The sequence below is a fragment of the Cibotium barometz genome, chromosome 39, assembly GCF_041138505.1.
Source record: "Cibotium barometz isolate CiBa-2024 chromosome 39, ASM4113850v1, whole genome shotgun sequence".
Taxonomy (NCBI): Eukaryota; Viridiplantae; Streptophyta; class Polypodiopsida; order Cyatheales; family Cibotiaceae; genus Cibotium; species Cibotium barometz.
Window position 1 is genome coordinate 33,720,535 of NC_141084.1, and position 144,179 is coordinate 33,864,713.

Below are 144,179 nucleotides of genomic sequence, written 5' to 3' on the forward strand. Positions count from 1 at the left end.
TACTTTAGCTTGCACTTTTGGTTTTTTGTGTTGTATATGAGAACCATGTCGTCCCGACTTCCATATCCTTGTCCTTGGGTTTTTCATGAAACCATTCCTTGCACATCAGCTTTTTGACTATCATTCCGTAGATGACACGTAGTCTGGCTTCATCTAAGCATTCAAGTTCAAACAATTGATCGGTCAGAACATTTCTTGTCAACTTTTCCTTGACAGTAATCCTTAGTCTTGGTACTAAGAATTCCATGGGCATGACAGTGTTTGTTCCATATGTCAAGTTGAAAGGTATCGTGTGGTGGATGGCTATCTTGTAGGCCATTCGGTCATCAAATGAGGCTTCCATGTCTTGGTCAGGATAGCACAGATAATCTTATTGGTGCTTTCTACCTAACAATTTTCTTGGGAGTAGTAGGGTGAGGATTTGCAATGCACAACCATGAATTCGCTCCATAGAAACTTGATTACATCATTGATGAAGTAAGTTCCTCAGTCGCTTTACTAGTTCGAGTAGACACTCGAATCTAGTGATTATATTTTCTTAAAGGAATTTGGTTGTTGCCCTTGCATAAACCTTTTTGGTTGCATGGGCCTCGACCCATTTAGTATAGTAGTTTGTGGTAGCGATGATAAACAGTGTTTGATTTCCTTGAGCTTTAGCTAGACTAATCGGTCTGATAAAGTCAACGCCCCACTTCTCAAATGGTTGAAGAGACATTATAGGGTACAAGAGCATTTTGCATGGTTGTGAACCTAGCAAATCTAACTAATGATGAAATTGATTAGCTTACGTGGAAGTTATTTACAGGGTAGGACAGACCCAAGCTACTGGAGTCTCGAGCAAGGCTACACGAACAGATAAGAAAAACCGGGCCCAAATCCTTTGAATAAGCAGGGGCATGATTTGCTTGCTAGCGTGGTCACACGTGCTCGCAGCTAATAGAGAAACGAAACTGAAAAATGTAGTTGCGCTTGGATGGAAGCTAGCCAGTGAGTTGTGATTAAGACTAAATTGGTGATTAAGGATTGAGCAACGTCTAATTAAATAGTAACTTAAAGATAAACATTTGCTAAAACGCTATAGCATGTAGTAAGTGACCACCTTCCATTATTATTATTATCCCCCGTCTAAATTTATCCAGATTCCATGGTATGCATAAGTTACAATGTATTTGTACCACCTATTTTGATATTATTGAAATTAGTAATCTAAGGGTATTTTTTATACTTAGCCCTTCTACTGAAAATTTTTTTAAAAAAAACTTACCCTTCTATCCTAAAAGTCGTATTCCTTTTACAAGGTAAATATTCAAGAGCCCTTATGTGAAGGGTAAATATTCAAGAGCCCTTATGTGAAGGGTAAAATAGATTGAGAAGGCCTCAAAGGATTCAAATTTGACGCCGCCTGATGCCAAGCCTAAAAGACTTGCGCTTGGTTGAGGAGTAACACTTTCTTTTGGAAGCTCCGACTCCTTCTCATCACCTAAAACAAACTCCCAATATTCTTTTCCCATGAGGAAGTTTCTCATCATGCACTTCCATGCTTGGAAGTTGTCCTTGTCCCCAATGAGAAAGCTTCTCACTCACAATCTGGGATAGACTGCCATACATGATTATCTATAGCAATTTACCAAACAGGGCTTGTAAAAACTTTTGCACTTACAACAAACTCCACAGATGTGTCCCACATCATGAGCACCAAGCCGTGTACATCAAGGCATCAATGGAGGACATCTTGGAGGAGAAACCAAGATACATGGAAATTCTCAAAACAATGTGAGGTATGTCAAAGGCTAGGTCAATTGCAGTAGATAGAATGCCTCACAATTCGATTTTGCCACTTGAACCATTCATGAAGTTGGGATTGGATTTCATTACCAAAGTGCTCCACGTAGCTTAGTGGACATGAAATTGCTATATATCTTGGTTACACAACGGACCACTACACTAAGTGAGTAGAGGAAAAGGCCCTCAAGGATAACTCAGCCAATTCAATGGGAAAATTTTTGTATGAGAACATCATGACACAGTTGAATACCAAGGCGAACATTTTTTGAATGATATAATGGAAGAGCTGACAATCAAGCATCTGGTAATTTACAAGAAGTCCACATTATACTATCCACAGTGCAATGGTCAAGCAATCAAAAGTTCTCTTGAAGAAGATTATCAGTGAGAACATGATTGATTGGGAAAAAAATTTACTCATCATTATAGGCTTTCACAATAGTTTGTAAGGTCAACATAGGTTGGCACCTATGGAAAGGCTGAGCCGCCCGGATCCAATCACTACAACACTGGATGGAGCGATTGATTAGTTTGGAGAGGGAGAGATAAAAGAGTCAGATCCCCTCCTAACCCCTCTGCTATGGACTCAGAACTTCATAACACACAAACCCAAGAAGACCAAGCCTTCCAAAACAATGGGCGCAACAGCACCTCAACGCAAGAGGCCGGCCGACCTCAGCAGGTCACCGATGGACCCAACGTGCCTACCCGATGCGTGAGTGAGTTCCTAAGGTGCCTACCATGGGTCCGTGCTTTGCCTCTCCTTGCACCTCCTCCCCATATAGAGGCAAACTATTCGGGGCGGGCTAGCATACCCTCAAGGCACCATGTCCCTTCGGATAGAAATCCCACCTCACAGTAGAGGTGGGATCTAAAAGAAAAGCAATTTTAATGTTGCAACAGACAATGGAGAAGCTGCAAAAAAAAACAATAAACAAAACAAAACAAAAAAAACAATAAACAAAAAAAGAGAAGCAGACCACCTCCACAAGGAGAATGAGCTAGAGGCAACGCTCTACGAGCTTAAAAAACATAAACAACGAGCTCCACCAAAAGCTAAAGGAAGCTGAAATGTAGATGGCACTATATGCAAACAAAGCCATAAAAATTAATCATCGTCTAGCAAAAATGATCAAAAATGTGCAACAAGCCACTTAGGGAGATAGAAGGGAATTGTTCTCACCACCAAGGGCTAACTATGTATCCAAGAGGTAGAGGATGAAGATGAAGAGATAGATGTGGTGCAGCTTGCCATGAAGATGATGTAAGTGTGGGAGCACGGAAACACCAAGACACAACGGGCATGTAAGGAGGAGAACATATCGATAATTAAATATTTCATGGTTCTACCTCCTCCCACATGTAAGCCATTGCTAATGCCACCACCACATGAATTGCGTTATTTCACAAATTTGGTCGCATCACCAAACAACACCACAAGCCTGTTAGTAGGACTTTCTTCATGGTGGTGTCCGTTGCAAAATGTCCTCTAGCAGCACCGAAGTGGTCTTGTTCCAGTATTGAGACGTATTCATGTTCTTAGGGGCATTGTGTCATAATCCCATCTTGGCCTAGTTTGTGTAACTGTCCAGCTATTAACTAATAAGGGCCTTCCTTCTTTACAAGATATCTAGCACAATTTCTCTTGTCAATTATTCCTAAGATAGACCATTCGCCAAATAATGAACAATCTCCTTTTTCCATTCACAATCAAGTTATATTTGAAATAATGGAGCATCAAGTATATCATCATCAATCCCCACTAGGGGTTCTCTATTTGGCATGTACATATTGAAAGCCTTTCTGCATAGTGACTATGAAGTCAAACTCCATTAAATCCAACTCGTAATCCTTTCCATAGCACAAGGCTTGCTTACGAGATAAAGAAGGGCCTATTACTGGTAACTATAAAGAAAATAAACTTGGTTGCCAAAAGGTAATGGTAGTACTTTTAACGACATAAACCATCGCAAGGCCTTCCCTCTTCGTGGTTGTATACATCATTCAATGGCTAGTGAAGCTAAGCAAAAAATCTATGTTATGTTCACCAGGTTGGCCTAGCACACAATCAACTACAAATGCCAAAGCACCGATGTGCACATGGAACATATTATCCCAGTTGGGAGCTCTAAGGATGGGTGCACTTGCCCCAAGGCTTTTTAAGCATGTCTACACTCTTATGTCCGCTCAAAGAAAATGAGTAAATGATATAGGGGTCTCACAATGTCAGACACCAACACCACCATCCAAGATTACGTAGATCGTTATTCTCTTCTTGCCTCCATTAAGGCAAATAGAACTCGTCCTTCATCCCTATAGACATGAAAACATTGTGGTGCGACAACGGAGTGAGGTGTATGAGAATCTAAAGGATCCAAACAATGGGATAAAAAATTATCAAACACTCAACACAACAACATCAATGAAGACCTCAAGGAATCTCCAAAGATGATGTGCATATCAATCTATCAAAGGTTCACAATCAATGACAAAGATAGAATACCCTTATATCTTATTGTTTCTGTATAACCTTTTGAGAAATGGGGCATCAACTTTGTAGGATCAATTAGTCCAACTGTACGCAATATGCAAACTAGATATATCATGGTGCAATGGACTAATATGCCAAATGGGTTGAGGCCCATGCTACAAGAAAGGTTAATACAAGATCTACTGCTAAATTGATGTACGAGAATGTTATCACATGGTTCAAATGTCCACTTGACCAATAAGTGACAAAGGCACGCGCATATCATCAAAAAGAAGTTCATGACGACACAACAATTCCTCACCATATTATCCACAAGCCAATGTGCAAGCCAAGAGCACCAACAAGATTATATGTGCTATTCTAACCAAAATTGTTGAAGCTAGACAAGCTGTAATGCAATGACTAGGAATACAAGTTGTCAATGGATTTATGGGCTTACAAGACTTCATAAAAGTGTGTAGCGCAATCAAGAAAAGGCTAATGAGAAATGTTCGAACCGATGTCTTTTTGAGCTAGAAAAGCTAGAAGGCGTCTGCCTTTGTGTCGTCTATGGTGTGATTGTTGAGAAACTATGGCGCAAGCAATGGTTTGACGAAAAGGTCAAAGACAAGGACACATGGATCTTGTATACAATATCAAGAATCAAAATCATAAGCTTAAGTACAGAGGTCTAGGCCCCTTTACAGTTACACAAACTACCCCCCAAGGCGCCTTGCACTCGATGGTGTTGAGACGGAGACATATTTCAATGGTATCAAGCTACATCGCTAGATGGATCCTTAATGGAAACCGTTACAGAGAATGCCCTAAAGGCCATCCACCACAAGAGAGAGGAGATAAATATAGAAGCTGAAATGAAACGAGAAGCTCAACAAGAGGCAAAAGAAAAGTAGAGGAAGCTTTGAACCTAGCACGTCTCTATGAATATGGCCCAAGTGGACAACTTGGAAGAAGGAGAATGGGAGGATAAGCCTTGACATGAACACTAAGACAAGATATAAACATAATCTTGCTCTAGTTAATATTGGAACGTCTCATGAAACCTGGTGTTCTTTAGGCCACCCTAAACTAACACCAAACAAAGGTACACATCTCAACTGTAGAGTCAAGCATGTCCTCAGGCTGATATTTCACATTGGGAATACCCTTTCGAAGAAAAGTTGTGTTGAAACATGCACCAAACACATCCCTAGAAGAATGGAGCCAAATGGACCATGTACATGTGAAACGGACCAAATCACTTAGCTTGTGAATGAAGCTTCTCTAGCACTTAGTTTTGTGTTAAACCACTTGTTTTGATGAAACCACTAGGTGGTATTGAGTTGTGTGGAATCTATAAAAGGACACTTGACTATGAAGTAATCAATCAACTATTTTGCCCAATATTGTTGTCTCTCGTGTGTACACACCCTTTCTACTATTTTTTACTCATCATGTGTTTCAACCTTGGAGCCACCATAGCCAACTTGCACATGCTATCCAATATTTCAACATGGCATCAGAACGTTATCATCATACTAGAATTTTTTTGTGTGGCTATCTCATTTCTCATATATTTTTAATTGTTTTACTATCTTCAAAAAGCTACCAGCCTGACCTTGCCTTGGTGGAGGATTCAATGCTCCCAAGTAGTTCAACCATTGCCCACCAAACTTTGTGAGCATCTTCCTTAGCTCTGGACACCCCAGCTTCTTGGCACATTAATTGAGCTGATTCGACTGTATACGTTGTGCCATTATCATTTCCCCCAAAACGAGTCCGTTTTGTCGTGGTCGTACAATGCTCCCAAGTGGTTCAACCATTGCCCACCAAACTTTGTGAGCATCTTCCTTAACTCTAAGCGGCCCAGCTTGGCACATTAATTAGGCCGATTTGGCTGTATACCCTACGCCATTATCATTTCTCCCAAAACAAATCGGTTATGTGCTTGTGCGTGGTCATACAACTTGTGTCACCCCTACAGTCCTACATTTTCTAATTCCTCTTAGCTGTGGGTGCGCCCATATGTATCCTTGCTTGCCCTAAGAGGGCTTGGCCAACAGTCATCTCAACAAGGAAAACGAAGCTCTTCATCAGAGCTGTGTCTTCTCACAACCATAACCACAAGCTTCTTTAATACTAATTAGTGATTAATAATCACTAATACTACCTTCTTTTTGCCTAATCAAGTATTCTCTCTAAGTCTTATCACTTGTTTTATCTCAATGTTGCTCTTAGCCTCTCTTACAAGGCTCAACAAATTTCTTGAAATCAAATCCAAGCCTTTCACAAGCTTCTAATTCAGATCTCTCACACTAAGAGCTTCAATCTTCAAGGTGACTCAAGTTTGAGTCAAACCCTCTTCAATACTTGCTCCCAAGTGTGTTGTTCAACTCTTTCAACCTTAATGGCCTCACATAATACTACCTTCTACTTCAAGGGGCACAACTTCTACACTTGACAAACTTGCATCAAGCTCATTCTTATGAAGAAAGGCCTATGAAGCATCACAAGTGAAAAGGAGAAGAAGCCATGGGACCAAGCTACTATTCGGACATGGGAGACTAAAGATGACAAAGCAAGAGCCATCATAACTCTTGAATTGGATGACACGCACATTCACCATGTGGATCATCGAGGCTTCACAAGATCAATTGGATACCCTATTTGGGGTTCAATCCAAGAGCTCTAAGTTTGGTTTGCTCATATGGCCTCACATGATACTACCTTCTACTTCAAGGAGCACTTCTTCTAAACTTGACAAACTTGCATCAAGCTCATTCTTATGAAGAAAGGCCTATGAAGCATCACAAGTGAAAAGGAGAAGAAGCCAAGGGACCAAGCTACTATTCGGACATGGGAGACCAAAGATGACAAAACAAGAGCCATCATAACTCTTGAATTGGATACGCACATTCACCATGTGGATCCTCGAGGCTTCATGGGATCAATTGGATACCCTATTTGGGGTTCAATCCAAGAGCTCTTAGTTTAGTTTGCTCTTGAGTTTTTTAAACTTGATATGAAGTCTATAACTTCTAGTGCATCTCATCTTAACTATATGCAAAGTCTTATGACCCAACTTGCAAGCATCTCACCAAAGGTGGATGAAGACATTGCCTTTGCGGTGTTACTCAAGTCATTGCCTCCCGATTTCGAAAACATTGTGACTACTTTCACCAACATTCCCATCACAAAGCTTATTAATATTGAAGCTTCTCCTTTGGAAAAAGTGAGGAAGCTGAAGGTCAAAGCAAAAGAGGACACCTTGTCCAACACTTCACCAAATGAAGTGGCTCTCTACATATCAAACGCATGCTACAAGGAAAAGGCTAAGTACAACTTTTCGATCATTTGTGATTGACTTGTCACAAACCTGGACACGTTGAGAAAGACTTTCTTTCAAAAGAAGGCTCAAAAGACCTACATTATGCATGAAGAATATGGGATCATGAAGAAGAGCATGAAGAAGCAAAGGAGAAGAATAAGGGACACTATGAAACCCTCACAATGCAAAGTGACCATCTCTTCTAGATCTTGTCTTGGGCCCCGGTCCCAAACTCTTAATGCCCAACTTTACATAAGTCTTGTAAATCTTTGTAAATCAACCATTAAGCCTCTAGCCAACTACTCCTAACTAGCCTCAAGCTGAAATCGTCATCCTCAATTTGTATGATCATAGTAAGCAATCATAGTAAGAAGAAAATCATCTAGCATGGATGTTAGGTAAGCATAAGTTGTGGTGAGTCATCAAAGGCCATCAATATTGTAATGATTATGTGTTTGAAGGGGAGTGTTGAAATATGCACCGAACACATCCCTAGAAGAACGGGACCAAATGGACCATGTACATGTGAAAGGGACCAAACCACTTAGCTTGTGGATGAACCTTACCACTTGTTTTGATAAAACCACTAGGTGGTGTTGAGTTGTATAGAATCTATAAAAGGGCACTTACCTATGAAGTAATCAATCAACTATTTTGCCCAATAATGTTGTCTCTCTTGTGTGTACACGACCCTTCTACTATTTTTTACTCATCATGTGTTTCAACCTTGAATTAGTCTTCTTTGAGCCACCAGAGCCAACTTGCACATGCTATTCAATATTTCTACAAGTAGTATGCAAGAACAAGTCCTAGAAAGAGGACGGATAAGACATAACAGTCGTCACATTGACTAGGACTCTAGAACCACCACTCTTCAACTTGCCTCTAGGCAATTGAGTGTCCTCATGCCTACGGAACCCAAGTCCTTGAACCCTCAAGGCACAACATAATTGCTTCAACCCTGAAATCGCAGAACTCTTGCTTCATTTCAGGAACAAAATGCAGACCCAAATGTGAATACAACACTTATCAACTCTCTCATATTTTCCCAACAGTATGACACATGCATCTATGCTAGGGGTGATGCATGTGACAGAGTGAAGGGATCACGATCAAGTGTTGCTTAGGGTCTTTATAAGTAGACTACGCGGTTTGATTAAGATATTGGTGTGGATCATTGGACTCATATTACATCTTTGCTAGCAAAGAGTGTCCACCAAAAGAGACCTCGTTGTGTCCACAAGGAGGCACAAGTCTCAAGAAAGGAAAGGAAACATCTATTGATATTCATGAATAGGAATGCCCGTTGAGTAGCCATAAGGAGGAGCATATTCCCTCCACATCCACCTTGACGACGAAGACACACCAAGCAAGTTACCCAAGCCCAAGCAATCCAATGAAGAGCTGCTTCAAAGATGCTCCTTGTCATCACTCTTAATTGAACCACAACTTCACCCTAAGGCCCTTGGCATGCCTCATCAACCCTTGCCTAATCTTGCCAAACTTTCAAGCCTTGTTTCATAAGCAAGGAGGAGGTACAAAACCTCGAGGGGAGTGCCGTGATACATTCATTTTGTCCCTAATTCCCCTCGAAAACAAGTACAAAATCCTTGAGGGGAAAGCCATAAATACATCATGTCCCTAATTCCCCAAGGAAAGGAATAAGGAAGAAAGCAACACATTGAAGAAGATAAGAATATTGGAAAGTATGAGGAAAGCACCTAAAAGAAAAGCAATTAAGAAGTCCACAGGTCGCAAAGAGAGTTAAAGAAAGCAGACTCGAGCTAAGGTAAACACTGAAGAAAGCAGCACATCGAAGAAAGAAAAAGAGTTGCAGCCATGAGACGGAGAAAATGTCGAGAACCACATGAGTACACACACCGGGCACCCCATCAGCCTGCACTACCCTTACATCACACGTGCAATTTTCAATACAGGCCAAGCACTTCACATCTTGCCATGCATAGGCACTCAATTACACATCACAAAAATCTGGGATGAAATCTGTGTACCACAACTCTAAAAAAATTCCTATGGCACATAGGAACGTATGTCTGCCCAGGTCATACAAGGCCCACATGTCCGTAGATGTGTGAAGCCAACCTTAAGTCAGTTTGGCATACCATGTTCATATATGCATTTAGAGGCAATTAAAGTCTTCAAGGAGACACTTAACAAATCAAAATTCTCATTTGATTTACAGAACTAATACTTCATGCCAACTTCCAATGCACATCAATTCATCAAGACTTCCAACCATAGATACAATAACCTCAGACAACTCCTCTTTAGAACTGTATCAAGTGTGAGCCTTTGAAGGTAGTCTCCAACAACACACAATGTGGATTGAAGACCTGAATCGACGTGAATGACCTCTTGTCATGGGCACCCCTGTTTTAGACTTGTTTTACTTTTTCCCCTTGGTGATAGGTTTTGCTTTCTTGGTCACAGACTTCGTACTTTTCGTATCAGGAGCATCCTGCTGTCATATTGAGCTGTTGAGAAGAAAGAGAAGATTGGATGGACGATCAAAAACCAAGTGCCTTTATGTAGCTTACCTTTCGTTTTGATGGCACCATAGCTGGGCTGGTTTTTGATTCTGCATTAGAATTTGGCTTGAAAAATGAATCCAACCTGGAAAAAAATACCAGTAAGCCTCTTTTTTCAGGAGGTATTGAGATATGAACTCATGACCAGTTGGTTAGGATAAGCCATGATGTAACCACTCCAGCCGACACGCACGCACACAAATCTCACACGTGCATGCACATGCACACACCCACACATGTGCACACACACGAAGGTCACATAGGGCTATACCAAAAATTCTTTAGCAACCAAGACAAATCAAACTTGTATACAATTCAGCAAAAAGAATGTGAGACTTGCCTTCCTTGCGAAGACTTGGTTTTTGCAGCTTTGATCTTCTCAATGGCCTGCAGTTTAACCAAGCACACAACACCACCCATCTTAACATGCTTTTGCAATTATTATGAGGAAGTGCTAATCCATATGCTGCAGATTATACCTTCATTATTCTGTCGTTATTGAACCCATTTTCCTCCACTAAAAACTTCCTTAATCCCTGTTTTTCAACATGTAGAAACATTCATGAGTGGGTGCATGCGTTCACAGTGCATGTGCCTGTGCGTGCACGCGTGGGCAGACGGGCGAGCGAGCGAGAGAGAGGGGGGGAGGGGGGGGAGAGACAAAATGAAAGAAAGATATATTAAGCGTCTACTAAAGACCCAATGGGCCTGTGAGACCAAAGTGATACAATAATGTCCATGGCATATCTCATCATGAAAAAGAAATTAAAATAGAAACAAAACATAGCTATCTCACGGGGGTGGTACAAAACTGCCCATGGAATACCAAGAACATGGAACATGAGGAGCATCAGCCCCCAATAGATGGTATACCACTGTCCAAAATATCAAGCATGGGTGGGGCTAATGAGTATGGTCGAGAGGTCTCCCTCAACTACGTCACGTGGAAAGGTACCTCAATGGCAATGGAGCATCTCCTGGATCTGGAGCTAATGAGGGGACTGTGGCCAACGTCTGAGGGGGCAACGGCAGGGGCGGAAGGGCCTGCTGGATCGGGCACGCTGGAATGTGGAGGCCCCGTCCAAGGTAACTCCTCTCAAGCGAGGTGGTTCCGGAGCAACCCGAGGTGGGTCCACAAGATCCATTGTATGGGTGTCCTCCACCTCCTCAGCCTCAAAGAAACTAGTGATCATTGGTTGGTGAGGGAGGGGTCAAGGTGGCTGGGGCCGAAGGTTTGTTGCGGATCATACGGGAGAACATCATGACCTAGGGCCTCTCAACTCGCTGCCAATCCTCATCGGATAAAACTGGCCCCCTGAAGGCTACTCCATACATCAAGCCTAGAGTGACGAGGGTGTCAAAAAGCCAACACTTCGTCTTGGGCTCTTGGAAATGTGCCTGGAAGCACCACCACTCAAGTAAGCTCAAGGTTGCATATCCCCGTGTCACTCTAGCATGTGTTGCAGGAAGCATGGTGGAGTATGGGCCACTGAAAGTGACACCAAGGTAGACATAGAATCAGACAATCTCCACAGGATCTCCTCTAAATGTGAAGCTCAATCTGGATGTGAAGGGGCGGAAAGTATTGAAGACCATTATCTTGGTTTTACCAAGGTGAACAGAGAGGTCCCGTTGAGTGCAGAGGTCTTGTAAGGCATCCAATTGTCTATGAAGCCCCTCAGCTGAATCTGGGAGGAGGATGTCATCTACATAAAGTAGTAGGGAGATCAATATGCTTGCCAGTGTGGGACCAGCCCGCCTAATCCATCAATGAAGCCCAAGATCTCATCAATGTAGAGCCCAAAAAGAGTGGGTGATAGAGGGCAGCCCTGTTTCATCCCAATAGTGCTGGAAATCTCCTACAATGTACCTCTTGGGGCTCTCATTCATCCGGTGACGGACTCATAGAGGGCAATGATGCTCCAAACCACGTCAAATGGGACTCCTATCTCCTAATGACAGTGTAAGGAGGCCAGCTCAGGGTACAATATCAAAAGCTTTGCGGAAATCCACAAAGCAGCAGTAAATCCTCTGATGCCGTGCTCTACCCTCAATGATGGCACGAAGGGTGAAGATGTAGTCAAGGGTAGAGTAGCTCCTCTAAAAGCCTACTTGTCTTCAGGCTCTGTAAAACCGGTCTATGGACACATAAAGCGGTAATTCATTCACAAATAACCTGGACTTACTCAGACACACAATTACAGAATCCTCGCTCCCTCGCTCAACAACACATTGGCCCCGAAGTCCGGCGCCCCTTGCGGTATTTCTTTATTGTTAAAAGGTTGGAAATTACAAAGCACAAGTGCAACAAAGCACTCTACTTACATCAGCTGAATTTTACAAATTTTAGAAGAAATTTGCCAGCATAACTACACTAAAACTGTTCCATAACATCTCAGAATGAATCCCAACTGACAGGCTCACTTCCATAGGCATCAAGCTACCCAATAGAGTCCAAAACATCACAATTCAGCTTGCTGTAATTTTCTGCACAGACCTGTTTTCAGCTCTGTTTTCAACCCAAAATAACCCTTGTATTGTCCTGGAGGACTTTAGCAAAGTCCTACTGCATTTTGGCATCAACCGGGCAACATAACAGCCCAAAAACAGCACCTAAACAGTGCTGAAACAGCATTGTTTTAAAGAGGTTATTACCCTCTTCTGTCCCTGCTTTGGTGTAGGAACCAACTACACCTGTTCCTGGTCAAGGAGGCAACTAGCCTTTGCATTTAAGCATGAAATTCACACAATTGTACCTGATTTTATCTGATGAGAGCATTTCCATAGTCTGCAAGAGAGAGAAAGAGAGAGAGAGGCTGTGGGGAGCAAGCTCAACCCTCAATTCCTGAGTTGTAGGGCAAGGGAATGCACCACGAATGCTGGTTTTCGTGCAACAAAACCACACGATGGCTGCAAATGAGCCTCCTCTTCCCAAATTCCCACGCTTCTCTCTTCTCTATGAGGAAAATGCACCAAAATTTGACACTTGGCACATTTTTAAGCCTTTTCCACATGCAATCTTCCAGGCTAAAAATCTCCTGACTGGTTCACATTCTCACAACAGTCCTTTGTCAGCTTTTGGTCCCCTTGACATTCCGCACAAACTGACGCGAACACTTTTCAATTCCGACACTGCCAAAAATAGCAGTTCCCTAGATTTTAGGGATGATGTCATCTGCATTCCTTCTGGTCTCCTGACCATCTTTGACCACTATGGTCACTTCAGAATTTGCTTAGAATTCAAGATACATTCACATTTCGGTGGCGGCCACTTACTAGTGTAAACTGGCCTATACCCTCATTCAGTGGCCATGTCCTAGACACTGTCCTTCATCTTTCAGTGCCCATGTCCTGGACACTGTCATTCATCTTTCAGTGCCCATGTCCTGGACACTGTCATTCATCTTTCAGTGCAGGTCTCAGGCTTAGCCAACCATTGGTCCAAAGTCCCACTGGCTGACCCATTTTGACATTGCAATGGCCCAAGCCCTTCCAAGAGATACCGGGGGAAAGCAACAGCAACCAAAGAGAAAGAAAAGAAAAATATATACTTATAAAGAAATGTAAATAAGGAAAACAACTGCAAAAAGTTTCACCTCCTGGTGACATACCCCCCTCTTGAAAGAAGCAAGCGACCTCGATTGCAAGTCCACATGCAAACGGATGACACAGGACGATCACAAGATTCCCCAGGTGATTAGTGTCATCGCATGTATCTCCTGCCAACGGATGACACGGGGCGATGATAGGAATTCCCCACTACCATTTGTGCCATCGCAGGTTCAAGCCTTTCAAATACATGTTTCCGGATGCAACACAAGGCGATAGCATATATGTTGTACTATTAGTGTCACAACATGTAAATCATTCATTTGAAGCGTAACAGATACAACTTCAAAGCACTGAAAGTTCATTCATTGATTAAGTCATTGACAACAAATGTCAAAACTGTACATTGCCAAACATATAATACAAATGTACAGGTCATTTAGAATTCAGCTTCAAAAAGCATATTAAACCATTGTAGGTTCTAACAGGAAGGCTTCCTTGTAAAGTTGCATCAACTGAGGTGAATCAGCCAGTTCAACCTCATCCATCCATTTAGCATCCATTGGTGAATAATTTCTGAATTTCACCAAGTACCTTCTTGCAACTTGTCCTTTCAGTTTTCTGTCTTTATGGACCAGAATCTGCTCAGGAACCAGAATTTCATCCAATTCCTCCACTTCAGGCTGTTCCTCTGGCACTATATCTTCTGGCACGTTGCCAATAAAAGGCCTCAAAAGGCTCACATGAAATGCATTATGTATCTTCCAGGTTTCTGGCAATTTCAGCCTGTATGCTACATCACTTATCTTCTCTGAGACTTGGAAAGGACCATAATATCGCATACTCAGCTTAGGAAACAGACGTTCCTTGCCCTTTCTTTTTCTCAGTCGTGCCTTGTTGGAATTAGGGTTGCAGGAATGCACACACAACTTCAAGAAGATGAGGAAGCTTGAGCACAACACAGTAGTGTATTATGAGTGCCAAAAATGAAAGATAACAAGCCCTAGAAGAAAATGGGCGTATATACAATGCACGGGGGAAAAAACCTCCTAGTGAGGGAAAAAGTGCCCGGCGGTCCTAAGTGTGTTCACACACATCACTACTATAATATGGTAACAAATCCCCCCTGGAGTGATGCGGTGAACAAGAGCTAGCACTCATGTATAGGGAAGTGTCTAGCTATGTGGACGAATCCACAAAAGGGAGTAAGCCCAAAGCTTTGCGAAAAGCTTCGAACTTCTCACGAGGCAGAGCCTTTGTGAAAAGGTCTGCAAGGTTATCCTGTGTTGGCACATAAGCCAAACTGATCTCTCCTGCAGAGAGTCTCTCCCTGACATAATGGTAGTGCACCTCAATGTGCTTCGTACGAGCATGGAACACTGGGTTCCGCGCAACTGCCAATGCGCTCTGACTGTCAGTGAAGATGGTGGTGGCAGATGGCTGCCCAACACCCAAATCAGCCATAAGGCGTCTGAGCCACACACACTCAACCGTAGCTGTGAAAGCTGCCCTGTACTCAGCTTCACAACTAGAAGTGGCCACAGTAGGCTGCTTCTTGCTCAACCATGATATGCATGAGCTTCCAAGCATGAAGCAAAAACCACTCGTGGACACGCGTGTGTCATAACAACCAGCCCAGTCAGAATCTGAAAATGCAAATGCCCCAAATCTGACATCTCAAAAGAGGCATTCAAATCAGCCTTAAAATCAGCAATATGACTCTCATTTGGTCCTGTGAGCAGCATGTCATCGACATAGAGAGCAATGATTAGATGTACACCATCCACACGTTTAATATACAAAGTGCTTTCTGTTGGACTATTCTGAAACCCATGTGCAGTCAAATATGCATGTATTTTTCATACCAAGCTCGTGGAGCTTGCTTTAAACCATATAAAGCCTTTTTTAACCTGCACACTTTGTTTTCCTGCCCTCTTTGAACAAAACCACGAGGCTGCGATACATACACCTCCTCATGCAAATCTCCATTTAAGAACGCAGTCTTTATGTCCAGCTGATGTACATTCCAACCATTATGAGCTGCTAATGCACAGATGCTACGAACAGTGGTCATACGACATGTGGGAGCAAAAGTCTCATCAAAATCAATGCCCTTCTCTTGAGCATAACCTTTTGCAACAAGCCTAGCCTTATGGCGATCCACTGTGCCATCAGGCTTACGCTTCAATTTGTATACCCACTTAGTGCCAATGGCCTTCTTGCCAGGGGGCAAGTCACATAAAGACCATGTACCATTCTTCATAATAGCATCGTATTCTGCTTGCATAGCAGCCATCCAATTTTCTGAACTTTGTGCCTCATCAAATGAAACAGGCTCACTTTCATCGCACATACTAGAAACAGCCAATGCATAACAATCTGACGCATAAGAGGCACCATGAGAGCCAGAACGAGTGCGACTAGACAAAGGGGCATCCAACTTGCTGTCACGCAAAGTCTGCACCAGCCATCTAGGCATATTCCTAGAGCCCTCAATCTCTTGTCTCTCATCCTCAAGTGCATCATGCACATCTGCATCAGATATAGGCTGATCTGTGCCATCATTTAAAACCTGCATAGGCTGAAAAACTGCCTCATGAGGTATTGCACTTGACTGTGCACCACTGAAAAGAGGCAACAATGTATCATAGACATCACGTGAGCTGATATCTGTCTCCTTAGTACATGAAACCAAGGGCTGAACTGCATCTTCCACAAATACAACATCACGGCTAACCAAAATGCGCTTTGTCTGTGGATGATACAAACGATAGCCTTTGCTCTCAGCACTATATCCAACAAAAATACATTTGACAGCTTTGTCATCCAATTTTCTGCGATGTTGCACAGGCACTAATGCATATGCCAGGCAACCAAAAACACGTAAATGGCCAACAGATGGCTTGCGGCTATGCCAAGCCTCATATGGAGTGACAACCTGTAATGCTTTGGTGGGACACCTGTTTAGTACATAAGTGGCACACATGACAGCCTCAAGCCAAAAACCATGTGGTAGACTTTGACTCTTAACCATACATCTTGCCATTTCCATGAGAGACCTGTTTTTTCTCTCAGCCACACCATTTTGCTGTGGTGTATACGGCACTGTACATTGGTGTTTTATCCCACGCTCAGCCATAAATGCATTAAATTCTGAAGACATATACTCCCCCCCTCGATCTGAACGGAGGGTGCCCATCTTACTTTCTGACACATTTTCAGCCATAACCAAAAACTGTTTGAAGCACAAAAACACTTCGGACTTTGCCTTCAAAGGATATACCCATGCATGCCTGGTAAAATCATCAATGAAAGTCACGAAGTAAAGGTAGTTTCCAAATGATGGAGTTTGCATGGGACCACAAACATCACTGTGAACAAGCTGCAATCTGCGTTCAGCTCTCACTGATCCATCTTTGGGAAAGGAAGCACGCTGCATTTTACCCAATATGCAGCCCTCACAAACATGCTTGACAGGTGCCTCAAGCTTAGGCAAAGAAGACACCATTTCAGATTTCTGCAGGCGCAGCAAACTTGCAAAATTCAGATGACCAAAACGTGCATGCCACAGTTTTGCATTTGAAATAGCCTGCGTATCCATAATAGCACATGCTGAATCCTCTACACATTTGCCATCCATATTGAGCTTATACAGCCCTCGACATAGTGAACCAGATGCTACAATGATGTCACCACAAGAGAGATCATGAACAGTACATCTGTCATCCACAAATTTTACAACCAAACCTGTTTTGGCAAATGCGGAGACTGACAGCAGATTCTTTTTGATCCCTGGCACATACAATGCATCAAAAAGTGTAAAGGTGTTGCAATTTGCAACATTCAGCACAATCTGTCCAACTCCTTTAACGGGATAAGAGGAGTTATTGGCACAAGTGACAGTATTCCCTGTGGGAGCAGACTCAAGGAAAGTGAATAAACTGCGCTGCGAGGTGATATGCTTAGTGGCACCACTGTCAAAGTACCATACATCTGAATCTACTGCAGACATACATGTGTCATGCAAAGATGGGTCATAACTGCACTGCGCATTGAATGCCCATTCTGTATCTTGAACAACATTAGCAGATTCATTGTTAGAAGGAGAGGCATCTGCAACAACAGCCATACCAGCCTCTTTCTTCTTAGCCTCTTTCGCAGCCAGCTTAGGACACGCTTTGATGACATGATCATTTCCCTTACAGTACTTGCAAAATGTCTTCTGTTTGTCACCCTTCTTCTCATCTTTGTCTTCCTTCTTTGGTTGCGCAGCATTTGCAGATTTCTGCTTACTAGAAGAAAAGCCAGCTTTACCTTTCCCGCTTCTCTGACTAGCAACGAAAGCTTGATCTGCGACACGCATAATATTCCTGTTTTGCCTTGACTGGTCTTCTTGCAGCAAAACAGAAACTAACTCCTCAAATGATAAGGCATTGGGATTGCCTTTCATCATCAAGCGAAGAGTGGAAGCAAAACCCTGATAAGAATCTGGTAGACCATTCAAAACAGTCTGCACAAGTGAACTGTCTGACAGGATTTCATCTGCAGAAATGAGCTGCTCTTTGAAATCCTTGATCTTTGTCAAAAAGCTATCCATAGAATCACCTTCGTTCATATGCTCACTCTCCAACTGTTTTCGGAGGTAAGCAACACGAGCCTCATTTCTTGCCTGATACAATGTGGCAAGTACATCCCAAGCATCCTTAGAAGTCCTGCAGGAGCGAATATGTGGGATAATGGTACGTTTGACAGACAGCGCAATCAAGGCATGAGCCTGCGCATCTCTACCATCCCAACGAATCTGCTCTGCTGAAAGTGGTGGTTCTCGAACAGCTGCTACAGCACTTGTGCCTGCACCATCATCAACAGTACCTGTTTCTGATGTGTTTGCAACATTCCCAGCCACAATAGGACGTGCATCAATACCCTGCACAATGTTCCATAACCCCTTTGCTACCAATACATGTCGCATCATATATGCCCACAATGGATAGTTGGTGCCATCCAACTTATCCTCAGCAGCCAACATGCGGAATACATCATTGTTGTCAGCCATGGCCAATGACTGTACTACTAGATGTAAATGTTGTCTGTAAGAGGTAAACCTGTATAAAATCGACCTGTGCTATGTAGCACAGCCCAAAACAGACGAATGGGCACCTGTCCTGCAGATTTTAATCTTGACAGAAAATCTGCACAGTAGGACGATTTTGCCTGCGCAGTACTTGGAATGCAAAAACGGAGGGCGAAATGACTTCAGATCAAAATTCTGAAACGAACAAGCCCTACGGGCTTTCCCACGGCATATACTAACCTGCAGACGCTCGTGAAACCTCGTCGCAATCGGAGGAGATGAAGCGGCAGGTGCCGGTGATGCTGCCCGGGAGGAGGAAGCCTGCTCTGATACCAATTGTTGGAATTAGGGTTGCAGGAATGCACACACAACTTCAAGAAGATGAGGAAGCTTGAGCACAACACAGTAGTGTATTATGAGTGCCAAAAATGAAAGATAACAAGCCCTAGAAGATAATGGGCGTATATACAATGCACGGGGGAAAAAACCTCCTAGTGAGGGAAAAAGTGCCCCGGCGGTCCTAAGTGTGTTCACACACATCACTACTATAATATGGTAACATGCCTTTTCAAAGCGCAATAAGACCCAGTCATTCTCTTTAAACAAGAGTTCTCGACGATGCATGTCAGTAGCTCTTTTCTGCTTAGCTTGTGACTTTTCCAAGGCATATTTGACCTTCTTATACGCTTCTTGCCATCCCTCAATATACCGATCTGCTTCAAATATCTTATCCTTTGTCTGCAGAATGGGAGGTACTTTCTTGCCACCTTCAACAATTTCAAAAGGTGCCTTACCAGTAGAGGAATGCACTGTATTGTTGTAAGCATACTCTACTAATGGCAAATAATGCTCCCAAGTTGCCTTATGTTCTGACACATAACATTTCAGCAGATCCAAGACAGTAGAGTTAGCCTCTTCAGACTGCCCATCAGTTTGAGGATGAAAAGAAGATGAGAATTTCAAGGTCGTGCCCATATTCTCAAACAATGCTTTCCAAAACAAGCTAGTCATCCTTGGGTCTCTATCACTGACTATAGACTGTGGCATACCATGGTACTTAAAGATATTCTGCATGAAAATCTTGACCATGTGCTCGGGTTTTATCTTCTTTCTAACAGGAATGAAGTGTGCCTGCTTACTGAATCTACATATTATAGTCCAGATTCCATCATTCCCTGTCGTTGTCCTTGGAAGATCAAAAATGAAGTCCATGGCAATACTTTCCCATGGTCTCTCTGGAATAGGCAGTGGTTGCAATAACCCAGGTGCCTTCTGTCTATCAAACTTGACCTTCTGGCATACTAGGCAAGATCTAACATAAGCATCAAGATCACGTCTCAAAGCTGGCCAATAAAAGAAAGTCTCAACCGCTTTCACTGTAGCATCAATGCCTCGATGTCCAGCATACGGTGGAGCATGACTTTCTAGCATTACTTTCGGCCTTAACTGCTTAGTCACACATAGCTTTCCATGCATCATGAGAAAGCCGTCATTCAGAACATAGTGATCATGATGTTGATTATTCATTAGCTGTTCATAGATTCTGGAAAAATCTTCATCACTGGCATACTGTTCTTTCATATCATCCAATTCCTGGTGATAAGAAATAGAAACAGCTGACACTTGTGGTTTGCGAGACAATGCATCTGCAACCACATTCTTCTTGCCTTCCACATGCACTATCTGAAAATGGAACATTGACAGAAAATTTGCCCAGCGCATGTGTTTCTCTGACAACTTTGCCTGTGTGAGAAAGTATCTGAGCGTCTGATGATCCGTTTGCACAACAAAATCAGCACCAAGCAAATAGTGTTTCCAACTGGTAAGTGCATGGATCACAGCTAACAGCTCTTTCTCATAAATCTGATAGTTCTTCTCAGTGTCAGAGAGTATTCTACTCTCATATGCCACGACTCGGCCATTCTGCATCAAGACAGCACCAATGCTGTTCCCACATGCATCACACTGCACAACAAATGATTTAGACAAATCTGGCAATGTCAACACAAGATCTGTAGTCATTTTCTGTTTCAGGCATCTAAATGCTGATTTCTCTTTATCTGTCCATTGCCATTTAATGGCCTTCTTTTCAAGCGCATGTAACGGTGAAGCAATCTCTGCAAAATGCCTTACAAATCTGCGGTAGTAAGAGCATAGGCCAAGAAAACTGCGAACATCATGCACAGTTTGTAAATCTGGCCATGAAACGATTGCTTCAATCTTAGCAGGATCCATTGTGACACCATCCTTTGATACAATGTGCCGGATTTCTTTCAGAAAGAATTCACTCTTCTTGCCATTAATGAGCAATCTGTTGTGTTTCAGCTCATTAAAGACTGCTGTCAGATGGTCTCTGTGCTCCTCTTCACTCTTTGAATAGACTATAATGTCATCAAAGAATGTGCTCACAAAGTTTCTATAAGGGCGGAAAATTCTATCCATCATTCTGTTAAATGTGGCAGGAGCATTTGTCAATCCAAAAGGCATGACTAAGAACTCATAGAGACCAAATGTAGTGCGAAATGCAGTTTTGTGCACATCCTCGGGTCTGATTCTAATCTGATGATACCCACTCTTCAAATCTATCCTGCTAAACATTTTTGCTCCTTGCAAACGGTCAAGAATATCATCTATGCGCGGAATCGGAAATCTATTCTTGATCGTGTTCTTGTTCAAGGCTCTGTAGTCAATACACATTCGCCATGAACCGTCTTTCTTTTGTACTAGTAACACAGGTGAACAAAACGGGGAGCTACTGGGCTGAATTAGTCCCTTCTCTAACAGCTCATTAACCTGTGTCATAATCTCTTTCTGCTGGGCTGCACTAACCCTGTATGGTGGCCTATTGGGCAGACTAGACCCTGGAATAAGATCTATGGCATGATCCTCTGGCCTCTCAGGAGGTAACTCTCTTGGTAAAGACTCTGAAAAACAATCTTTGAACATATCCAAGAAAGCTTTTCTACCTTCGTCTAGTGTAGACAAATCAGTTTCAACTTCATTCATCTGCTTTGCAAAAACCAAGTACGCAGAAAGATGATTTTTCATTACTGAAGTTATAGCAGAAGCAGAAATAACTGGGACAGACTCTCCTTTCAGCTTCACATCCAAAACATGAGTCTTGTCCCTATGTACAATTGTGATTTTCCTATTGAAAGCATCCAACACTGCATGTTTCCTATGACACCATGGAATTCCCAACAAGACATCACATCCTTCCAAGGGCATGATAAGAAACTCCTCTGTGTCCACATAACTCTGAATATGCATGCGAAGTTTGCCAAGTATGGGAGTGACAGGAACTGAATGCCCAGGACATGCCAAATCAGCCTGTCCAACTGGTCCCATCTCTTCAGCACGAATTCCCAACTTGGCTGCCAATGCCAGTGAAATAAAGTTGGCTCGAGCACCAGGGTCAAAGAAAATCAGCACTGTAGCATCTCTGATTTTACCCCATGCTCTGCACAATTCTGTAGCATTATGACATGGCTGGTCACCAACCATGTCAGGTACCAATCCTGCACTCGGCATTGTCTTCTTCTTGGGTAGCCCTTCTTTATCCTCGGCATCTTTTGCTGACTGTTGTGGACATTTTGCAGCCATATGCCCTTTTTGTTCACAGATGAAACATTTCCCAGCTTGCATCAATGCCTTTCTCTCTTCAAATGACTTGCCATATAGTGGCCTCTTCTGTCCTTTGCCTTGACCAACACTTTTCTGAGGTTGTGATTGCCAAGTCTTCTTCTCAAATGGCTTCTTTCTATAGAATGGTCTAGGTGGGAAATCCCTCTCCATAAGTGGTTCCTGTTTGCCCTGAGGTTCCTTATTCACTGTGCTCTTAAAGCCACGTGAACCTCCCTGTAACAATGCATTAGCCATATTTGCATTCTCAATGAGCTGAGTCATATTAGAAACATTGGTCTTAATGCAATAATCCCTGATTTCTTTGGGCAAACCACAGCAATACTTTTCTATTTGCTCTGACAATGGCACTGTCCTGTAAGAAGTTACTGGCAAGAGTGCATCCCAAAACTTCTTATTATACTCTTCCAAATTTACACAGTTGGCTGCATCAAGTTTGTGCCATGCTGTCATAACATCCACTTCAAAAGTATTTGTAAGCCAGGCAAAAGAGAACTGCTGCTTAAACTGAACCCATGTAGCAGGTGCTTGTCCTTGCATCAACAGTGAGGTCCACCACTGTAATGCATTACCTTTCAAGAAAGTAGCAGCCTTCCGCACCTTAGAAGACTCTGTAAAGTTACCCCCAGTGTATGCTGCATCAAACTGCTGAATAAAAGTCAGCGCTTTCAATTTGTCTTGCATCCCACTGAAAGTCTCAAACTTTACTGCTTGACCTCCTTCTTTGTAATCCTTTTGCACCTTTTCTGCATCAGTCCTTACTGCTCTTTGTCCACTAGGTTGAGAAAATTCAGCCACACTGACAGGTGCTGCAGGCCCCAAAACTGGACTAAAATAAGTTTGAAATCCGGGCTGCACACCTATATTGGCATAAAGAGGGTTCACAGGTTCCATAGGCATCATTCCTGGTGACCCTCTTGACATCATTCCTGGCAAAACTGTGGGCGGTCTAGCCATGGCCTGGAAAACAGATCCACCACCAAAATAGCCAGGCTGGGAAGCAAGGAATGGAGGAATGGTCGGCATGACCCTTTGCACATTACTTTCCTGACCATTAAATGCATGTACCTGTGCCTGTGTAACATGCTGCACTGGATCAGCTGCCACTGCTGGTGTCTGCTCTACATGCTGTGGCATCCTTAGCATTTGTTCCTGTGCCCTCTCAACTGCATGCTGAGATGATTCAGCCTGGGAATCCCCTGTCCTTGACTGCAAATACCTCTTCATCCTGGGATTCTTCACCAACTGTTCAAAGGTACCAACCATGCTCAGGAGCTGCGCATGAAATAAATCCTCTTGTTCCTGTTCTTCCTCTAACAAGACTGGCTGTACTACTGGCTCCATCCGAGCAGAGGCTGACACCTGGGCACCTGTCACCTCTATATGCTGTCTGCGAGTAGAAGAGGAACTCTCTTCGGCGGCAGGGAGCTTGCCTTTTCCTTTGTCTGTCATACTGTCAACTGAAAGTTTCAGGGAACCTGTATCCAAAGAAAGAGACCGTACTCTTTCTCACCTGTAATCAGCTGTACCTCACTATGTGTGTCTCCTGTTCACCCAATCCAATCCGTGTCCGGGCTCTTGCAGAAAAGAGGACCCTATCCCGGCAATGGAACCATAAAACCGGTCTATGGACACATAAAGCGGTAATTCATTCACAAATAACCTGGACTTACTCAGACACACAATTACAGAATCCTCGCTCCCTCGCTCAACAACACATTGGCCCCGAAGTCCGGCGCCCCTTGCGGTATTTCTTTATTGTTAAAAGGTTGGAAATTACAAAGCACAAGTGCAACAAAGCACTCTACTTACATCAGCTGAATTTTACAAATTTTAGAAGAAATTTGTCAGCATAACTACACTAAAACTGTTCCATAACATCTCAGAATGAATCCCAACTGACAGGCTCACTTCCATAGGCATCAAGCTACCCAATAGAGTCCAAAACATCACAATTCAGCTTGCTGTAATTTTCTGCACAGACCTGTTTTCAGCTCTGTTTTCAACCCAAAATAACCCTTGTATTGTCCTGGAGGACTTTAGCAAAGTCCTACTGCATTTTGGCATCAACCGGGCAACATAACAGCCCAAAAACAGCACCTAAACAGTGCTGAAACAGCATTGTTTTAAAGAGGTTATTACCCTCTTCTGTCCCTGCTTTGGTGTAGGAACCAACTACACCTGTTCCTGGTCAAGGAGGCAACTAGCCTTTGCATTTAAGCATGAAATTCACACAATTGTACCTGATTTTATCTGATGAGAGCATTTCCATAGTCTGCAAGAGAGAGAAAGAGAGAGAGAGGCTGTGGGGAGCAAGCTCAACCCTCAATTCCTGAGTTGTAGGGCAAGGGAAGGCACCACGAATGCTGGTTTTCGTGCAACAAAACCACACGATGGCTGCAAATGAGCCTCCTCTTCCCAAATTCCCACGCTTCTCTCTTCTCTATGAGGAAAATGCACCAAAATTTGAGCCTCCTCTTCCCAAATTCCCACGCTTCTCTATGAGGAAAATGCACCAAAATTTGACACTTGGCACATTTTTAAGCCTTTTCCACATGCAATCTTCCAGGCTAAAAATCTCCTGACTGGTTCACATTCTCACAACAGTCCTTTGTCAGCTTTTGGTCCCCTTGACATTCCGCACAAACTGACGCGAACACTTTTCAATTCCGACACTGCCAAAAATAGCAGTTCCCTAGATTTTAGGGATGATGTCATCTGCATTCCTTCTGGTCTCCTGACCATCTTTGACCACTATGGTCACTTCAGAATTTGCTTAGAATTCAAGATACATTCACATTTCGGTGGCGGCCACTTACTAGTGTAAACTGGCCTATACCCTCATTCAGTGGCCATGTCCTAGACACTGTCCTTCATCTTTCAGTGCCCATGTCCTGGACACTGTCATTCATCTTTCAGTGCCCATGTCCTGGACACTGTCATTCATCTTTCAGTGCAGGTCTCAGGCTTAGCCAACCATTGGTCCAAAGTCCCACTGGCTGACCCATTCTGACATTGCAATGGCCCAAGCCCTTCCAAGAGATACCAGGGGAAAGCAACAGCAACCAAAGAGAAAGAAAAGAAAAATATATACTTATAAAGAAATGTAAATAAGGAAAACAACTGCAAAAAGTTTCACCACCTGGTGACACTCTGCATCCCTATCTCTCTGCAAATGAACTGAGCTCCACCTCTAGCACCGATCCATAGAGTTTGGCCAATGTGTTGCCAATCATGATCATCCTATAATTATTAGGATCAAGTGGATGTCTGGCTTTGAGGATGGGGGTGATGGTGTTAGTGGACCGAGAGGGTGGAAATCCTTCACAAAGGGCTCTATTGGGGCTCTGTTGACCATGTAGGCTAGTAGGGGCGCCAAGGTATCATCGGCATGTGAGATGTACTTGGCAATGAGTCCCCGGTGATCTTGGGCTCGCCCATTATGTAGTCTACGAATGGCCTTGAGGACTATGCCTTGTGTGAAGAAGGTGGAGGTGGTGGGGTACGGATCTCGTGGTGGGGGTAGAGGTGCCCGATGGGGGATATGATAAGAGGGAGTGAGCATAGAAAAGCCATGTGTCCGGGAATGTGATAGGTGTGGGGGGGCGATGTTCTCCGAGTTTCCTCCGGGCCTCTTTTTAGTTCGGCCCTAAGAAAAGTCGGTATAACTCATCCTCTTTCCGAGCGTAGAACTCCCGTTTCTTGTGTTGGGTGTGTTGTTGAGAAATCCGTTGCGCTTGGCGCAATTGCCCAATCCGTACCTCATGCTCAAGACAGGAGCGTGTGGCTCGACATTCGTCGTCATACCAACAGTTCTGGGGCATGGAACCACAAGGTGGCTCGACACCGCATGCAGATGAAAGAAGTGGTGGCAGATGTGTGGAGTATGGTGGTGAGTTGTGATGTGAGGGTGCGCAGGGGGACAATAGGTTCCACATCCTCAAGTTGGCGGTATATGTGGTTGGAGTAAACAAGGTCAAGCTCGCGATCAAAATGGACCTGGGTGTAATGTGAGATGGGGGGTGAGGGACAAGTGGTGTGCAAGTAAGAGTGAAAGAGAGGTGGGCATGGTCAGCTTCGAAGGGGAGTGGCAGGAAGAAGAAGTCAAGACAAGGTGTGCCAAAGCCGGAGATCCCATAAGGTATTCCACGGTGCTAGTACTTCCTGAGTGAGGGAAGGAGGTGAGGGTGTCAGAGGAGGACCATCGAAACATCCTGTTATAGATAAAAGACCATGTGCAACTCCCAACTCTAAGAAATATCTCCCATACCCCGTGACCTCCTCACGGACCTATGATGATCTCTGCAGCTCTGTATCAATGATGTCCAGCTCCTTAGTTTGATATGGTCATCTAGATCAAGTAGTGGGGCTTGCTAACTCCCCATCGTAGCCTTGAAGTCCCTAAGCAAGGCTTCCCCCAACTGTAAGAACTCCAAAATATCCCCATATAATGGTAAGTACGGTGACTGGCCATCCTGTGCCGCGTAAGGGGAGTGGCGCGGTGCAAAATAACACACAGCAATGTGGATGACTCTATCAACGCTAAGCTGTAGCCGCACCCAAAGATATTGTGCATGGATCTAAGAAGGACAGCTACCCCTCCCGAGCCACGTGCTCGTAATGTGCGGGTCTCGCTTCGGAAAGTTGACTCCCATTCATACCTGGCTATGTATGGTAAGCCCTCTGATGAGTCTTTGTATCCCTGCCTATGAGAATCTCACTCAAACCTCCTCGATTCGACCGCCAGTTCCATACTCCTAACCCCAGGTGTTTGGTCTCATAGACCCCGCGTCCCTATTTGGGACGGCGCTCAGTGATAATGACCCTACCATCTCTGCAGATAACCCACTTGCCCGCTCTACGGGCCTCATGAATTGTCACCACCATTGCCTCATGCCGGTGTCCCACCTGTGTTGGGGTGAGATCATCTCCCATGTACACCTGTGTGCCCTTGAGGGCAGCCCGTCTATCTAAGAAAGCCTGCCTGTTGGTGGCATCAAGGAAGCTAATGATGAGGGGCCGCTCTCCTGTTATATCCTTGCCTGCCCTCCATGTATCTGCAAAGGAGGGGGCAATCCCGTTCACTCCTATCATCTGGCAAGGAGTCATGGCATCCGCCTTGGGAGAAGCCCCCATCTGTAGCCCCTGCACTTGCACATGGAGGGCCCTATCCTTCCTGCGTTTCTCCTCCTTGAGAGTCTCATGTATAATGCTCTGTGGGGGTTTGTGCTTCTTCACCACCTCCACCCAATCTTTCTTGGTGGTATGCAGTTCTTCCCGCAACTTATCACTCGCAGCCTTCAGTTGCTCCAAGTCCGTCCTTAGACCCTCCTGAATAATCAGTAGTTCCCCTTCCTCCATTGTATGGTCCTTGACCATAGCCTTTAGGGCTTCCATTTCTGCCCGGAGTTCCCCTATCACGGAGGCAACCTCTGGCATTTCCTGTTGTTGCATCTGGGTCTCTTCAAATCTCCTCCTCCTGGTGGTTCACCTTTCTTGACAATTCTTAAATCTTGTTATTCTTGCCCTGTATCTCCTTGCAGAGGCCTTCCAACTGTTTTTCATGTTGGTTCAGGACCCTGTCCAGCACCTTTTTCTGTTTGCCCAAAGCCTTCTTGGTGGTGTCCTCCACTGTCTTGATGTATGCCTCCAGCTCCAGTAAAATCATCCTGGCTATTTCCCCCTAGTTGCTGCCTTGGGGGCCTGAGCAAGGGTGGGTGGGATAAGGGAGGCAGAGGGCACGCACGCAGCATGGACAGCAAAGACCAGCGCAGCTGGGGACGCGCGGCAACGCAGAGGGCAGAGGGCAGGGCATAACGCGGGGGGGGAGGGGGGGCTGTGCGAGCAGGGCAGGGTAGGCGCGGCACAAGCAGGGCACCAGTGCGCGGTGCGCGAGAGAGGGTAGGGCAGGGCTAGGGGCGGGGGCTCATGCCATGAGGGGAGGAGAGAGAGAGAGAGAGAGAAAGAAAGAAAGAAAGATTTTATTAACGTCTTCCAAAAGACCGAACTCGGCCTATGAGACAAATCGGAGTACCTGTATGAGGTATCCTCTGTCATCCCAACAAAATGAAAAAGTACTGAACAAAAAAAAAGCTGAATCTGGGTGTGCAGGGGATGGAGCGCTACTACTAGGAGGGGAGGAGAGAGAGAGGGGGGTGCTAGCCAAAAGAAGGCATAGCATATAGTGAACCTGTGCCACGAAATGTAAACAAAAGATTATCAGCAAGTCCAACCTCCTCGTCAGGGGGAGCCCATCTCAACTCTGATTGATTCTCTTCTGTAATAACTAGTGGTTCTTTGAAGAGTTGTCGAGCTTCTTGGAAGGGCCAAGAATCTGGAGGCTGATACCTGACCAGATCAAAACAAAGGTTATAAGGGGAGACAGGTAAGACAGATATCAATTGAAGAAAAACAACTATTTAGCTGTACAAACAGATCTCACTACAGAGAGGACAGCTTGTGTACCTATCTTTGTTTAAGTTCTCAAGTACTGACTCTAAACTACCATGCTGGCGAACCAGCTTCAAAGCTGTCTGTGCACCAATCCCTGTGAAGCGTCACAAATGCCAGCATAATCTGTTTAGAGGTCATTCTATCATGTTTAACATAAAACCATAGGTGCTCATGATGTGTTTGTATAGATGTACACACATGCCTTGAAATTGTTTCAAAATGTGATTAAATCAAGTCCGCGAAACATCAAGGAGGCTCTCGATAAGAATTACAACTGTTACTCATAATTGAACCTTTATAGTGCTAGGTAGGGCTGACCAAACCATATATCCCCACACTTCACTTCCGAGTAACTACTACTACCCCCCCATGGAGTTCATCAGCATTGGAATGGAAGAATGACGATCGATTTATTGTACCCCAAACTGCGACCTTACTTTGAAGAACAGTTGCAAACAAAGTGAAGAGCTAAATTAATGACCCATTCAACCTTAACCTGCATCAATGTAACATGCAACTAGCTTGATCATGTAACGCAAAGCAAGACCTTCTTTATACCTTTATGAAGTGAGCATGAAGCAATCTTTATACACACAAGATAGAGCTAGAGAGAAAGGAAGAAAGAAAGAAAGTTATATTAACGTCTACAGAAGACCCCAAGGGCCTATGAGACCAAAAGTAATACAATGGTACCAGCCATGGAAAACTGAAAGAAAAAGTAAAATGAAAACATCTAACAGTACATGTGAGATATGCTGTGATTAGCTGATGATGATACCCGCCTCGGCCAGAACCGATCTGATGGTGGAGTGAATGTCAGGCCTCTATGATGGGAGCATGTCATGTCGGCGGAGAACCTCACGAAGCTGTCTCTGTGTGGGTAGGAGGGACCTGATGCTCTGGGTCGGGGACATCTAGCTCGCAGAATGGATTGCAGCTCATTGAAGGGGCCCCCCCTGCAAGCAAGAGTATTTGCTTATATTACTTTGGAGAACTGTTAACAATGCATAGAACTTACTGAGGCTTAACTAACGGAGACTGCCGAACACAAGGACATTGTAGACCAAACGTCTGCTCAACTATCAAGCGGCAGGAAGGCAACTTTGAAGCCACTTCGGATAGCCTTATGCACACCCTGATCTGCTGAAGGAGATGCACTACTGAAGGCTAACTGCTGAAGCAAACTTCGGGGCTGCCTTGGGACTCAAGCACTAGGTGCTTGGCTGTGAATTATGCTTGCAAAGACCAAAGTCTTCAAGCACACATATCTGCACTGGGTTCTCCAAGAGAATGCTGATTTATGAGATAGATTTATGCAATGGAATGAAGGCCTGCTTTTATATGGGTTCAGGCTGCTGGTCGGTGGAGACAACAGGCTGTCGGGTTGTTTTCAAAAGCTCACGACCTGTTATTTCCACCATTAAATGCTGCGCTTTAGTCTTTTGTGAGGTTCTGGCTGCTGTAAAATCTACTGATGCTGGCCGACTGTTGTCCCCAACTGGCCGACAGGTTTCCTAGCCCCATACAGGCTGCCGACTGGTACCTATGGCTCTCCCATGGGCACGCCAATGGCCTAAAAAATAAGCCCATGCCCTGTGGGTTGGCCAATAGGCTGCTGGCCCAAGTACCAATATAGCTACATGCTCTATATATGCATCTAAAAGACTGACTTTTGCCACGCCTAACCTCAGATGATGTAAATGCTTGTTCTCCAAGTGGGTTAAGGGACTGACCCTGACATCTAAGGCTGGGAGACTGAACTATGTAGCTCGTGCGCCTGACATCTCCCTAACTCGGGATCACAATGGGGCCACAGCATACGACAATTAATCCTAAAAAGGTACTAAACATCTGTATATAAGTATAGCATTGTTGATGGCCCAGTGTGTCACATTGCACCTCAATGCATGGTGCATGTGACATTCCCTCCTCCTTAGCTTGGTGGTAGTTGCATGGCCTCCAAGTAGTCCACCAATAACTGGGGATACTCCTGGAAGAAAGCCTCGTCCAGCCAAATGGTTTCATGAGTGCCTTGGTCCTTGAACTTTGTATAGAACTCTCTAATTCTGCAACCGGAACCATGCTTCCACTTATGGAGGAGAACCTGCTCAGGCTCGATGACTTATGATTCGTCGACCACTTCAGGCTGCTGCTCATTTGGAACCTCTTGTAAAGATGGTCCATTAAACCATGAGAGGTGGAAGACATCATGCATTCTGGGACATCGCTGAGTTGACAAAGTGCCAAACAATGAAAGAAAGCTGAAGTTCACAAACACAAGATGCACAGGAACTTAAGGAAGATCGTATTCACCAAAAGGTGGTTACAAAGTTGGAGTAGGCAACACAAGGCACACCGTAGGTGCAGCCAAGATCCCAGACTATGCAGAAAATGAGATAATACAACTGACGGCAAAGTCCATCCTTATATAGCACCTAAAGAGCCTAGTCGGCCAGCATAAAACAAGCCGACTAGAGCATAATGTGGAAGAAGAGCCTGAGGAGAGACTAGAAGTTGGAACAAATGAGAATGACCGAGATTGGATTCCTCCTGAAAACTCGTGATCTTGTAAAGACCACCCTCTTGAATGCCCCGAGCGATAATCCTGTGAGAATCTCTATGAATGATCTTCAAAACCTGATCATTGAAGCATAAGCCATAGCCCTTTTGGGCTATCTTAGAAATAGAAAGTAAGTTTTTGGATAACTTTGGAACATAAAGGACATTCTCCACGTAATGGGGCCTCCCTGAGGGAATAACTAGAGGAATATTACCCATAATCGGTGTATCGACAGTTGATTGTTAGCAAGTCGGACCTGCATAGAGACAGAGTGAGAGTCCTCCAAGATATCCTTGTTGTGAGTAATGTGGGAAGTAGCCCCGGAATCCACAATCCAATCCTCAAGAGAGGTAGTAGTACACGCCTAAGTGGATGTGGTGCACTCTTCGACTAGAACGAAAGCCACATCTTTGTCTTTAGGTTTGGATTCTTTGTCGTCGGAGTCCTTCTATTTTGACTTTTTCTCCTCATCTCTCTTCTTCTTGAAGCAATCAAGCCGAAGATGACCAACCTTGCCACAGTAGTGGCATTTCCTCTTCGTAGATTTGCCCTTATCTTTTCCTTTATCTTTATCCTTGGAGCTTGAAGTAGACTCCTCCTTGGATTTGCCGTTGTGGGTATTACCTCCTTTGGGTTGCACTTGGCTTCCCTTTTGCTGAAAAAGCTAACTCAATAGGAGAAGCATCAGAGATATTCATGAGATCTAACCTATCCTGAAGCATGCCAATCACCGCATCCACTAGGGGAAGAACATGGCAAAAGGATTGATAAGATGGTGGAGGTTTGCCCAGTAACTCAATGAAAAAGTCTATCATCGGGAATTTGGACACCCAAGGTGGCTTGTTGTTGACGGATCTTCTTGAGTTCTTGCACTTTGGCCATGACATCATCCGTCTCGGTAATCTTCAGCTCATTGAGTTGGACTTTTAAATGACGCTTGCGGCTGTAAGTGTTCCTCTAAAAATGGGCTGCAAGTGCATCCCATAATTCCTTAGAGGTTTGGGCATATCGAAAAATTCCAAGACATATGGCTTGTTCAAGTTGTAGGAGATGATTGTGCGTGCCCGAAGATCCATGCTGGTCTAGGAATTCACAGTCTGTGGTGAGTTAGTTGCAAGGTCAGGCTTTGGAGGAGAAGCGTCAACGAACCGCCAAAGATCAAGACCCACTAGAAGGTTAAAGATGGCATCCTTCCACTGGGGATAATTGGAGCCATTAAATTTGGAGTCTTTCTCCAACTGGGGAATAGTAAAAGTGTTTGAAGCTATCCTCTGTGTGAAAATTCCTCTAAAGCATAAGAAAATGCAGCCTGCAGATCTAAGAAGGCAAGAAAGAGAGAGAGGGTTCAGGAGGGAAAGGGTGGGAAAAAGAAAGTGGAAGAGGCTCTCCAAAAGAAAACGCAGCAAACTGTAGGCTGTCCATGCAGAAAACGCAGCAATCTGCATAAAACACAACTCTCTAGAGAAAAAAACAGCCTGTAAAATGAGTCCAAAACCCACCTCCTCTGAGAAGTAAAAAGCATAGGTGCTGTCCAGCAAATCCTCAATCCTGAACCCGCTCTGATACCATGACAAAGTGCCAAATAGTGAAAGAAAACTGAAGTTCACAAATTCACGATGTGCAGGAACTAAAGGAAGATCGTATTCACCAAAAGGTGGTTACAAAGCTGAAGTAGGCAATACAAGGCACACCGTAGGTGCAGCCAAGATCCCAGACTATGCGGAAATTGAGATAATACAACTGAGGGCACAGTCCATCCTTATATAGCACCTAAAGAGCCCAGTCGGCCAGCATAAAACAGGCCGACGGGAGCATAATGTGGAACATGCCAAAAAAGATGCCAAGTCATGGGCATCATGAAGAAGTGCCTATCTTTTTCTCTTTGAGTATGCATAGCATGTTCTTGTAAAACAACCAACCATCTTGGATGGAGTAATGACCCGGTTCTAAACTGAGGGCCAGACTGTGTGGAGTCCCGAACTCGACCGAATCCGCATATTGTGCTTTCATGCTATCCAAATCTTTTCCCTAGATTTCTAGCACACTTGACTCATGTAAAGTCTGAATGGTTGACTTACAACTAAGCATGTCAGCAACATGGTTATTCTTGCCCGAGATGTATTCGATCATACCTCCAATTGTTAGAGATCTGACTCCACATGGCTTGCATGTCACTCCATTGGACACTAGGCATGGTTTGCAACCATGCCTAGTGCCTGATGATCAATCTTTACTATGAATTCTCTCTCGTAAAGGAAAAGTTTCCAATGCTTAAGAGCGATGATCACCCCTAACAGCTCTTTGCCATCATACACCGAATAATTCTTTTCGGCATCATTCAACTTGCGGCTGTAGTAAGCCATTGGTCTGTCGTCTTGCTGTAAAACAGCACCGATAGCAAGGTTGCTAGCGTCACTGATAACCTCAAAAGGATCATCCAATGATGCCAACTTAAGGAGTGGTGCTTCTAAGGCCACTTTCTCTAATGCATGAAAGGCCTCAAGTGCTTTGCTCGTAACGGACACTTTTTGACAACGCATCTTCACGCCCTTGAGCAAATCAATAAGAGGTGTAGTAAGCTCAAAAAATTTGTCCATGTGGGTACGGTAGGCCTGACAAAGCCCCACAAATGATCTGATTTTCTTGGCAGTCTTAGGAACATCCCAATCCAATATAGCTTGTACCTTGTCGGGGTCCAAACGAATATTGGACTCGTTGATAACATATCCCAATTAATGAACCTCTAAGAGGCCACATGTGCTCTTCTTTTCGGTAATGTAGAGCTTATTGTCCCGCAAAAGTTGCAAGACCACCTCCTACTCGTGCCGCTCTGTTGTGGCAAAAAATTGAGTATTTCATCCAAGAAGATGAATACACACTTCCCAATTAGCTCAATAAATACCCAAGACATCATTTTATTGAACGTTGTTGGTGCATTGGTGAGGCCAAACAGCATGACCACAAACTCGTAGTAGCCATGCTCGGTCTGAAAAGCCGTTTTTTGAATGTCAGTTGTAAAAATGCAAACTTGGTGATAGCCACAATTGAATGTACCATTAAGACGCTCCATGATGTACTCGATGCGGAGCATTCGAACCTTACTCTTGATTGTGAGTTTGTTGAGTGCCTTGTAATACACACATAAACGTGCAATCTTATCTTTCTTTTGCCCGAATAAGATGGGTGCAACGAATGGCAAGGAGGATGGGCGGATGAATCCAGCCCTGTGTAACTGAGATAACTATTGTTCCAGTTTTCCCTCCAATGCTTTACAAAGGCAATAGGGGAACTTACTGGGAGGCTCTGTCGTAGGGACCAACTCAATGCGATGATCCTCGGGGCGAGAGGGAGGGAGCTATGGTGGAAGATTGTCCCTCAACATGATGTCTTTGAACTTTGGAAGAAGATCAGCCAACTTCTTTTCTAAGGGGGTTGTTGGTTGAACAGTAGATTGTTGGGCATGGACATAAATCAATGCACACTCAGCTCCTTTTTTGAGAGCTCTTTGGGCCTGTATATGCGAAATGAGAGGGATTCCTTCGATGCTCCTATCCTCGTGGATTATGACGGGCTCAGGTAAATGTTAGAAGTCATCTCCTGTCTAGATTTATACACCAGGGCCTTTGTTGTGGGTGTGCCCGCCCTTATCAGGTGTTTTATCATTTTTCCTCACTCTCCGTATTTTTTCCCATTTTTCTGTGGCTTGGGAGGTAGCCCTGTAGTGGCAGGTGGACACTGAGCCTGGCCGACTGCATCTGTGTGATAGCCGACTGCACCTCATGAGTCGTGGGACTCTCCAATTGCTGGCCGACTTATCTTGATGCTGGCCGACTGTGTTTTATCCAGTCGTGAGGTTCCTGTGTCCAGTCGGCTGCCCTACAGCAGGCCGACTGGTGATGTGGGGGCATATATATAGGCCCCCAGCCCCATACCACTATTTGTATCATATTTCGAGATCTTCTTGTGTATATCAGAGCAGAGTTACACGCCTACATCTCTCTCTATCTTGTGCTGTTTTTCTGCCTGCGTTTTTGCTCTTGTGTTCCCAGATCTGGTCATCATCTCCGCTGCGTATTCTGACATGGTATCAGAGCCTAGGTTCTAGATAGGTCTTGGGATTTGTGTGAGCAAGAGGGGGACTGTTTTGTGGCTAATTGGTGGACTGTTTTGGGTTGATCGGGAAGAGAAGGTGCAAGAGGAAGGCGGGCTGATTTGCTGGACAGCCACTTGCAGGTTTGAGTTCTTCTTTGTTCCCAACCACCCACCCTTTTCAGAGTACATCCCCGCTATGGCAGATCTGTTTGAGATGGCCGAGAGACATGTGAAGATCCCGACACTCCCCACGTTCCCGGTGGACCGTCAGTTGGACGAGAGCAACTACGGCATATGGAAGGTGATGATGGAATCTGTTTCTGGAGTCCTACAACCTCGCCGATTTCGTCATCGTTGGTGTTCCACGGCCGGAAGTAGAGGAAGGGAGTTACCGTCAACCCGAAAGGACTGGGAGGCCCAGACACAGATGTGGGATCGTGTCAACGCCAGGGTCCGTTCGTTTATTTTCCTCAACTGCACACCACAGGTAATCAATCATGTAAAGCACATGACGCTGGCCAGAGGTATATGGCAGCATTTGGCCTCACTTTACAACAGGGTATCGCCCATGAAGAGGATTTCCTTGGAAGTACAGATGCGGGTTATGAGCCCTGCAAAGTCATCGACGATGCGGGAGCATATTAACAAGCTGCAGGCTCTTCAGCAGGAAGTTCTTCAGGCTAGGAAGGAGATATCGTCAGAGGACATGGCCATCACGTTACTGTCACACTTGCCCTCTTCGTACTCAGCATTTTACTCGTCGTTGATTACCAGTGGCACGCTTAGCACCATCACGTGGGAGGAGCTTGTGCCCATGGTCCTGGACCAGGAGGAACGATTCCCGAACCCTCCTCAGGGTGGAGGTTCGGAGGCCTTTACTGGCCAACGATCGAAAGGCCGTAACTTGGGCAAAGGGAAGGCTTCATCGGAGAAGTCTTCTGAGAAGAAGTCCGACGCTGACCGCGAGAAACTGAAGGCAGAGAGGACCTGTAATGATTGTGGCGAGAGAGGCCACTATTGGAGGCAGTGTCCCAAGCGGAAGACCGAGAAGGGTGAAGACTCCTCAGCAGCAATCATGAAGACTCCGGCTTTTGTGCACCTGGAGGTGATGGACACCGATGCTTCATTTTCTTCAGGCAGGGAGGAGATTGGAGGACTCTCCGCAGCGGATACTCGGGAGTGGATTCTCGATAGTGGTGCTTCCAGGCACATGACTCCTTCCCGTTCCGGTTTACAGGATCTCTACAGGTGTTCTGGTCATATTCTTACTAGTGATACGTCCACTATCCCAGTTCACACTGAGGGCAGGATGGAGATAGTTCCCAATGGCAGAGGGGGGAAGCATTCCTCCCAGGTGTTGTATGTTCCGGCACTTGGTTTTCATCTGTTGTCAGTGCATCAGGTTTGCAAGACTGGCGTACGGGTGGAGTTTGATGAGCATTTTGTTGCTCTCCGGGACAAAGCAACAGGCCAAGTAGTTTGGGAAGGCGGAGTGGAGAATGGAGTTTACAGGCTTTCAGCACTCTCTCTCCAGCATCTCTATATACAGTTCCTGGACAGACACCTTTTCCTGACCCGCCAGCACCATGCCCACAGACATGTACTTTCTTTACCGCAGAGATGGTAAGGAAGGCCATTGATAGGATGAAGACTGGGAGAGCATATGATCATGATGGATTGGCCGCTGAGCACTTTATTCATGTGAGAGACATGCTGGCAGAGCTTCTAGCAGTGATGTTCAATCGTGCTATGTGCGAAGGCTTACCCGAAACTTGGAGTAGGTCCACCATCGTGCCTATCTTCAAGTCAGGGGACCCTATGGAGCCAGGGAATTATCGCACTATTATGATTGGTCACACACTAGCACGATTGTATGCATCCATTCTTGAGCAACAATTGAGTAGATGGGCAGAGAGAGAGGGCATTCGAGCAGAGGGACAGGCAGGGTTCAGGAGAGGTTTCTCTACTCTTGACCACATATTGACTCTGCGGGCCATTATTGAGGAGGGCAGGTCGCATGGGCGACAGATTTATTGTAGCTTTGTGGACTTCCGCAAAGCATTTGATACAGTGCCCAGAGCCAGATTGATGAGGCGATTACAGGAGATGGGGGTACCCACAGAGCTCATATGGGGGATTATGGCTTTATATAGATCAGTTGCAGGACAGGTACGCACCCCAGAGGGGGTCTCTACTTTGGTTCACTCCACTATAGGAGTGAAGCAAGGTTGCCTGTTATCTCCTTCATTGTTTGGTATGTATGTGGATGAGGCTTCTGACTACATTGAGAGATTGGGGGACAGAGGAGCCCAGCTAGCAGGTACATGGATCCCACTATTGTTATATGCTGATGATATTGTGTTGATCTCTGACTCCCCTGAGGGTATGCAGCGTCATCTGGATGCTTTACATGAGTTTGCACATGATAGTGGATTGTCTGTCAACCTTGGCAAAACCAAGGTTATGGTGTTTAACACCACGCCACAGTGGGTTAGGCGATCAGCTCCCACATTTACATATGGGCAGGAGATTGTGGAGTATACAGATGCATATACATATCTTGGGGTAGTATTCAGTGGGCCAGTGTTTTCGATGAGGAGAGCAGCAGAGACTAGATTGACTAGAGCACATGCAGCCCTGGGTGGTTTGGAGAGGATGTGTTCGCAGGTTCAGTTTCAGGAACCTCGAACGAAACTTTGGCTTTTTGACACTCTAGTGACATCAGCTATGCTTTATGGAGTGCAGATATGGGCCATCACAGCGCAGGCGGGTGGAGAGGTATGGAGAGGCCTTTGGTATCTATGATTGCTAGGATTATTAGAGCCAAGGCCGTGGTACCTCATGAGATTATTCGAGCAGAGCTGGCGGCTGCCCCTCTGGTGATTGAGGCTCTTACGAGATCAGTCTCCTACATACATGGCTTGTGGGATCTCCCCCGAGACAGATATGCACGCCTCGCCCTGGAGTCCTCCCGACAGTTAGCTTTACAGGGAGACACGGCTTGTTGGTATGGACAGATGACATCTTGGTTCCAGGCACATGGTTTTAGCATGGACAGATTGCCTCCCTTCCAATATTCTCTGGAGGCACCCTCTCTCACTCTCACACGGACAGAGATTACCAGACTCATCCGTCAGGATTTAGTTCAACTGGACATTAGGAGGACATGGATACAGCCGACTGAGGAGCTGGGCACGAAGATGGCTTTCTACAGAGAGCATTTTCTTCAGCTCACAGCAGATGGTTTTGTGATCAGACCCAGTTACATGGATGTACACTTGTCTCATGCAGTACGATGTGCTATTGGTCAGATTCGCACATCCTCACACCAGCTTGAGATTGAGATTGGCCGATATAGAGGTATACCAGCTGAGGCCAGGATATGCCGAGTATGCCATGGGGAGCCAGAGACAGAGCTGCATTATATATGCCATTGTACTGCATACTATGAGATACGTGGTCGTTTCCACTGTTTATTCAGAGAGGGTTTTGGACCACTTTCCAAAGTCATGGGGTACCAGGACCAGAGGTGTTTGGGATTGTTCTTGCTTGAGCTGCGGAGACATAGAGATAGCCTGCTTAGGCGCACAGAGAGCCAGACTCAGAGGCACATTACAGACTTCTTTAGTCCAGCCATCACTGCGCCAGATGGACCACAGCAGCAGCAACAGCAGCAGCAACAGCAGGACATGGATACCGCCCACACCAGAGGTACACTGATTGATCGTGCAATTGAGCTTGGGTGGTCCAGACGCCCACGACTACGCAGGAGGGCATCCCAGCATAGACGGAGGTTGCAGCGGCGGATTCGGATTATTCTTGCGAGGCATGCGAGACACCCAGTCAGGGTGCTGACCACAGAGGATATTGAGGAGATCCGCCAGTGTCCGATGCGGCACATATTATGAGATGGAGGCACCTCCATAGTGTACCCCTCCGTCCCACATGATATTGTATCCCCTCACTATATTCCACTCACCTCCATAGCATACCCCCCCCTCACTATATTCACACCCTATAAGGGTTTCTGTTTACCTTCCATTTCCAGTTTCATTTTCTAGGTGCCAGTAGTATCATCTTTATTTTTCATTTTCTGGGTTTTTTTATCCAGACATTGTATCAGATCCACCATGATGTAACTTTTGGTCTCATAGGTCATTATGGCCTTTTGAAGACGTTAATATAACATTTCATTTCATTTCTCCCCGGTCCTCAAGTTTGTGATGAGTGGCAGTCTGGTAATGGCCACTTAAGTGTGGATACGCTGCAGGTGCGGGCTTTCCGAGACCAGGTGGTGGATAGCTTGCCAGTAGATGGCAGCAGTTGGCAGGAACTTTCCAGTACTGATGTTGGTAGTTCTTGTGTTCGTGAGTCAGAGGAAGCTGAACACGTCACTTATGCTTTGATGTCTTGTAGTGTTCGGGACATAGAACTTCCAGATGTTGAGGATGTTCTTTCCACGGGGACCTTTCGGAAAGCTAGGCAGGTGGCAGGTGCTTACTTGCAGAAGGAGGTGGTTTCTCCAAGCTTTGTGGTTCCGGATTCAGAGGGAGTGGTTGACAGGTTTCATCAGGTTTCCAGGACTTGTTTGTGCACCGTAACAGGTGTTGATCCTTGTGTGATGTCTCTGTGACTCAAAAGCTGTATGGTTCATTGATCTGGTTGATGGACACCAGATTGGACGGGAGCTTCCTAATGAGGCGGTTGAGCTCATGGTTGCGGATGACTCTTTGGGAGACAGGATTGCGTTTCCTGTTGATTCTGCAGCGTGCGAAGGATCATGGACTCTTGTACACAGGAGGGGGGTTGTTGGATGGAGTCCGACTCCACGGTTGGAGTGACTCGGTTTGAGGAGGAGATCCAGACACGCGGGGATCTACTTATGGCCCAGGAGCAGTTTTACGGAGCAGCAGGAGGTTGCATAGCAGGCTTGGGCTTCCACTGGAGGAACCCATGGTCATCCAGAGGCACTTTGTTCGTCAACAGATCGTTGCTGATGACATCTTGCTAGAGTTCTGTTCGACGGAGGACAATACGGTGGACCTCTTCACGAAGTCACTCTCTCAGGATTTGCTCAGGCGGCACCCCAGCTCCCAGTGGTTGGTTTCACAGCCAGGAGCTGAGGGGGGGTGTTAGAAGTCATCTCTTGTCTAGATTTATACACCAGGGCCTTTGTTGTGGGTGTGCCCGCCCTTATCAGGTGTTTTATCATTTTTCCTCACTCCCCGTATTTTTTCCCATTTTTCTGTGGCTTGGGCGGCAGCCCTGTAGTGGCAGGTGGACACTGAGCCTGGCCGACTGCATCTGTGTGATAGCCGACTGCACCTCATGAGTCGTGGGACTCTCCAGCTGCTGGCCGACTTATCTTGATGCTGGCCGACTGTGTTTTATCCAGTCGTGAGGTTCCTGTGTCCAGTCGGCTGCCCTACAGCAGCAGGCCGACTGCTGATGTGGGGGCATATATATAGGCCCCCAGCCCCATACCACTATTTGTATCATATTTCGGGATCTTCTTGTGTATATCAGAGCAGAGTTACACGCCCCACATCTCTCTCTCTCTTGTGCTGTTTTTCTGCATGCGTTTTTGCTCGTGTTCCCAGATCTGGTCATCATCTCCGCTGCGTATTCTGACAATAAACTGTCAACAATTGTGAAGGTGTCCTGCTGCCAATCAAGAATGGGCACATGCTCTCATAACCATTGGATTCCATGTCACACCCCAGAAGTAGTGAGACTCTGAAATCTTGCTTGAACATGGCCTTTTGAAAATTGAACTCAAACTGTTGAGCTTTATGAGTGATATGCGTGCGGAGACCAGGTGTAAACCCGTCCACAACTAAATTATGAGACTAATGTGCAACTCATTGTCTTAGCCAACTACGGAGAGATGGCATCTTTCGAGCTGCCCATGTCAAATAGGACAATAAATTGTTGTCCCTTGGTTGTGCCATAAGCACGAATGAGATCTTTTTGTCTGCCCTTCAGTATCACCCTCCTGCTTATCATCAAATACCGCTAGGGGTACTAGATTCAAAGAGGATAACAGCTATATGGCATTCATGTTTGAAGATGGAGAGGAGGATGTAGCGTGAACGGTGGCTATGGTAGAGAAGGATGCTTTGGATACTTTATAAGCATGTAACTTAGTGCAATCCCTCTTATCATGGCCTACTTGATGACAAAAAAAACAACGATTCTCTGTTTGGTACCACTTTTGCTCCTCTAACTCAAGATAACCTCCAATAATTCCCTCCTTGACCTTCTCCTCAGGCATCTTTTTAGGCTTAGCCTCTCTGGTTTTCTTGGTGCCTGAGGTGCTTTGAGACTTATTGTCCTCTTGGGATTTGGGACTGGTCTCAACCTTCTTCTCACAGACGTCTTTTTAGGCTTAGCCTCTATGGTTTTCTAGGTGCCTAAGATGCTCTAAGACTTATAGTCTTTACTTTTTGAAGTACCCTTACCCGACAGGGATGAAGACTGTTGCTACTGCTGGGTTTGGGACTGGTCTAGACCTGTTTAGGCTTACCTCCGTTCAACGTCATCTCTTGATTCTATGCCAAATTCAAAGCCCAGTCATAGGACTGAGGCTTGAAATTACGAACAAGAAACCGGATGTTTGTATCTAACCCCTTGAGAAATTGTTTCAACTTCTCATCTTCCGCCTTCCCCAACTGTTGTGCCATGGTGATGACTTATTGGAATGGAATAAGTCAACACGGGCGACCCATTCTGGGAGAGCTTGTAAAACTCATCCTCCAAATTGGTCATGTACTAGGATGGAAGGAATCTTGCTTTGAGGTTCGACACAAAAGTCTCCCATACATAATGGGTCGCGCATGTGGCTAGGTCTGTGTGCAAACCTAACGAATGTTGCCCCCAAGTAACGTCTTCTCCCGTGAGGTATGGAGCCGCTAGATGGACTTTATCTTGTGGATCTGAAACTTTAGCTAAAGATATACAACAAATGGATGAATAAAATGTGTAACTACAAAATGATCGCACTCACCATCATACTTAATGAAGGTCAGTTGAGGTCATATGACGGTGGTTGATGCAGCATATGAGGTGCTAGGACCAGGTGCCGTTTTGGAAAGTGTCGCCATAAGACTAGCCTGAAAGGTTGCTAGCATCTGTTGATGCTAGAGTTGCATGGCTTCCGGATCTAGGTTACAATTGTATTCTGCAGCCGCGCGTTCTGCCTGGTGTCAGTCTTCAACCTCCCTGCATTTGGTTTCCTCTATCTGTCACACCTCATCAAGTTCCTATCTTCTTTGTTGCTCCATGAGAAGAAGCATATGCTGAGAACTTTGGGGACTATGCTCCATAATTTGCTCTTTAGGTGGCTCTTTAGGCTGTTCTTCTTTTTTTCTCTATTGCTTCTTGTAGTTGCTTCTTTGGGGACTATGCTCCATAATTTTTCTCTTTAGGTGGCTCTTTAGGCTGTTCTTTTTTTTTTCTCTATTGCTCTTTAGGCTGTTCTTCTTTTTTTCTCTATTGCTTCTTGTAGTTGTAGCCTGAGCAACCTGTTTTGTTCCTCTTCTCTGTCTAATCATTTCATTAAGCATCAACAGGTGTTCCATAATCAAGCTTAGGATTGGATCACAACAAAAGGATTCTGTGCGTCAATACATAGATTATGATGAGACCTTCGCACCCACGTCTTGTATGATTACGATCAGGTGTATTATTGCATTAGCAACACATCATGGTTGGAATGTAGAGTAATTGGATATCAAGACTGCCTTCTTAAATGGTGACTTGCATGAGGAGATTTATGTATCTCAACCTCATGGTTTTGTTGAGAAGGGACAAGAATTTAAAGTATGCAAGTTAAGAAAAGCTTTATATGGCCTTAAGCAAGCTCCTAGAGCATGGTATGAGAAGATAATCGCATACCTGGTTGCAAATGGTTTTAGCAACAATCCAACTGAGAATACCCTCTATGTAAAGAGGAGTAAAGATTGGTTTTTGGCCATCGTTTTACACATTGATGACATGCTCTTCACAAGCCCTAATTAGAAAAAGATTTAAGCCTTCAAGACTAAATTACATGTGTCATTTGAGACAACTAGTTACATTATTATTTGGGCATACAGTTTATGCAGCATGATAATGGTTTTGTGATGTTGCAATCAAAATACATATAAAGATTGCTTACACGGTTTGGTCTTGAAGATTGTAAGCATGTTGCTACGCCAATAGAGACAAATGCTAGGCTTAGTCTCCAGGATGAAGGTGAACCATTTGATGCATTACTTTACCAGCACATTGTTGGGTGCCTCATCTATCTATGTAATACGAGGCCAAAAGTAGGTTTATGCACATTCCCCAAAGTAAGCATTAGCAAGCTGCCAAGCGAGTACTCAAATACTTACAGGGCACTCAGTCCCTTGGCTTATTCTATGCTAGGAGGAGTGATGTTCAATTGCATGCTTTCAGTGATTTCGATTGGGCTGAATATTATGACACGCAAGTGTCCACTAGTGGCTTTTGCTTTCACCTTGGTGATTCATGAATATCATGGCTCAACAAAAAGCAACCGACAATGGCCACTTTGAGCTATGAAGCTAAGTACAGGTCAGCTTTTACAGCAACACTGCAGAGTGTGTATGGCTTAGACACCTTTTGGCAAATCTTGGTGTTAGACAGTAATCTCCCACCTCCATCTTCACTGACAGCCAGAGTGCATTAGTAGTTTTGCAAGGAACCCAACATTTCATGCTCGCACAAAGCACATTGAGGTATTATGATAGGGAGAGGCTCATTGCAAGAGAGATTAACTTGGCTTATGTCTCTACACACGACAATGTGGCAGATATGTTCACGAAGGCTCTCTCACGAGAGAAGTTCAAAGCTATTCGCAAAGCTTTAGGCTTATTGCCATTTGGTGATTGATAAGCCACATGATCCCTATACATATTCACATCATCACTACAGTGGAGATTTGTAGCATTTTTATGGTAGTGATGTGTGGACGTAGGCTAATAATGGGCCAAGACACTTTTTCATTATTAGTCTATGTCCACACATCACTAACATATAGGAGATCAATGTAGGTAATACAGAGAATCGAGATAGATGCAGCAAGCAAGGAGAGAGAGATGGAAGCACAACACTCAAAGTAGATTGATGAGAATGAGTGAAGTACAAGTGTAGTGACATGTTACGGTCACTTACACACTCATAAGAGTGCGTACATACACTCAGGGAAAAAAACGTCCTACAGAGGGGGCCAAGCCACTTTTCCCCTCTTTAGGAAGCTTTTTCCCCCGAGTGTGTGCAAGTGTGTAAGTGACCTTATCACGTTACTACACTTGTACTTCACTCATTCTCATCAATCTACTTTGAGTTGTGTGCTTCCATCTCTCTCTCCTTGCTTGTTGCATCTATGTGTGTATTGCTAAATTGGTCCCCACTCCAACAAGGTTGTTGGCAAACATAGAGAAATAGACACAGTGGTGCAATACCTATGCTCACAGATAGTGTTGTGCTTCCATCTACTTCTCCTTGCTTGTTGCATCTATGTGTGTGTTGCTACATTGGTCTCGACTCCAACAAGGTTGTTGGCAGACATGCAGACATAAACACAGTGGTGCAGTACCTATGCTCACAGGTAGTTAGTGTGTTATTGTCATTGCAAAAAATCCAACTTTTCCTGCACAAACAAAGCACGTAGAAGCACTGTGTGAGAGAGAGACTTTAGGCAAGTGACACGCTCTTCCTTGACACAAGTTTAAAGCTTTTCGTTATAGGGAGATTGTGACACATGCTGTTGGAAATGTGTATTAGCTCTTAGGTAACAAATTTAGTGACATTCTCCTAGCAAAAGATGTCCCTTAGGGACTATACTTGCAGTTTTTTATCATGGCCATTGGATCAGCTACCACATGTCATCGCGTGATTTAATCTTGGGCTAGTTAGGATAAGCCCTTACTTTTGATCTAACTAGGTTGCTTCTTTCAATGGAACATATCGTTGTGTTATGTTCCTCCTACTCGTGTGCTTATCTACCTTCTATATTTGCATATGTTCCTCATGCAAGTCATTCCATGCCAACAGTACCATCCAACGAAACCTCTCAGCCTAGTTTTGTCTACTCAACAAATTATGAGCCATAACATAGCTGGCCTCCTAAGAAGCATCCACATCCTTGTGGATATAATCCGTGAAATTCTTCTTTATCTCAACCACCAATTCCTAAGTACAATTCTATCCTATTCAATCCTTCCACTTAATCAAATACTCTGTAAATATGTAGTTAACAATCAAGAATTCTTTTGGGAACACATGAAACGAAAGATGCATCTACTCTAGTCAACTCATTTAGAGTTACTACATTGTTTCCCTCATGTAAACACTCTTTTAGTCTACTCACATGAAGAACAGGACCGAGTTTAATTATTTCTTGGAGTTTCAATTCATATGCCATCGGTCCTATATGGTGAAGAAGAAGAAATGGTCCACAATCACGAGAGGCTAACTTCACATATCATATCATCTATTGCTCAAAGTTTTTGAATCTTTAAGCACTTGCAAGTATACCCTTTCACCCACATTAAATATCCAAGGGGGTCTATCTACATTAGTATAATGACATGCACAATCATGTGCATTCTGTATGCTTTCCTTAGCATGCTTTAACATTTCCTATTGTTCTTGTAGTAAAATGGACCATATTATGTAGATGATTGCTTAGTTGAATTATACGAGAGCTCGACCAAAGAAACTTAACTCTCCCACTCATGCGGTTTCTTTGAAACATATGTACAAAGCATATCTTCCATCACCTCATTAACATGTTCCAGTTATCCATCAGTGGATAATCATGTGAGCTCATATTAAGGGTAGTTTCACAAACTGCTCGCCACAAGTTAGAGACAAACTTAGAATCCCCATCCCTAGCAATGTTTTAATGCAACCCACAGAATCTATAATGTTTCGGAAGTTGTATCATTTCGTTATTTCAAAAGGTTCGTTTCATCTCTTCTAAATGAGCCAGAAACTTATCGAAGTGACACTTGTTATATAAACATACAAGTCTATAACATACTTTATGAGAACCGAAACCCCAAAATTTCACATTGATTAAAGGATTCGCGAGGAAGCATGATGGAGGAGGAGATTGGGATTTGCAATTGGTGGTCAAATTTTGAAAAGACATAAGAAATTGGACACCTAGTGGGGAAATTGCAAACCATGATGGAGGAGGAGATTGGGATTTGCAATTGGTGGTCAAATTTTGAAAAGACATAAGAAATTGGACACCTAGTGGAGAAATTGCCAAAAAAAAAACAACAATTGAGTGTTCAACGAGAGAGAGAGAGAGAGAGAGAGAGAGAGAGAGAGAGAGAGACAAATGAAATGAAATGAAATGTTATATTAACGTCTTCAAAAGGCCAAAGTGACCTATGAGACCAAAGTTACAACCATGTGACATCTGATACACTGTCTGGAAAAGAAGAGAGATAGCCCCACAATACATCAGTAGGAGGGAAGCTAATGCTACTAGTCAAAATGGGGTACATGAGTACATGGATACCTAAATACGTGAATATGGGGGAGTACAAAAGTGACAATGAGTACAACACTATATGGCTGGAGTCGTAATCATCCTAGGAGCTCTAGCATGGGTCTCTGCCGGATGGCCTGGATATCTACCATAGTGAGATGCCTGGTCGGACGAGCCCCATGCCTCGCAATGATGCTCTGAATCCTCCGGTGTAGGCACCATCTTCGATGTGAGGATCCGCGAACCCTCGGGCGTCTAGATTTGCCCAACTCGATAGCTCTCTCAACTAGAGTCCCACGGGGTGCCCACTGCTGGGCTGTTGGCTGTGTCCCCTCCCGGGTAGTCCCTCTAAAGAAGTCAGTAATCTGTCTCTGTGTGGACTCCTTGCCAGTCGGACGTCTGCTCCTGATAATGGACTCTCTGAGCCTGCGGATCTCCAGGAGATAAAAACCCAAGCATCGCTGATCACAATAGTCCATGACTCTAGCTAGTGGTCCAAATCCCTCTCTGAAAAGGCAATGGTAGCGCCCTCGAATCTCATAATATGCTGTGCAGCGACAGATGTAGTGCTCCTCCGTCTCTGGCTCTACCCAACAAATCTGACAAATCCTGTCCCCTGGAGGTATGCCTCTAAATCTGCCTGTCTCTATCTCTAACTGATGTGAAGAGGTGCGGATCTACCCAATGGCGCACCTCAATCCATGAGACAAATGGGTATCCATGTAGCTCGGTCTAAGTATAAAGCCATCCTCAGTGGTGCGGAGAAGATGGTCTCTATAGAAAGCCATCTTCATCCCCAACTCTTGTGAGGGCTCTATAGAAAGCCATCTTCATCCCCAACTCTAGCCATGTGCACCTAGTGTCCAACTGAATGAGGTCCTGTCTGATGACTCTACTAATCTCAGAATGTGTCAAGGTGAGAGAGAAGATAATGTTAATGCCTTGGAGGCCTGAGCAAGGGTGGGTGGGATAGGGGAGGCGGAGGGAGCCAGGTGCACGCAACGCACGGGTGCGAAAAGGGCATGACATGTGGCGGCAGGTGCGCACAAGCAACAGCGGCAATGGGTAGGGCAGAACAAGGCGCAACGAGAGAGAGGCAGAGAGAAATAAAACACGACTCAATAAGAAAGTGGCTAAATGATTCAAATGCTTTTTTAATTATCATTGAGAAGAGTGCCTTTAAATAGGCTCCTTATATCCTCCTAAAAAAGCTTAACATTTGTGAAGAGTGCCTTTAAATAGGCTATATATATGCTGCTATTAAAGCTTAACATTTGTGATTAGGTGAGTGATAAGGTGTGAGTGGGTGGCTCCATGATTCTCTCCACCTTTTCCCCTAAATCAGATCTTTGATTCTCTCGCAGAGGTAGATGCCCCTTTGACTTTTGCCTTGTGATTACTTTCTTGATTTTATCCGCTCTTTTAAAAGAGTGTGCACATGCCTTTATGCTTTTGTACTTGGGATAAGGCACGTTCTCCAACAATGCGCAATGGAGTGACCAGCAGCACCATTGGAGCTAGAACTTCCAACAATATGGTAGCATGATTATCTCCCACGCAAGGCCAACCCAGTGGCTAATACACCTGGCAGAAAACGGACCGTCTCCCTCATCCAAACCACACGCATAGAACTCCCTCGTCCAGGACTAGACGAGATGAAGCACCATAATGCGAATTCCAAGGAATTTGGTACTACACAATGGGAAATTGGACACCACAAGACCGTTGTTCCACTTCTTGATACGTGATAGTTGGCTTTTTTACAAAATTTGGCTATATGTCTTGAAGAAGTTTCGAGCAGCTCTTCTCCTAGATGCCATGTTTCATGCTATCGCATACATATCACATCTAGACTCTTAATAGCGATCGCCTTTCAAGATTGACACTTCAGTCTTCTAGATACTTGCATACAAGGGATAGAGTAGCTCTTGGTACCCGTGTGTAACTACGGAACTTACAGACAAGGATTATACTTTCATTAACGGAATTCAGCACCTTCAATCTTGACGATGAATAGCACAATATGAAGAATAGAGTGTAGAGAGAGAGAGAGAGGAAGAGAATACATAGTGTTGGGCCCCAAATACACTCTGAAGGGCCCCCATCACAAATGGTGTATTTGCTTTATTGTTGAATGTGTAGGGGACTGACTATTTGGCTATAAACAGGTAGATGACGGCTTGGAGACCTTCCTATTGCATTTTTGGAAACGCTGCTATCAAGATCTCTACCTTGCATTTAGCTATGCACAAGCTTCACCAACTTGTAGAAATGTTAGATGAATGTCCCAAGGGCTAGAGCAACCTATATGTAGGGGAGAATTGGGCTAAATATGCTGGCCGACTTGCGCATAAAGGCTCACGACTTGTAAATAGGCCATGTTTTCACACATGCGAGCACCCAAGGCTGGGCAACCCCTATAGGTACTATTCACACGTGTGGGCATGGCAAAAGGACTATCCATAGCCCATGGCCCTCAACACGCCATCTTTCCCCTTCCACATGTTGCTAGTTGCCATCTGATGGGTTCACTGGATCCTTGGTAGACTCGTCTCTGGACAAGAACTCACAAGGGATCAAGTAACCACCATAGGCCTTGCATATGTACTATACATATATGTCCACGTGGCTTCCACGTGTAGGATGCACGTTACATCCCCTTCTGCATAACTTAACGGAAGTTGCATAGCCTCCAAATAGTCCGTCAATAAAGAAACCCTTGTCAAGCTATTCCGCTTCATGCGTCCCTCGGTTTTGAAACTTCATAAGAAATTGACGCTCTCGATGGTCGGAACCATGCTTGAAATGGTGCAAAATGATATGTTCTAGAACCATTACTTCGGCTTCGTCGATGATGTCAAGTTTTGGTTCATCTTGGACACATGAGCGAAGAGGTCCAGCATAGTGTCTCAACCAACTGGCATATGCATAGTCCAATTGGAAGGTAACTCCAACTTCGTGGACACCTCATTGATCTTCTTGATGATGGGAAAAGGTCCAAAGCTCCAAAATGATAACTTTGGGCATGGCTCGCTTACCTGTTTCAACCTGTGCTTTATAATCTTGAGATATACCCATTCCCCTTCCGAAAATTTTGCATCCCATATATCCTTGTTGGCTTAGCGAGTATAGGTCTCTTGCGTTTTAGCTAGCTTGTCCTTCACAGACTCTAAGATCTCCTGATAAGACTCCATCACTCGGTTTGCTTCGGGCATTGAAGAGCTGTCTTGGTCAATAATGGCTGGAACGGTCTTCCAAAAGTTGCTTCCTATGGAGTCGCATACCTATTTGATCATGGACGTAGCACTTCAGCACATCAAATGCCAATTGATTGTAGATCTCTGTCTGGCCGTCCGTGTGTGGGTGGAATGTAGTGGAAAAATTCAGCTTAGTCCCAAAATTGTCAAACAATGCCCTCCGAAAATGACTTGTGTGAACTTGGCATCCGGTCTGATCCTATGGTCTTAGGTATGCCATCAATTGGGTACCAATGTTTGATAAAAAAGCCTAGCAACATCCTTAGAAGTTATGGTAGTCCTGTAGGAAATCAACATAACAAATTTGCTAAACCAATCAACTATCATAAGACATTTCTTGTTAAGCTTACCTTGACGAGGAGTAAATTTTTCACGAAATTCATAGATATGTCCTCAAGAAGTTTGTCAAGAATCGGCAATGGTTGTAACAACCTTGCTTTCTTTCCATTACACGCTTTTACCTCTCGACAAATTGGACAATGTGCACATACTTGAACACGCCCCACCTCATCCTAGGCCAATAAAAGTGCCGCTCTAGCTTCTCCAACGGAGTTCATGCTCCTATGACCACTGGTGATAGCGTCATGGATGACTTGCAATCTCTCACTCCTCCTCCAATCTTCTGCACCTAGATCCGACCCGAGTGTGGGGCACAATAAATCACAGCACGCCATACCAAAGCGTAGAAGAGCCAACACTTGGTAGTGGGATCAAGAAAGTGAGCCTGAAGGCACTCTCCAAGCAAGCCTGAAAGCACTCTCTCCAAGCGAGCCTCCAAGCGAACTAAGGCTACATATCCTCTCACCAAGCGGGCTCGTATGGTGAAAATGTTGGGTTTTATGCTGTGTATGCACCCAGAGGAGTGCTAGTGATCATCAGTAGGTTACTGGGGCACTTTTTACTTCAGTTAGTGGAGGTTTTTTCCCCCAGTTTAGTTCAGTTTCACTTATATGCAGTTTATAAGTGTTTTGGTCCACCCAGCACATTTATGGCCGGACATGTGAACACTTATCCTTTAGGGTCACTATCATGTGGCTATTGTACTTGATGCTTCAATCCATTGAAGCATATTGGAAGTCGTGTACTCCTCTCTCTGGTTTTCCACGCTTGCTTGAACCTGTGTAAACCCTAACCCTAACCATCATTGTCTTCAATTGGTATCAGAGCCATTGAAGCTTTGCCTTTGCCCATTGCTGTACACTGCCAAGCCTTTGCTGCATCTGCCCGTACAGCATACGTACATTCAGTCTGCGTTGCCTGCATCGCCTTCAGTAGCCGTACAGCCCGTACAGTCAAGCGCAGCCACCTACATCACCTGTGCGCCGTCAGGTAACCTCTGCGCCTGCTGCCCTTTAACTGGTCGCCTTCAGTCGGGTACTGCAAGTCGTCGCCTACAACTACTGTAGAGCGCCGCCTTCAGCCCGTGTACCTGTGCGCCACCTGCAAGACGCCGCCTGCAGCCCCAGTCAGCGCTATTCAGCGTACGTGTACCAGCCACCGTAAGCGCCGACTGTTACCTGCCTGCGCCAAACTGTACAAGACAACGCCGACTGTCACCTGCGCAGCCATACGCCTTCAGCGCCGACTGTACCTGCACAGCTCTGGTCGACTTTGTCAGCACGGTACTGTGGTCGCCCTGCCCCGTACAGTCCTCTGTACACATCTGCTCACAGTATTCCGTACCTGACCAGTACCTGTCAATACTCGACTGTTTCTGTACCCGTATTGTACCAACCTGCAGAGTACCTATTTTCAGTGTTCAGTACAAGTACATCCGCCGTACTTCAACTGTACTTGCAGTCTGCTCCGTACAGTAAACTGTACCTGCACAGTATAACAGTCAAGTCATCCACACTGTGGTAAGCATTACAAATTTTGAATATTGGGCATTTTTATTTTCCCTGTGAAAATATACAGGCACAACAGGCAGATTTTCTAGCAAGAAAATATACAGATTTTTTGCACAGTTTGGGTGCAGCAAATTTGGGCATTTTTGGGGCATTTTGGCATTGTGTACGCCATTTGCTGCTCTACTCAGTCATTGGTGCATTGAGCTGCACATTCAGAGGATTGAGAGTGCAGGCAGATTTGGGTGAACTGTATTCAGTGGAGTACAGTTGTTATCAAGGTTTTTGCTATTGGGTTTTTTGGTAAACAGGTACAACATTGGGCGTAAAGCATAATGGCAAATCAACAGCAAAGTGATGTATTCACATATTTGTCTAAGGAAGACAAATTGGATGGCACGAACTACTCCTTGTGGAGTTTTATGCTGAAAAATGTGCTTGTGGCACAAGGTCTTTGGGATTTTGTTAGTGGTGATGAACCACGTCCAGGTCCATTGGCTCCAGAGACTCCTCCCCAAGGGGGTGCTCGTGGACGAGGACAACAGGTACAGGCTCCAGGACAGCCATTGCCTGTTCAGAGAACAAATGCTCAAAAGACATGGGATGCCAGGGATGCACAAGCTTTGTCACTCATTGCATTGTCAGTTCAGAGGTCCATTATACCTCATATTCGTTCAGCTGGCTCTTCACAGAATGCATGGGTGACTTTGGAGCAGATGTATGCTGCTCGTAATGAGGCTAGGATCTCATTTTTGAAAAGAGAGCTTGAAAATCAGAAAATGAATGAAGGAGATGACATGTCTAGCCACTTAAACAAGCTGCAGGATTTGAGAGAGCAACTCATCAATGTGGATGAGATTATTCCTGAGACACAGCTTGTGTCCACCATCTTGCACTCTTTGCCAAGATCTTACTTGGCTTTCCATACCTCTTTGAACCTCAGCATGAGGAATGCTGTTGAACCCCTCAAGTATCAGGAACTTGTTGCTCTCTTACTACAAGAGGAGCAAATGAGGAAGAATATGAATATGAACACAAATGCTGAACAAGCATTTACTACAGGTCAAAAGGGGAAAGGAAAAACTCAGCCAAAGAGTGCAAACCAAAATTCAGGTGATGGTGGTTCTTCACAGGATACCAAGAAAGGTGATGGAAAGCCCAAGAAGAAGGGCAAATGTCATTACTGTAAGAAGCCAGGTCACTACATCACGGAATGTAGGAAGAGGATTGCCAAAGAGAAGGCAAAGGAAGCTGGGATGTCAGTTAATGATACTTCTAAAGCTCCTCCAGAGACTGCTTCTTTTGTTGAGGACAGGGATTACTGTTTTTATACATGCAGCTATGATGCCTCTTGGTCTTCACAGGCACTCAGTTTGACAGAGCATGCATGTACTTGGTATTTTGATAGTGGTGCCTCAAAGCATATCACATCTCGCAGGGATTTGTTTAGTCATGTTGGACCTGCCCCTGTTGGCAAAACTGTTCAGTGTGCCAACAATGCTTCATATCCAGTTTGTGGCATTGGGGAGATTAAGCTTACAGCCATTGATGGCTCCATTCTCCGCCTTACAGATGCCTTATATGTACCAGGAATAAAGAAGAATTTGTTGTCCATTTCTTCTTTAGCACATTGTGGAATGCAGGTCTACTTTGATGATGATAAATGCATGGTCAGAGACAAAGCAAATGCCTTGACCTTGATGCTTACTGGTACATTATGTCATGGACTTTATGAGTTGGATGCATTTCAGCCAGTGGATCAGTTTGCTTATCATGCATTCACTCTTACTCCAGCTATGGTTGATGCGGAGTTATGGCATGCTCGCATGGGGCATGTAAATTTTGGTAGTCTTATGCTTATGCAGCGACATAATATGTTTACAGATCTACCTCTCATGGAGAAGCCTCCAGATCACATTTGTGAAGGATGTATTTTGGGAAAAATGCACAGGTTTTCCTTCCCACGTGATCAGGCTCTAAGAGCAACTGCAAAGTTGCAACTTATACACAATGATCTTTGTGGTCCCATGCAGACGAAGTCATTAGGTGGTTGCTTTTATTTTGCAACATTTATTGATGACTTCTCTCGTATATGCTGGGTGTATCCTTTGACACAGAAATCACAGGTATATGATGCATTTTTGGCCTTTGTAGCACTTGCTGAGACAGAGTCAGAATGCAAGGTGAAGACTCTCCGTTCTGACCGAGGGGGGGAATATATGTCACATGTGCTGAATTCCTTTCTTGGGAGTAGAGGTATAAAACATCAGTATACTACTCATTACACTCCACAGCAGAATGGGGTTGCAGAAAGGAAAAATCGGTCACTCATGGAGATGGCCAGATGTATGCTAAAGGCAAAAAGACTACCACATATCTTTTGGGTGGAAGCAGTAATGTGTGCTTGTCATATTTTGAATCGATGTCCCACAAAGGCATTGGTTTCTATTACTCCTTTTGAGGCTTGGCATGGCCGCAAGCCTTCTGTATCGCAATTTCGTATCTTTGGGTGTCTTGCATATGCACACATACCCAAAGAGTTGAGGAGGAAGCTTGATGATAAAGCCACAAAATGCATTTTTGTTGGGTATAGCCGTGAGAGCAAGGGCTACAGGTTATATGACCCACTATCCAAGAAGATATTCATCAGTCGGGATGTGATTTTTGATGAAAAATCAGAAATATCCATGGCTGGTTATGAGGCAAATCAGGCTGAAAATGATGTGTTTGAAGGTCTACTACCCATGGACTTTCATTCCACAGTTGGTGATCCAACTCATGAGGGTACTGGACAGCCAGCAAATGATGTAGGTGGTGCAGAAATTCAGCAGCCAAATGAGCCAGAAGCTGAACCAAATATGGGACAGCAAGCACCACAGGTCAGACATATACCTAGATGGTATTTGAGGACATTACAGGACAGCCATTTAGAGGGTCCTCTTGCTGGTCGTACTCGTAGGGAGACAAGGACCAATGAGCATGCACACATCATGGATTTGAATCTGGTTATGGCAGCCAGTTTACAGGATGATGATGAGCCTGATTCATTTGTGGATGCACGAGATAATGTGCATTGGAACAAAGCCATGCAGGATGAGATTGATTCTATTAAAAAGAATCAAACATGGGATTTGGTTGATCTGCCCAAAGGCAAGAAAGCCATTGGTACTAAATGGGTCTATAAGTTGAAAAGACATGCAGATGGATCCATTGAAAGGTACAAAGCCCGTCTAGTTGCAAAGGGCTATGCACAGAAGAAGGGCATTGATTATGAGGAGACATTTGCTCCTACATCCCGTATGTCGACACTTAGGTGTGTCATTGCATTGGCTGCACATCGTGGTTGGGTTGTTCACCAGTTGGACATAAAGACTGCATTCCTACATGGGGACCTCGAGGAGGAAGTTTATGTATTTCAGCCCATGGGATTTGCAGAACATGGTCATGAGGGGAAAGTATGCAGGCTGAAAAAGGCCTTGTATGGTTTAAAACAAGCTCCACGAGCTTGGTATGCAAAAATAGATGCTTTTCTACTCACTCAGGGATTTGTGAACAGTCCATCACAGGCCACTTTGTATGTGAAGAAAGAAGAGACAGATCTGCTGGTCATTAGTCTTTATGTGGATGATCTCTTGCTCATGGGATCAAATGATGACAAAATTGCAACTTTTAAGGAGATACTGCAACAGACATTTGACATGTCTGACTTGGGCCTTGTACATTACTATTTGGGCATACAGTTTGCGCAGGATAACAGAGGCATTGGGTTGTTGCAATCACGTTATGTTGCTAAACTTCTGGAGAAGTTTAAATTTCAGGATTGCAAGCCTATTAGTACTCCTATGGAGCCTGGGATGAAACTGTCACTACAAGATGACAGTGTTTCCTTTGATGCCACTACATATGCTCAGGCTGTTGGGTGCCTCATTTACTTGTGTAATACAAGGCCAGATATTCAGTATGCAGTCTCTCAGTTGAGCAGATTCATGCACAGCCCACGGTTGTCACATTGGCAAGCTGTGAAGCGTGTATTCCGTTATTTGCAGGGTACCTCGTCTCTTGGGTTGCTTTATCCTGAGGGGGTGACATGCAGTTACACGCTTACAGTGATTCAGATTGGGCTGGTGATTTTGATACCAGACATTCCACCAGTGGAAATTGTTTCTTCCTTGGCACTTCATGCATTTCTTGGCTAAGCAAGAAACAGACCACAGTGGCCACTTCGTCTTGTGAGGCAGAGTACAGAGCAACCTACACCACTACTGTTGAGTGTGTTTGGCTGCGTCGTCTTATGACTGATATGGATATTTCAGTGGAGGAGCCTACACCTATCTATACTGATAGTCAGAGTGCCATTGCTGTGGCCAGGAATCCTGTGTTTCATGCTCGCACGAAACACATTGAGATTCACTATCATTTTGTTCGAGAGACTCCAGGCAGGAGATATCACTCTGATCTACTGTCCTACAGATCAGAATGTGGCAGACATCTTCACCAAGGCATTACCACGTCCCAAATTTGAAGCATTCCGCAATGCTTTGAATTTGTTTCCTTTTGGTGGATGATGTACAGTGATCACATATCACTCCAGGGGGGTTTGTTGGGTTTTATGCTGTGTATGCACCCAGAGGAGTGCTAGTGATCATCAGTAGGTTACTGGGGCACTTTTTACTTCAGTTAGTGGAGGTTTTTTCCCCCAGTTTAGTTCAGTTTCACTTATATGCAGTTTATAAGTGTTTTGGTCCACCCGGCACATTTATGGCCGGACATGTGAACACTTATCCTTTAGGGTCACTATCATGTGGCTATTGTACTTGATTTTTCAATCCATTGAAGCATATTGGAAGTCGTGTACTCCTCTCTCTGGTCTTCCACGCTTGCTTGAACCTGTGTAAACCCTAATCCTAACCATCATTGTCTTCAGAAAATTGGCTTGTGAAAGTGATCCCAAGGTACACATGATCCAACAAACGCAACCTTGAAAATTGGCTTGTGAAAGTGATCCCAAGGTACACATGATCCGACAAACGCAACCTTGAAAATTGGCTTGTGAAAGTGATCCCAAGGTACACATGATCCAACAAACACAACCTTGAAAATTGGCTTGTGAAAGTGATCCCAAGGTACACATGATCTAACAAGCACAACCTCATCACTACTGAGCTCCGACTTGATATGAGATATTGAAGAGCATGATGTTGGTTTTACCAAGATTTTCCATGAGAGCTCTCTCGTCATAAAAGGCCTGTAAAGCATCCACACAGAGAGAGAGAGAGAGAGAGAAAGAAAGAAAGAAAGAAAGAAAGAAAGAAAGAAAGAAAGATATATTAACGTCTACGAGAGGCCAAAGTCGGCCTATGAGACAAAAAATAATACAACTATGTTCTTCCGGTCATCGGAAGAAAAGAAAGAAAAGAAAAAGTGTGCATGTGTTTGGATACAACTGTGAATCATCATGGATCGGTGGAGCCCATATACAAACAATATAAGGGGGGGGTGGGGATGTGGATGGAGTGCTAAGGCAAGATGCATCTCTATATATGCTGAAGGGGTAGTACAAGCATGCTATGCAGATCTATGTCTAACTCCATCCAGTGCCATAAGAGGGATATAAGATATCTATGAGACCAAAACTAAGAGTATATCTGAAGTTGGTGTCTCATCAAAGAGAACAACTAAATGAGACTAAAAAGTACAATAAACTGATTGTCCTACAGTTATAAGAACAGAACTCTAAGACTCCGAGATGATACTGAGTAGAAAATACTGGAAAATACTGAAAAATGTATATCAGGTAGATCCATGTATGCTGATCAATTGAAGTGTTGCCCTCTCCTTAGATCAAGTATCTCCGCCATGGGGCTGTCTAGAATGGAGAGGTCGTAGAAGCGAGGTAGGCGCCTCCGATGCCGAGCAATAATGGCTCTGATGAAGAGAGAGAAAGAAAGCTATATTAAACCTCTCCTAAAGACCCAATGGGTCTATGAGACAAAGTGATAAAATGCTATTCATGATATGTCTCATCATGGAAAAGATAAACAAAACAAGTACAAATAACATAGCTCTCTCAAAGTAGAGGTTGATACAATGATCATCATGGGGAAGTACATGGGGTATAAGCACTAGTACAAGAGTCTCATCATGGAGTACATGAGAATATGAAGCATGCGGGGCACATCATGCTCCAGTAGAGGGTACAACTCTCTCAAGTATGTTGAGCACATAATACTAAGCATGGCCGAGGCCCCCTTCTGTCACAGTATGTGGGAAGGTGGTGTGATGGCAACTAAGCATGTCCTAGACCTGGAGCTGATGGGAGGATCGTGGTTGGTGTCCCACGCCGGGTACATCGAAGCGCGCAAGCACGTTCCAAAGTGACTCCTTGGGGACGGGGTGGAGCTCTCCCTAGTAGTGGCCCATGTAGAACATCGGCCATGGGGCAATCAAAGGCAACTGCCAAGATGCCGCCTAGGTCCACCGAGTCAGATGGCTGAGCATAATCCATGTCCCAAGTAAATGGGCGAGACAAAACAGTCCCATAAGTCCAGATATCATAATCCATGTCCCAAGTAAATGGGCGAGACAAAATAAGTCTCCTGCCAACAAGACATCGGTCCACATGACCCTTGGCATAGACATAAGTCCCGTCATGTCCACTTTACCACTTGCACTCCGTGTTGGTACTCTGACCACACACCTTGGATGAGAGGTGGGCTCAAGTAACAAGATAAAACAATCACTCGCAAGCATAGATAACCCCATAAGCTTTTCTGCTACACATAGTTTATAGGCATTTCGGCCACGAATAGTTTGTAGGCATTTCGGCCACCAACTCACACTACCCTCTCAAGTGCCCATGTTCCCTTCCATCTGCTCTCTATTGTTCCACCCACACATGGTAGAAACAATCTTCAAGAGAGCACGTAGGACAAGAGAACACTACACAGGGTATGTTGTGCTTGTCACTACCCTTTGAAGTGCCCATGTTCCCTTCCATCTGCTCTCTATTGTTCCACCCTCACATGGTAGAAACAATCTTCAAGAGAGCACGTAAGACAAGAGAACACTACACAGGGTATGTTGTGCTTGTCACTACCCTTTGAAGTGCCCATGTTCCCTTCCATCTACTCTCTATTGTTCCACCCTCACATGGTAGAAACAATCTTCAAGAGAGCACATAGGACAAGAGAACACTACACAGGGTATGTGAATCATGAGTTTCATAAGTCCAATGCATCCCAAAGAAAGGGAGCCAAAAAAAATAATCCATCCCAGTAAAAGGAAGCCATTAACATAATCCATAAACCTGAGGATGGATCCAAGTCCCTAGAAAAGAACTCCACGAATCCATAGACCTGTATACCATAATCCTTGTATACCATAACTCTTACCACATACTCCGTGCTATCCACACACCTTGGAGTAGAGGTGGACTTTATCCATAAAAGCATCATATCCATGAGATATCCAAAGATTTCTTCTCTATAAACTCGGACAGATTCGTCCATAGAAATTGCTTGTGAAGCCCAATATCTATATAAATCTCGTCCAAGAAAGAAATCTCCATCGATATAATCCATCCCAATGAAAAGAATTCATCCCATTAAAGGGAGCCATAAACAATGTTTCCCTGAAACCATCTCAAGGCAAACAACAACACCTTTCTCCTTGCATAGCTATACAAGGGTTAGTAAACATCAAAAACACTTCATAGTAAATAGCCAAAGCACCAACTTTGCAAAATCAAAGTATACTTAGCTTTTCTTTGCCAGGTTAGTCATGAAGCCAAAAGAAATATCTCGTCACCATATCCTTAAGATATCCTGAGATATATCTCCATATAGCTTGCCTGTAAGCTTGATAATATAATCCACAATATCCATATGGAAAGAGTGCTAAACGTGTGCACATAAAGCCAACTTCACACTTCCACGATAAAATTCTGTGAATTCATAAATCCTTAGATCAACAAGCTGTCTATTGCTCATGCTCTTGCTTCATAAGCTATGAAGCAGCTGGCCATGCTTAACAGCAATGATGGTAAGTGTGGTCCCCACTTGAGATCTTTTCTCTTCCTTATTGATAGAAGGAAGCCTCCGCTTCCAAGAAAGCCTATGCTCTGATACCAATGAAACTCGCGGCGGTGAGTGCCCGGGGAACTAGGGCCTTTGACACACTTGTTGATACCATCAATGCATATTAAAACATTTAAACATGAGGCCACAGCCTTAACACATATCCATCATCACTTTGCATAAAACATAAAGCTGGACACAACATCCACAAATGCTGAAAATGGAGCTTGCACGTGTGACACCGCATAGAGGCCGGAATGGGCTGTAGAAATGCCGAGCCAACAATATAATCCATATACCTCTGTGTGGGTACTGATTCTTCCCCAAAAACCACGAGTCTTCATGCAATAGAAAGGGTACAGTAAGTACAACTCTCCATTCAGCCGGTACAGTAGATACAGTGGCTGATACAGCGGGTACGATGGCTGGTACAATAGGTACAGCAAGTACAAATGCTGGTACAGTAAGTATAGTGGCTTCAATATTTCTTCGCAATGGAAGCCTCCAAAACAGTCCCCAACAGCCGGTATTCTTCATGGGCAGCCTTCAAGTGAGAGAGAAAGAGAGTAGCCATCATTAGGGCAGCCTGTAACGGTGGTAGAGGCTAGTGTGCAACAAGAGAGCCTCTATTAATGAAGAGAGAGGGCTCCAATTTATAGATTTGGGCCTCCCATGAGCTAAAATGGCAAGAGAAGGCTACGATGACAAGTGGAGAGCCACACAATAGCTGGAGTGATAAGTGTGAGGCCACTTGTCTCACTTTGATCCACTTTCTGACAAGTGTGAGGCCACTTGTCTCACTTTGATCCACTTTCTTGCCACATGTCCCAATCTAAGAGATGGGTCCTTCCATAATCTTTACCTCTAAAAATATCCCAACTGGTAGACATTCTGTCATAGGCACTTTGCCAACTCTTGGTATCTGCTCAATTCCAGATGTAATGACGCGAACAGAATTTCCATCGTAGTCGGGCCAAAAATAGCGACTCTCCTAAATTTTAGGAGTGTGGTCCTTTGTATTCTAGGATAATCCCCCATTCCCAAAGCTTGTACTTTCCAAATATTTTAACATCCTGGAGTCCACCAGACCCCTTTCAGACTGGGAAATGTCCAGGCTGGTGACATCGCAGCAGTAAATCTTCTTATTGGACACGTTTCCATCCTCAATGATGGCTCTGAGTGTGAAGATGTGATCCAATAGCATGCCTATCCCTAGGCCCTCCATCCTTGAGTCTTCGCTAAGGAACTCAGTTGCATCTCCACAAGGGACCCATAGAGCTTAGCCAATGTGTGGGCAATCATGATGGTGCAGTAGTTATTGGGTTCCAAGGGGTCTTGTCAAAATCCTCCAGAGAACTAGAACTGTGACATGCGGAAGGATTTCCTGGAGCATGATGGATTCACTCATACAAGAGTTGGTGACTCTAATGAGTGATTCGAGTTGGTGACCCTGTAAATGTCCACGGGCATCAGGGACGCCTAGACACCCCGTGGACGCATGTGTGCACACCTGTTTGGGAAAGGCGGTGATTTTATGTGTCTTGCAAGTGGTAAGTGTGCACACTCAACCTTATTTAATTATGATTTCCTTTGTCTACTAAAATCTATGGTTGCAACTTGCAGGTTCATACTCATTAAAGTTTGGGCAAACAAACTTATAAATTATAAGAGAGTTCACATCGGGTTGGACTTTATTAATGAACCGGGACCAATTATGAGTGTTGGGCACCCGGGCACTAGACCAAAAGCCCACAAGTTGCTAAAAGTGGTTGAGGAGGTATTTTTATGGCACACAAGTTGCTTTTTTGGGAGGAGGTGTGCTGAGCAAGTCAACTGTCAAGGGCAGCCAAAAGGAGCTGGTAGAGTTTTGAAGCTGGCCGACTGCTCCTATTGATGCCAAAGGCTGACCGACTACATACGCATGTACTGTATGGCTGGTCGATTAGTTGAGCATGTGTTGTGTGGCTGGTTGACTGCATAAACAAGTGCTGCAGAGCTGGTTGATAGGGAAATCTCTCTTTTCTTGTGCTGGCCGAGCTGTATACAAGCCTTCAATGCTCATCAACAGCTACTCTTGCTTCTCTATAGACTGGTTGTGTTGATTTACAATATAACTCTTCAAGATAACAAGGTTTCCTTGGATTGGAATTGATAGAGCATGTGCCGGGCTTCAACCCTACTCACTGGTTGCAAAATGATTTGGCCAGAGTGTTGTTCTCCACGCTTCAACGAAGATGGCAACGCGATGAAGAGGTTCTTCTTCAACTTGATGCTCAAGAGAGGCTCATGCTTCTTTTATACTTGGAGAAGCCTTGCTTTTTGCCAAAAAGTGATCTTTTGCTTTGCTTTTGCTTTTTTATTAAATATTATTAATAATAGCCAAAGTTCTTGATTTGTGCTTTTACAACTTCAGGGCCTTGCTTTTTGGCCATGGAGCTGCTTTTTGAGAAAGCAGCCTAGCTAGGAGGACCAAATAGTTACAGTTCCACTGGAAGGCAGTTGGTTATTGTTTTGGCCCTGGTTGGTGACCGAGGGTCGGCTTTCTTTGAAGAGCACTTGGTGACTACTTTGGCCTTGGTTGGTGACCAAGGGTTGGCTTTCTTTGAAGAGCAGTTGATGACTGCTTTGGCCCTGGTTGGTGACCGAGGGTTGGCTTTCTTTGAAGAGCAGTTAGTGACTGCTTTGGCCCTGGTTGGTGACCGGGGGTTGGCTTTCTTTGAAGAACAGTTGGTTGACTGGTTTGGCCCTAGCTGGTGACCGAGGGTTTGTGTAACTATTTGGTCCTCCATGCTCTTTTCAAATAATAGAATTCATGCTCGGACACATGGACAGGATGATGGACACATGGAAACAGGGTTCCTAAAGTTGGAATTGGAAAAAGCACTCGTCTAGGTCAAAAAGCAAGAAAAAGCAAAAGTCAAACTTTGTTGACCAAAAAACTGAGGGCATCATTGGAAAGAGCTCGTCGAACTGAGTCCACTTTTTCAAAAAGCACCTCTAGGGCCAAAAAGCAAGGCCCTGAAGTTAAAATCAAGAACTTTAATTATTATTAAAACAAAAGCAAAAGCCAAGTGATAAAAACAAAAGCAAAGCATGGTAAAAGCAGGCATCTCCTCAAGTATTTAAAGAACCAAGCACCCTCTTGGTGGATCATAGGAAAATACTTGGAAGCTCATAGAAGAAGAACATGGAAGAACTCCCTTGGGAAAAGCAAGAGCCTTATCTTCTACCTCCCCTCTACCAGCAGTCCCCTTTGCAGCACCAACCACCGCTGCTCCACCCCTTGTGAAGAAGCGCCGCCGCCCAAAGCCGCCTGCCGCCAGCATCGCCACCACCCAAAGCCGCCTCCGCCACCTACCGCCGCCCAGAGCCACCTCCGTCGGTGTCGCCACCGCCCCAAAACCAGTTTTCGCACCTGCCGCCGGCATCTCCGCCGCTCAAAAGCCTGGGTTTTTACCTCCTGTTTGCTGGATTTTGGTTGCCTGTTTACTCCTCCACCACCAACTATTGGTTGTTGTTTGACACTTCCATCAGCACCTCCTTTCAGCCGCCTTCTTTGGGGGAGGGGTTGCTTCCATTTGAAGAACCGCCACCTCCTCCTTTATTAGTGAAAAGATTGGATTGAGAAGAAAGAGCTTTTTGTGGATAGTTGGGAACATCAGTTGGATTCATTGGATTTTGGTACTAGCCCGGTGTAAGCCTCTTGTGGGTCATCCTCGTGGTGAGCTATCTTGTGCCTCGACATCGACCTCAGCCCGATCTCTACATCGACACTTTGTTTGATATTGTTGGTCCTGGCTTGGAAAAGCCCGTGGATTGTTCCTGAAATAAATTTCTAGAGAGGGGGTGGGGCATGTTCCCCGCTCAGTGTGGTGTACCGTGTAAATTCCCTATTCCCATCTTTCTCTCCCCCTTCTCTCTCTCTATCTTTATCTCTCGTACACGTGGTTGCATCTGTCACTGCACGCTCCGTTGGGCTTACAGTTTGCTTTCTTTATTGAGCAATTGGTAACTGCTTTGCTCTGGTTGGTGACCAAGAGCTTGTATTACTTTCTTTTTCACAAATTTGGATAAATCGGGTGCTAGCAAAGGAGTGGAACTCCCGGGCACCCACATCTTGTACAAGAGGATACTCTACTGGTAATAAAGATACCGAAGGGGGGGGGGGGCGGGCTGACCCAACTTCAGCCCCTGGTGCTGTGTCATGTGCAAGATTATCGTATGTGGTTCCAAGATGTATATGTTTATGATGCTTGTGTGACAGATGTATTGATTCATGCTCATGTTGTGCTGGTTGTTGAATGTATGCTGTGATTTGGGGCCACTGGTTTTCTGTATTCACGTGCCCGCGTGTAACAGGCCTCCCGCCTTCAAGTTGGGGTGATGGTGTTGGTCATCCATGTGAGTGGGAAACCCTCACATAAAGCACGGTTGAACATGTGAACCAAGAGCTGGGCCGATGCATCTGCGGCATGAGAGATGTGTTCTGCTAGAAGCCCTTCCTGACCCCGGGATCGACCATTTCTAAGTCGCTCGATGGCTTTGAGCACCATTGCCTTCATGAAGAAAGTGGATGTGGTGGGGCAAGAATCATGCGGATGGGGTCAGGGTAGCTGGTTGGGGACGGCGTAGAGTGAGTGGGTGTGAAGGTGTCAAGAGCAGTAATGGGTGTGGGGTCCCAGGCAAGGGAGTATCTTCCTCCAAGCCTCCTTGCATTCCTTGCCAAAAAACATGAGACTCCTCGATTCGGATGTAGTGGGCAAGCTTCTTCTGAGGGTCTATGAGACCAGAATGATGTGTACATAGTGTTCATGAAATCTCATCATGGATGAAATAAGAAAAAGCAACAGTAAAACTGAAAGCTAAGATCTCAGACTCTCACATGATACAAGATGAAAAATCTAGATCCTACTATGCCAACTTCCAAGCATAGGGTACAATAAGTGATGGGATATGGGAGAGCTGAATAAAAACAGTCAATCAACCCTGTACGCCAGGCAAGGGCCCATCCAAGATGTCCATCATGGGTGATACAAGAAGGCTAGAGATGTCGATAGTCTGCTGTGAGGATGAGGCTGCTTGATGGCAGGCCAGGATCTCCTGAATCCGGGCCGATGAGCTGGGGGTGGTCAGGGTCCGATGGGATGAGGGCGTCTAGCTCTCTTGAGTGTGCGTGCCCGATCTGATGTGACTCCCATGGGCCTGCTGCAAGGGGGGGGGGAGAGAGAGATTTTATTGACGTATACTAAAGACCCAAAGGCTCTATGAGATTAAAAGTGTTCCATATGTAAACTGATCATAAACATAAACATGGAAACATAAAAAAAGGCCCACGTACTACGTGGGCCCTATGAATACAAAGAGTGAGAGGCCAGTGAAACCAATGGGGTTCAACATGTGTCATCCTCCTCAATGGCCTCATAAAGGGAGGTAATGCCCACTGCCCAGAGAGGTGCCGCTCTGCAGCGCTGGAGTATATCTCACATCTGGAGCTATCGAGATGATGGATGGGATCTCGAGGGACAGCAAGGGCGTCTGGATCTCTGAAGGGACAGCCCACAAGCCCTCATGACTCCACATGTATGAGGAGCCAACAGGTCTCAATGATGAGCTCTAAAGGGACAGCCCATAATCCCTCGTGACTCCACGTGTATGAGGAGCCAACGAATCCCAATGATGAGCTCTGGTGTCTCATCCAGGGTCTCTCAACCCCCTCTGATGTCGTGTGGGCTGAGTATGTCACAGTGGACTGGGGGGTTCTAAAGAAGTCTGACGAATGTTTGTGTGGTGTCCCACCTCTTGGCTTGCTGCCACTATTGTCCATCTTTGTGATGACTTAGCTCTATAAGAACAATCCCAGACATCTCTGATCTCTGCAATGCATAATTTGTGAATCCTTCCCTGAAGACATAATGGAAGCATCATCGTATCTCATAGTAAACTGGGTAAGCCTGTAGAGAGATAGAGAGAGAGATTCCAAAAACACAATTTTTCTAATAAATTTTAAGCCATAAACCCCTAAGACCTACCTTTTGCAAAGGGAGGCCAAAAAGCATTTAAGGAAACTTACCCTTAATCGTATCACAATAATCACACCCACAAAGTATGCAGAGGTCAATAAATTGATCCATTGTAAGCTCTAGATCTTGTAACACCTGTAAATCACAAAACCCCACAAGCAATTACAAACCTTATTGCCACAGTCAAAGTAATTGTGCTTAAAAGCCGCCAATGTAACCTGTTACCTTTGAGACATCAAACTCAACAACAGGCAGCTTGCGTGATGTGGGCTCCATCAAATGCCTAAGAAACTTAGGTGCTCCAAAAGTAAGGGAATCCATGTCTTCCGAAGCAACTGCATACACCTAAAGCCCATACAAAGACATGAACCCCATATTATCACAAATTATAAGACCATACACCTAACGACCATACAAAGCCACGAACCCCATATTATCACAAATTATAAGACTTTGTGAGTTCTAGGAAAAAAGCGTTTGCACACACATACACATGTTGTTCCTCTTTAAATTACACTTTCACCAGCCCAAAGAAAGGGCCAAAAAAGGGTTCTTCCTCGGCATAAAGAATAGCCAGACTTTTCCAACAAGCAATCATACACAACAAGAGTCCAGACCTTTCCAGACTTGCATAATGCTGCACATTCAGCCTCTGCTTCCCCAGGCGCCTGAAAATTTCACCCAAAAAAATACCTTCAAAAAATGTCTAAATAAGAAGCATCTTAAACTTGCAAAAGCCTTCATCAATATTTAGACACAAGCTTTGTTTTTATTTTAATTTTTTTATGGGGTGGGGGGGAGGGGCCTGAATTGTGGCAGTAACCAATTTCGACACACGAGCTTGAGATTTAATGGAAAGTAAGAACCAGCTAGCTGTACTCTTAAAGAGAAACATTAGTTGAACTAAAACATGCTAATATTAAGTAAAACCAATCAGGTTCTTGAAATTGTAAGATGAAACCCCCCAACCCCCCCCCCCCCCGCCCCACCCCCCCAAAAAAAAAAAAGATACCTATACAAAGACATATGGGTGGCAAAAGGATCCAAGGCTATGCTTGCATACTTTGTGAAATTGGCTGCCTCAACCGCTTGTCATTGGTGCACAAAGCCTGTTGTTTCAGCGACCAATAAAGGCGCCATTATGCATGACATGAAATGGCTGCAAAGCAAGAGGAAAGCTTTGATGAAATGGGCTCTCTGATGAACCACGGGAGTAAATATTCATGTTTTGCAATATACAGTAGATTAGGTCTATATCTCCTTCTCTATTGTACCTGGCTCAGTTTTGATTAGCATTAATCTTTCATGTGTTCAGCGTTACTCTAGCCTTTCAATTGTGGCTAGAGGAGTAGAATATCCACCTCGCAACCTGCTACGGCTCACAAAATCTCAAACCTTACCAACGTTTTATGACATCTGCCCACCCAGCCCAAGGACATTTCATATGAAGGTCAGCGTCATCCCACTGGACCTCAAAAGTTGATTAAAGCGGCAGTATTGTCATTGCTCCTAGATTGTAACTATCCAGCATGAATCTTCAGCCACTCTATTCTACCATGAAGGCTTCTTAATACTTATGCCTTGGCTGCAGATCAAAGAGTTATCCCCTAAGTGAGGTAAAGAATCAATACAGGCTTCTGCACAAGGGGGATGTCTATGACAAGAGATGGACAAGTGTCATTTGCTGAGACCAAAATCCCAACTTCCTTGGCTGTTACTGAACAAAGCTCCCTGCTTGCTTGCCACCAGAAATAGCACAGATGTCTTCAACACAATAAGTATAGAAGTGTATTTGAACTCATATATTAAAAAAGACAAGTATCCTGTCCATCAATCTTCACAGAGGTAAGTAGAAATCTGGCCCTCGAACAAGATCATGGGCATGCACACCTCACATGCAATGGGGCAGGGGGGAGGAGGACTGCCTACAAGGGTGCACAGAGAGCTTGGGATGGGCAAAAAGGAGAACCTGCTCCTGCTTCCGTGGGATCCTGCCCACTTGCTGGGCCAACCGACCAAAAAGGAGAACCCGCTCCTGCTTCCGTGGAATCCTGCCCACTTGCTGGGCCAACCAATCTCCCCTCCAGATATAGTGTTGACTCCTTCAGCCTTGGGATCCATCAAACCTCATGCAGGAGGACCAAAACAGTTAGCCTGGTTCACGAGGAGAGGTGGAAAGGAAAAGGAAAACAATTTAGTTGGACTCATGATCAACAAACTAGTTTTGAAAAATTAAAAGTAGCAATAGCTACTGCTCCTATTTTGCAAATAGTGGATCTAAATGAACCATTTGTATTGGAAACAAATGCTAGTAATTTTTTTGTAAGAGCAGTATTATTGTAGAAGGGAAGGCTAGTTGCATTTGAAAATAAAAAGTTGGACAAAGATCAAAGTAACTATTCAACTTATGAAAAATAATTGCATTGTGCATGCTCTTAAAAAGTGACATCATTTTTTGTATGGTTCTAATCTTGAAGTATTATTTGACCATAAAAGTCTTAAATTCTTAAATACTCAAAAGGAGTTCAGAGGTAGGAAGGCAAGGTGTTTTACCACCTCATGCACAACAGGGCTCCTACCATTCACTCTCTATCTCACAATGCTCTGGTGCTGGGGTTGTTGGATACTCCATGGCATGGGGGTGCTGGATGTTGACTCCGCTTGGCAACATGCTCAACAATTACCTCGGCACCATCGATGATGATAAAATCGTCAAAATAAAGCACAATCATAACTCGGCCAAGATGGATCGCAGGATCCAGATACATGAGATTGATATTATCCCCGCGGCAGCTGTTCATCGGCATCCCAGGGCATCTCTTCCCACTTCCTAGGAGATTTTTGGAGGCGGCTGTGGGATATTTATCAGCCTAGGAAGGTCACACTCTTCCTCTGGCACTTAGCCCACCGCAGCTTCATTCATCGGCACCTGGTCGGCCATTGGAGGACGGCCAGCACAGTGAGTGCAATGGAGCCACCCCATGGAGTCGAAATGGCATTGCCTTTGGGACTGTCCCAAAGCACAACTGGTTTGGCAGAGGATCCTTCACCTATACACATCGGCGGTCCATGCCGCGTACTATCACATAAGGGGCAATAGGCTGGGTTATTGAGGCCAGCCCTGCTCTTTTCTACAAGGAGACAGTAGGTGGGCAGGCCCTCCAGCTCTCTCACTGTGTTGGGGTAAAGGCGTTATGCCCACCCTTATAGTGTGTACAAGCCAATAAGTTATAGTACATAGTACACTTAGTACTTTTAATGTACTAAGTGCACTATGTGTACTAGTGCAATATACATGTGTGATAGGGGAGTCACACACTCATGCCTCATGAGTTGACTTATCCCCACAACTCTCTCTCTCTCTCTCTCTCTCTCCCTTGTTCTCTCTGTGTATGTCTCCCACACATGAACTCTTAACCTAACCCTAATTCTTCCTGTTTCTCCCACACAACTGGTATCAGAGCCTTCAGTTCCTTCGAGGAGAAAGAAGTGGGATTTTCTTCTTTCATGTTGCTGAGGACAAGGCAGCTGCAATTTGAACAGGCTGGCCGCTATCGCTTGACGTAGGCAAGTGAACACGCAGGCGTGTCAGGCGCCACCCGAGCTGTCGACTACAAGCGTGTAGCGATGGGCGTAGATGCGCTAGGCGAAAGCAGCACGGCGAAGCAAAGCGAAACACAAGAACACGTATTAGCGCGTGAGTGAGCGTTGAGCGAAAGCAGCGAGCGAAGAAGCGTCGGCTGGCTAGGCGTCAACACAACTACTAGGCGAGCGAAGAAGCATCGGCTGGTCCACAAGGCTGGCGCTAGGCGAATACGTGGCAAAGGATAGCGAGGAGGCCTGCGAGAACCTTAAGTGTACTCCTTTACCTACCATAAGGCTGCGAAGTGCAAGCGACGAAGGCGACGCCGGTGACGAGTTGGGTTTTCTGCCCGGCTGTAGCCCGCGTGAGTTCCACGCTCACCCATAACACGTAAAAGCAACGCTGAGCAGCAGACGCCCCTTCACGTCACCTTCTCCTCTACGTCAAACATCATCAACATCAGCAAGTTTCGCCCCCCTCACCTGCACAGAACAGAAGCAGCAATCATCAACCCCTCTTTTCCTGCAACAACAAAAACCCGCCTGCAAATCAGAGAAAAATCAGAAAATTACAAGGTATTTTCCTCAATTTTTTTTGGGATTTGCAATTGAGCAAGTACAATCAACAATTGAGCAGATACAGGTGTCGAATTGCTCAATTTTGAGCAAAATTGGCAAAATTGGGTGACATTGGTCACAATCAGGATCAATTTACAAGAAATTGGTCACAATCAGGATCAATTTGCAGGAAATTGGATGTCGAAATTTGGGGCTTTTGATGTAATTGTGCAATTAAGCACTCATACATGCTGTATGATGTGAAAAATCGTACATTTGGGCAAAATTGCAGCAAATTGCAGTGCAAATCAAGGGACTTTTGTGCCGATTTGATGCAGGCGATCGCATTTGATGCTGTGGATAATGTGCTGATGCCTTACAAGCACTCAATGTGCCTGTGAATCAAGGGGCTTTCATGTATTTGATGTATATGTGGCCAGGGGGAAGCATCGTGAACACTCTGGATGCCTTCATGTGCGTCAATGTACCATGTATGATCAAAAATTGATCTTAAATCAAGGGGCTTTTCAAGTTTGTATGCTTGTTGAGCTTGGCAAAGCAGCAGGCAAGACATTTATGCCTTGAATCCTCAAAAATCAGCTCGCAGTCAAGGGGCTTTTGCCCAATTTCTGTTCGGGACTGTTGTATGCAGTGTACAGGACTGTAAAAGTCTGATTTTCACTCATTTGGACAGCCAAGAGAGCATTTATTGCTATTGTACCTGCTGGTACAGATTTGGCACAGCTTTGTGCAAGTTTTGGCATGGCTGTACATTGTTTTGAGTGACCAAAAGGTTCAATTTCAGCTGCTGTACTTGCCGGTACAGGTTTGGTACATCACAGGTGAGCACTTGGTACTGCTGTACAGTACTTTGGAAGGGCAACAGAGCACATTTAAGGTGCTGTCCAAAATCTGCAGCAACCAGATTTTGGTGATTTCATCACATAAAGTGGGAGAAAAGTTGCATTCTTGCTTCCGCAATGGGAGATAAAGCTTGGGAGAAAAACTGTGAGCACTTTGTGTGCTTTTGGTGCAGTGTTTGCACATTTTGCAGGGAGTCAGGCATTGACAGGTTGCTTATTGCTATGGCAACCACAGGTGAGAGCTCTTCATTGCTTCACATCAAGAAGCTTGAAGGCTCGCATAATTATGATATTTGGCAAACCCAGTGCTACAATGTGTTGCTCCAGAAAAAGCAGCACAAGCCTTTCTTTGGGGGTGTAATGCCCGCTTCTCTTACTGCTGAAGAGTGGGAAGATATGGATGAGCTGGCAAGATCTACTATCATGTTGTCTGTGTCAGACTCATTACTTTTCAGCATTCGTGAAGAGAAGACAGCTTGGGGAATGTGGCAGAGATTGCAGGACTTGTATGCCCAACAAAGTGCCTCAAGCAAAGTGTATTGGTTGAAGAAACTCATAGGTCTTCAGATGAAGGAAGGGGTGTCTATGACAGCCCATCTAAATGAGTTTAATGGTATTGTCAGCCAGGTCATTAATCAAAAGTTGGCAATGGACGATGAGTTCAAAGCCACTTTTCTGTTATGCACTTTGCCAGAGAGTTGGGACACATTCAGGACAGCCACTAGCAATTCGCATGCTATGCTGTCATATGCAGATGTTGAGGATGCTCTTCTTCAAGAAGAGATGAACAGGAAAAACAACTCTGTTGGAAAGTCCAATGCAATGAATGCACGTGGGAGATCCCAGCAAAGGGGGAAAAGCCAAGAAAGGGGAAGGAGCAAGTCTCGCTCCAAAAAGGATTTGGAATGCCATTATTGTGGCAAGAAGGGACACATTAAAAAGCAATGCTACAAATGGAAAAATGATCAAAAAGAAAAGGGAAAAAGCAAAGACAAAGACAAGGATGAAGCCAAAGATGTAAAGCCAAAGGGCAAAAGTGGAGTCAAGATTGAAGAAATCAATCTGTCACATGCAGGTGGCAGTGAGGATGAGGTCCTATTTACGTCTTCACTTGATGCCCATTCACTTCTTACAGGTGGTCATGGTATGCACTCATGGATCATTGATTCAGGTGCCTCCTTTCATGTCACAGGTTGCAGAGACTTGTTTGTCAGGTATACTGCTGGCAATGAAGGAGTGGTTTATTTGGGTGATAACCATGCATGCAAGATTCTTGGCAGAGGTGATGTGAGGCTTGTGTTTTCAGATGGCTCACAGCTTTTTTTTTTTTTTTTTTTCCGAGAAAAGATCCTTTCATTAGTTATGTAGAAAAAAACGCCCGTAGGGCTACAAAAGAGATCTCTCCTGCTCCTAACAGAGAGAAGAGCAGTGAATACATCATGGCAGCCCGGGAGACTCTCCCTAGGTGCTGCAAAATACAAGCATCAGTCTAAAGGACTGAGCGGCTAAATCATACAATGGGGGGGGGGGAAGAGCCAAACAGGTGGCCTGTAGTGCCAACGGGGGGATCCCGTGTGTAGGGTGTAGAACGGGCCGCAGCGCCAAGTGGTATGAAAGGCCTGGCGCCGTAAAATCGCCTCATCCGAGTCTCCCCGGATGCGGTCGTACTGTCCTCGCAGGGTGTGGATCAACTCCTGCCAAATCCCCCGAACAGTCTCTGCTGGTGGCTCTAATCTCCCCTCAAAGGCCGTGAAGCACCGGGCCCTCCAGGTGAACCAGATGGTGAGGCTGCTGAGGAGCTCCCATCGTAAATCCCTCTCCTGTGTCCAGCTGTCGGACGAGAAATCCGGTGCCGGAACCAGGCGAGGCTGGCCCCTAATAAATCTGATGGCCTGACTGCCCTGCTCCATCTCATAGCCCATAGCAGGCCCTGACAAAGTCGACCAAGCAGCGGCACCCCACGTAAACATACCCTCTGGAGAGAGGGGGGCTAGAATACGCAGCATCCGCAGCCAGATCTGCTGTGCCTGAGGGCAGTCCCAAAGGCAATGTCTCTGTGTCTCCATAGGGTGGCCGCATCGGACGCAGGCCGCCGGAAGACCGCTATAAACAAGCCAAGTGCCAACTGCTGAGCCCCTGTGGGCGACCAGCCACTGAAAAGCCGAGATCCTGCGGACCTGTCGACTAGCCCAGAGTCGAGCCCAGAAATCCTCCAGGAACTCCTGTGATAGTCCCTGCAATCGCCAATGCCCAGCTGCCGCTGGAGAAACCGTCCTCCTCGCCGTCAAAATATGCCGTCCCAGCCGAACAGTATACTGGAAAAAAGTGATCTCTGTGGCCTCAAGGGATGCATAAGGATCATGCCACTCGTACTCTCCGGGGTCCCACTGTAGCCGGGCCAAGGGGCGTGCTGCATATGCCCATATACGCCAATCCGGGAGCACGTCAGCAGGGTCGGGGTCAATATGCCACTTCCGAGAAGCGGCAGCTACTACCCGAATCCTCTGAAAGGTGCACTCTGCAACCAAGGGCGACTCCACCTCCACTCTCTGGAGTCGGCCCTCATCCTGAATCTCATAATAGAGGCATCTGCCATCCTCAGTGCTATCTCTGACAGCAATCAGGATCTCCAACTGTGTGAAGGCACCCATCCACCGTGGGGCCACTGGCTCGAGAGGTGTGAACCACTCCTCTGAAAGTGCCTCCTGAATATCATCCCGCATAATCAACCCCCCTCTGAAGTGACTCAGCCTCTCCACCTGGGTCTCCTCTGGTAGACTGCAGAAAGCCTGCCAGTCTCCAAAACTACGAGCTGGGCCTGCCGCTAAAGGTCCCCAGGCTAGACGAGGCCGAGAACCCAGCATATGACCCTGCTCTGTACGAACCGCTGGGCTCCAGATGAGCGGCTGCCTGGCCCGCTCCTCAACACAAGACGGAGGCCGCTGAGAGAGCCCCGGTCTCAGCAACTCCCAAGCTCTCAGGATACTCAAAGCAAATCTGTCCTCCCATCCTCTACTGAGGCCTGTCCTCCTCATCTCTATGAATATCCAGCGAATCTCTGGTGCCCAAGTACCCCCTGCAGGAGGCGCCCGGGCCTGCAATCGCTGCAAGAGGAGCTCTTTCCAAGGCTCAGCGCCTGGAAGCAACCCCCGAACAATAAGCTTCCCCAATAAGGCTCTACTCTGATCAACTGGATCTATAATGCCCAAACCGCCCTGAGCCAGCGGGAGTGTAATAACTGCCCATGCAACCTTTGCCCGAGCTGGCTGACCGTCCCGCCCAGACCACAGAAAGTTCCTGATCAGCCTCTGTACCTGGCTGATGCAAGAGCTCGAAAAAATCCAGCAAGACGTAATGTACCACATGGTCGCTAACAGCACCTGATTTGCCACCACCACCCTCCCAGCCAAGGATAGTCGAGCTGTACTCCAATACAATAGCTTCTTCCGAATGCTCAGAAGAAGCGGGGCAATCTGCTGCTCAGGTGACAAATCGAGGCCAATCTGGCATCCCAAATACCGCACTGCTGTGCCGGGAGGAATCCATCTAAAACCGGGGTCCGGACTCCATGCCGGAGTGGGAGCACTACTGATCCAAAAGGCCACTGTCTTGCGCCAATTGATCAATGCTCCCGAAGCTGCACTAAAAACCTGGAGCGACTGCTCTGCCCGAATAAGATTGGCCTCTTGGCCATGCAAAAATAAGCCCGTGTCGTCTGCAAACTCAGCATCAAGCAAATCCTCCCCCCGGACTGGGAGCTGAAGTCCTCTCAAACCAACCTCCTCTGCCGTCAAATACATACTCATAGCCTCCGCAAAGAAGAGAAAAAGGAAAGGGGCGAGAGGACACCCCTGACGGACTGATCTGGTCAGCTCAAAACTCGGCCCCCGACCTCCTGCAATCAGCACCTGGCTGCGAGCTGTGGAATACAAAGCTGCCACCCCTCTGATCCATCCTGGCTCAAAGCCCAGGCGTAGCATAGTGCCCTCTAAGAATCCCCAATCAACTCTATCGTATGCCTTCTCAAAATCGAGAAGCATCACGACCAAGTCCTCGCCAAGAAACCTAGCTCGGGCCGTCGCCTCCCAGAAAGTAAAGATGTTGTCAAGGATACTGCGCTCCTTGACAAATCCTGTCTGAGTAGCATGAATCAACTCCCCCAGGAAGGGCTGGATCCTCAAACTCAAGGCCTTTGCCAAGACCTTGTATACAGTATTGAGGATCGTAATAGGCCTCCAATGCCGAATGTCATCCGATACTCCCTCCCCCTTGGGGATAAGATAGATCAAGCCCTCTGAAAAGCTCTGCGGCATCACCCCAGTGTCCAAAACATGCTGAAAGCCCCTGCGGAGGCCTGGCCCCAAAAGGTCCCAATAGCGCATAAAAAAGGCCGGCGTCAGTCCGTCCTCCCCTGGGCAACTATGTCGCGGCAGGACCCTCAAGGCCTCGGCAAGCTCAATCTCTGACAGAGGCGCACCTAGAACTGTGCGCATATGGTCTGTGACCCTCCTCTGCACATGGGCCCACACAGTCTGTCTGCATACATCTCGATTCTCAGTGGCTGGCTCCGCTGAAAGCAAGTCACGATAAAAAGCAGTGGCAATGGCTCTGACCTCCCCGAGCTCAGTAGCTATCGATCCATCCGGTCTAGCAAGCTGGCGAACCCCTGCTCGCGCATGACGGGGTCCAGTGATCTCAAAAAACTCCCCAGTCACTCTATCACCAAGCTGCGTCCACTGAGAGGCCTGACGACGATAGTAAAACTCATGTCTCTGCTCCTCTGCCTCTCTAACCTCCTGGCGTGCCTGGCTCAGCTGGGACGCCACCCACTCACATGCAGGCTGCTGCTCCTGAAGGCGCTGTAGCGAAGCAAGGCTGCGTCTCAGCCGTTGCTCCCGCTCGCGAATCTCTCCCAGTCGTGTCAAAGCTGCAGCGTGTAGAAAAGAGCTAAGATCAATGAGTCCCTGGGCACACTGGCCCGCTGCATCCTGGTCAGAGCACTGACTATCATGCCAGATCCTCTCAATGTCCTCAGCGAGACTGGGGTCTGCAAGTACCCTCTCTGGGATCCTCAACTGCAAGCTGGGCTCCCGTGTCCCCTCCTCCAAAGTCAGTATAACTGGCGCATGATCTGAAAATGAGGTGCCAGCAAGAATGCCGACGGAGCCCCCTCGCTCCCCCAACCAATCGCCCACATAAAAGCGATCAATCCGAGATAGATTAGTCCCTCCCTGCCGGCGATCCGACCGAGAGAAACTAAGACTGTCCTGAGACCGGGAGAAAGCCCCATGCTGCCATGCATCAGTGATCCTCAGTGTCATACAAAACCGGTCCCAAGCTGCAAGCTCCGTGCCGTGCACTGTAACATGACTGCCTCCCACCCTATCTGCCGGGTCCTCAAGCATGTTGAAGTCTCCCCCAACACACCAATGTGCGGCCTCTGGCAATGCATCTGTAACCTGAGTCCAGAACTCTGCTCTGGCACTAGCATGATTGGGCGCATAGATGTTGAGCACACCCAATAGCTCATCATGCATCCTCAGAATGACATACTGTGCTCTACCAGGCACAATGATCCCTCGGTCCACAATGGCCTGCCGCCATGCATCCGCAATAACCATGCATACTCCTCCCTGTCCACCCAACGGACCAAACCCTGCAGACCAGAAAGTGTCCCATCTACCAGGCATCACCGAACCATATCTCCGGATCCTGCTCTCACCCAAGTGGTGCTCCTGCATCATCAGAATGTCAATGCTGCCACCAACCAGACATCTCTGTAGCTCCTGCCTCAAGCAGCCTCGATAGCGTATAAAGTGTGCTCCGCCAAGGCCCTGTACATTCCATGAGATGATCCTCATGGATGTCCTACTGAGGTGGATGCTGTCTCAGCCGTACGGCGGGCCTTCGCAAGCGGCTTGGATGGAGAGTAGTCCCCATCCGAACGGCTGCGAGTCTGCCCACCCGGTGTACTGCAAGAATCCCGGATCAGGCGCCAGTGGCTGTGACCCATGGCGACTGCCTCCTGCTCTGACATAGTAACCTCGTGAATGCTCACATATCCTGGGTCGCGCGCCAAATCTGCAACTATGCGCACGACCAAATGTCGAATCCCGGATGTATCCACACCCTCGGGATCCAAGACAAAATGAGCCAACTCCCAAAGTCGGCCTAGCACATCTGTAACCTCCAAATCGCTCATGTGATGTGAAAACTCAACTGCCTGAGTCTTCAACGTGCTGAGAGCGAGCTCTAGAGTCCACTCCCGGTCACAAGGTCCACATAGAGGGAACGAGAAGGCCACTGCTGAGTCTAGTGCCTCCTCCCCGCGGGCCGGAGGTATCACTACATGCACTCGGATGGGTGCTGGCTCATGGGGGCCCTCTGCTCCAAAAAGCCGTGTGAAGGTATAATCAAACGCCGCCGAGCGCTGTCGAATGCCGAGGCGACTCAGCCGACTACGAATAGAAGAAATCCGTGAGGCCCTAATCGGCATAGGTCTCCTCTGTGATGCTCGAGCGAGGTCAGTGCTCAGCGCCCTCCGGACTGCAGGTGAGCGCCAGGGAGCTGCCAGGACCTCCCGGGAAGGCGAGGCGGGCGGAGGGGGAGGAGGGGGAGGCGAGGGAGGAGGAGAGGGAGCCGCTGCCGAGACCGGAGCGGGGGCGGGAGGAGGCGATGGTGGAAGCGAGGCGGTGGGAGGGGATGGGTGTGGAGGAGGTGAAGGAGGGGGAGCTGGCATCTCCTGGTCCTCGGTCGCTGCAGGGGTCTCCTCCTGAAGGGGAGCAAATCTGTTCCTCACGGGAACCCAGTGAGGCTGAGACTGTGGCTGCTGCTGCAGCGGTACCTGGGCGTGCTGCGGTGGCTGTCTCCCTCGACGGCGCCCCTGTCCAGGCTGCCACTCCGAGGTCTCTGTGGCCTGAGCAGGTGTCCCTGAGGCAGCCTGCCGAGCCGAATCTGTGGGCGGGCCATCCGTGGCCTGCTGCTGTGGTGAGGGCCGAGGTCTCCTGCGAGGGCAGGCCTTGGCCAAATGACCGACCTGCCTGCAAATGAAGCACTGGTTCGGGAGCCCCGAGAACTCCACTCTCTGATCTATCCACCCCCCCCCTATCCTAGGTAGCTGAATGACCTTAGGAAGGGAGGAGATGTCAGATACTAACACTCTGACCGAAGGTAGCCCAGCTGCTCTGGCCACCACTGAAGCTGCTGAGGGGCCCGTCTCAAGAACCGAGCCCACCAGTGCTCCGAGCCTGGAGAGGAGCGGAAGATACTCCCGGCGGAGACCAGGGAAACAAACTGTAATGTGGAAGAGGCGCTCTCCCTGCTCCGCCGCAGCTGGGTCAAATCCATGCTGCCAAGGCCTGAAGAAAGCCCGAGCACCCCTGATATCCAGAGGACTCATGGCAATGACCTTGGCAACGCTCTGGGCGGCCTCGAACTCGATCTGATAATGTCCCCGGCCCAAGAGCTGTACATCAAGGATCTTGCCCACATCTGCAAGAAGGCGAGCCTGAAGTAGATCCCTGATCTCCCCTCTGCTGGGGCGAGTGCCGACTATACGGCAGATGGTGGAGTGAGCCTGAAGGCGTTCCACCTCTGCGGTGAGGCTCGCTTCCTCTTCCGGCGAAAGAGAAAGCCTGATGGGGAGGACCTCGGTGGCGGGCGAGGGGGCTGCGGAAGAGTCCCTCTGAGACGAGGCGGGAGGAGTCTCCATCAGAGTCTGAAGCTCAAGCGAAGGCGAGGCGAAAGCGGAAAACCTGCAAGAAGCGGGCTGCACACCAAGAGGCGGAAGGATGGAAGACGAAGAGGGAAAAAACACAAAAACCCCCAAGGGGTGAGAAGCAGGGAAGGGGGGGGCGGCGAAAAGAGGAAAGGCCCAGAGGGGGGGGGCGGCGACAACGCGAGGAGGAGGAGGGAGGCGGGGCGCTGCTGATAGGAGGCGGCGAGAGCAGGCGAAAAGGCGGGGGGGCGACCAGGCGGCAGCGGGGGGGGGGGGGGATGGCAACAGGCGACAGCGGGGGGGGGGAAGGCGAACAGGCGGCAGCGGGGGGGAACAGGCGGCAGCGGGGGGGGTGAGGCGAACAGGCGGCAGCGGGGGGAGGGTGGCGAAATGGCGAAGAGGGGGGGCAGCGGCGAGGAAGGAGGGGGGGCGGCGCAGCAGCGAAGAAGGAGAGGGGGGGCGCAGCGGCGAGCAGAGGGAAGCAAGCGGGGGGCGGAAGGCAAACAGGCGCGAGGAGGGGGGGGGAGCGACGGTGCGCAGAGCAGGGTGAGGCGGGGAGCTTCAGCGAGCGAAAAATAGATGGCTCACAGCTTATGCTCCATGATGTCAGGCATGTGCCTGAGATCAAGAAGAATCTGCTTTCTACTGGACAGCTTGATGATGCTGATTATGTTACCACATTTGGTCGTGGAAAGTGGAAAATTAGTAAGGGGTGATGTGAGGCTTGTGTTTTCAGATGGCTCACAGCTTATGCTCCATGATGTCAAGCATGTGCCTGAGATCAAGAAGAATCTGCTTTCTACTGGACAACTTGATGATGTTGATTATGTTACCACATTTGGTCGTGGAAAGTGGAAAATTAGTAAGGGCTCACTGGTTGTTGCCAGAGGCTCTAAGGTGGACACTCTTTACTTTATGCATGCAGGTGTTTGTCACCATGCTAATGTAAATGCAACCGAGCTGCCGGAAATCTCTATGTGGCATAGCCGGTTGGGACACGAGTGTCAAGGGAATGGAGCAATTGTCTCGTTTGGGTTACTTGCCTTCTCTAAAGTTTTCAAGTTTTCAGTTTTGTGAGCATTGTATATATGGTAGGCAACTACAGTGCCCCCACAAGAAAGCTCTTGGACAGAAAAATGCTCAGTTAGAGCTTGTGCATACAGATGTATGTGAGATGCCTCAGCTTTCTTTGGGAGGGGCAAAATACTTTGTGTCTTTTATTGATGATGCCACACGCAAGGTGTGGGTCTATCCTCTTCGTTTGAAGAGTGATACATTCTCAGTGTTTCAGAAGTTTGTTGCTCATGTTGAGAATCAAACTGGCAAAACACTGAAGGCTTTGCGTTCCGACAATGGTGGAGAGTATATGTCCAAACAGTTTCAGGACTTTTGTGATGCTAAAGGCATCAAGAGGGAGCTCTCTACTCCTTATGATCCTCCACAAAACGGGACAGCAGAGAGGATGAACAGGACCATTCAGGAGAAGGTCCGTTCTATGTTGTCACATGCTGCGTTACCTCATGGTTTTTGGGCTGAAGCTGTTATGACAGCCGTTCACCTTATAAACAGGTCACCTAACACGAGGCTTGGTGGGAAAGTGCCAGAAGAAGTATGGACAGGGAAGCCTCCGTCATACAAGCACTTGAGAGTGTTTGGTTGCGTTGCGTACGTGCACATACGCAGGGAAATGCGCACCAAACTTGATCCTAAGTCTCACAAATGCATATTCCTAGGATATGGTGACAGAGGTGAAATGGGGTATAGACTTTGGGATCCCGTGAATAGAAAGATTATACGCAGCAATGATGTCATTTTTGATGAAACATGCATGTATAAGGAGCCTGCAAGGCAACAGGAGGCTGGCAGAGTCATCTTTGATGATGATGGACATCATGGACAACAACAAAGAGCTGTAAATCAGCCATTACAGCAGGAAAACCAGCCCTTAAATGGTGCTGAAAATGGTCCAAATGGACAGCCAGAGATGGCAGAAGATATCCCTATGGATATACCACAGTTAGAGGAGATACCGGGCATGATTTTTCAGCCTTATGGCATGGAACAGGAGCCACCAATGGGTGATATGCAGGCTGGACAGCAACCTGCAAATGATGGTCATTGGGTACGGAGGTCCACAAGACCCTCCAGAGCCCCTGACAGGTTTGTTCCAGGGGTTGACTACTTGATGCTTACTGACTGTGGGGAGCCCTCATGTTATAAGGAGGCTTTACAGAGGGCAGACAAGGCTCTTTGGGAGCGTGCTATGAAGTCAGAGATGGATTCTCTGCACAAAAATGGAACATGGAAGTTGGTGCATTTGCCTGCAGGCAAGAAGGTTTTGCCTTGCAAGTGGGTATACAGGCTCAAAGTTACACATGATGCAAAGCCAAGATACAAAGCCAGGTTAGTGGCTAAGGGCTTCAAGCAGGAATATGGTGTGGACTTTGAGGAGATCTTCTCTCCAGTGATCAAAATGACCACACTTAGAGCTATGTTGGCTTTGGTTGCGCATGATGATCTGGACTTGATTCAGATGGATGTGAAGACTGCTTTTCTTCACGGTGATCTCCATGAGGAGATATATATGCAGCAGCCAGAGGGTTATGCAGTGAGTGGAAAGGAGAAGCTTGTATGCAAGCTGAAAAAGAGTCTTTATGGACTCAAACAGGCACCAAGAGAATGGTATCATAAATTTGATACATTCATGAAATCTCAAAAATTCAGGAGAAGTGACATAGATCACTGCTTGTACACCAAGAAAGCTTTGGATGGCAGTCTATTGATCCTCATCTTGTATGTTGATGATATGTTGATTGCCGGGAAATCTCGTAAAGAGATAGATGCCTTGAAGCAGAGGCTGCATCAAACCTTTAATATGAAGGATTTGGGTGATGCTAATCACATCTTGGGTATGCGGATACTTCGGGATAGAAATCAGCATGTGTTGTATTTGTCTCAGAAGGAATACATTGGCAAAGTCTTGCAGAGGTTCAATATGGACGGGGGGAAGAAGACTAGTACTCCTTTGCCTCCATATGTGAAACTCAATGCTATGGACAGCCCACAGTCAGATAGAGACAGGGCTGATATGGCCAAGATTCCGTATGCTTCAGCTTGTGGCAGTCTCATGTATGCCATGGTTGCTACTAGGCCGGACATTGCATTTGCAGTGGGAGTGGTTTCTAGATACATGGCCAACCCTGGCAAGAAGCATTGGAAAGCAGTGAAAGGTGTCATGAGATACCTGAAGGGCACACAGGATATGTGCATTTGCTTTGGCAAACAGGATGCATTAGTGCATGGTTACACGGATTCGGATTATGCCGGTCATCCAGATAACCGGAAGTCTACTACCGGTTATGTGTTTACATTCACAGGAGGTGCTGTGTCATGGATATCCAGGATGCAAAAGTGCACAGCCTTATCTACTACAGAGGCCGAGTATATTGCAGCCACAGAGGCTTGCAAGGAGGCATTATGGCTATCTCGGTTAGTGGTTGATTTGGGTTATACAGGGGATATTCCATTGTTGCATTGTGACAGTCAGAGTGCCATTCAGTTGGCAAAGAACCCTGTTTTTCATGCAAAGACGAAGCATGTGGATGTGAAGTATCACTTCATCAGAGAGGTGATAGAGAACAAGCAAATTCAGCTTGTTAAGATTCATACGGATGACAACCCGGCTGATCTGTTGACAAAGAGTTTGCCTCCCGAGCGGTTTGCTCATTGCAGACACTTGATGGGCATTGGATGAGGCCAGTTTCAGCCTTGATATGGCCTTGTATATTATCATGTACATGCTGATTTTTCTTTTCCTTCATTTAAGGGCACTTTGCCTTTAAGTGGGAGGTTGTTGGGGTAAAGGCGTTATGCCCACCCTTATAGTGTGTACAAGCCCATAAGTTATAGTACATAGTACACTTAGTACTTTTAATGTACTAAGTGCACTATGTGTACTAGTGCAATATACATGTGTGATAGGGGAGTCACACACTCATGCCTCATGAGTTGACTTATCCCCACAACTCTCTCTCTCTCTCTCCCTTGTTCTCTCTGTGTATGTCTCCCACACATGAACTCTTAACCTAACCCTAATTCTTCCTGTTTCTCCCACACACACTGCAGGATTGATACACTTCCCACTCCCGACAGTTCGGCAGAGCCCTGGTCTCCTGGTCTCCAAGAACCAGCCCTAGATAGGGGATCATCAGCAGCATAGCTGCATGGCATATTTGGCGGGCCCATTGCAGCAAGGCGATCGAGGGTACTCCAGCTGAGTCCATGCGCTCCATTTGGACCGACATCATTCATACCTTCCACGGTCAGTGAGGGAAGCTGTAGGGCGGGTCAGATCGCATGCGTAGATGGCAAGAGGCCTTCTTTCACTTTCTCACTGATCAGGCCGGCAACATTACTTGGCACATTTGGTTCTTCTTCACCCCCACTGCCGCCCCCCCCCCCCCCCCCCCCCCGGCCGCACATGCGGTATGAGGTAGTTTCCCCCGTAGAGCGGCCAGCCATGAAGGGAAACACCCCTCCGCCGTCTGCATTTTTCCCGTGCTGAGCTCGTACATCTTAGCCCTAGGGCTGCCAATTTTTTACTTATAGAACAATCTTTTTCTCCAAATAAAAAAATTTGTGAGAAAAGCAATAGATGACCTCGATTACAGGTACTCCCATCAGGCGTAGCAATTTGCGGCAGTCCTCATTATGCTGCTTTGTGACCTGAAAATTAACCCCACTTGTATAAGGTCAGCCTGATATTCTACTCAGCAAAGCACCCAAAAAAAAGGCTAGCGTTATTTCTGACCTTGACTGTACGCTTACTGTATTTCTCTATCTCAGCTTTGTCTCCAGTCTGCACAAGACAAGAAATAGTGACAATCATAAAGGGAGAAGAAAGGTAGCTATCCAGAACGAGAACATTGTTGACATCCTTTAAAATCGAGACTCGCAAATAGCAGATGACGATAATCCCAACCTCCACTGCTTCAGCCAGACCAGCAGCTGCATCTTCCCGTCTCGAAAAACTGAAAACATGACAAAAAAACATAAACAAAAGTTAACAAGTGTAGGAAACACTACAGAAAGTTGATTCAGGTCATGGTAATGAATGGTATTAGCTCTTTTGTATGCACGTCCATTGGGTGAATAGATTTGCTTGTGTGCGCGTGCGTGTGTGTGCGTGTGTTAAAGATTGAGTTATTTGGTTTAGATAAAAGTGTGTGGGTGTGTGGTGCGCCTCTACATGTAACTTTTGACTTCTACAAGTATGACTTTCTCCTAAAAGCTTCAATAGCTTTTCTTCTCTTTTTTTTGTCTTGATCAAGCTAAAATGGGCCTTGATTCAAAGTGTATCACTAAGGCCTACAGGCTATCACTCTGATTATATTAAAGGTAGTACACTGTACCGCTTAGATAGCTCAGCCTTCTTCAAATCTGGTGGTTTGCCATCAAAAACATACCTATATCAAAGCAAATTTACTTGAGCCAAAATTGCACCCTTATAACAAAAAAAAATTGTTACTAAATTCCAATAATAAAAATTTGTAACTAAAGAATGGAACTAATAAGAATATATATATATATAATGTTGCCAGAAGTTAACTCTTTCAGCGAGTAAGTAAAGGATAAAAAACATACACAGGTTTGATGCCAGCCTCGAGCAACCGAATCGTGCGTGTAAACATACCCTGCAAATGGCTGTGTAGAGCAACTAAAAAGTATTATAGTAACCAACAGAAGCAAACTAACATTAGATAGAGGTAATTATTTATAAACATTATGTAGAAATCCTAAAGACTGCCCATTCACCTTGTGACTTCACCAGCCTCATTTGTAAGCATTTCAGTCCCTGTGCGGCCAACCACAATCTGCCGCCAAAATTAAGTATGTAAAACCACTTCAAGTTAAATGTATACACACAAACACACTTGTCCCTACAACAATCCATCTAAATAAGAAAGAACTTCTTAACTGATGACTACAACTACTGCTCGACTTAAGAGTTTCCAAAGTTTGAAGACCATACTCGTAAGTGAAACCCTACTCTATGTGTGTGAGAGTGTGTCTGTCTGTCTGTCAATGCGGGCATGTGTGCAAGAAAAAGTACTAATAACACGATTGCTAGGCCATTCATGAAACACGTTTCATAATGTTTCATGCCATTTTGAAATGTTTCATACAAGAGGGTAGGGGTCCAAAAAAACCAAAATGTTAGCAAATTCTCTAGAAGTATAGTATAGGACAAACACAAAATGCATCATTTGTACTCTAAAACATGTTACAACCTCAATCATTACAAAAGAACACCACTTAATCAAGCACCAGAATCGCCTACCGAAGTTCTGTTTATGATTTTTTGGTTTTGAGTTTTTATGGTCTTTTTTGTAATGTTTTGGAATTTTTTGAGATTCTAAAACCCTCTTCACCCCAAACATCTCTCATTCACCCACCTTTATATGTCACAGGCAGGCACGTGAATACAGAAACTAATTGCCAAAACACAGCATTCATTCAGCATCCATCACATCATAGACATATTCCAATACATCTGTCAGGAACATCAAGAGCATATACATCCTGTAATCACCGATAGACAAGCTTGCACATGACACAGCACTAGGGGCTGAAGTTGGGCCAGCCCCCCCTAAGGTATCTTTATTACCAACAGAGTAATTTTCTTGTACAAGATGCAGGTGTCCGGGAGTTCTTACTCCACCGCAGCACCAAATCACACCCTCTAGCTTAAAGCTGTCCACACAGCTGTTCACACAACCAGCTATGTTTCAAACTTCCTCGCAACCCAAAAGTTCCACCAGGCTGGCCGGAACGACGCCCTTTGTCTTCATGACTGAATTCAGTCTGCTTGCTGTTCAGACAGTCCCAAAACAATTCGTTTAGCAAGGTTCGTTTAGCAACCTGCAAGCAGTATAGTTGCCAAGCAAAACCTGTATCTGTTTCGGCCAAGGAAACCCTTGATATCCTCCCCAGAATTATGCTGAAAACAATTCAGCCAGCCTGTACAGAAGTAGAAGAAGGTGTCGACCAGCCCTAAAGAACCCTATATGCAAGTCAACTAGCTGTCTGAGGCATGTAAGCAATTCGACCAGCAGAAAAGGAGAGAAAAACCACAGCCGACCAGCCCCATAGCAGCTGTTTATGAAGTCAGCCAGCCCTTTGACACCTGTAGAGGCAGTCGACCAGCTCTATGGCACCTGTATCTGCTATTCAGCAGCTCTGTGCCACCTGTAGAAGAAGCCGACCAGCTCTCTCTCTAACCAACTCTAGACTCCCCACGTGTAGAACTTACATACCCTGCAAGTAACCCTGCCTTGTCCAGCACACTAGGTTCCCAGAAAAGCAACTCGTGGGCTTCAAAAATATCTCCTCCAGCCTCTTTTAGCAACTCAAGGGATTTAAACCATACACCTGGGTGCCCATCACTAATAATTGGCCTCGGTACATTATCACAGTCCACCCTGATGTGAACTCACTTATAACTTAGAAGTTTGTCCGCCCAGATTGCAATGAGTTTGAACCTGTAACCATAAACTTTAGTAAAGAAGGCAAGAATATTTAGATAGAGGTAAGTGTGCACACTTACCACCTGCAAAACACATAAAATCACCACCTTAGTCCCAAACAGGTGTGCACATACGCGTCCACGGGGTGTCCAAGTGTCCACGATGCCCGTGGAAATTCACAAGCAAAATACCAAGCAATGTCCAAGCAACAAAACAAGTCACACATGCAAGTGCATTTCATATGCATATACTTGGGCACAATGATTTTGACTGAATCTCCCAACTTGCCATCTCGTACACCAAAATAGTCCCGACCACGGGCACCGCCCGTGCCGGATCCAAGTACTCACCAGAGCAACTGCCCTTCCCATGAGTTCAAATAACTCACCAGGGTTACCACCCTTCCATGAGTTCACATAACTCACCAAGGTTACCACCCTTCCATGAGCGAGTCCATCATGCCCCTTGATACTTCCAAGACAACATCCCAAAAATCCTTCCGCATGTCACAGTTTTCTGGAGGATTGTGACATTTTACCCTCTTCCATTATTACTTGAGCTGCCTCAACCACCGTGACCACTCCAATTGGCCTTCACCACCGAAGCTTTTTTTGCCTCTACACCATCCTCCCATACCCTTTTTGCTCACCTTCTCCATGACACTATCCGCACCAAGTGCCGGCATGTCACATGCACCATGCACTGAGGTGCAATGTGACACACTCGCTCATCAACAATGCTATACTTATACATAAATTTAGTACCTTTCTAGGAATATTTGTCGTACACCATGACCTCATTGTGAGCCCCAGTCCAAGACATGTCAGGCACGAGCTACGTAGGTCAAGCTCTCAGCCTTAGATGTCAAGGTCAGTCCCTTAACCCACTTGGAGAACAAGCATTTAGGTCATCTGAGGATTAGGGTATGTTAAGTCAGTTCATTAGGTGCATACAACAAGTAAGCTTAGGTGCATGGGCCAGCCCCTATTCTCAGCCGGCAGCCTTTGTGGCCAGCATAAGCAATATAGAGTAGCAATCGGCCAGCATAGGCAACACAGATCAGTAGTCAGCCAGCAATAGGAAAACGCACATGAATTTTGAAGCATTTAATGCTATTTTGCAGAAGTCATGGGCATTTAATACTGGCCGACAGGAGTTGCAGCCACCGGCCAGCAACCTGTAGACACTATAAAAGCAGCCCCACATCCATTGCATAATCCATCTCATAAATCATTCTTCAGTCATAGAAACAGTGCAGATATGTATGCCTAAAGACCTTGGTCTTTTACATGCATAAATATCCGCCAAGCACCTAGTGCTTCAGTCCTGTAATATGCGGAAGCTTCGGAGAAGGATCTGTACTTCAAAACTCAGAAAACAGCACTCTTTTCGCGACGGAATTAACGCACAAACTGAAAGACGATGTGCAGAAAAATAGAGAGAGAAGGGGGAGATGGAGAAGGACACAGTATTGGGCCCAATTACCCTCTGTAGGGCCCCCACCACGGATGGTGTATTTGCTTTATTAGAATGATGTAAATCTGAAACAAATACAAAGTACTTGACCTTTTCTTGGCTGGAAAACCTGCCCTTGACCTTCAGTCCTTCACCCCTTAGCTTTAGCAATGTTCTTGGCTGTCCTGGCCCTTGGTTGCTTGGAGCTCTTGGTGAATTATGAGATGGATTCAATGAGATCTTGGCTGGGCCTTTTATACCCCTCCCTTCATGCAGTCGACTGGCTTCAGGACAGCCTCACGACTAGGTATTATTAATAAAGTGTTTTCACACTTGTTTAATTGCTGTCCAGCCTGCGCACATATTCTGGGCAGCACCCTGGCTGCTGGGCATGCTGCACAGAGGTGTGGGACAGCTCCCTACACCTGGCCGACTGGCTGGGTAGGGTTTGTGACCCTGTCGACTGCCTGTCCAGCAGCCCTAGGGCTGACCGACAGCCCTTCCAGCCCAAGCCATGGCTGGTGGGCACAATGGGGGCCCTCCTGGCCCCTTGGGGATGGTTCTATACCTCCCCCATGCCCATTCTACAAGTGCAAATACAAATCCTCACACTGGGGTAGCCCTATGGGCTGGCCCCATCTCTACATGCAACCTACATGCCTACAGAGGCCTGGCATCCAATTGCAAACCAGATACACAGCACATCTGACATCATTCCAGAGGGAGACTCACAGCGCGGACTGGCACTGCTTCATGTGCAGGACAATGCACACCTGCTGACCTCGGACGACTGAGATGGATCCCTGGCTGACTCGTCCCGGACTGGGCTCACATGGGACCAGTTCAACCATCCCAGGTCCTGCACCTTCTGTACAGAAATGTCTACGTGGCATCCAAGTGCGGGATGCACGTGACATCCCCTTCTGCTTAACTTGACGGAAGCTGCATAGCCTCCAAATAATCCGTCAATAATGCCGGATAGTCTTCGAAAAATTCTTTGTCGAGCCATACCGCTTCATGAGTTCCTCGGTCTTGAAACTTCGTGAGAAACTGTCGTAGTCTTCGGCCTGAGCCATGCTTGAAACGGTGCAGAAGGATCTGTTCTGGAACCATTACTTCTGCTTCATCAATGATGTCTGGTTCCGCTTCATCTTTGACCTCTGAAGGGGGTGGACTTGCATATGGCTTTAACCAACTGACATGAAATACATCGTGCATAGTCCAACTCGGAGGTAGCTTTAACTGCATAGACACCTCATTAATCTTTTTCCGGATGGGGAATGGTCCGAAGCTCCTGAAAGACAACTTTGGGCATCGCTTGCCCACCTGCTTTAATCTTTGCTTCATAATCCGAAGATATACCCAATCTCCTTCCGAAAACTTCATGTCCCTTCGGTCTTTATTGGCCTGTCGAGTGTAGGCCTCTTGCGCTTTAGCCAATCTGTCTTTAACGGACTCTAGGATCTCCTGGTAAGACTCCGTCACTCTGTTCGCCTCCGGTACTGAAGACGAAGTCCTGGTTAACAACGACTGGAAAGGCCTTCCACACGCTGCCTCATATGGAGTCCTGCCAATAGCTGAAGAAAAAGAGTCATTCAGAACAGCTTGAACTAAAGGCAAAAACGATTCCCACTTACCTTGCTGATCGTGGACATAACACTTCAGCACATCAAAGGCCAACTGGTTGTATATCTCTGTCTAGCCATCTGTCTGTGGGTGGAATGCACTGGAAAAATTCAACTTAGTACCAAAATTATCAAACAATGCCCTCCAAAAATGACTGGTAAACTTGGCATCTCGGTCTGACACTATGGTCCTAGGAATCCCACCAATCGGGTACCAATGCCGAATGAATAGCTGGGCAACATCCTCGGCGGTCACATTAGCCCTGCAAGGAATAAGCATAACAAACTTGCTGAACCTATCAACAATAGTCAAACACTGTGTATTACGCTTACTCGGACTGGGAGGCAGATTTGTGACAAAGTCCATCGAAATGTCCTGGAAAGGACCCTCAGGAATTGGCAAGGGCTGTAACAACCCTATCTTCTTTCCACGAGGAGCTTTCACCTTTTGACAAATGTCACAGCGTTGTACATATGTAAACACATCACGCCTCATCTTTGGCCAATAGTATTGCCGTTCTAATTTCTCCAGAGTCGAATTCATGCCCCTATGACCACCTGTAATGGCGTCATGGGCATCATGGAGAAGAGCTGCCCGGAATGATTTCATGACACACAGTCGGCCTTCGTAGTAAAGCCAACCATCGCGTATCAGAAAATGGCATGGTCCTATGGCATCCAATGCCTGTTCCCACTGAGTACCGAATTCCTCGGAATCCGCGTACGTGTGCTTCATGTTTTCTAGTCCGGTACCAACAAGGTCCAGTCTAGTGGTCTGAATCGCAGATACTTGTCCCTTCCTGCTCAAAGCATCGGCCACTGGATTGGCCTTTCCTGGAAGGTACTCAATCATGCCACCGAACTGCTGGAATATCTGACTCCAGCGGTGTTGTCGATCACTCCACTGTGCACTTGGCATCGTCTGAATCCAGCGCAATGCCTGATGGTCAGTGCGAACCTCGAAGTCACGGCCATACAGGAAATGTTTCCAATGTTTCAAGGCCTGTATAACTGCTAGGAGTTCACGATCATAGACTGAGTAGTTCTTCTCGGCGGGCAGTAACTTACGAGACATGTAAGCTACTGGATGACCATTCTGTTGCAATACACCGCCAATTGCGATGTTACTCGCATCGGTGATCACCTGAAATGGTTCGTCCCACGAGGCAAGGGCTAAACAAGGCGCTTCAGACAAAGCCACCTTGAGGTTCTGGAATGCCTCCAACGCTCGTGGAGTCATTCGAATCTTTTGCCTCCTTGTTTTCACTCCCTTTAGCAGATCGGTGAGGTCTGCCGAGAGATCAAAAAACTTGTCAATGTGGGTGGAATATGCCTGGCATATACCCACAAATGATCTAATGTCATAAGCAGTCTGAGGTACTTCCCAGTTAACAATCTCGGCTACTTTAGCCGGATCAAGTCGAATGCCTTCGGCACTGATTATATATCCCAAGTAATGTACCTGGAACAGATAAAATTCTGACTTCTTTTCATTGACATAGAGCTCGTTGCTTTCCAGCAACTTAAGGACTTTCTCCACATCAATGTCATGCTGCTCAACTGTAGCTGAAAATATGAGTATGTCGTCCAAAAATATGAACACACACACTCCAATCAACTCCCGGAAAATACGCATCATCATGCGGTTAAATGTAGCTGGGGCGTTCGTCAAACCAAATGGCATGACCACAAATTCATAGTGGGCCCGTTCTGTACGGAAAGCTGTCTTGGGGATGTCCCCCTCAACAATCCAAACCTGGTGGTATCCACTCTTTAAATCCAATTTAGAGAACACCTTAGCTCCATTCAGCCTCTCGAGAATATAGTCAATTCGAGGCATTGGGAATCTGCTCTTGATAGTCAGCTTGTTGAGTGCACGATAATCGACACACAACCGAGAAGACCCATCTTTCTTCTTGACAAATAAGATCGGTGCTGCAAATGGCGACACACTGGGGCGGATGAAGCCAGCTTGCAACAATTCTTGGAGTTGGCGGTCCAACTCCGATTCCATTGCCTTAGAAAGGCGATACGGAAACTTGCTCGGGGGTTCCGAGCCTGGGAGGAGGTCAATCTTGTGATCCTCCGATCTGGACGGGGGAAGCTGGGGAGGGAGACTGTCCCGAAGAAAAATCTTCTTGAACTTTTCATGGAGAACCGAGTACTTCTCGGAAGCACTGGCCACCGTCTGGGCTGTCTGGATGTAAATCATCGCACACTGTGCGCCTTTCCTGACTGCTCGCTTAGCCTGCAAGTGGCTTATGAGCGGAAAGTTTGGAATACCTGGCTCACACTTAATGGTCACCGGGATGTTTGACACATTCCGATCGATCTGGAACGTGTGCTTGTCCCACTTGACATCAGGAAGAAACTTGTGAAACCACTGGATACCCAAAATTATATCTGCTCCTACAAGAGGGGCAACCATAAAGTCACGCACAAACTCTATGCCCTGAATCACTACTTTAGCACCTAGAGCTTCATACTTGTGACGCTCGTTGTCATACCTGCGCTAAAACCCTCAACTTGTTTGTCCACCGGAGTTAGCTCGAAACGGGCACGCCTAGCGGCCTCTTCCGTGATCACATCCTCCGTGCTGCCGCTGTCAAACAAGACAACGACTCTCTGGCCACCTATGTAGCCAAAGGACTTGAGCAATTCGTTGCGCTCATACTCCTGGTCATGAGCGCCCTTCTGCTTATCTTCGAGCTCCTGGCTAATAATTGCTCCAACTGAAGCACCGGGGGTTGAAGAACTAGGGGTAGCCACTGGGGTCTGTGTGGGAGCTGTGCTCACCACGGAAGCTGTGGAGGCGGCGGCGGCCTTTGGAGGCTTCTTCGGACAATCCCGAGAAGTATGTCCTTTTGTGTGACAAAAGTAACATCTACCCTCCTTCCTGTACTGAGAAAGCTCCTCAACACTCAACTTGCCACCTGTCTTGCCTGCCTCCGCTTTTTGGTCTGGAGTAAGCTTAGACGCATTGTTCGAGTTCTTGGAGCCAGAGGCTCCCGGGCTTTGTCCTGGGGAAGACCCCGTCTGGTTCTGGCTTTTGCCCCCCGAGGCGTTAGCCTTGGGAGAAGCCGGCTGGGAAGTCTTGGGCTTGCCACCATTGTGTTTCATTTCTGCACTCTGCGCAAGCGAGAGTGCGTCCTCAAAGGTGGCTGGCCTAAACATACGCACCTCCCACTGGATTTGCGTGTCCAGGCCATACAAAAACTGCCCTTTCTTGTCCGCATCAGATAAGCCTAATTGTAGACACAAGGTCGAAATTCTATTGGCAAACTGAAGGACTGGTTGCGCATTCTGACGCGCACCCCTGAACTCGTCTTCGAGTCGCTCAAGGTAGTGGGGCGGTAAAAACCGCTGCTTAAGGTCACGGACGAACTCGTCCCACCCATAAGCTGCCATACCTGATCTGGTGTGGGCATGAGCCCACTGAGTCCACCAAGGAATGGCCTCACCTTCCAAATACCAACTGGCTAAGATCACTTTGTCAATATCTGATTTCCTAACTGCGGCAAAGTAAGCTTCAAATTGATGTAACCATGAATAAAGAGTAGTGGGATCGAGTTTACCATTATACTTACTGAAATTCATTTTCTCGAGAAAATGATTCGAGGGCGCCGCCGGTGTCAATCTGGCGTCCAAAGCTCTGAGGTAACGCTCGTGTTCCACTCGTCGCATGGCGTCGTCTTCTCGTTGTCGAATCTCCAATGCACGCGCATCTGCATCTCAAGCAAGGAGCTTGGCTGCGGCTGTGACCCCTCGAGAGGGTCCCTGTGACGAGGATCTGGTATCTGGGGTACGGAAGGAGAGGGAGGAGGAGATGGAAAACGCGACGCTGGAGAGCGAGAACGCTCCTCCAGAGCCAAAATCCGCGCCTTCTGCTCATCCAACTTGGTTGTCTGGTCTGCGATTGCTCGCATCATCTGCTAGAACATGTCTTGTACACTCAAGCCGGGTGCCCTAGCTGGGCTGCCTGGTGCACTCTGGTCCCATGGTTCTGGTTCTCTCTCGTCGCCAAAGTTCGCCATAGCGGGAAAATGCAGTTCCTTTCCGGAACGCAATCTGACCATCCACTATCTGTGTGGGAGACTTCCGGAGGCTTCCGGAGGCTAAAAACCAACCGTCCTTCGAGGGACAGGAGTCACTCCGAAAGGGTAGTCCACCGGCGTCTAAAAACCAACCACACGAGCGAAAAAATTTTCTGGTTTTCTTTGCTGAATCTTCGTCCTTGAAGTAGGCTCTGATACCACTGTAATATGCGGAAGCTTCGGAGAAGGATCGGTACTTCAAAACTCAGAAAACAGCACTCTTTTCGCGACGGAATTAACGCACAAACTGAAAGACGATGTGCAGAAAAATAGAGAGAGAAGGGGGAGATGGAGGACACAGTATTGGGTCCCAACTACCCTCTGTAGGGCCCCCACCACGGATGGTGTATTTGCTTTATTAGAATGATGTAAATCTGAAACAAATACAAAGTACTTGACCTTTTCTTGGCTGGAAAACCTGCCCTTGACCTTCAGTCCTTCACCCCTTAGCTTTAGCAATGTTCTTGGCTGTCCTGGCCCTTGGTTGCTTGGAGCTCTTGGTGAATTATGAGATGGATTCAATGAGATCTTGGCTGGGCCTTTTATAACCCTCCCTTCATGCAGTCGGCTGGCTTCAGGACAGCCTCACGACTAGGTATTATTAATAAAGTGTTTTCACGCTTGTTTAATTGCTGTCCAGCCTGCGCACATATTCTGGGCAGCACCCTGGCTGCTGAGCATGCTGCACAGAGGTGTGGGACAGCTCCCTACACCTGGCCGACTGGCTGGGTAGGGTTTGTGACCCTGTCGGCTGCCTGTCCAGCAGCCCTAGGGCTGGCCGACAGCCCTTCCAGCCCAAGCCATGGCTGGTGGGCACAATGGGGGCCCTCCTGGCCCCTTGGGGATGGTTCTATACCTCCCCCATGCCCATTCTACAAGTGCAAATACAAATCCTCACACTGGGGTAGCCCTATGGGCTGGCCCCATCTCTACATGCAACCTACATGCCTACAGAGGCCTGGCATCCAGTTGCAAACCAGATACACGGCACATCTGACATCATTCCAGAGGGAGACTCACAGCGCGGACTGGCACTACTTCATGTGCAGGACAATGCACACCTGACCTTGGACTCATGTGCAGGACGATGCACACCTGACCTCGGACGACTGAGATGGATCCCTGGCTGACTCGTCCCGGACTGGGCTCACATGGGACCAGTTCACCATCCCAGGTCCTGCACCTTCTGTACAGAAATGTCTACGTGGCATCCAAGTGCGGGATGCACGTGACAAGTCCACAGGCAGCCCTGACGATTGCTTCAGCAGTCAGCATTCAGTAGTGCATCTCCCTCAACAGATCTGGGTGTGCATGAGGCTATACGAAGTAGCTTCGAAATTGGCTTCAAACTGCTTGATGAATCAGTAGACATCCGGTCTACAACGTCCTTGCATTTGGCAGTCTCCGTCAAATCAATTCTCAATAAGTTCTCAGCATGGTAACAGTTCTCCAAAGTAATAAAGCCAATACTCTTGCTTGCAGGAGGGGGCCATTCAGTGGGGATATTGGGACCCAATCTGGTGCCATCTCTACTCTCTCTCTCTCTCTCTCTCTCTCTCTCTCTCTCTCTCTCAAGTGAGATAGCTATGTTTATGTTTTCTTTCTGTTTTATTTTTCATTCCAGATATGCCATGGACATTATTGTATCACTTTGGTCTCATAGGCCCATTGGGTCTTTGTATCACTTTGGTCTCATAGGCCCATTGGGTCTTTAGTACCGAGAGCCAGACTGATGCGCAGACTACAGGAGATGGGAGTGCCCACAGAGCTGATTTGGGGAATCATGGCTTTATACAGGACAGTTATGGGGCAGGTACGTACTACTCAGGGTATATATGAGATGGTTCACTCCACTATTGGGGTGAAACAGGGCCGCCCCCTTTCTCCCACCTTACTTGGGATGTATGTGGATGAGGTTTCGGACTATGTAGAGCGAGAGGGTGACAGAGGAGCACAGCTAGCAAGGACATGGATTCCGCTGTTATTTGATGATATTGTGCTGATCTCAAATTCTCCAGAGGAGATGCAGCGTCATTTGGATGCATTGCACACGTTTGCACAGGACAGTGGATTGTCTGTTAACCTTGGTAAAACCAAGGTGATGGTGTTTAACACCACAGCACAGTGGGTTAGGAGGTCAGTACCCACCTTTACATATGGTCAAGAGACAGTGGAGTATACAGATGCATATACTTACCTTGGTGTGGTTTTTAGTGGCCCACTATTTTCCTTGAGGAGAGCAGCGGAGACCAGATTGACCAGAGCTTCTGTAGCATTGGGGAGACTAGAGAGGATGTGTTCACAGGTTCACTTTCAGGAACCTCGAACAAAGCTCTGGCTCTTTGACACTTTGGTCACTTCAGCCATGCTGTATGGAGTGGAGATATGGGGACCCTCAGTGGATCACCACAGCTAGCACTGATGGATGGAGAAGTATGGAGAGGCCCTTGGTTTCTATGATTTCCTGGATGATTAGGGCCAAGGCCTCCGTACCACATGATATTATCCGTGCAGAGATGGCTGCCCCCCCCCATTGGTAGTAGAGGCACTCACTCGATCAGTCTCCTTTATACATAGCACTTGGGCTCTCCCTAGAGACAGATATGCTCGCTTAGCCCTGGAGTCTTCACGACAGTTGGCATCACAAGGAGACGGATCATGTTGGTATGCACAGATGACAGCTTGGTTCCAACTGCATGGCTTTAGTATGGACAGGCTACCTCCATTTCAGTACTCCCTGGATGCACCCTCCCTCTCTCACACGGGCAGAGATTACCATACTTATCAGGCAAGACTTGACTCGGCTGGACACTAGGAGGACATGGATACAGCCGACACACGAGCTTGGTACGAAGATGGCTTTCTATAGAGATCATCTTCTCCAGCTCACGGAGGATGGGTTTGTGATTAGACCCTGCTACATGGATACTCATCTTTCTCATGGGGTACGGTGTGCTATTGGTCAGATGCGCACATCCTCACACCAGCTAGAGATTGAGACTGGCAGATTCAGAGGAGTACCAACTGAGGCCAGGATTTGTCAATTGTGCCAGATGGAGCCAGAGACAGAGTTACATTACATATGTCACTGTCCAGTATATTATGAAATACGAGGCCGTTTTCACTGCCTGTTCAGAGAGGGTTTCGGACCACTTTCCAGAGGAGTCATGAGATACCAAGATTAGAGATGCCTCGGATTATACTTGCTGGAGCTGGAGAGAGTCTCTTGAGAGGGAGGGGATCAAAGAGGGAGAGACACCTACAGAGGCAGTTTACAGACTTTTCGACCAGAGATTGAGCACTCAGGCCAGCAGGCATTGCAGCTAGCCCCAGAGTAAAGCCGCACCAGAGGTACACTTATTGATCGGGCTATAGAGCTGGGGCGGTCCAGGCGCCCCAAGATGAGAGGCCCATCCCGACACCGGCGGAGACTACAACAGAGGATCAGGACCATACTAGCACGGCATGGGAGACGTCCAGTCAGAGTACTCACCATGGAGGACATTGAGGATATCCGCCGTCGACCGATAAGAGACATCTTTGGATAGTGATGTATATGATGCTTACCTTTGTTGCTGGAGTTTTCCTTCCCAGATGTTATCCATTAGGAGCTCCTAGTACCTTACTTTTCCTCATAGTTGTTGTTTCAGTTTCAGTTAGTTGTTTAGTTGTTTTAGCTTTTCTTACACAGACATTGTATCAGATCCACCAATTGTTGTAACCTTTTTGGTCTCATAGGTCATTTTGGCCTTTTGAGAACACTAATATATCATTTCATTTCATCTCTCTCTCTCTCTCTCTCTCTCTCTCTCTCTCTCTCTCTCTCTCTCTCACCTCCATAGCATACCCCCCCCCTCACTATATTCACACCCTATAAGGGTTTCTGTTTACCTTCCATTTCCAGTTTCATTTTCTAGGTGAAAGTATCATCTTTATTTTTCATTTTCTGGGTTTTTTTATCCAGACATTGTATCAGATCCACCATGATGTAACTTTTGGTCTCATAGGTCATTATGGCCTTTTGAAGACGTTAATATAACATTTCTATTTCTCTCTCTCTCTCTCTCTCTCTCTCTCTCTCTCTCTCTCTCTCTCTCTCTCTCTCTCTCTCTCTCTCTCTCTCTCTCTCTCACTGTGCTCCACTCACCTCCATAGCGTAACCCCCCCCCCTCACTATATTCACACCCTATAAGGGTTTCTGTTTACCTTCCAGTTCACACCCTATAAGGGTTTCTGTTTACCTTCCAGTTCCAGGTTCATTTTCTAGGTGCCAGTAGTATCAACTTTATTTTTTCATTTTCTGGTTTTTTATCCAGACATTGTATCAGATCCACCATGATGTAACTTTTTGGTCTCATAGGTCATTATGGCCTTTTGAAGACGTTAATATAACATTTCATTTCATCTCTCTCTCTCTCTCTCTCTCTCTCTCTCTCTCTCTCTCTCTCTCTCTCTCTCTCTCTCTCTCTCTCTCTCTCTCTCTCTCTCTCTCTCTCTCTCTCTCTCTCTCTCTCTCTCTCTCTCCTATGTATATAAAAGGATAAAGTGGATTGCTTCATGCTCACTACATAAAGGCATAAAGGTCTTGTTGTGCGATACACGATCTAGCCGACTGCATGTTACATGGCATTTTTTCGCTTGGTACCGCAATCCCAACGACTCTCAATTCTACTTGCCAAGTGCCGATTTCCTCACCTACCTTCTCTAGCACTTCCTCGACACTCCTTGTGAATCCCATGCTGGTACTTCCACGGCTCGTCGACATTGGCCTCGGTATAGTCACAGGGGACCGAAGGGACGGACTGTTGGAACGGAGGGACGCCGAGTCGGGACGGTTCAGGAACGGGGACGACAGGGGACGGTCAAACGTCCCCCTGGAGGCGTCCCTCACAAGGGACGATGAAGGGGACGGCAGTAGGAACGGGGACGACTGTGGGGGACGGCACTGTGGGGGGACGGCAGGGAGCCATTCTACGCAGTCAGACTGGTTTCTTTTGCTCGTTTCTAGCCGTTTGCGGGGCCGTTTCTAGCCGTTTGCCTTGGCCATTTCTAGCGGTTTGCCTTGGCTATTTCTAGCCGTTTGGCTTGGCCGTTTGGGGAGGCCTTGAGCCTTTAAGGCTTGGGCCTTGAGGCTTGGGCCTTGGGCCTTGGGCCTTGGCCCTTGCCTCTCTCTTGCCTTGAAGTTTGGCCTTTAGGCTTGAGCCTTGGGGCCTTGGGCCTTGGCCCTTGAGGCTTGGCCCTTGCCTCTCTCTCTCTCGCTTGCCCTTGCCTCTCTCTTGCCTATCTAATATCTATATAAGAACAAGGCTACAAGGCTACAAGCACACACACACCCCTTCAAGTTTTCAAAGTTCAAGCAACTCTCTCTCTCTAGTCTCTCTCCCTCAAGCTTCTTCCAACTTAGTAACTTCCAACTTCCAAGCCTCTCACACAAGGCCCTACTATCTAGACTCTCTCTCTCTCTCTCTCTCACCTCTCCCTCAAGACTCTTGAGTCTTCCAACTTCCAAGCCTCTAGGCCTCTAGGCTCTCTCTCTCTCTTGAAGACGTTAATATAACATTTCATTTCATTTCTCTCTCTCTCTCTCTCTCTCTCTCTCTCTCTCTCTCTCTCTCTCTCTCTCTCTCTCTCTCTAGTAGACGTTAATACAGCTTTCTTTCTTTCTTTCTTTCTCTCTCTCATTTTGTATCTACTTAATTATTAATACAACGCCTTCACTCTTTGATTGGCGTATTTTGTTAATATGACTCAAAAGCTTACCATTTTATGTAAATTTGTGCTCATTTTAATGTACTTCCAAAGTAGAATAAGTGTAGAGTAGAAAAACTTTAAAAAAAAGTATTTTTTGAGTGCCGTTCGTTCCCTCCCCCGTCCCCGTTCCCTACTTATGGCCGTCCCCCGTCCCGTCCCGTCCCCCGTTACTGTCCCCCGTTCCTTGTGACTATGGGCCCCGAGTACTCTAGCACCCTTATCCTCCTCGATGCCCCACCGTTCCGCCACAGGGGCTCCTACCGTCACCTTCGAAGGCTTCTCAGATTCAGATACCACCTCCACCACCTTTGCTTCTTGGCTTGAAGAAAGAGAGGGAGGGTGGGAAAAGAGAAATAGAGAAAGCAAATCTCTCAGGAACCTTGTCCTCAGCACCTAGAAGAGAGCTTCAGCCTCCAACAGCAAGAACACAGTAGTCCTAGGGTATAGATGCAGAAAACGTAGCAAAGTTGAGGAAGCCTTTGCTTCAATCAGAAAAACACAACAATTTCCTGCATGTAGATCAGCGTTTGGCTTTGATACCATGAAAGAAAGAGCAAACACAAGTTGTAGGCAAAAGCACAAACTGAAGAAGGCTGTGGACAGTTAATTATTGCTGAAAATGAGCACGAGGGAAGCCCATAGGTGCTTACAAGCATAAGAGACTAGCAACAGCCAATGATCTCTAGCAAATATGCAAGAATGAGATGAAAAATGAGAAGGGTGTGCTCCTTTATATATCCCTCATATGAGCTGGTTAGATAGTTGTAGTAGGTCGATAGCAGTCGTGTTGTTGCAGTGTGGTGACTTCCTATTGTAGGTGACTTTGAGGATCTCGCTTGGGTGATTTTCATTTAGAGGGTATTGATGGAGATGGCATGATGCTGCCCGGTTGTGGACGTGGCTTGATCATGAGCTCGCTGCATAGGCGTTGCCATTCCTGGGAGAGGAGCACGAAGTGGTTTGTGAGGTACTTACAATGCGTCCTAATATCCTTGGATATCTCATCCAAGGCTTGAACCAAGCGTCGAGCACGAGCTGGTCAAGGAAGATGCGGATTATCGGGAAGGGGTGTGATGGGAAGAATGTCCCATAGTGGGTTGGGACTGGCATGGGTGAACGGAGATGCACTCCAACAACGGCCACGAGATGGGGATCTTGGTGAGGAAGGAGTGGAGGCGGGCTGATTGGAGAGTGGGAGAGAGGGAGTGAACAAAATGAGGACTGGTAGACATTTGAGGGGCGATGGAAGGGCTGGATGTGGTAAGCGGTGCATTGGTGGAGGGTGGAGATGACGCAGGCTCAAAGGTGGGGGTGGGTGGTGTGGTTGTGGGGTTGGTCGGGGCTGGGATGAAAGATGGAGGGTTGGTCGAGGGTAGGATGGAAGATGTAGTGGGGATGGGTGTAGGTGTGGTGGGGGTGGAGCAAGAATGTGGTGGTGGATAGGTGTTAAGGGTGGCACTGGTGGGCTGGAGTGAAAGGTAAGAGGCCCATGAGAGGAGATCATCTTTTGGTCATCATATCCTCCAAGGTTGCCACTTCTAGCCATTGGATTTTCTCATGTGCCTCTAAAATGATGTTGTCTTTCTATTACAAGAGGTCTTGAAAAGCCTCTCTTCCACTTGGCAATTTCAATGCTAAGGTGGGCTTTGAGTTCTCTTGAGATATTGAGGGCATGGTTGGCTAGTGCCATGGCATTGTTGACATCCCTAGAAAAGTTATTTATGGCCTTTGCTAATCTTGATCTCTCATCATTGGCCTATGTGAGCTTGTGGGGCTTAAAGATTTTCCAATTCTATTTCCATTTCTACTACATGGGATTTGGTTGCCATGCTTATGGCCTCTTTTAATTCATTATTCTTTGAAGTAGGAATACCTTATGAGTGTTGGAGAGTCCTTCTTGTGTGGCCTCACCTACAATGAGCTCATGCTCAAGCTTGTGGACTTCTTCTTTGGCTTTTTAAAGCTCAATTTTCTTGTCTGAGGACATGGCTTCAAGAGATTTCTCTACTGTTGCTCCTTCTCCAGTTGATACTCCAGCACCTTCACTGCCTGGATCCCCTACTGCCACTCCCCAGGTGATTCCTCTTCCCAAACTTTCTTCTCTGAGTTCTCTCATCCAGGTCTTGCTCCCACCCCTACCCATATACCATCCTACAATCCTCCCCAAGTTAGTGACTCCATGAAGCTTACGGCAACCAACTATCATACTTGGTCTTTCTACACTCAGTTATTGCTTGGAGGAGGAGTGTGTGGATGTCCATCTCTACACCTCACTTGGTGAACCCTGCTTTGAGAAGCATATTGGATGCTCTGGCCCGTCTTATCATCATCCATTGCATGACTCCGTCTATACAAACACAGTTTATCTCTACTCGGAGTAATGCTCATCAGATGTGGACAGAGATCCAAAGGAGGTATGGGAGAGTTTCGACAATGAAGATTGCCAACAGATCTGGAGAAGATTACAATCAATGAGTTAGATAACATGGTTGAGAAGATTGGAGAGTTCGTCCATATCAAGCTACAGCTTGAGAAGTACGGGAGCACAATCAACAATCCTATCCATAAACTTCTTGGTAAATTGCCTGCTTCCTTTAATTCTTTTGGGGATCATATTTACTTCCATGATCCTCTTCCCCCTTTTGAAGAAGTCGCGAGTTATCTCCATGACAACAACAAGTGCATGCTTCGCGGAAAAGGCAAGTCGGAGTCTGCTTTTGTTGCCTCTCGTAAGGGCAAAGGCAAAGGCGGAAAAGAAAACTCCAACAACAACAACAAAAACAAAGGCAAAGGCATGGGTAAATAGGATTCAAAAGAGTCCAAGGACAAAAGCAATGAATGTGATTACTGTGGCAGGCCAAGTCATACTGAGGCTCGTTGCTTTGATTGTTGAGATAGCTCTCGAGCAACCAAAGCCAAGTATAAAGCCCAAGATGCTTCCAAAGCATCTGACAAGGACAAGGGCAAGGACAAAGTTTCAGAGGAGGGATCTGCCAAAGTAGCATAAATTGCAATCACCTATTCATCCACTTCTTCACAGGATTCCCTCCTAGTGATCACAGAGATGACTTCTCCTCCAGAAGAGGTCAATGACGCATCTGAAGCAGTGGAATGGGTTGGTGGTGATAGTGGTGCTTCAGCCCACATGACCAATCAAGCCCATATCCTGGAGGACTACCAAACTCTCTCTTCTTCAATTCCCATCCACAACAACTCCTAGCTTCCTGTCACCGGTGTTGGTAATGTTTCTTTGGGTTCCTCTGCCGCCTTACATGATGTTTTATATGTACCACGGATTTCCAAAAATCTGTTTTCAGTGTACAAAGCTTCTCAAAAGGAACTTGGTGTGTACTTTGATGATGAGGTCATTGAAGTGATTGCAAAGAGGATGATCTTCACAAGCTACAGCCTGAGATCCAAAGGTACCTATGTTTGCTCTTTCTTTCAGGCTCGCCGTATCCCAAAACCGCCTTTCTTTCCTTGATGCCAACATCGCTGATCTTCCCACACTTTGTGGCTACGCAACACAATTCGATGTCGCCCCCGTCACACTCTTCAATCTACTCTTGGGCAACCCCTTTACCCCTCCATCTCCCTCGCCATGCACCACTCGGAGTGGTAGCACCACCTCTGGAGAATTCCCCTCTGCTGAGCATTCCAACGCGCTCCCTACTTCTCCAAGACAATAGTGCGCTCACTTGCATCTCATTTCTAAATAGTTAGTTTTGTTCTTTTTTTGAGACAATCTTCATCATCCTTGTAAATACCATTATTATATGCAGATTTGCTTTTTACTCATTTCATGTACAGTTTTACTTATATTCTGTCACCACACACTTTATCTCCACGCTCGGGTCAAAGGTGGCCTCTCCAATGGCTTGGCCTCTCATGGCCTCTCCTTTCTCCTCTACAACACCTTCTCGGTTGCAATCATGACAATGTGAATCAATTAGTGGTGGGCGACTTGTACCCCGTCAGATTGCCCGATAGAGCCGTCCACCTAACAATCATCTAGTTGACAAGTGCCACTCGTCTAGCTGACAAGTGTCAACCATCAACAAACCTGATTGGTTGACTGTCATCATCCCAAATGACTAAGATCTATGCATCTGTTCCATCTAGTCCACAATCCATTCTTGCCCTGACTCTGAACACCATCTTGGTCCTCATTTCTGAGAAATGAGTCTGGCACTCTCACATCACCCTTGGAGGATAAACCTCCCTTGAGACCGTTGCCCAAGAACCTATCTGGCTCACAAGATTGCCATCACCTTTGGCTTTGTGGAACACCACCAACAAACCTCCTGGGAGCTCTTCTCGATTCTGTGTTCCTTGCCTTGGGCTTCGTATCCCTGTACTTTCCTGTACCTTGGACCTGTACACCATCATATGGGACTGAATCAGTGTTTAGCTTTGCTGAGCCTGATGCTCTGATACCAATGTAACACACGGAAGCTCTGGGAGTCTTCTTTCAGCCCTAAACACTACTGGCAACATGCTGATGCAAAACGCAGATATAGAGAGAGAGTAGAGAGAGAGAGAGAGAAATGTTGGAAATTCAGGTATCTTCATATAGTACAAAAAGGTACTCTTACACAGCCCTAGGTTGCATTCATAAAAGGTGAACAACACTCAAAACTGTCCCCCTATGGGACTCCTAGAGACCCAATCCCTAGAGGATTGAATGAATTGAAATAGGAGCTTCTTGGCCTATTTATAGGCCTTTATTTTGCTTGAGGAACTGGCCGACCAGCAATCGGCCAACAGTCTTGGCTTTTCCATTCATAAAACGCAGCGCTGTCCTAGATTTGATCCAGCCGCCTCTGATAGGCCAGCCGCCTCAGTTTGGTCCAACCGCCCACCTTCTGTAAGCAGCCGCCGACAGCACCATCTTCTCCAAGCCTTCCTTTTCCTCCAAGTCCATACTCCCAATAGCATTCTGTGCTCCTAAATTCTGGTTCTAACTGTCTTTTTCTGGTTGCCTTCCTCTGGACTAGCCCTGAGAAGGTACATGGCATTGATCATGCACATGACAATTTTTATGGGCATGCGTTTTTGATATCTGCTTTTGTTTTTTTGGAGAAAGCGAATCGCATCTTTATAAAAAGGCGAAGGGTGGCAGATTGTGAATCATCGACGAGTGCCGGGTGGTGGTATATGCAAGCGCATCACCTTGGAGCAGGTCGCGTTGTGGTCGTCGCGTGGGGCGTCGTGTAATAGCGTGTGGAATACCACCTTGGCGCATCACCTTGGCGCACGTCGTGTAATAGCGTCATGACTCAAGAGTCAGGAGTCAGGACTAAGCCTAAGGAGGCAGAATACATGGACGGACTCAAATGAGTCAATGACAAAAAAGTGCTGAAGACTAGAGGCTAGAGGCTAGAGCTAAGTAGTAAGGCCCATGAATCATGATCCATGAATGATCATCCACGTGAAGTGCTCGCCTCATGGTCATGGGTAGCTTGTGCCAAAGAAGCATCAAGCTCATCCTCAGTCTCATCCTCACTAGCATGCTGCTCCTACACCTCATCCTCTTGTTGCTCTTCTTGTTGACTCATCTCCCACTCGGTGAAGGAATCTTTCTTGGTCACGCTCTTGCAAAGCATTCGCAAGTTCGCGCTGACGAAGACAAGGTTCGTGGCACGCTCTACCACGAGTCGGTTCCTCTTCCTAGAGGCAATGTGGCTGTAGGTACTCCAAAGTTGCTCCAAGCAAGAGGAGCTGACGGCCTGGCTAAGAATGCGGATGGCAAGCTACTGCAGTTCCGGTCCATCTGAACCAAAGTCCTCCCACCATAGAGCAGCACCAACTTTGGAGCGGTCAACCTGTGCATCATGACAACCATAGGAGCCATGAAATGACCTGTACATCAAAAGCTGGTCCCTTATCTTGCGCCTAACCGATGCATCAGGCACAAGACGATCCAAGATGATCCTCCATCCAGCGCTCACCTCCCGGTCGCTCTCCTGCTTGTTGCCTTGGAATTCTGGGTCCACCACATAAGCTGCTGCATGCAACGGAGAATAGTAGGAATTCCACCTTCCTAGACACAAGGCATGGATCTCCTCGTATCTGTCTTCGTCAAGCACGAAGTCTTTCAACTTCTCTATCATGCGATCCATGGCCTCGTAGACCTTGCCTATGCATGGTTGCATAGCGTCTACAATCCTCAATAGGTGGACTATGGGCCTCAGCATAGCATCTGTGGTCTTCACACGCTCCCACCAAGAGGCGTCATCTGCCCGTAGCCTACACTCTTGGCCAGTGTTTGTATGGGACTCTTGCATGGCGACAAACTCATCGCTAAGGAAAAGCCCCCTCAAAACACCGCTACAATCCTTCAACCGGCCCAACATGAGAAAGTTGTAGGCAAACCGGGTGTTGGAATATTTGAGGAGAGAGAGATAGGACCTCTTGTTGAACTCATGCCGAAGTCTTTGGTGGTTGAGGACAAAGGAGACCATGGTGTTGGCCTCCTCAATGAGGGGGCTGATCCATGGTAATGCCCCGATGTCCTTGAGGAGGTTGTTTAGGCAATGAGCCATACAAAAGGACACCGTGACATGTCCATACATACATTGGAGAATAGCTCCCGCCGCCCTATTGGAAGGCTCCCCATCCGCAACAAAGCCCACTACATGCTCGAGGCCAACGATCTCCATGGTGGTAGCCCTTCTCATGGCGCATCACCTTGGCGCATCTCTCTTCGCGAGCAAGCCACGTGCGGCTACGCGTACGGGCTGCAGCCAGCGGGCTGCAGCCAGCAGGCGGGCAGCCAAGCGGGTGTCAGGTGGGAGGCTCTCTACGCCAGGTGGCTGCACGTATGGGCTTCAGCCAGCAACGGGCGCCAGGCGGGAGACTCTCTACAACCAGTCGGGCAGCCAAGCGGGTGCAGGCGGGCTGCATGTGTGGAAGCAGCCAGCGCAGGTCTCTCTCTTTTGGAAGGGGCGGCAGGCGGCCACAGAACGCTTGACTCTTGGAAGGAGGCGAGCTGAAGGAGGCGCCAAGGGGCTAATAGCCGAGAGGTTTTTCTCTCTCTCTCTCTCCCCCCGCAAGTAAGAGGGACTACAAGTGGCGCCAAATTCAGAGTGTAATCTTCTCTTTCATCTTCTCTTCGCGAGTAGAGGAGCGCACGGCCGATGATGGAAGTAGGTGTGGAGACTAGAGATCAGTTTCTCTTTCTCTCTCTCTCTCTCTCTCAGTGGATTACAGGCCCTCATGCATGGATATTGTTCTCTCTCTCTCATCGTGGATTGCAAGCCTTGTTTTAGAGATTGGGATACAGAGGATCAAGCTAAGATGCACAGGATGATGTTCTTGGAAGAGATGTGTTGTTGCTCTTCATCTTGGACTTATGTGTATTCAGGGATTGCTTGACACGTCCTCTATCTTTCTCTCTGGGTTTTGGCAACCGTGATTTGATGGTATATCTGTCATGGAAACAAGACATTGGTTTTCGAGACGAAACAGGACTTTGGTATCGAGGAAACAAGCCTATGGTTTATGGGATACAGGTCTTTGGTTTATCGGATACAGGTCTTCGGTTTCATGTGGAAAACATGTCTTTGGATTCTTGTGAACAGGTTGAAGTTTTCTCAAGGTTGTTAGAAGTCATCTCCTGTCTTTACTGAGACCCCAGGGCCTCTGTTGTGGGTGTGCCCGCCCTTGTAGGTGCTTTCCTCATTTTTCCTCACTCCCTGTATTTTTCCCCATATTTTTTCCATTTATCTATGGCTTGGGGGGGTTGTCGTGAGCTGGCAGGCGATTTTTCCTCTGGCTGACTGTACCCAACTTACGTACAGTGCTGGCCGACTAGCCCTTGTAGCTGGTCGTGGAGGACTGGACCCTGTCGACTGCCTCTGGAGCAGGCCGACTGCTGCCTGGGGTCCATATATAATGGACCCCACACCCCTTGCCATTTCATCTTGTATCATTTCGCGATCTTGTGTATATAGAGCGCAAAGTTACACGCCTCTCTCTCTCCTTCTCTTGTGCTGTCTATTTACTGCACTCTACTTGATCTTGTGTTCTCAGATTTGGTTATCATCTCCGTTGCGTATTCTGACAAAGGTTACATGCAAGCTGTGACTATAGGGAAGGACATATGGTTTGGTATAGCCCTACTGGTGCTTGGGAAAGGGTTTGAGAGATCCATCGTAAAGATGGAGAAGACCTTTTCAAGCAAGGAGGTGTTGTACAGGTGTGCCTTCTCTATGGAATGCTGTGCTATAATAACGAGAGTTCTTGTTTGGAAGTCCGGGGTGAAAGCTTGGTAGAGGATTCTACAAGTTGTACTTTGTACTCAAATTTTGATCAAGTAAAGAAATACCGCAAGGGGCGCCACTACGTTTTGGGGCCAATCGGTGTCCGTGTACTATTTGCAGGAGCACTCTAGCTCCCCCTGTTTGTTTCCTTTTCCAGGTCCCCATGGGTGATGAAGTGTTTTGTGTGCGAGTGTTTGTTTCACCGCCCGTTAGATTTCTGAAGGCCGGTTTCATGGTTCCATCGCCGGGATATCGTCTACTTTCTCAAGGAGGCGAAGCCGTGGTTGGGAATCTACAATTGCGAGGTGAGCTAGTGTACACCTCTTCTATTTGGTACTAATCTAGTTGTTTGTGTTTAGAGAGATCTTGGTGGATCTTTCAGAGGGGAAAGGGGGGGGGTGTTGATGTGCTAGCAGTGCTCATGGAAGCCGATGATCCAGACCCTCTGAAGTGAGCCACCGCTAAAAACCTCTTTTGAGGAAAGGGTCAAATGTCCATGGCATCCGGCAAAGAAAATGAGAGTTGGTCCCCCGTCTAAGCCTAGCACCACCAAAGGGATTTCCTGGCGCGTGACATCTCCAAGCCACGGCGGGGGGGGGGGAGAGAGAGAGAGAGAGAGAGAGAGAGAGAGAGAGAGGAAGGGAGGGAGGGAGGGAGGGAGGTCCTAAAGGGGGAGCACTATTCTTATATATGCCACCTGTGCTTACTCAACTAATGCATGATTGCTTACAATTGCAATGTCAATCATACAAGAAACCAAAAGATGTGGGGCCATGGAAGAGTGGTTGTGACTATTCTTTGTATCAGAGTTTACATTTATGACATCATAATATGATGAAAAGGCCATACAAGTATTCATATTAATGGCATCATCACTAAACCCCAAAAAAAAAGATCTTGGTCACGAGCAATTTGAAGGTTCAAAAGAAGAGTGGATAAAAATATATATACCTAGATGAATCCAAGAACATGCCCAAATTCACCTTTTAGGAACGTGCATGTTTTATACTCATGGTAGTCAACCCACAAGACTATATAACTATCAACTCTATTATGCATAGTATGGTCTAGAAACTATGACATCCCCACTAACGTCATCAGTGCCCAATAGTGGGTGTAGAACTTTGTATCAAGATATGCCCTCTGTATCAAGATATGCCCTCACACACGCACTTCCACACACACACTCACACATAAGAGCATATATTCACACAAAGGCCTTCGTACTAAGTTCTGTCAAACCTCCGGAGATGTGGAGCAGACTCAGCCATAATGAAGCCTAGCACTAAGGGAAGTAACAAACAGAAAGAATTAGCACAGCAAATAAGTAGTGGATAAAAATATACCTATCAAGAGAAGGGTAAGGCTTAGAGATAATCAAGGCTGATTAAAAATTAAGCGCTGTGTACCCTTGAAATTTACACTACAAGAAGGTACAATCGACATGCAGGAACTCGTGCGCGTGCACGCGAGTGTGCGTGCGTGTGCTTGTGGGCATGCGCGTATGTACAAGCGCCGGGCAGTTAGGTTTGTACCAGGAATTGGTAGATGCTCATGCTGGCATCAATGGCAATCTTGCGGCCGAAGTAGCTCTCGAACTTCTGCTCGCTCATACAGCGGGGGGCGTTGTCCGACAGGAGCTTTGTCAACCCCTGATACACAACCGCTCACAGGGTTCAGGACCAAACATCAAAACAGCAACGGCATCAAAATAAGGCTACCTTGATTCCCATTCTGCCTGCAGGATTAAGGAGAGGACACACGCACGCACGCACGAACAGAGGTAAAAGAACTTGAAGGCCCTTCCCGCCAGTTTTGGGTTGCCTCCCTAAAGCCTAAGACTACATAAATGCCATTTTTGAGACCTAAATACGTATCTTGTTCATACTTAAGGAGGTATTCCGGGCCTGAAGTGGCTTGTCCGGCCCTTCTCCTAAAATTTACCACAACGATATGGACCGCCCATGAGCATGGATGGGCGAGAATGGTCATGTGACTGCGATGCCTCGTTTCCTGGTTCTCTGTCTATAGTTTCCTCTTCAAAACCCCTATCATGAGGTTTCATAAGCCATTAATATGGCCCTCCACGAGTTTCAAATTGAACTCCATTAGTTGATACGGGTTCTTTGCCTCAATCTTTAAACCTCCTTACTTCTTGAGGTTTACACAGCCATTGGCATGGCTTCTGTGATCTCCCAATTGAGCTCCAAACATGCATGCTCCTCCTCTTTGCATGCTAAACCTTCAAGGGTGCTTCTCTGAATGTTTCCCATAGCAAACCAAGGTGCATAAACCAGAAAAATAAATGCTCCAATAGCATCCACAACCAGCTCATCTTTCATGAGCAAATTAGTGAGCACAATCAGGTCCACTTGGGCTCCAACCAGCACCCACAATTGCTTGTTTTCACATGAACAAGTATGCACCTCACATCCTTGCCAAATTGCAAGGTACCAAGGGATTCACACATCCCAAAATAGCAACCCTTCTCAAATACGAGCATTCTTCCATGCTCAAACGCCAAATTAGAGGCAAAATCATTAAAATACCTTCACAAATCTCCTTGGCAACTTCTCCTTGTTGACCCCAAGACTCCATACCCTTCATACTTGTTGCTGAAATCTTCATTTTCAGCTTCCATGGCAGCACCATAATCTCCGAAGTTCCATGATCATAATCTCCGAAGTTCCATGATCATAATCTCTCTCCAAATGCAATACTAATGACAATGAGTGCTAATTTTTTTCATAATAAAGAAATAACAACCTCATGACCAAGAAACCTATACATAAATATTCACCATGACCAAGAGCCCACCCAAGCTCTGATACCGTGTTAACAATCCTAATATGGGATTGATCATGGTGATAGACACAAGATTAAGCACACAAGATTAAGCATAAGATTGAGGTGGGTTATACCACACTAAAAACTCCATGAGTAGAGAGAGAAAGATTGCACACTCAACACAAATCTCTTTTTCTATTGCATTCACAATGAACCATACAATGATATAGGCTTTCTAACCTTATCCCACTTTACACATCATCATCCATGTGGCACTCCCTTTTCCACTCTTTTGACCAACACTCACACACCATACAATATTACATGTGGTGTTCTTATCTTACCACGATATCTTGTAGCTCTAAGGTGCTTTCCCACATACACACAACACCGCGATTACATCTCTCGACAAAAATGATATGTAATAAATGTTTTATGTGCTTTGTGTGCCTTGATATATAAAAGACTCCATTATCCTTGTTATCCATGTTCATTGTTAGTGGGGGGTAAGCTAGAGAGACCGATGTATGTTCTTTTAGATGAAGCTCCCATGAATCAGGCCTAGAAGGGAAGTTCTAGGATTTTGGTCCCCTAGACCAATGAGTCTATGTGCAACCATGCTTAAACATGGAGCCTCTGAGAGCCAGATAAGATAAAAGTGTATGTGTGAACACCCCTTATAACTAGATAAGATAAAAGTGTATGCCATGAGTCATGTACTTATACGTGAGAGTCAAAAGATAAGGTTCTAAACCTAGTAGTTGGTGTAAGCTTTACAACATCTAATAAAGCTTTAATGAATCGTGCTCTCTCTCTCTCTCCTCTCTCTCTCTCTCTCTCTCTCTCTCTCTCTCTCTCTCTCTCTCTCTCTCTCTCTCTCTCTCTCTCTACGCATGATGGAGATCTTTCATCCTCCATAGCCTCTCTATGTGGAAGCTCCCTTGACTCACCATTTCCTTCATAAAAATAAAACATCTTTATGTTTTCATTTTGCCTGTTTCACATATGTTTATTGTGCTTTTACAAAAGAATTACACACCTCATAGAGAATAAGGCTAAAGTGTTAGATGAGGGACAAGATGCTCTGCACACACAGACACAGACACACACGCACATAGTCGAATCGAGCTCGAAGAACGAGAGAAAGAAGATGCTCTACACACACACGCACACGCACACGCACACGCACACGCACACACAAAGACACACACGCACACAGTCAAATCGAGCGCTCAAAGAATGAGAGAAAGACCAGAAGCAAAGCTGGAAAGTACTCAATGATAATGATAAGGAATGAATTGAGTACAAGAGTACAAATAGCCCTAGCCCTAGGTCTGATGTGGCTAACACAAGAGTGTGTTCACATGGGGAAAAAACCCTTGCCATCAACACAAGGTAAAAAGTGCCCATGTGTAGGGCTATTCACACCAGGGACTTCTAGGCTAACAAACCACCCCAAAATGTGAACGTGTATAGAGTGTAGGGTGAACGTGTGCAAAGTGTAGTAGAAACTGGGTAAACCCATCTGTGACATTAGCCTACATAAGCACATTAGTCAAGGCATTCTTTTCTACATGGAGCCTCTCCTGACGTACTGAAATGTGGCTAACACAAGAGTGTGTTCACATGGGGAAAAAACCCTTGCCAGCACAAGGTAAAAAGTTCCCGTGTGTAGGGCTGTTCACACCAAGGACTTCTAGGCTAACAAATTCCCCCAAAATGTGAACGCATACAGAGTATAGGGTGAACGTGTGCAAAGTGTAGTAGAAACTGGGTAAACCCATCTGTGACATTGGCCTACGTAGGCACATTAGTCAAGGCATTCTTTTCTACATGGAGCCTCTCCTAACATACTGAAATGCACCTTAATGTGTTGTCTCCATGCATAAAAAAACTCAAAATCCATGCAATTGCATATCCATTTTCATAAATCAGTATTAGACAACTATCTAATACATAGAGTTATCAGTAGACAGTGGAGCCAACATATGTTTCAACAGCTATGAATGCTACTATACTCAGATTCACGACCTAAAGTGGCTGCTATCGAAAACAGTTTACCACTATGTGACACCTTAGTGTAAGATCATCATACCCAATGATTGTGAGGCGGATAAGTATAAAGAAGACTGAATTCTTCACTTCTTGTCAATGCTAAGTTTGAGGGCAATCCTGAAATCTGCTCAACTGACACTCCATGTTGAACACAAGATGGGTATGGCATAGAGAAGGAGGCATCTAATAGTACACTAATAAGGGGCAACATCAAAAGCCGATATAGAAGGAGGCCCCCCCAATTGATATGAACTGGATACCCAAATAGTGCAAAATACCAATGTCTAAAACATAAAATGCATGATGTAACATCACGAGCAAATTAACTATTGAATTTGTTTGATGGGTCAGCAAGAGTTGAAAACTAAACGCATGGCTGAAATCCAATTATCAACACCCAAAAAAGCAACAAAAGGAGAATACGACTCATAAGGTAATGTGGAAGCAATGAGGGTTGTATCATCCAAACGAGATACATGTCCAAAGGCAGTGTGTGTCCAACTGATGTTGGCAAGAAATTAGAATTGTTGTATGCTCTTCAAGTAATGCATGACCCATGGCAATAGAGCAATACGGGAAAATGAGGCTGCGAAATCTGATTGACTATTAACAGTAGTAGAGGATTGATTCAGAGCCAAAATAGGCTCAGTTGAGTCAGCAATAAACATAGAATGTGAGCATTGTGCACAATAGCAATGTATAAGCTAACAAGGTCCACTAAATGCCAATACATAAAAAAAATAACTTTTGTCGATGTACAAGCCGACAAGGTGAAATCAGCAATTTAAATGGGTTGATTTAGTAACCTCGGCCAAAAATGCTAATATAACAATCTGTCAATTGAGGGCAGTATGGCATACATCTAGCCAAACCATGAGAGTATAAAGAAACCTCTTAGTATGGCAAAATAAAGAAGATGTGTAATCCCACATTCATTGAGGTAGAGGAACCTTGAATTATGCAAGGCAACCAAGCTGAAGATAATGTAATAGTCTGACTCCATTAGCATCCATGTCAATGAGCTGCAAAGGTTAGGGAACTCAAGCAAGGAGCTGGTTCAACATAAGTAATACATCTCAGCAAGTAAAACATCATTTCATATACATGTATGTCTCCAAGACATAGCACAACAGAGGGGTCAAATGCATAAGTGACCACATGCATCACCATTAACAATACACAGCTTGTGTCCCCCCTCAAATGAAATTGCTATAAGCATAGTCAACTAAGGACTGATCATCATGAGGATTAATGTCAGGCATAGCACCAACTGACAATCCTGATTTAGACTCGAGGTACCAATCAGCACTTGTTGATAAAGGCAAAGGAGGCAATTCACTGTAGGTGACTATTAAAGCATAGCCATCATGTGCGAAATCAGCTTCCTCTACATTGTCATCTATGGTGGCAGCAAGACCTTGCTGCTTCTTTTTCTCCTCACGCACTTCCAGCAATCCTCAATGACATGATCACATTTCTGACAATAGTTATATCTCTTCTTCTCATATTCCTCCCCTTTCAAAATTAGAAGAATCTGAATGGGCTTGTGCCTTACCCTTAGGTTTAGCACGAGAAGGAGCCTCAGATTTCCCTTTGCCATAGTGGGAGGCAGCAAAAGCCTGATCAGAAGCAAGCATGTTGCTCCGATTGGAACGAGATTGCTCTTCCTGTAAAACAAGAGAGCTACTAACTCATCAAAGGTATACAAATCTTCATTCCTCTTTGTAAGGAGGCGGAGAGTGGTAGCAAATCCCTGATATGATTCAGGCAGGCCATTGATTGAGAACTATAGAGACAAGCGAGCTGTCATGAATGATTTCATCAATATTGATCAACTGCTATATCAAATCCTTGACATAGGTTAAAAATGCATCCATAGATTCACCCTTAGTCAGATGCTCCAAGTCAAGCTTTTCCGAAGATAGGCAACTTGAGCTTCGTTACGAATCTGATATACAAAGAGGCAAGTATATCCCATGCACCCTTAGCAGAAGTACGTGAACGGATGTGAGGAATGACTTGTTGTTTGTAGGAAAGAACAATGAGAGCATCCGCCTGCGCATCTTTAGCATCCCATACGAGTTGTTCAGTTGTGGACAGAATGGGTGTAGGCAGTACGATTCCACTCGAATCAGATTCACTCATTCCGATAGTGGAAACTCATGGCGTGCTAGTGGCAGCAGATGCAGGATTAGTAGGCCATAAGTCAACTCCTGAGACATAAACCCACAAGTTCTTTGCCACCAGTACATGCCTTATCATGTATGCCCACATTGGATAGTTGGTGCCATCCAACTTATCATCAATGTGAACAACATGCAAAATAAATCTCTAGTCTTTCTTGACATTTCAATAATTAAAAATGAGCAAACTGAAGTGTATCTGACACAAGCAGTAGCTACAAGTGACTTAGAGTACCTCAAATGTCTACTCAATGCAAATGCAAACTCACCAAATCAACAACCTGCAGACTAGAAGCTGTAGACGGAATCAATAGATATGGTGCGGAATCGGTAGGTGAAGAAGGTCGGAAGCTGACTTGGTATCAACAAGTTAGTAGGTCAGAAGATGACATGGCGACAACAGTTTAGCAGGTTGGAAGCTGATGTGGCGTCAAGCAAGTTGAAAGCTGGTGTGGAATTAGCACGTCAAAATCTCGAGATAGAATCATTAAAATTAGCTGATAGATGGACGCTAAACTAGCCCGCGAGATAGACGAACGCTGAATCAACTACTATCGAATGGAATCTAAATCGGCTAGTTAATGGAATCTAAATCGGCTAGTTAATGGGATCTAATTGGTTGACTGAATCAGCTAAAGGAAGTTGAAAGCTAAATGCCAAGTACCAAAGGCGGAAGACTGAAATCCGGATGCCAAATGCAGAGTGTTGAAGCTAAAAGTGACTACTGAATGGTAAACACAACCAAGAAATTAAACTTGATTAATGGAGTAAACGCTAAAGACTAAAAGGTGACTGAATCTGAAGCCGCAAACAAATGCCGAACGTTGATGGGTTGAAATCTGAATGTCAAGCAATGAAAACTGATTGCTAAATTCTCAAGCCGAATGGCTGAAATGTGGAAAGCCTGAAGCTGAATGGCTGAATGCTGAAGTCAAAAATACCATATAGTGGGTGATATGTGTTTCTCCCCATGCATCAACCATTTGCTGAGTAAATGTATGTATTGCACGCAAAGCCGACTGAAACAGCAGATGGACAAGAAAGTTTGATGCCAAAAGCCGAAGACTCAATTGTTGGACAGGGCTAAACTGACAGAAGCAGCTCGATGGCTGATCAATGATCAAGTACAATTAAAGCTAAAGCTAAATGCTAAATGAGGAAAGCCAAAGACTAAACTGCTGGCTGGGCCAAGTTGACTAATGTAACTGAATGGCTGAATAAGCAAAATTGCAGACACAAAAGTCCAATGCCAAATGGAAAGTTGAATGGTTAACTGGACTAAATTGATGGGCGTAGAAGTCCAATGTCAAAAACAACAAAACTCGGCGGATAACAAAATCTTTTGCCGAAAGCTTCTAAAAGCTTGAGTTGAGTGTAGTGCTAGTGTGTGGGGTTGCCCAGAATGTACGTTAGCATAAACAAAGCTGACCAATGTATAGAGGGGGCAGAAACCCTAGATATGTGGAAAGTGAGAAGTGCAAGAGCTTACCTAGGAGCTATGTGATATCTAGTGGCGAAGATGAAAGGATGTACAGCTGCGAAATTGAAGAAGGCCACCAATGTACACGTGATTCGCTGCTTCAAAGACTAATGGTGGAGGAGCTGTTGGCTTTGTAGCCAACCTCAAAAACCAACTTTGAAAAATGTAATGGGAGCCAATGCCAACAAAAGGAAAGGCATCAAGGCTAATGGTAGGAAGTCGAGGGGGGGAGCAGGCGTGAATGACCATGGTAGAAGTCGACAATCAAATACAGATGTAGGCTCCAGAACCAAGACATTGAACACTGCTCTGATACCAATGTTGGATGAGGGAGAAGGTGCTCAACATAGACACACACGCACACACAGTCGAATCGAGTTCACAAAATGAGAGAGAGGGAGAAGATGCTTTGCACAGACACATAGTCGAACTGAGCTCATAAAATGAGAGAGAGAGAGAGAGAGAGAGAGAGAGAGAGAGAGAGAGAGAGAGAGAGAGAGAGCTGGAAAGTACTTGATGATAATGATAAGGGATGAATTGACTATAAGAGTACAAATAGCCCTAGCATTAGGGCTGATGTGGCTAACACAAGAGTGTGTTCACACAAGGAAAAAAACCCTAGCCAACACAAGGTAAAAAGTGCTTGTGTGTAGGGCTAGCACGAGGTGGCACATGGAGTGTGAGAATTTATGGATGGCACAAGGGGTGCACATATCTTATGGGACGGAGCTCCATGAGAGGTATATAATAACGTATTTGGATCAACTCTACTGTAAAGCGGTTTTTGTGTCTATCTCTTGCTCTTATGATTAATATGTTAAAAAACACGAGTACCTCAAGTAAGATGGCTATGGTGATTGAGAGAATGCCAAGGTGGGTGAAGCCTAAGATTAGTTATAATGATAAGTTTTTTGTGCTAATGAACCTTTAGACTCAAGTTCAATTAGGCTATAAGATTGAGACTTGTACTTGTAGAAAGACTTGAGATAGATTGTATGATTAATTGCTTAAAAATGACCCCTTTTATATGAGGTGAGTAAAATTTTTGCTTTGCTTATTCATATGGGATTATGCTAGGTGCTTGAATTTCACTCCCTACCAAGACTTATGCTCCATGGCACCATATTTCTCAACACCCCCCCTTGGTGCCATATTCTTAGGCTACTGTGTAAGGTGGTTGGATGTGAGGTGCTACATTTCATCCCTACCATTAGTGCTAACATAGCTACTTTAAGGTGATATCACCCCCCCCTTTAGTACCAACATGGCTACTTAAGGTGGTGAGGTGTGGTGGAAACAATAGAATTTAGGTCTCCCCATTTGGTGACCTTTACAACATTTGAGATAAAACATAGGCATGGGTAGTGAGTTTTGTTGATGGAGCTCTTAGAAGAGCTTGTCATTGGAGATCTCCTCTTTGCTCGATTAAGTCTCCGCATAGTTGGCTTCTTGGTTCTTGAATCTATAATATTCTTCTTTGTGCCACAACCTCTTGGAAATGGTTGCACTTTGCCTTGGTCTCAAGTCTCTATTCGCTTTGGTAGTGTCCCATCCTTTTCACTGCGGAATAATTTCTTAGTTGTTTTGTTGTTCTTCCTTGGTTTAGCTCTATTTCTTCTTTGCGAATAGAGGAGACACATCCTTCAAAGACTAGTTTTGCTAAATTCTTTAGTGTAGTCCCCAATGCATTGTATTCTTTTGGCATGCTTTTTAGGAGAATGGCTAATGCATCTTTATCTCCTATCTTGGCATTTATGCCATCTAGTTGTTTGCTAACAAATTGTGCTAGTGATTCACCGACGTTTATTTCTAGCCTATAAAACTCAATTTTCAGATTAATGTATTATTTTTTTGCTAAGCACATTGTTTAACTCTTCCTATGCATCTTCGGCATTCTCCTTGTAACCAATGTGGTGAATGAGATTAGGCCCCAAATGTAACCCAATGATTGACAATGCTTGCTCATCTTTCTCTACCCTAGTTTTATCATTATAGATGCATCCTCTTTAACAATCTTCCAGAGTTTTTTGTGTATTAAGAGGTACTTTATTTGTGTATGCCACATGTGAAACCCTTCTCCAATTATTTTTTCAACAAATAAAGTGCTTACTGCCATTGAGAGAATCTTAGCAATGAATACTACTCACTTGCGAGTGTCTACTCTCATACTAGATTGGCAGTGCATAAGGTTTTCAAGTACAAAATCAAGAAATAAAGTGTTTTGAATGCAAGTAATTGTTTGAAAGTGTCAATACTATCCCAACTTATGATTAACAACCTCAATTTCTACTCATAACAATTAATTGAATGGTAATGATACTAATTCAGTCTTAATTATTGTGATTAATACAATGAGAGACTAGAGCATCGAATTCAATCTTAATTACTGTGAATGGTAATGATACTAATTCAGTCTTAATTACTGTGAATGGTAATGATACTAATTCAGTCTTAATTACTGTGAATGGTAATGATACTAATTCAGTCTTAATTACTGTGATTAATACAATGAGAGACTAGAGCATCGAATTAAGCTCATATGAGTGGAGATTGATGGGGGTCTTTACATAGGGTGATATCCCTTAGTGAGATGAAGAGCAGTAAGTCAAAATATTAGCTTAAATTTTTCAAAAATGCTATAGAGATATGACTATTGATGTACTTGCCTCGGTTGCTATGCTACACCAAATGAGAATCCTTTGGTGAGCTTGTTAATTAGTTCCTTTAGCTAGGAGGGCTTTGCCCAATGTTTAGTGTATTAAGAGAAGGAGCTTCTTTAATAGCTGAAGAAATAGTGCAAATACGGGCTGCTCTCAACAAAATCAGTAGAAACCTCTGTAGCACCTATAGCTGAAAATAATAACTCCCACCATTGTAGCCAAGCATTGGAAATAAGACCAACTGGGGTTTCATCTATGAGAGAACAGAAACCAACAAATCAAAGTCCACCATCAAACACCGATTGCCAGGATGAACATAGTTCACGATTAAAAAGATAGGCACAATCACATTTTCTTTTGTGGCTAAGGTTCAACCCCTAAAGGTCTAAAATTTTGGTTTCAAGGGTCCTCCCACAAGAGCTTATTCACACGATGAGTGAAGGATTTGTGTTCACAAGAATTTTATTTCTTCTAGCAAGAGGAATATAATCCGGGCAACATCGTATTTTTTCTACAAGATCAAGGAAAGCATCAATAATAACTTAATATAATTAACCATTAAACCTCTCTTGTACCGAGACTAGACACTAGCCTCAAGACATACCCAAGGGCAAAGATCTTCCCATTCACCTCACCTACATACAATGGCAACCTCATTTGTGTTTGAAAAGTTTAGCGGTGAAGGGTTTCATACTTGGCAACAAGTCAAGGTCAAGTTCTTGGTAATGAAGTAATTACTTTAAGGGATTGTTAGTGGGAGAGAGAAATGCCCAAAGTATGATGGTACTAAAAATAAATAAATTGGTTAAGCTGGGATAAAAAGGGATTAGCCATCATTGCATTAGGATTAGGAGATGGATTTATTCATCATATTGCATCACAAGATACATCTAAAGGTGCTTAAGAGATAACCTAGAAAAATTGTTTGGGGCAAAACAAAAGAATTCAAAAATAAGCTTAAACATAAAATTCTTTGGCTTGGACAGTAAAGACAGTGACACTCTTTCAACACACCCTAATAAAATGAAGAGTATAATGTAGTAATTGGATGACATTGGGGCACTACTGGAAAAGAATATGCCATAGCCATATTGTTGAGAAGTATGACACTCGAGGACTATAAGCCATGGTGGCTAGATCCCATTACATGAGTGGAAGCAGTACTCATAGAAGAAGACAAGGGGATCCAAGGAGGGAAGGCATCCCAAGCTACAATAAGTAAGGAGAAACCATTCTTCTTATAGAACAAGAGAAGTGGATTTGAGGGAAGGCATCCCAAGCTACATCAAAGTGAGGAGAAAGCATTCTTCTCAAGAAGACCAAGACCAAGAACTAGAGAAGGACCAAGGACAAAGATGATATGCCACTGCTATGGAAATATAGGGCACATGGCAAAGGACTATTGGCAAAGATGACATACCATTGTTGTGGAAAGATAGGGCACATGGCAAAGGGATGTTGGCACAAGAAACATGTTAAAGAAAAAAATATCATGGCTTAAGATAAAGATAGAGTCGAGCCCATCATCCTGTGTAAAGATAGAGTCGAGCCCATCGTCTTGTGTAAAGATAGAGTCGAGCCCATCGTCTTGTGTAAAGTGTCAAGTCAAAGCCAACATTGTAGAGAAAGGGAAAGCTAAGACGTGTTGGCCCTAGCAGAAGGATTCACCCTCAGCAATCAGCAATGTCCACCAACAACCGGGCTCCCTCCACATCTCATATCCCCTTGCGCCCACATAAACTATGGGGGGATGAAGACAAGGGAGGAGACCTTCAGCCTTATGAATCCTTTAGCGACCAAATCCTTGAGCATATATGGGATATGGGATAGGCTCCATAACAAGTGGCAGTTGGGGCATTGTCTTTTTTTCATACCCTCCCTCAACACCAGCAGTGGGCCAACTTGCACTAATCACCCGGCCGATAGCCAACTCCTCCTTGTATGCGCCCACCCGCTAGAGTAGCCAATGCACATAATCAACGCATCTGACATACTAGCCCTAAACAAGCTTGCCAACCAATGCAACATTTGGCATGCTAGCCCCAATTCAGGCTTGTTAACCAATGGTCCTAATCTGTACACGTGTCAAGAGTAGGGTGCACACATAGACGAGCCTTCACAACAACAACACCATGCCCAAGCAAGCTCAGCCCCACTTTGATACCAATGTTGGCCCCACCAGAAGGATCTGCTCTTAGCAATCAGCGATGCCCACAAACTAGGCTCCCCCCACCTCGTATCCCCTTGCACCCACATAAAATGTGGGGGGATGATCAAAAGATAAATTCAACCTGTAAAAAGGTGGCACATGGAGTGTGAGCATTCATGGACACATGGGTGGCACAAGGGTGCACATATCTCGTGGGATGGAGCTCCATGAGAGCTATATAATGATGTATTTGGATCAACTAATGTAAAGTGTTTTTTGTGCGTCTATCTCTTGCTCTCATGATTAATACTAAATTACTTCCTTAATCAAGTTTTTTTATTAAGTCATTAGTTCTACCATTATGCTTTAATTATATTTGAGCCTCCTTAGCTTTCTAAATTTTTAACAAGGTTCTTCCATAGACTTGGGATTCGTTTTGCAGCAAAAGGAGCCAACATAAATCTGAACTTGGGAGGAGAGGAAGACAATGAGTCTTGCTATGTCTCGCAAGGTGTGTGCATTATTGTTTACACAACTATTAGGACCGATGATGTTATATGGAATGTGTAGAGGCCCCTTTGAGTGTGAACTCTTCTATCATCTCCTATAATTTTGGAGGCAATGGCTTCAAAGATTTTGTCCACTTCACCTTAGCCATGTTCCGAGACTCCTCGTGTTGCGAGATGAACTAGTTCTTTCCCGGATCTTCTCTTGAGAGGCATATTGAACACTAGAAGACCAACTCACATCTACTAGGGTATATATGTGGTTGTCCCATGTTGTCTTTTCTTAGACCGACTCTCCATTGCTCAGTCATTTGTTACGTGAGTGCATCTTTTATTATTGGTGCAACATGTGGTTCTTTCCCTGTACTGTTTGGCTGAACTTTATCGAAGATCTTGTGCAAATACGCTTGAACATTATAAAAGTTACATAATTAGTGCATTAATGTTTCTCACAGGTACATGAAACATTTAGTGAAATGTACATTATTTCAAAGAAGACTTCATGCATGCATTACAAACATATTGAGGAATAATGCAACCATCTTTTTTGTCTTGGGGTGAAACTCTCAAGGAATGGAATAATGTTTATACAAAATTCATCACATGAAGTTAGAGTATTATAGAATTTTTGGAAAAACACGTTTACATGATGCAACCAATGACAATTTGGTATCTATAAGCTCTAGTAAGAGCACTAGTAAGAGCACTAGTAAGAGCTCTAGTAAGAGCACTAGTAAAATCCATGTTTGTCCTTATTCATGGAGTCAATTTAAGAAAAGCATGTTACTTAGACCTGTAAGGTATACATTCAATCACATTTCAAAAAAAGATACTTATTTTCACACGATCTTAAGTTTTTTTAGAAATATTATAAGTAATCTATCAAAAGCAATACACTTGCTAACATCAAGAAGAATGAAAAGGAGATCTATGCTTGATAATACTTTAATGTGCTGGGATCAAGGAAATAACATCTACTATCATATCAACACTAAAGGATATTCTTGCTTTTAATTTGCAACACAATCCTATTATGCATGAGTACCTCACTACGTATGAGTGGTGGCATTCACCACTAGTGTAGTCGTTGATGTTATTTCTAGTGTCCTAGAAAAGTATTCTAGGGGTTCACCATATGATTTGATAGACATTATTAAACATCCCGCAAGAAACCAATATCATAAAAATACGTCACGTGAAGTTGGTACAATTGCAAATTGCAATTCATCACCACCATAAACAACTACAAAAGATAACAAGTTTAGATGGCTTATTATAAAATAAACAAAGTTAACTATGGAAAATGTTTTATTCCCATTCTTATTCCCATTTGGGTATGATGTCTATAATGGAAAGCTTTTTTTCATCGTGTTCAAAACCGAGGTTCAACACATGTACGGGAGCCACGACATGTGAAAACCTGGCCCATGGTACAACCCATCACCTTGATTACTAGTGATTAGAATATCACTACTTTAGGCACTCCATTAAAAACAAAGCCATGTATGAGTATGCACATTTTCATGTGTGCACACATATTCACATCTCTATATGCATCTTCACATGTGTGTATGCATGTTTTCATCTACACACATTTCTATCTACACATGCATGTTCACATGTGTGCATGCACGTTTCCATGTGCATATGTACATTTTCATCTACGCATGCATATTTCCATCTGTACATGCATGTTCACATTTGTGCATGCACATTCACATCTCAACACACACATTTAGAGTTTCGAATGTACGTATGCCGTTCTGCATATGCATGTTCCCAATAATGGCCCCTATGTGAATGTGTACATACACCATTCTGTATACGCATGTTCCCAAGAATGGCCCCTCTGAATGTGTCTACCCACTAGACACGTACGTTCCTAAGTAAAGTACTATAAAAACAGACGGCCCTCCTATCATTTTCCATTATTCCCTCTCCACCTCTCCAGCTAGCCAAACTCTTGCTAATTTTTCCAACATTCTCCTTGCCTTCCAGCCCTCAGCATCCTCCACTCTAATCATGGGTGGTGACTACTGCTAGGGCCTCTTAGACCTCTTCTGACACTGTGCTCCTTACTTCCACCAATAAGAGGAAAGCCACCAAAGTTACCAAGCTCTTGAAATACTAAGTAAATGCTGCCACCACCGACTTCTCCTCACTAGGAGTGGAGCTACTCTATGAAGTTAGTGGTGGCCACATGATCCACAACCACATCTAGTCGAATAGGAAGGTTAAGCAGCACAAGCTCGCTTACCACACCCAGGAGTGTTACCAAATTTTCTGGAACCCAAGAGGCCATGGAGAACCTCCACAACCTTAGCCTCAGTGGACTGGCTAGGATTCCCACTTGGGGCCTTGACCTCACCACCTTCTTTCACTTCATCTTCTCTTATGATACACACCTCAGCACTGGCACTGTCCAATGTGATCCATGAGGCCTTACACCTACCCTCAGCTATAGAACCTTACCAGAAGCTGAGTGGCATGCATAAGGCATGTTTTGCTACATTATCAGGGGCATGGTAAACAAAGAAATGGTCAAATGGGAGGATATCTTTTGCCAGTACTTACATACCCCTACCTAGCGGCACGGTCAAATGGGAGGATATCACCTACCAAGACCTACACACCCCTGCTTATGTCCTCACCATGCTAACCAATCTCCACTAGATGGATATGTACAACCCGTGCAACCTATCCCTCCTCACCATAAGGACCTACACACCCTTGCCTTATGGGGTCAAATGGGAGGATATCACTTGCCAAGACCTACACACATCTACATGTGTCTTCACCATGCTGACCAATCTCCACTGGTAGATAGGTATGGCCAGTGCAACCTATCCCTCCTCGGCCGCCCTCAAGCGGGGTCAAGTAGTGAATTGGGCCAACCACTTTCACCATGAGCTCCACAGTATCTACGCTAACCTAATCCGCAAGTTTGGAGCTACATGATCCTCATCAAAGTCCTCTACTACGTTGTGGGCTAGGAAGAGCTCCCCGAACCATATAGCTACTAGAGTGCCACCATCCCTAGTAGGCCTCCTCTACACCCCAACCTGAGTTGCTCCTTCCCTAGTTACCAGACTGCCACCACCCCTAGTAGGCCTCCTCCACACCCCAACCCTAGTTGCTCCTAGCTGCTGCCAGAGGGCCACCACCCCTAAAGGCCTCCTCAACACCCCAATCCCAATCACTCCTTCCCTAGCTGACTCGCTAAACCACAAGAAGCAAATGTTGGACCAATTGGCCACACTGCCAGTGAAACATTTGTAATTTTTTAAGAAACCAATGTCACGAATACAACACAGTTGGCCCAAGTCACAACCATGCAAACCCATCTAGATTTAGTGGCCCATCCCACAACTCAGTCCCTCTCTTTGAGAACGTGCCTGGAATACAACACAGTTGGCCCAAGTCACAACCATCTAGATTTAGTGGCCCATCCCACAACTCATCCCTCTCTTTGAGAACGTGCTTGGAAGTGCCAAGAGGGTGGTCAACTTTGACAGACGCCCCTTTTTCAGATCTTACGAGGCATAAAACTTTGTGGAGGCCCTAGGAAGGAAACCTCTCCTCCACTGAAAGCTTCTTGTAGGCCCTTTTCCACTCACAAGGCCATCTTCTAGATTTCCAGCTGATTTCTCCTCACTGCTCCATAACTTGGTCGGGAACAAGACCGCCTATATGGCTCAATAAAAGGAGCAGAGTAACGTAGCACAACAAGCTCTTGTCCTAGCACATGCCAACTTTGCCCAACTGGAGACCCAAAAGAATGCGATCATCACCTTCAATGATAGGTTGCAGTTCCAAGCCCTAGAGTCTAACTCCAAGATTGCCTATCAGTAGCATAAGCTAGAAGTCCTTCACACAAAGGTCGAAGGGGCCCAAGCTACTAAAGCCCAAACCCAAGAAGAGTTTACTTGAGCCAGAACTACACTTCAAAGTGTTTAGATAATGGCATATAACTACCAACAGATCATGGACGAGGTCCACAATTAGATGTCCAAGCATTGCAATGAAACTTTAGATCCTCTCTGGTATGCACTACTACCTTTTCACTAGCTAGCTCGATGACCATTTTCCTGGATGGTTTTTGATTAAGACTTAATTGATGCTCTTTGGTGAAAGGAATGAATGAGTACTTCCAAAATTAATCAGTAATTTTAATTGTTTACCATGATGAGATGTTGGTGTCTGAATCACTAAGAATTGCCAATTTTCACCTTGGTGTTCTATTGTAACATGAATCTGGATTCTATCATCCTCTTCATCTTCAAGGGTTACTTCTTCAGCTTGGATCATAGCAACTCTTCCTCTTCCATGACTTCTTCCATGATATCCACTTTTGGGGCCTTGAACTTTGTTTCTTACTTGACTGGGTTATTGAATGGAAGCAGCTCGTCCCTTAGGATTAGTTTGTGGATTCTTGGGAAAGTTTGGAGGAGGAAATTTTTAAAGGTTAAGAACCTTTAGTGCATAAGGGCATTTAGCATGGTAGTGACCTGGTTTGGTGGTAGTTGTAGCACACTCCACTTCGCCATGCTAGGTCATTCTATTGGGTTTTCGGGTGAGGCCAGAGTGGTCATGAATTTTGACCACTAATTGACGGTCGATTAGGGTAATCTAGAGGATCACCTTGAATTAGATGATTTAGGGTAAGGTCTCTTCATGAATTTTGACCACTAATTGACGGTCGATTAGGGTAATCTAGAGGATCACCTTGAATTAGATGATTTAGGGTAAGGTCTCTTCATGTAGTTATTGCTATTTTTATCCTTCACTTCTTTTTCTCTAAAGTTTAGCTCGAAAAACTGCATCTGAGAGGCTAGTCGACCGGATGGATTCTAGCCAATGGTTGAGGGGAGGGTTTAAACCTTACACATATCGGCTAATGGATTGAGACAAGGTCATAAATGGAGTGTACTTCTTGAGCTCAACAAACTAGGAGTAGTAAGCATCTGCTCATGAGTTCTTTTCAATTAGGCTAAATAATTTATGCATCTTGAGGGTTTAAAAGTCTAGAGGCAAATACCTTCCCTTAACGGCCCCCTTAATTCAGTCCCAGGTGATGGTGCTTTCTTGGACATCCTTTTCCCTACACCACTCCTTCCACCATAGCTTAGCATCATCAGCTAGTAAAAAACAGGCCAACATAGATTGGTTGGCTTCATTAGTAGTAACAAGAGAAAAATAGTTACTCATGGATGCTATCCATGCCTGAGTATCTTTGGCAATATCTTGAGAAAGAAGAGAGATGCATCTACTTAAGCAAGAGTTTCCTTTTAGCTTCGTCATCTTGTTGGCATGTGAAAAAATAGAGAATAAGCTTTAATGCTAAATTTGAGAAAAACTAAAGAGGCGCAAAAAACAATATTCACTTTTTATTACATTTTGTGAACAAGGTTACATGATTTAGAATACTTTCTCGGAGATTGTTTATCCCTAGGACAAACTTGGGAGGCTATTTGGTAAGATCAAAGGCATAGATTTTTGTGGAATCAGTGATCCCACAAAATCCTAGGTGAAACCTACCACAATAATGAATCCTACACTTAAAGACAAATTAAGTGATCTAATCATAGATGTGTTGGGATGCGTAACGAGTCTCTCCATTCATAACTATAGTTTGATATGGAAAAAGAGTCCCATAGAATATAAATATTTTAGTGCCCTAAGCTTCTCTAAAATTTAGAGGATGCATAGTTTGGCATCTACGAGTTCGAATCTACTGGTGAATGTACATTGCGAGTAGAGTAAAATTGTAGATTAGGCGTGGATCTCCTCTTAAGGGTGATGAATATTTGGTGGGAACCCTCTTGCTTATAAAAGAAATACTCACCGACTAGGCTTTGAATATTTATGATACAGGAAAAAAGAATTAAATAATCCACTTTATTTGGTTTGGAAAAGAAAATAAATTTGAAAGATAGCTTTTCTTTTTTTAATGCTATCCTACGTGGAGAGAGAGAGAGAGAGAGAGAGAGAGAGAGAGAGAGAGAGAGAGTTGGAGAGGGAGACAATGAGCGAGAGAGCATAAACTGAGCTTTATGAAGTGCTCATAGTTTGATCATAAAACCAACCTTCTTGAGACTCCTTAACTTCCATGGCAGCTCTAATACCATGTTGAAATATGTGAGCAGTAGAAGATAGAACCTTAATACAATAAGTAAGGTTGAATAGGGAGTTTTTTGTCGGTCCAAGGAAGTGTAGCACTAAACACAAAATTCACAAAGTTCATAGCAGTAGTAAAATTGAGAAGCAGAAGTCGTCATTAGACTTAGCATGAAAAATAGACAAAGGAGCACACGTGACAATTTTGCTATTTGCAAGAACATGGGCTAATTTAAATACCTTAGAAACAAAGTATTGGAGAAGAGATTTGAGCTCTAGCTATGGCGATGCACAAAGCCGCAAGCAGCTCATGGAGAGTAGAAGAAGATGATGAGCTGGAGCCTAACAAGTTGCAAAGCAGGTGATGTGGGTTCAATAAAGAGGGGTTGCAATTTAGCTGAATTTGTAACGCAAGAAGCTAGTGTTGAGAGCCCATGCAATAGTGCACGAAGACAACGTTATGGGCCCCCAAGCACAATACAACTCATTTCGGACGCAGGTAGCAATGCTTTATCACGGAATCTTGACAATTGGTTATGTAATGCCACCACCATAATTCCAGCACATAAATTGATGAGCAAGATGGGCAAATTTCATTGTTTTTCTTTTTCTAAATTGAAAGAGAACCTTAATCAAACAAGGGTTCATTCACACACACACTTCTTTTGAAAGCCTTGTCCGCATGGTGTAAGGAGTTGTAAATTTGGATTGGTTTTCGTTTTGTGAGATGATGTAAGGGAAAAAGTTCTTCACAGGTGGGTCCACTGCTCAGTTTTGGCCAAAAGGCATTGTATTTTTTTCACCCATGGTATGAGGGTAACTATACCCAAGCTCACCCATGGTATGAGGGTAACTATACCCAAGCTCACCCATGGTATGAGGGTAACTATACCCAAGCTCACCGAGAAACTCAAAACAAGTAGATGTATGCATGTTTGATTCTCGATGGGTTTTGAGATAGAGTTATGAGAGTAGTTGGCTCTCGCACAAGTGGTGTGCATGGGTTGGTGCCTTTCCCAAACATTGTGGTGGTTTAAAAAGGACGAGGGTGGATTCGCCCGAGCAAGTGGTGCTCAAACGAACTTGGTGTCTATGTTGAGTAGATACGACACACGCACGTTGACACATGTGAGCGGGTCTAGATGTGTTTAGCCACATGATGACACTCCAGTTTTGCATTTGAGATGCGCGTTACGTGAGGGCAATGCTAAATTGTATGGGTGATGGGTAAGTGAGATACACCTCGCTTAAGAGGGGGTGTTGAAATATGTAAGCTCAGTTTAGGAGTGTGTGGGAAAGCACTCTAAAAGTGCTAGATATTGTGTGTGGTGTGAGTTGTGGCCACTCATGTGGAAAAGAGAGTGCCACATGTAAAGTTGGATGGGTGGCTATCTATATTAGAAGCCTCATTGCATGGTTCATTGTGATATGCAATGTTGAGTGTGCTAATCTCTCTCTCATGGAGTTTTTGGTGTGGTTTAATCCATCTTAGTTATGCTTAATCTATGTTGTTAATCACCATAATCAATCCCATATTAAGAATCTTAACACATTATATATTGTATCCCCTAAAATACTCCAAGTTATATTGGATAGGCAAATATAGTGTACCTCCTCAAATAATGTAGGTTATGTGTAACCATCTTGAGTGATAGGTAAATATATTGTTATGGTGTTGATCTTGATGCTATAAATTTGGTGTGATGGTCTTGAGAGTTAGAAAAAATCTTGCAAAAATTAGAAAAAGAATTGCATGTAGAAGCTCGTTAAAAAATCACACTCGCATGGCACTAGCTCCATTTGAAGTAAACCCAACCATCTTCTTCTTTCTTAATTATGATTCAGTCATTTGTGATTGGGCTTGTACATTGTGTATATGTACGAGCCAAAGAAACCAAGTTTTACACACACCAAATCCTTCATTAGATAAATATGTTATCCTCCAAGGTCAGATCTGTGTACCATTCTCACAGAGCACTCAAAGTCAATCTTGCACACAAAGGCAGTCATGAAGGAGGAGTTGCAAACATCCAAGCCAGTTCTAAGTGGCTTACATGGACGTCCTCGAAAGGGGAAGGAGCATGATCCAATGCAAACATCTCTCAGCAAGTTTGTGGTTTCTACAAAGTTCGAAAGATCAGCTCATGGTGATTCTCCTTCACTCTATAACAATGAAGAAAGTGGGAAATTTTCAATAGGTTTGAATTTTTTATGTTGGGGTTTATGGATTCACGAAATCAAAGTGAACAACAAGAATATTAGTGTGAAACCTTTGCTAGATGATCAGTGTGGTGGGAAGCTTTGGTTTGCAGAGCCTTTCACAAAGGCTATCCTAGATTGAGCTAGTTGATTGAGAATATGCATCGAGAGTTTATGCAAGACAGGTCATGGGATTTGACTTGTGGTTCTAAACAACTCATGGTTAGTTGATCTATTGATATGCATAGAGCTACTCTCTTGCTATGCAATTTGGTATCATGGAGCTAGATACTGTGGGTTGTACTCTCATTCGTGGACATTAGAGCCATGACTTATACTCTTAGTAGCTTGTTCAAAATATCACAAATGAAGAGCTTACAATGTAGCGACTTTCATAGTTCAAAACAGTTGCATTTGTCACTTTCAAAACCCCCCAATACTTCTAGAGTGACTTAAAATGAATTACGTATCTCTTACACAAGGGATTTTAAAATTATTCTATAAAAAAAATTTTATTGACAGAAAGGGAATTATATATTTTATCAAAAGTTACAGAAAGTGTTAAAAAAATGGCCAGTGTAGGTTACATAGGGATTTATAAAATAGGCCATGAACGCACGTGATATAGGCAATTTTGCTAAGTGACCCCCCCGAGTCTCTCTCTCTCTCTCTCTCTCTCTCTCTCTCTCTCTCTCTCTCTCTCTCTCTCTCTCTCAATTTTCAAATCTTTTAGACTTTGTTCAAAATAAATAATTAGAAACCCAATGTTCTCCATTTATGCCAGAGTGGGCTTACTCAAGAATATTGATGTATTCGTATTCTTGAGGACAACACCTCGTGATTCCACTTGGCCTAACTTGTACAATTGCCCCATAATAATCAATTGGTAAGGGGACACCTTTTTGATAAGGTATCATGCTATATCAAGTCTCTCATAGAGGCAAAACCATTAGCCAAATAATGGGCTATATCTTTAGCCCATTCCAGAGCAACACAGATTTTGAAGAGTGGGGCATCAGATAGTTCATCCTCCTCCATTGGGGATGCATGATAAGTGATCAACATGTACATGAGACTTTAGGATCATGAGCCATCGAGTTATCCTTCCCATGGCATAAGGCTTATTAACCAATTAGAACAGTGCATGAAGGTCTACAAAGAATACAAATTTGTCCGCGTGCCAATAGATAATGGCAATACTTCTTTATAGCATAAACCATTAAGAGTCCTTCTCTTTTCATGGTGGTGTAGTTTTGTTCACATTATTCAACTAGTAGCTACAAAGATAATAGGGAAATCCATATTTTGCTCTCCTAGTTGTGCCAAAATGTAGCTAATTGCAAAAGCCAAGGCATCTATGTGCACATGGAAAATAATATCCCAGTTAGATCTTAGAATCGGTGCGCTTGCTCTCTTACTTGTGCCAAAATGTAGCCGATTGCAAAAGTCGAGGCATCTATGTGTACATGGAAAATAATATCCTAGTTGGGAGATCTTAAAATTAGTGCGCTTGCTCTTATGGGCACCCAAATGTAGAAATAACTTGATATGTAAGAATTTGGCAGTAGCATGGGCATAGCTCTTGTGGTAGCCTTGGCCTCTTCCACTTAGTAAAGTAGTATGATATAGTGGGCTTGGGTTCTATCCATGGCATGGCCAATGTGTGGCTAATCATGATCATCCTGTAATTATTAGGATCAAGTGGATCTCTGGCTTTGAGGATGGGGGTGATGGTGTTGGTGGACCAAGAGGGTGGAAATCCTCAACCAAGGGCTCCATTGAATATGTAGGTTCATAGGGGCATCATGGTATCACTATAAACCACTGGCAGTATATCAACTATAATCTCACCAACCATGCCAATGGCATAAATGTAAAGGTGTTATCCCAACATGGCATCCATATCCGCACACTAGTTGAGCTTGATATCTCAATAGTGGACCCTTTGAGGCATGCTTTAGATACCTTATGTTGATGTTTATACTTGTCAAGTGTTAGGGCTACCATGATGAAATTCATTCATCAAGGCTTCGTGATTGGCATCTACCTATCTAGGACTAACCAATGTTATTCTTAGATGCACAAATGAACTATAAATCATGACAACTGTGCCGGTGGTGGAATCACAAAATAAACAATAAAGGACATCTGCATTTAAGAGTTCGTCTAAGAAACTCAAGGTTACCTTAGCAAGACTAACCAAAGAAGGCTCTTTAGTCTCCCAAGGCAATGGTCTCTATGATAAATTATTCTCTTGTATATAGGTTTGGGATCCTCATTAGGTCCTGCTAGGTTGACCTCTTCAATCCATTGTCGCTAGGGGTTCTCTTTGCTTTCTCAAAGTGTACAAAGTGGTCATCCACATTATATGTTTTGAAACTCTCAGGCACCTCTCCAAGGTCTTTAGCACCAACGCTCTCCTGCAGGGTGCACTTAGCTGGCTTTGTTCTTTGCCCTTCTTGTTGAGCAAGAGTTTTATTGACTCATTTGATCCTATAGGTTCATCTCTCTCTATGACCATTAACCAGACCAAAGATTTAGAAAAGTTGAGCTCCTTCTACCAAATGATGTGGCAGAAGTCCACATGGGAGTTTAGGACTTCGACATAATCAAAGCTAATGGTCTTATTTTCCTCCCTTGGAAAGATATAGGTCATCCCTTTTTTAATACTTTTGGGCCCCAAGCTACCACCTCTTGATCATGGATATCGTCTCCAAATTCTAGCACATGTTGCATTACTGTAGCACTTAACATACATATGGAAGCGATTTCTTTGCCATCTACTGTGGCATATCTTACGCATATTCTCATTGAGAGGATGTCCATAAATGCAAGGACATGCATCCAAATTTTAGAGTCTTTCACCTCTAGAAGTGCAAGGACATGCATCCTCCTCATCCAATGTTTATAAAACAGGTTTGACACATGTTTAGCTCAGTGGTGTTATTGTGTTATCGGTGATTATGGAGTCTTTGGCAAAAGAAACACCACTCTCATAGGATGAGTTTTCCATGTTTTTCGGTTCACTTTGAGGGTTTCATTCCTTTTTCAAACCGAGATGTGGTATGTGTCCCAATCATGGACCATTTGGGTCTCTCTCATGAAGGGTCGGCCTAGGATGCATTCATAGGAATTAGGCTACTGAGAGAAGTTCTCACCACAAAAGAGTGGTGAAACTTAGGCCAAAAGTTTTAATTCTCATGTTTTGAAATAGCCCCATGGGTTTTTCTATGGCTCCATCTTAGTGAGCTTGAAATAGCCCCATGGGTTTTTCTATGGCTCCATCTTAGTGAGCTTGACTATCATTTTAGTAGTCAAGTGATGGATGCCCCCACTTTTCCCAGCACTGCTTGGTATTGATGCTGACACCAACCCCTATGTCTAAGATGTGGCAATGACTTATCCTTGTATTTTATAGGGAGAATGGCATTTATGTCGTCACTTTCAAAGTAGTGTCCTATATTCACTAGTACCTTTGGAAAGGCACAATTGTGAATTACCTCCTCCTTAGTAAGTTCATCATCTTTTGACTCATTTGAGGAGTCTTGAATCGGTTGTTCTTCCATTCCCACTTTTAACTTTCCATCCATCCAATCCTTTAAGTCCTTCCATAGGCTTGGACTTCCTTGAAGTGATAAGGCAATAGAAATTTACACTTGGGAGGAAAGGAAGGTAGTGAGTCTAGCTATGTCCCTAAGTGTTTGTCCATTATCACTCGTATAGCTTTCAAGACCGGTAATGGTGTATAGAATGTGTATAGGCCCCCTTGAGTAAGGTACTCTTTGATCATCACCCAAGATTTTAGAGGCCATGCCTCAAAGCTTTTTTCTTCGTCCCCTAATCCTTGTTTTGAGTTTTCTTGGGTTGTGGAATGGATTGGTTCTTTTCCTGGTCTTCTCTTTAGCAAGATGAAACTAGTCTCTAAATTGGCATACTCCCCAATGGTGGGAAATATTAAAGGTTCAACCTCCATTAGTGCTTGGCATGCTCTTATCAGTTCATGGGCTACTTCGACTTTACATTTTTCCTCAATAGGATTGGGATACTCTACTAGCTTCTTAGGCACGTTGCTGGTGTCTATGACTAGTTCCTCCAGGGATTTGGTGTGCTAGGGATTCAATTCTTCCTCTAAAGATGATGAACAGATGTTGGAAGCTATGTCCTCACCTGATCCCTCTTGAATTGTCACACGATTTTCCCCTTGACCTATCTTCTTAGTTCACCTTCTGGTTTTAGGGGCAAATCTAGCTTGTTTTGAAATTTCATTGACTGGTAGGACTGGCTTATGCACCCTTTGAGTATGGAATTAGAAGCCTATCCAACTTTGTGAGTGGGTGGCTCTCCTCTTATTCTTCATTCTAGTCATGACATTGAGAGGAACTGTTTGTAACAATCCATCCCTGATGCTTAGCAAATTATTAAGGCTCGTACTTGGTTTGTGCTCTTGGGCTGGACCTAGATTGGATGCTCTTAATAGGAAATCCTTGTACATATGGTCAATACCACATCCTGTGTAGAGTGGTACCAAAGGCTATGGGTTAGTTGAAGCGGATACCATAGCCTTCTTGATGGGACACTTTGCTACCAAGTGAGGTCCCTTGTTAGTGATAGAATTGTAATGGCATACGAGATCCTAAGGCATTGATGTCCCTCCCCCTACTCGATTGCACTATGACTATATATATATAGGGTAGACACTATCATTGTCTTGAACATCGACATGGTAGAATTTATCACCATCTTGAATGTAGACAAGGTAGACACTATCACCATCTTGCACTACATCTATATATATATATAGGGTAGAACTATCGCCATCTTGAATATAGTAGCTTAGGATACTCTAAGCCTCTAGTGGTTCTAAGTAGTTAGTGTCCCCTCCTATTCTTTCTTTCTCCCCCTTAGGGATTTCCATCAGGGTCAATTGGTTCATGGGAATCACTATGGGTGGTTATTGTGGTAATATTGGAGGTGGTAGGGGTAGTTTGGAACTCTTAGAAGTCCTCTTTGGTGATACTGGAGGTCCTAGGGGTAGTTCTGGAACACTTAGAACTCCTATTCAAGGCACATACCACCCTAGTGGGTGAGGTGCATTGGCAAGCATGGGTCTTACTGCCGGTGGAGCTGACAAAGCTGGGTGTTGAGTGAGTGGAGCTAGTACAACTAGCAGTTATCGCCTCTAAGGTTGACTCTTGTAGTAATGTGGGTAGTATCATAGTTTTCCATCCTCGTGAAGTATACACACGAGATGTCTCCTTATCTCAGTCTTAGGTGGGGGCATTTCATGCTGGTATGGTTTGCATGGCATATCGAACACTAGACCAACTCATGTCTGGGGTACAGATGTGGTTGGCCTTACCCTGACCTTCCACTGCTGAGTTATTTGCTACATAAGTGCAGTCCACTAATTCTTCTATGGCTGGTGTGGTTGTGGCTCTTTCTCTTTTAATGACAACCTTTAAAGGTATTATGCCAAAGGATGCTTCAAAAGGGGTTCCTTTAGGGAGATTCTTTAAAGAAGTTCCTATGAAGTTATCGTCGTCGTCAAAGTCTATATGGCACTTTTGAAACATGGCTCAAAGTTTTTATGCTTTTTTTAGAATAAGGCGTTATGCAAGGTTGAATAAAGGATTCCTTCTAGGAATCTACCAGCAGTTAATTGTTGATAAGAGAATTTATGAATGTCTCAGAATCGAGAGTGAAAGCATCTCACTCTATTGATATAGTCTCTGATTAATTCTTTCTCTTACTCTTTAACATGGTACTGAGTTCCATCAAGTTCCCTGGCGGGAGTACCCAATTGTGAAAGAAGTCTTCACGGAGTCAAAGCCAGCCTTGTCTTTTGGTTTTACTAATCAAAACCACTGACCCACCTTTCTTTCCATGGTAAGGCCGAAGGCACTTACCTAAACAAGGTTATTAGGTCAACTCCATGTAGCACACTAGGTGCACAAGGGGGTCTCTAGACCCATCAAACTTGGACATTAATTTTGTGATTTTCATGGGTTTGATAGTGGTTTGATGTCTAGGGTTTAGTCCTATTGCTACCCCATAGCCCCGGTGGTGATGTTGTTCCTATCCCAATCCGGTGGTGGTGTTGCTGCTATCCCCATTGCTACCTCCTTCCCTATTTGAGCTGCTATCCTCAAGATATCCTTAGTGGTTAGAGTAGAGGGTAGTGGTGTAGGCACATGTTGAGGCAATGGGATGTGGTGGGTGGTAGTATGGGTATGGATAGGTTGGTTGAGGCATGGTATAAGTTGGGTGTTGCCCTTGTCCGTGAGCCAAGTTTGGGTACTATAGAGGATAGCCATGTAAGGCTAGTTCATATTGTGGCATGTGTACTCCTCCTAGAGTTGGGTCTAGCCCAAAGCTCCTTGTTGCTCCAAGCCCCATGGCTCCCATAGTGGTGTTTTCAGTAGCTTGGATTCACTCCTCAGCCCTAGGGGCCTGAGTTGTTTGTTGTGGCCTTTGTGTTCATGTTAAACCTAAATTCCCCTGTAACACTGCTTGTATTGGTGTTTGACACAACAAACCTAGAATGAACAACGGGTTTTCACACTGTTTCAAACACTCCAAGGTTCATGTCTTGTGCGCTAGCCGAGCTAAAAGCTACAAATGTGACCGCTATCTCAGTAGCCATTTTAGTTGTTGTTCTAGGAAGAAGGATTACTACTTCCTCTATAGGGTTAATGCTTCTAGTTTCTATAGAGGAAGGATTACTCCTTCCTCTATAGGGTTGATGCTTATAGTTTATGAGTTATAGTGGTTATTAGGATCCATATTGGGAGTGGATTCCTCTGTGCTTATAGCAGGTGGTCTCTCCCTTGCTAGATAGTTTAATAAGTCTTTGACTCTGACTCCTCAGTTGGACCACCTGTGTGATAATATTTATAATGACCTTTACAAAACTCCTTTAAAATGGACCACCTATGTGATAATGTTTCTAATGACCTCTACAAAACTCCTTTGAGTAGTAATGGGGGAGTGAGGAACTCTAACTTCTTGGTCCATATGCATCTCTGACGAAATATGTTTCCAGAAATAGGCTTCACTCAAGCTAGCATCATGGCTATCGCTCGAATACTTAGTTTCTAGGGTTGCTTAGTTCCTATGAGGTCCCAAATATTATGAAACCTGCAGAGATTCCTCTTGAGAAGGTGATCTTGATCCAACATCATTCAAGGCACTCTTTTATTGTAAGTGTTGCTATGAGTGTTGCGTGGGTTGGTGATGTACCCTCATAGTAACTTTGAGCTATTAATAATTACTTTTTCACCCACCTTATGATAATATGGTGTTGCTATGAGTGTTGCGTGGGTTGGTGATGTACCCTCATAGTAACTTTGAGCTATTAATAATTACTTTTTCACCCACCTTATGATAATATGATAATATGATAATATGAATATATCTTGATATTCTTATGCGACGGATATACCTTCTTTTATGGAATTGAAGGTTTCGTGCCTTTCTTCACATTAGCTTGTAATAGATCAGTTGTAAGGATAGTCTACAACATACCAAAAAATAAGTTGGAAGGTCGTGGAGCATTCATTTCTTTTTCATTGGGAATAAAGCTAAATATCCATATGGCTCAATATGTAGTCAAGAATTTTAAAGATGAGCACAAGCAACTTTGTTGTCAATGGCATTATGTATTGAGTGAAGAAGAGGCACTTTCAAAGAATAGGTACATTAGATCATGGTGGATGAACATGAAAGTCATCGATGGAAACTTGCTAGCCATGGATTGCCGACTTAGTTGTTAGCACATAAGATAACCCCATTAGAGGAAGAGCCTTATAGGGGTAAGTAGTAATGCTTATATTTTTAGAACATAGAGCTTACACTTTGGATCCTCATATATTAACTTAATCTTTTTTTGTAGAATGTGGATGACTTCACTTTGTCACACATGCCAACCACCAATCTAGCTCAAAGAAAACATGCAAGCTGATTGTTGGTAGGAGAGGGTTTCAAGGAAACCATCAGTTTATATAATGCTGCTATTTCAGATCTCACTAATGCCCTCTTATAATACATAAAGAAGCATGCCTTCGTGCAAGGCAAATATCATGGTGTAGGCCCTACAATAACAAAGTTCATGTAGAATGCTAGATCATCAAAAGCTCCAAGCCCGTCAACCACTAGTAGATTGCTAGGAGAAGCAATGAGTGGTATGCCAATGCATGAGCAGCCAAAAACAGTAAAACTTGAAAACTAATAGTTATAAATCATGATGAAAACTCATTAAAACTCCCTAAACACGTCAGAAAGAACCAGCCACACAAGAAAAAGGGTAGGAGGTTAAATTTTCCACCCCCTATTCCTACAACTACACAAGGTGGTTTGCATAATGAAGAAGGATTTGCAAATTGAAGAGGAGGTGTAAGAAATTGTTGAGAATGATATCCACAACTCAACATGGGCTATATGTCAAACACCTCTAAACAACAAGGTCACTTGCCAAGGATGGTTAGGTGGCCAAGATGGCAAGTGTAAGAAGAATATCAAAAACTATGGGCGAGGTGTTCAAGCTCCTTCTTTCTATGGTATGAGAGAGAGGTCAGGAGGGTAGAGGCATCAGTTCATGTGGCATTACAACAATAGCATGGATCACACTTAGAGAGTATGTAATACTATTTATTAATCACATGTAAGCCTCCAGTTGTTGTATGGCCAGTTGGAAGAGGTACAAACCTGACTTTGGATGAGATCTGAGCACTGGAGACTAGAGGATTTGTGTTACAAAAGGGATTATGCCAAGAAGCAAATAATGCCGCCCATCGTCCATCAACAAGGTATAGAAGTGGCATATCGGATATGGTAGTTAAGAGGACAGATTCAATCATTTCGAAGACAACTATTGTCTTTGAGCATTTGGTCATTAAGGTCGGATAGATGGAAGTGTTTGTAATTGAGACCGAGGAATCGTTACTACGTAGTGAAAAATACAAGGTGACTATGAAACAGAATCCATCATGTATATGTTCTGATTTTCAAATTAAGGTTGAGATATGTAGATCATAGTCTGCCAAGCAAGCACCTATTTTTTTATATTTACGTATTTTTGGGTTAGATGCGAGCCATAACATGTTTAACCCATTCTAAAAAAGGAGAACCTAATCAAAATGTTTAGCACTAGGCGAACAATCTAGAAAGAAGCTCTTTTAGTTCATATCTAAGTTGAATGATAGTATATAATGAGAAGATTGTTTTTAGAATGACACCCATTTATCCCTCTACTTGAATCTCGTTTGTGTGGACAAACATATATATTTGTGATTAATCTTGTCTCCCTCCCATTTAAATGTGAATGTTTACTTTGGCAAATTTGCATGAGAATGTGTACGTAGCGTTGAACTCCGTTGAACTCACATATATATTATAATCTGATATTACCAATACATAATGTCCTTGATGTCATGTCACTATCAACTTCCTTTATGAAGGTTTATATACTTTTTGCTTTTTTATATCTTTCTAGGATAATCGACATGGTTGTAAGATAATGCTTCAAATGAAATAATAAAATATATTTCTTTTTCTATTGATGTTGTCAACGTCACTATTTTATATATAATTGATATCATATCACTATCAACTTCCTCTATGAAGGTTTATATACTTCTCACTTTTACTATCTTTCTAGGATAATCGACATGGTTGTACTGCAATGCTTTAGATGGAAATGACACAAACCTTTTTTTCTATTGATGTCAATGGAATATCATCATTTTATATATTAACATTTTTTCCTATTGATGTTAAACATCATTATTTTATATATTATCAATGGTTGGAATATCTTGGCTCATTTATTTAAGTATAGAATTTATCCATGCAATTACTTTACCTAAAGATAGCATTTATTCATGCAATTACTTTACCTTAATATAGCATTTATCCACACAATCACTTTAGCTAGTTATAAAAATTATCCATGCAAATCACTTTATACTTTTAGCATATTCTATCTATATATATGATCCCTTAGTTATTATTCTCGCCCTCACCCTCACTCCCATCTCTCATTCTCTCCCTCTCTATCTCTCATTGTCATTTTTTTCCTCACCATCATACTCTCCCTCTATTTTACCCTCATTCTCACCCTTATTCTCTCTCTTTCTCATTCTTCCTCTTTTCTTCCCTCTCTCACTGTCATTCTCTACCTCACCCACCCTCATTCTCTCCCTCGTCTCCACCTATTTATCTCCCTTTCTCATTGTCTCTCTTTTCTTCCCTCTCTCTCACCGTCATTATCTACCTCACCCTCTCCCTCATTTTCTACCTCACCCACTCTCATTCTCATTCTCACCCTCTCCCTCATTGTCTATATTTCTCTAACTCTCATCTTTCTTACTCTCACTCATCATATCTTCATCAAAAACCCCCAACTCTACTCTCAAGGATACCCTTGAATCTGTGTACAAGGATTTGTGCAAGAATTCAAGTAGAAGTGTGAAAGAGCGCCTCATAAATACATTAGAGGCCTACAAACTTTGGGACAAGCTTTTAGCGGCCTCGGGGGGGGGGGGGGGGGGTCACTTAGCAAAATTGCCTATATCACGTGCGTTCATGGCCTATTTTATAAATCCCTATGTACCCTACAATGGCCATTTTTTAACCCTTTCTGTAACTTTTGATAAAATATATAATTCCTTTCTGTCAATAAAATTTTTTTATAGAATAATTTTAAAATCCCTTGTGTAAGAGATATGTAATTCATTTCAAGTCACTCTAGAAGTATTGGGGGGTTTTGAAAGTGACAAATGCAACTGTTTTGAACTATGAAAGTTGCTACATTGTAAGCTCTTCATTTGTGATATTTTGAACAAGCTACTAAGAGTATAAGTCATAGCTCTAATGTCCACGAATGAGAGTACAACCCACAGTATCTAGCTCCATGATACCAAATTGCATAGCAAGAGAGTAGCTCTATGCATATCAATAGATCAACTAACCATGAGTTGTTTAGAACCACAAGTCAAATCCCATGACCTGTCTTGCATAAACTCTCAATGCATATTCTCAATCAACTAGCTCAATCTAGGATAGCCTTTGTGAAAGGCTCTGCAAACCAAAGCTTCCCACCACACTGATCATCTAGCAAAGGTTTCACACTAATATTCTTGTTGTTCACTTTGATTTCGTGAATCCATAAACCCCAACATAAAAATTCAAACCTATTGAAAATTTCCCACTTTCTTCATTGTTATAGAGTGAAGGAGAATCACCATGAGCTGATCTTTCGAACTTTGTAGAAACCACAAACTTGCTGAGAGATGTTTGCATTGGATCATGCTCCTTCCCCTTTCGAGGACGTCCACGTAAGCCACTTAGAACTGGCTTGGATGTTTGCAACTCCTCCTTCATGACTGCCTTTGTGTGCAAGATTGACTTTGAGTGCTCTGTGAGAATGGTACACAGATCTGACCTTGGAGGACACAAACGCAGCCATGTGTCATCATACTTACACCTCACGTGAACAAAGCTTTTGTCTTTAAAATCACGTAGTGTGGCTGCAACGACTTCAAAGTCCAACCTACATGCAAATACAACACATAACAAAGTCAAACAAGTTACAAATCGACTTTCCAAAACCATTCTATCTTTCAAACATTTAAGTAACTTTATGAAGGTTAAACAATACCTTCATTGGTCTCCATCAAAAAGCGTAGAGTCTCTATTGAAGCCTCTATTTCTTTCCTATCATCTTGTTCTTCATCATTAGCCTGCACACGTTGCATCGACTCCTTTCCAAGTCCCCGAAATGCCATATAATTTTTTTCATGTCTTTTGCTCTCCAAGATGTGGGTTCTCATAAAGTTAGCAAGACAATTATATGCAGCATACTTCCCTTCTATTGAACCTACGCCATACAAAGAGTTGCACTCATGACACCATATTCGAAATAGAGCTTTCCCATTGACATCTTCACTATGTAATTCAAACCTATCATCCCTTTCAACCTTCATCTGTTTCAGCTTTAGTTTTTGTTCTAATACATTCTTGTTCCCATTGCTCAAGAACACTTGCACTTAACAATTTGCTTGTAAGCTTGGAAGTGGAGCCACTCAAAGTGTCACCTTTCTTGTTATCAATCTGATTTGAGCATTGTCGCTTACTTGGAGAAGGGAAGTTCATGCATGCTATTGGCACTCCTCTTAATGCGTACTTGAACCTTATTGTTGAGTGTCCATCGCTCTTCTTGTCGTTTCTTTATAATATAATTTTCCTCTATGAAGACGAAGGATCCAATCACAAGCTCATCGCCCTCTATCTGCTCACGAACCAAAGCAAAGGTGGGCTCGTCTTTTATCATTCTTTAGCCTCACAAGGCCTAAATCATCCTCATTATCATCATTGATCACTTGAATCTTATAAAAAAGATCCCATCTAGCCTGCGACACAAAGTATGTTTTTGAAGCTATGATTGTGGCATGCAACATCAACCTCACATAAAAAATAGATTGTGGCATGCAATATCAACAAAGTATATCAGCAATACATTTTCAAAAAATAGAAAACATGAGCAGGGTTTTGATCTAAAGGTTGATGGCCCTGGAGCACATCTGTTAGAAAAGAATGACTGTAAGATGCTGAGCGTGGAGGAACCGTTAGAAGCAGCCAGCAGCTTTGATGGAAGGATTCCAAACAACACAAAAGCCAATTAAGTTAATGAAGAAAAAGCTTGTTTTAGGTGATTCTAAGGCAGAGGCTAGTAGGCCTAGTTCTAGTAAAGAACCAGGCATATGTTGCTGCTACAGTGAAGCATGTATGCTGTGGGAGACATCATTGTTTGCTTCATGTCAATTGGATAACTTCAATGTCATTGTTTGCTTCATACAGAATGCTGGAGATGGATGTGAAGCGTGAGTTCCTTGCAGCTCCACAACCCAAGACTAGCTAGGGCATAGTTTTATTTTCTTTTTGAGATTTATGGGTGTGCAGACCGCCTGCTACTCCTTGTACTGTTTTATATAACAGAGGCTTCAAATCCATTGAGTACAATAGATCCCGCATGAGTGATCAGATTAACAACATAAGCTTCGTTTACATTCCGATGGTTTGCCCCCGAGCATGGCCGCACCACTGACGTGGTCGACCTGCTGGTTGCTCTCGATTCTGGCTATGCACGCTCCTTTGAGGAGTTGATGCAAGGCCTCCTGCTCCAAGACCCTCCCGTCACGTGCATCATCGCGCCAACACGTTTTTAAGCAATGTGCACAAGACTACGAAGAAGCTTGGGTTACCGTTTGTGTCGTTTTGGACACAATCTGCAGCAGCTATGCCTCATTGTTGATGGTGGCCAAAGGGTACAGGCCCCCAAAAGGTATGGATAGGGTTAATTATTACGTCGTAGCTCAATTTTTAGATCTAATTGAGGTGTGATACTTATCTGATTAAGGTGTCACTTAGGTTCTCAGCCTTCCGACGTGATTACTTGCAGCCTGCCTGGTGTGCCGCCCTTGAAGTTCGAAGAGATGAATGGTTTTGTGCAGTGCTATGACCCTGAGGATTTCATGTTTAAGCTGTTTATACGCCCTTTTGAGAGCATAGGAGAAACGGACTGCATACTGATGAACACCTTCGACGAGCTGGAGGAAGAGACCATGGCTGCTTTGAAGAAGGAGCATCGCGTGTTGGCAGTCGGCCCGTTGCTGCCCGCTTCGTTTTTCAAGGAGACGGAGAGCAGTGTGGCGACTGCGGTGTGGGCGGCCCGCCGAGGATGAGAGCTGCTTGGGCTGGCTGGACAAGCACGAGGCGGGGTCTGTGATCTATGTTTCTTTCGGTAGCCTCGCTATGATGACTGCAGAGCAGATTGCAGAGATCGCCCTTGGCTTGGAGGCCAGCCAACAGCCCTTCTTGTGGGTTGTCCGCTTGGGGCTGATGACAGGAGGTAAATCAGCAGAGCTGCCGGAAGGCTTTCTAGAGAGAACAAAAGCACGCGGCCTGTCATCCCATGGGCGCCCCAGCTCAAAGTCCTCCTCCATGAAGCCGTGGTGGTTTCTTCACGCACTGTGGCTGGAACTCGACCTTGGAAGGCACCAGCGCAGGTGTGCCATTGCTTGGCTGGTCGTCCATGTCCGACCAGGCTATGAATTGCAGATGTGCAGTGGAGAGTTGGAAGGTGGGGCTGAGCCTGGAGAGAGGAGCTGAAGGGTTCGTTCACCAAAAGGAGGTTGAAAAGAAGGTGATCGAGCTGATGCAAGGTCAAAAGGGGAAAGCCCTCAAAGCTAGAGCCAGGGAGTGGAGGGAGGCTGCTGTGGGCCGCATCCCACAAGGAGGGCTCCTCTCTCAAGAACATACAAGTCTTCATTGACAATGTACTAGGAGGGCTACCCTAACCCAACCCTAACCTTCAATTTGAAGGCCATTAAAACTAGGTTGA

General features: G+C 45.0%; 1 protein-coding gene and 1 pseudogene across 2 annotated transcripts; one reads left to right on the forward strand and one right to left on the reverse strand.

Moving 5' to 3' along the window:
- Positions 1–9,750: 9,750 nt before the first annotated feature.
- Positions 9,751–109,509, reverse strand: LOC147616009 (5'-3' exonuclease family protein). Of its 2 annotated transcripts, none has more exons than XM_086778636.1 (17): positions 109,367–109,509; positions 109,181–109,297; positions 84,745–84,803; positions 84,574–84,633; positions 84,342–84,395; positions 83,912–83,960; positions 83,741–83,788; positions 83,590–83,655; positions 66,828–66,878; positions 66,436–66,555; positions 66,261–66,345; positions 28,863–28,944; positions 28,631–28,745; positions 10,612–10,668; positions 10,473–10,519; positions 10,142–10,217; positions 9,751–10,062 (listed from the first exon to the last, which is right to left on the reverse strand). In XM_086778636.1, exons 1-17 carry the CDS (start codon positions 109,376–109,378, stop codon positions 9,991–9,993), a joined length of 1,170 nt encoding a protein of 389 aa, XP_086634762.1. In that variant the 5' UTR covers positions 109,379–109,509; the 3' UTR covers positions 9,751–9,990. The 2 variants fall into 2 exon arrangements, with proteins under 2 accessions (XP_086634762.1, XP_086634761.1); XM_086778635.1 differs by having other exon boundaries at positions 9,751–10,065.
- A 33,498-nt stretch (positions 109,510–143,007) lies between these two features.
- Positions 143,008–144,179, forward strand: part of LOC147616010 (UDP-glycosyltransferase 85A7-like) — a 1,697-nt pseudogene continuing 525 nt past the window's right edge.

Bases quoted from the DNA above. Each gene is read 5' to 3' on its own strand.
- LOC147616009 (XM_086778635.1), bottom strand. The intron at 84,396-84,573 runs GTATGTTTTTTA...GCTTTGATATAG, and splicing joins GAGGCTGGCATCAAACCTGT to GTATGTTTTTGATGGCAAAC. The intron at 66,556-66,827 runs GTCTGGACTCTT...TATGGGCTTTAG, and splicing joins CATTATGCAAGTCTGGAAAG to GTGTATGCAGTTGCTTCGGA.